The sequence below is a fragment of the Pipra filicauda genome, unplaced genomic scaffold (genome assembly GCF_003945595.2).
Source record: "Pipra filicauda isolate LSUMZ 115617 unplaced genomic scaffold, ASM394559v2 scaffold52_size3558583_pilon, whole genome shotgun sequence".
Lineage (NCBI taxonomy): Eukaryota > Metazoa > Chordata > Aves > Passeriformes > Pipridae > Pipra > Pipra filicauda.
Window position 1 is genome coordinate 2,309,777 of NW_024104676.1, and position 144,179 is coordinate 2,453,955.

Sequence of the window (144,179 nt, forward strand, 5' to 3'; positions counted from 1 at the left end):
TGGTATATAATATATAATGCTTGACAGACGGAACAGGCCTGAGACTCTGTTAGTCCCAGACAATGAGGTGAGCATCCCAAGCTCAGAAAATTCAGCTATTAGGCCCAAAACAAAACAATTTCTCTGTGCCTATTTGTGATGCCAGTCATATGATAATTCAAATATTCCAGTGTCTCTGAGACTGGGCTAGAAAATAAGGGATCGCTAAATGTACATTAAACATTCTTCTTTGGTTTAAGTCACACAGCATATACCAGAATTCCCTTGTATAACTTTCTATATACAGCATACATTAAAAATATGTAGCTACTTCAAATTCTATTTGGAGAGCCTATATCAGTCTAAATTACCTGAGATTACTCCGATTTTATAACATAAAATCCTATATGATCCAGAATTTACAAAGCACCAAATTCTCCTGAATGGCATTCAAATTCATCTTAGTCAGAGAACAACTCAGAGAACATCTATGCAAATTAATATCCTTTTTTAGAGAATCTTGGATAGGATTTTGATGGTAGATGAAAGGTTGAAGCACAAGTTAGAACAAGTTTAATCAATTATGTGAAAAAGAATTATTCATATTGACCTTGAATGAAGTAATTTTCCATTCTAAAGTACACTAAAAGCCCAAATTGCCAGGCAATTAAAAGGGGACGTTTGATATAATTTTGGCCAAATGCTTTGCAAATATTTTTATTTCTATTTTCATTATTTTTTACTCTTTAGACATTTTAAATTGAGTATTGTCAACAGAAATGAAATGAATTTTGACTTAGGTCAGGCATACTCTATCATTCTACAATTGAACTGAGTATAACTCTACCTCTGTATTTAGCTCTTGGTTTGCAAAAGTCAAAACCTTGAGAAAATGCGTCTACTATTAGAATCTAAGGAAGAAAATTAAGGTAATGTCCACTGGATTTCCCCAAGAAAGATTTCATTTTTGCTGTTCTATTGCGAACTATGGGATATTTTCATTTTTTAAAAAAACCTGAGGGTCTCACAATTTTCCTGTTTTCCTACTTTATATATTCCAGCTCAGCTAACTGGCAGAGCTGTTTATATAGACACTCTTTGCTTTTAGATTGTTTTACCTAACTGGCATAAAATGTCACAACTCCAGTGAACAAGCCACATAATTCATCAGTTCATATAAATGGACTGTATATTTATAGTATGCTGAACTATGTCTGACAAATAGTAAAATCTGTTATACTTTGTTGAAATATATCTAGAATTAATCCCCGCTACCCATTCAATATCTTAAGAATTTATATATTGTAATGTATCCTTTGATTAAAAGTATTTTAAAACCCATCTACTCATTAATTGCATTGAGTTTTAGATTGACGGAAAGGAAACATCAGGCTTGGTATGATATTATTAAATAATAAAATGTAAGCTAAAAATAAGAGAGGATACAGTATGAATAAATTGAAAATATTAATGAGCCAATGTAATGAAGATGCATACATATTTAATGTTATTTTAAGTAAAAATATGAATACTTTATGTGTTCCTTTTAAAGTTTTCTTGAGGCAGTGACTACATACTTATGCAAATTACAATGAACACATATTTTTCCTAGTCATGTCACAACGCATATGACTACAAATGTCTCTACTTGATATGGTAAATAATACTTAAATTAAGTATTTATCTTCACAATTTTTCTTTAAAATGGAACCTGCCAAAAGTACGTAAAGTGTTTTATCTCTCGTTAATACATAATACAGTGCACATGTAATTAGGTATGCAGCAGCAGCTTTCTGAGACTGTGGAAATGTTAGTTGTGACCATATATATGTTTTCAAGCTGTGCATTGACTTATAGTTCTTCTGGAAGCTCTGGTGGAAAAGGTAGGGCATTGTCTCACTGGAGGAGATACATGTGGAGTGTAACCTGCAGGAACGACATTGTGCTCCTTGGTTTCCCTTTCTCCTCTAAGGTGAAATACAATGTATTTTGAATGTATGAGACTAACACTCTCCCAGCTCACACTTTTCTCTCTCAATCTTATATGGAAAAAGACATGTAGAATCGAAATCCAGGCAGGAAGCATTTATTGCCTTGATCTTTCTGGTGAAATTGAAATCCTAGAATTTTAAATGCACTTAGAAAAGGGACTTTGGTGTCAAAAAGCAAGTGTCTCAGGCCATTTTTAGAAGCATTTTAAAATTACCTAGTTTATACCTAGCACTCCAACTTAAGGTTTTCTGTAGTTTCTGAGGAAACTCATGAGTATCTCTGCAAGGGTGCTAAATCTATTGGTTAACTTCATCTTTAAGTTACCATTCACCTTGAGGTCCCATCTAATACATACATTTATCACAACTTTCTTTTCTCAGAGTGAAAATAGCTCTGCTCGTAGTAGTTTCGAGGTTGATGTGGCTGATCTAGCGCCATGTGTTTGACTTTCCCAGAGCTTTGTTATTACACCTCATCTGTGAGTTTGTCTTTTCTTTAGATAGCAGTGAGTAAAATGGTGGCTTAGGTGACCATACTCTTTTAGACTGAAAACAAGTTATTTTGACATCTAAAAAAAAAAAAAAAAGGTCTTGACATTGCCTTGTCTGTAAAAGTCTAAAGAGATATGATGAAGACTGTGCTGGCGTTACTGCATAGACTTTAGTTTTGGAACCTTCCCAGAAGAAGTTTAATTGTTTTTTATCCAGTGGGGGGGTTGAACCCAGGCAGGGGGAAAGCTCCCACACAGACACTCATATACTCTCATGTAGCAGGATGGAGGAGAGAGTCAGAAGGATAAAAGTGACAAAAACTCAAGAGCAGAGACAAAGTCAAGCTAATAAGTAAGAAAATCAAACCAAACCAAAATGAAACCCCAAAGTGATCATTCCTGTCTGGAAAAAATATACCTTAGTTTTATTGCTAAACATGACACCACAGAGCATTGAATGTCCCTTTGGACAACTTGGTTCAGCTGCTCTGGTTGTGTCCCCTCTCAGCTTCTTGCCCAGTTCTGAGTGGAGCAGTGTGAGATATTGTGCAAGTGCTGCTCAGCAATAGTTAAAACAATGGTTTGGTCACAAGTTTGAAACACAGCACCACAATGCCTATTATGAAGAAAATTAAATCCATGCTAGTCAAGAGCAGGACACGTACAGCTGCCTACTGGGGGTAAACAGAATAGAGAATGAATCACAGATTAGAGTGCCATAGCTATTTTATACCCACTATTTTCCTTACCCCAGTGCTCACAGTTAAGCTGTCAAAGTTAGAAGCCTTTTTGCACCCTCGGTCTCATACTTGCCCATGATGAAACACAAAAGGAAAGACTTTACTCTTTCTCATTTCTTGATTCTTAAAAATTAGGAAGAAGTAACAATCTTTTAATGTTTTAAATGTACCTTCCTGAGCCCATTAAAAAAAAAAACCCAAACCAAATCAAACCTGTATTTCTTGGCAAAATTAAAATCAGAAATAGTTGTTAAAACTGTGGGAAAAATATAACTTCTCCTGCACTGTGAAAGTTTTAAATTAGAATTCTAGTCTGTGTTTTTAATCAATTGTTTATTTGTTTTTTTCATATGACCAGTACCACTAATACTGGGAACAAATTCCTTCTGGATTTTAGCTTTTTAAGGTAAGTCTGAAAAAAATAGAAAATATAGAGAAAATATAGAAAAAGTCACTGCTGACAAGTTGGAAAATGGGAGAATAAAAAGCGTTCTATCCCTCTAATGCCTAAAATTAAAACAAATGCTGATTGATCTGTTTGCACGTGATGTCTTTATGAAGATTTTGATTTCTCTTTAGTCTGGTGGTTAACTATTTAGCTATGATTTTATAAGTCATAAGACTATTCAAGGACCATTTTTTTGTCATACTATTATTTAAAATTTGAATTATGAGTATTTTTTTCTCCCATAGCTAATCCGTTCAAATAAATTTACCTACATCCTCAAAGTGCACAATGAACTGAGATATTACTGACAATTTTTTGACAACAAAAGCTCTGAGTGGTGGTGAAAATAAACTACCTGCCAATACATGAAGGTCAAAAACATTGTCAGTACCATTATAAAAGCATGACTGTGACCTGATTCATCTTATGTTTGCCAGTTTCCCAGTTCCCTTGTGATAGCTGCTCTAAAGCTCTACTTGAAGAGGTGAGAGTAAAAGGGGGATTATATTAATGGGGATCATGTAATATTTGCCTAGCTGGAAATCCTTCTGGACCAAAGAAGGCATTTTATTTTTTTTTCTACTGTTTTTTCTCTGTAGTCCCACAGAAATAGACTCAATTGTTATACCAAAACCCTCTTTTTTTCCAGGATTGTGGTGGCAGGGGGTATATACCCATTTGCTGGATGTGAAAACTGGATTTGTACTTTATTGCACTGTATTAGAAGTGTATTAGAAGTGACTAAAATTAATTTAACTGCACTAACCCTTTGATCATGTAGCTGGTCTTTCCTTTGTTTAAGCTCCTTGCCTTTCTGACTAGAATTTGCTTTTGTCAGCACAGCAGCAAGTGACATATGGTATTTTTGTTGTTACTTGAAATAATCTTCTGTAGATCAGCTGGATTTCCCAAAAGAGCTTTGCATTCAACATTAGAGTGAGAGAGAGGAGATGAAAGAGAACCCCAAATCACCATACATTCCGTGATTAAAAATCTTGGTAAAGTAAGCTCCTTCGTTCAAACAAATATATTTATTTCACATTTTCAGCAAGCAAAAAAGGATAGAATGTGCTCTGTGTTGTATCAAGTTCTTTTGAACCCTGATTTAGGAGGAGAAAGAAGAAAAGCAAGCTGTGTTTGTTGTCAGTGTTGTGGTTTTTGGTTTATTTTTTTTTTTAAATTGAGCTATTCATAAACTATTAACTTGTTAGCTGTTGGCTTTGGCTTTCCTTCTGATACATAAACAAAAGACTGTTGTACATCACTCTGGGTTACACCCTTGCTCCTATATCATAGCAGCTAAATCCTGATCTGCCAATATAATGGAATTTTAAATTGACATCATCTTAACATGTGTAGTATCTGTGATTAAAAATCCCCAGATATAGCAACATTAAAAAAAAAACCCAGAGAAAAACCAATATAAACCAAAGTCATACACTGAGAATGCTGAAAATGGCATTTTTATTTGGCATTAAAAAATGTTCTCATTGAAGTAAATGGACAACATAACATAGAAACTGCTCGATAATTTGTATTCAGAGAGAGCAATCTGTATTGTTTCTGCCCACCAGCACAATACATCATTTCTTCAAATTATTGCATATTGATGGGACACTTTTCTACTGACAGGCAACAAAAAATTAAGGCAGCACTTATCCAGTCAAAGTGGCTGAATATATGGGAAGGTTAATGCCTCAAACTAGGTTTAAGTTAGTTCACATTTCTTTAATAATTGCATTTCTGCATTAAACTTGTTTTAAACAGGAATATGATTCACAGTTCCTAAAGGCTAAGTTACAAGTGTATGATAGAAGACAGTTATGCTTCAAAGCCTACGAATTCAGATAAAAAAAATTACCGTAACTTTCATAAGTTTTTCAAAGGTCAGTGAAGGACTGGAAAGTTGCATGAAAACAAAAAAGAGCTATGGGCAAAATAACTAGAATTGATAATGACCTTTAAATCAATGAAGAATGAAAATCATAAACTACTTATCCATATGGAAGAGCAAAGATTCTCATAAAAACTCCAACAACAGAATACAAAGTAAAATAGCTCATTATGACTGGAAATGAAGGACTGGTAGTGCACTAAGGCAAAAGATTTCTCTTACACAGAAAAGCCTCCAGGGAAATTTCATTTAAACAAGTAGAATACTTTGTGTGTATTTGTATGTGTGTGTGCCCGGGCGCGAGCGCACATCTCTAGGCTGGACTTAATGAAGCCAAGAGCAAGCTTCCGTGTCCTACTGTTGCATAAACCTGGAAGGCTTTTTAGCTTGTACTCCCTTTTGAAATAAGAATTAAAAATACATTGGAACAAGAGAAAAGTCTTGCCTCATTAATTTTAATTTCCTGTTTCATTTCTGTATCTATTGTGATACCTGGCTAAAATTCCACTGTGACATTCTTCTTTTTATATAAAATGAAACTGGTATTTTATGTTTTATATTTTAGTAGGTTTTGACCAGAATATATTCAACAGAATATTAAAGAATATTCAATATGTCAAGAGAATATTTTTTAATAATTTCTCTTAGGACAGTAGGCATGATAGAACTGTGTTTACTTCCCTGTGCAGTCATACAGAATCCATTGAAGCCAACACAGAGATTTCATTAAATTACACATGATTTGCTGTTGCAGACAGGATTTCAGGATCAAGCGGAAATTTCAGGACTTCACTGGAAGCCAAGAAGGCTTATCATCTATGAGTTCTTAGCAATTGCAAAGAATCATTCAATTAGAAAACCAAACAGTAAATTTAAGTAATAATGAATAGACAGAAGAATTCCTTCATCCTGAACAGCTAAATTTTCTTCTTATAAACTCTCTACTGCATCACATCATTAAACACAAATGAAATATTCCTAGATGAAGGAATTCTGCTAATAAAAGCTAGAATCCATCTATGTTTGAGAACAGTATTTATATGGAATGTTACAACTGTTTCTGAGTAGCAAACTAACCCCAAGGTTGAACTGAACAGTGGGAGGATATTTCAAAGAGCACAAAATAAGAATTCTAGCTGAAGAAAAAAATACATATCCCAAAGAAAAAAATTGAAATAAACTTTTTTAATTTTTTTTATGTTTTGATGGAAGGATACACAGGAAGTGTGGCTTGAAAAGGTAGTATGACTTCAGAGTTTCTCTGGGAGTTTGTGGGATGCAATGCTAAAGAAACAGAAGAAATGAAGTACTAATTTACTATGGATCTCATTGATAATAATGTGTTTTGTTCCTCAGATGGGAGAATCAGTGTAATAAAAACATCTGCTGACCTTTCATCTTCTTCTACTGCATGGCCTGAAAAGAGCAGGAAGAACTCAGAAAACTTGGTGCAAGTACATTCTTCTCTCTGGTAAACGGCAATAGGACCTAAAGGAATGGCATGAAGCTGTGTCAGGGGAGGTTTAGGCTGAATATTAGGAAAAGGTTCTTTACCCACAGGGTGGTTGGGCACTGGAACTGGTCACAGCATCAAGCCTGACAGATTTCAAGAAATATTTGGACAATGCTCTCTGGCTCATGGTGGGAGTCCTGGGGCTGTCCTGTTCAGGGCCAGGAGCTGGACTCAGTCATCTTTGTGGGTCCCTTCCAGCTCAGGATATTCTATGATTCTGTGATTCTGAGATATACATCAATTCCTTTGTCAGTTCCAGTTTTCAGAACTGGAAGATTGCTGGTTGAAAAACAGCCATTAAAATAACATTTAGATTTTACAATCCTTCTCTCACTTAAGAACCACTCCCTGTCCCATATATTTTCCTGGCTTTAAACAAAGCATCACTCAAATTCTTGCACTGTGGATTATTATTAAATCTTTTACCAGCTATTCAAATGTGGCCAAAGAGCTAGTCCAACACGGCATGTTTCCTTGATGTGCAATTGTGCTTTCTGAGTACAATCAATTTCTCACATTATTGTACTAGAAAATACTAAATGTGTTTTGAGAAAAGTGAACAGATGTTCTGGCACAGACTTTTTTGTCCCAAATATAGAAATTCTGCTATTTAATTAATAGCTGGGAATAGCAACTAATTTTGCTGAAGGTTTGCATGTAGCAGTGCAGATGCATATTTATTAGAGTTTCTTATTTAATGACTATGGTGCATCTCCATGTTTGTCCAAAGGCAGAATTATTGCGAGAAAGGCATAAGACAGAACATTAGTAACTTCCATTCACCAGTTCAGAAATGTTGTATTGTTATCTGTCCAAACTCCAATCCAGTGCAGACAAAACAGTGGATATTTACCACGGAGGAATAAGTAAATATATGAATATGATGACGGCTCAACTAGGTACCTATATTATTGTTATGCTGTATCACAGCAGTATACTCTTAATGAAAAAGATATTTTAACTAAAAGAATATTAGATTTTTCTCTCTCAGTTTTCCTCCCCTATCAAAATTAGAAGAGGCTGTGTGAAAGCAAGTAATTTTTATTAGATACTTGTTAGAATGACAGACTGATAGATCTCTGAGACTCTCTGAGTGTTAAAAAAAAGTGATAAAATAGGTGTGAGGAGGAGCTTATGATCGTCAAACCTGTCAGGAGGAGGGCACACCTCCTATGAGTTAAGTATATTGTGTAAATGATTCTCTCAGTTAAATCAGTGGGAGTATTTTTTTATTACAGGAACTTCATTTAGCAACTTAGCCTGCCTGCATTCAAAAGGTAAATCAACGCTTGTGTTGAAATTACTGTGAACTGTTATAATTTCTTGACTTTAAAGATTCCCTCCTACTACAAGTCTTGCAAGCTTCTGTGCATCAAATAACTATCAGGTGAGCAGAGCACTGGCTGACTTAAAGGTCATGCTGCACACTCTAACTGAATAGGAGATAACTAGGAGATCCTTCAAATCAGATATTTCAAGGGTGAAGTAATACATTTCAGCTAGAACCAATTGTACAAATGGCCACCAAAAACTGGCAGTCCAATTACTTTATTCTCCCCACCTGATTGAATTCTCTTGTGTCTGCCAGTTTAGTTACAAGTGGCTTTGATATCCTGTACTGAAATGATGTCACAAGGTGACACCTTATGAAGGCAGTACTCAGATAAGTGAGACTTTGTCTACATCTTCCTACCACTAAATCATTAGATGGCTTTGGTACAGCCTGAGAAAGCACAAAGCAAGCATAGAAAATTCTTATGGGGAGGTATATCTAAGAGAGCTGTGTTTCATCTGGATATGCAACAGGAAGGAAATAAGAGAAGGACTTAGTTTTACATCTTAGTAACATACTTGGGGGTGGTGAGAGTAGAGAGCAGAGTCAGAAGCCACTAGCACCAGGAAATACCAGTTATTTGATTTTAGCCATGGAGAAAGTGAAGGGGATTGGCCTAGGGTGTTGCAATCAGTAAGGCCATTGACTTCTGCCAATCATGACCACTTAAGTGAGAAGGCAGGAAGAGTCACTCAGTAATGGATCAAGTCCATAGAAATCCAGCACTATGGAGAAGCTGAGCCTGAGGTGTGTTTGTTATGGAAACCAGTTTGCCAGCCCGGATTCTGCACACTGACTGATTAGAGAGAGCATCCTTTTCTTCTCTACCCTCAGTGCTGGACTGGTGCAGCAGAAACCATCTTCAATGTTAATGTGTATTCTGTACACACTGCAGGAGTAGATTTTAAAACACCAACTGTTATTTACCCTGATATATGTATCCCACTTAGAATAAAATTTCAAATTTATGTCGCTGCATGCTGTAGTTCTGTCCTTGAGGTTTTATTGCTCTTAAATTCTTCCATGACTGTTGATATAATTCACTAATCTAACAGAAAAAAAAACAAACAAACCCCTTTTTTCACTTATTCTGACAGCATTGAGCTGTTAAGTCCTTCCAGCTACAAATTTAAATTCATCAGTAAAATATAGAATCTTAGAATTATTCAGGTTGGAAAAGACACTTAAGATTATAGAGTCCAACTGTAATTCTGCCAAATATACCAGAATTATTTCTCATCATCTGTTACATTTTCATCGGAAATCATGGTATTGTTAATTTTCAAATATTCTACTAACAAAATTTTAAAAATACTAATACTAATATAACTAATAAACTAAAAAATTCTCCAGATCTCCATCTCCGTTTTGGACATTTTTGATGGTTTATGTGGTAGACTTGAGTTCTGGTGTATCTAGGTTCTCTGTATAATACAGGAGATAAATAAGAAACACTTACTTTTGAGTAGATATGTAGTTATAAGATACTTCATGCAGTCCAGACCCATCATTTTCCTGAACTCTTGACCCTGTTACTTTCTTCCAATACTATTAATAACAATAAGTAAAATTGACTAGAATTAGTTCTTTGAAACTGAGGGCAAGAGAACAGGCTTGACTTTAAATCTAAACTTTTTATCCTTCAAAACAGGATGGCATAGTGTATATGGACAGGAGATAACCTGGACATTTTTTCAGCCAGCATATGTTACATTTTGATCAGCCAAAAGAGTCAATAAAGCTGCTGTGTCTAGTATCTCTCACTATCGTGACAATTTTTCTGTTGATTTTAATGGTCATCAGATCACCTCTGATTTTCTTTGTTTCTGGAGGAATCACAGTAACGTATTTAAACACTACCACTTTAGGATAACATTAAAAAGTAGAATAAGGTAGATTATTTTTGATGTCAGTATTTATTTATTGCTCATATACAGCTTTAAATGTAGAAGAAGGTAAACGTATGTATGTTACTTTATTATAATTATGATGAACTTTGTAATCGATGATGCTACCTGAATGCCAAATATTTGTGTCCAGACATATCAACAAAATTGTCATTAACTAGTTGATACTATCCTGCTGCTCAATTACAACAGCAATTTTTTTTTTACCATGAGTTTCATAGAATCACGAAGGTTGGAAGAGACCTTTAAGATCATCCAATTTCACTGTTTAGAGGAACACATATGTTTTTGTTTTCTGACAGCCTTTGGCTGGGCCAAATTGCACTTATTACAGGGTTGTGAATCAAGATGGCCCGCTTCACAGAGTGGTATTTTTATCTATGTTGAACTAGTTTAAATCAAGTCCATACTTTCTTTTTGAGATTAGTGCAGTGACCACCAAATTCAGTAAAGGTATATCAAATACCTGGCTTCATTTTCTATATGTGAAAGTTCCCTCACCCAACACCTTTTCCACAGAATCCAACTCTTACTTTCCATATTTTGAAGAGACAACAAAATAAAAATTAGTTTCCTAAAAACAGATGGGAGGACATAGTTTCAAGGACTGTTTATGGATAATATGTGAACTCATTTTAAAGAGCTGATGTGATAATTAAAGTTGATATATATATAGGTACATGATTTCATTACTATTCAGTTTTAGTAGACTCTGATCAATTCATAAACGATTTTCACAAAGTTAATCAAGATCTCATTTGAAAACTTCAGAAGAAATTTTAAAGCTTGGTAAATAGTACTTAGCCTTTTAGATTAATATGCTCTTCAATGACTGGTAAAGAGTTCATTCTTATGCTGTAGGCGTTGAAGATAAACTCAGGATACAAAGGGACAGTCCTTACCCTTATTACAAATGCTTTATGAGGCCTTCAAGCAATCATTTGACTCAAGATTTGTGTAGAGTGAATGCCAAAGCTAAACTTTTAGGCTGATGAACTATATTAGGTTTTTATGAACTTGCATGTACAACTCAGTTTTGAGCTTTGTTTGCTGCATGTTTCTTGCTGCCAATCTGTTAATAAAAGTGAATGGATAACTGATCAGGGATAAACAGTACTCATTAGCACTGTAACATGTTGAGGTAATTTTGCAATTGACTCTTCTTTAATCAAGAAGTTGTACTGGGTATACTTCAGAGACAATTGCAACTTACTTTTTTTTTCTCCTGTGATTTCTACATTCTTCCTCTAGCAGTTTAGACTAAAATTTAAGAGGTACTGATTTTCACCAGTTTTGGGGTTTGTTTTTATTTGTTTATACATTTTGTAGGAAATTCCATGTTTTCATTATTCCTGATGCAGAAACAGCAAAGTTTGAATACCTCCTACCTCAATTAAAAAAAGGCAACAGAAGGAAATTCTCATTTTCCTAATAAATTTGAGTTTAAATAAAAGAGTCAAGTAACATGAAAAGAATCCATTATATGTTTTGAATTTTTAAATATTTGAACTGAAAAAATACTAAAACATTTACCTTAGAAATACAGGCAATAATTATGTCAAAATATTTTTTTATTTGGAACAAAAATTGGTAGTTTTCCTTGAAATGAAATAGTTATATTTCTATATTTGTATATTTCTTTTCAAACTTTTTCTTTCAACATAAAAGTTATTTTAAAATATAAAGTTCCTTATGTTTCAGCATGTCTTAACCCAGCCAGGAAGAAATCAATTTTCTTAAATGAAAAATATTGGCTACAGGAATGAAGCAATCTATATACACTTATAGCTATACAATTATGTAACAGGCTGTATATTTACATAACTACAGAAAGTATAACTCTTTTATCAATTGGGTATAAAGTAAGTAAAGTTACAGGTGACTTCCTAGAGTTAGAGAAAACACTGATTACAAAAATCAACAGAAAAAGAAAACCTATGTTTTCCACAGATGGAATATAGTTATGTTACAATACTAATTACTCAGTTGTGAGGCAGGAAAATCAAAATGACAAATGTCACAGTATGTGTATGAATCTATGTTATGTGTATGAAAATACATGTTGCATATGTAAACACAAGTATTTTATATATATTTGCATATATTTGCATATATGTGTTTCAACTTACTTTACAATATTTCATAAATAAATAGCTACTCATAAAAGCGTGTCTTGCACTGACCCATTATATTTTACTTTTTTCTTTTTGTATTGCAAACTACTTTGACTGAAATACAAATTTCTTCCATGTGAAATCCCCAGGATTTGTTCAGCATATAAGTGTTGTTTGAATTCTGGCTGCGTCAGCATGTCAATAAACGGCTGAAAGGAGCATCATCAGAAGTAAAAAGGTGAAATCTAACTAGAGATGATTAAGGATTTGCACTTCAAGACAAACAAACAAACAGACAAAAGAAAACAGAAAATAGAAGAACATTCTCTGAAAAGTCAGTTGAAAAAGTTAATGTTGCTGTTTGGAAATTTATTCATTCAGTGTTTATGAAGCAGAAGGGTCATGAGAAGTTGACCTTAGAAGCATTTTGGGACTGACCTTTTGAAAAAGAACTTTTCATGAACAATTTTTCCGTCCCATGATTCAGAAGTAGGAATGTCTTTAGGAGAAGATTTGTTACTTTCAAATCTAAGCTACAGTTATTTTGAACAAGTATTTGTTTTTTATTATTAATTCAATGAGAGATTTCACTTTCTGCATATTGCCAGTATCTTTCTGTCTGACCTCCTTTCTTTTTCCGCAGAACCTGATTTATATCATCCTTGTATATACATAATATATATTTTCCATTCTTATATTTTTAAATAGTGCCATTCAAGTTTCAAAAACTGTTAGTTTCCTCCTTTCAACAATTGTTTATTTTTTTCCAGTGGTTTTTTTTCACTTATCTTGCCTCAAACAATTCATTCTGCAATGTACTATAAATTTGAAGACTCTAATTTGTTTATCTTATCAAGTGAGTCCACAAGCTGATACAATTTATTCAGTGATATACTTGTTTGATGTGAGGAAGTAAATTAGATTGTTACCTGTATCTCTGACTGAAGATAAGGACAGTGGTTTCTTGCCAGAAACTTTCAGTTTTGAACACAAAACTGAACACAAAAATACAAATAGACCTTTCAGAAACCATCGTGGATTTACTTTAGGAAACTGAAAGAAAGTGATCAAGCAACTGAGACCTCTCAAAATTTTGATTACATCCTGCAAATATGCACCTGTACATTGGTCTTTATTAAAAAAAAGGTGCAATGCAAAGTCCAGTTAGATATGCTGTTGACTGAAATGGACTACTCATTGAAAAAAATACACTTAGCATAATTATTTGATTGAAAATTTTAATGCTCTTCTGATGATTTGTTATTTATATGTATATCTACTTTATATATATATATACAGGCACCTTCACACACACATATATATATAGATTAAAATTGAATAAAATATACAGACTAGACTCAACTGTCACACCCTCTACTATTTTATTTCAGGAATTTGTCCTATACTGCAAGAAAGATATGTATACTTTTCTGCATTCTGATTTTACTGCACTTTTTTCACTCTTTCAGATATGAATGATGTAAAAAGATGCTGAAAAGTCTAGCAGTCAATAAATTGCTAAATGCAAATTTTTATCTTTTTCTTTGGAGGTTGTACAATGGTTACATATACTTTTGATTCAGGCTTTAACAAACATTCAATTATGTATTTGTTTTCAGGATCTGAATTTCTGAATGTATATTCATGCAGATCAATATATTTAAGGGCATATTTTTTGACTTACGTAGAAATCTAAACATATTTTAGCAGCTACAATTAACTCTAGATACTACTTTTTACAGTTATGTTAGATTTTGGAATTGAAACTACCTGGCTAATAAATGCACCTTATTTTGAAAACATGGTCTTCTGTGTATTCTTGTTATCTAGATGTCAATTATTTCTAATTTCACCAAAAGAAGAAAGTAACAGTATCAGGAAACATAGACAATTATACTTTCATTGAGTTCTAAAGCTCGCATATATATAATACTGCTCACATATATAAATAATAAATAATGAAAGTGCACTTCTCCTGACAACCAGATACAGTCTTCACTTATATTCAGTAAATATTTGACATAATGACTGAATAAGTGGTACTCAAACAATATGCTGTATACTGTCTTGTGAATCACCCAATCACCCATCTCAGTTTAAATGGTCCCAGTTAGTCACTTCCATCCAACTACGCCAATTTTCTGACCTTTGAGGTCAACACATAACCTACACTTGCTGAGTTTGCTCACTGCATATACTGTTATGTAGTACCATTTTATACACTGAAGTGAGCTTGGATTTATCCCAGAGTGATTCAGAAAAATACACAGCATCTCCAGATGAAGTCCTTTTTTTTTTTTTTAATAAATGGGAAATTTTTTGTGGAAATTTCATGCCTGCACATATAGTTCTACAGTAATAAAATACAATTATAACAGCAGTTGACAGAGGAAAAAATTAAGAAAATCTCCAAAACCCAAAACATACACACACACACAAATCCTGGCAGTCTCAAGTCCTTTTCAAATACAAAAAGCACTTGAAAAGAAGAAAGAAAAAAAATATAGCCATCTAGGGGTAATGACTTGTATTTCTCCAGAGATGTAGATATCTAGTTCTCTATGGAGTAGGTGGGCTAAATTCATTGAGTTACTCCAAAGCGATCGACAGTAATTAATGGAGTAATAGCCATGTATATACAGAAAGAAAAAATATTGGGCCTTTGGGAAAAGATCTATAACTTGCAGTTTTCCTATGAAATATATCTGAAAAATTATATCAGATTAAAGACATATTATATTTTAAAGTGCATGCTAAATGCAGAATTATGCATGCAGAAGGGATTGTGAGATGCTTTTAGATTTATTAGGAGATAGCATCAAGATCCAGATTGAAGAATTTTGCCCACTTCGTTTTTGTTGCCACTGTCCTCAGGTTATGTATAGTTGTGGCCCTTTCACATCATACACAAAATCAGTATTTAAAAATATTACTGATTGAAAAAGAGTACTGATGACTTCACACTGCAGGAGTCTGAGGAGTGTTATTTCACATTTTCAATCTAAAGAAGTGGTATCTTCCTCTGTAGTTTAGGAGTCCTAAACTAGTAGCTTCCACTGGAGTTAACAGACCTGCTATATAGATTTATGCCCCTCTGACAGTCTGATCTTAATCTCATTTTTAGTAAAACCCTTAGAAATAAGGTAGATTCACATCTAGTGACTTCAGGGTGATAAAATTTAAGTGTTGATAACAGTGTGGTAAATTCGAGTTGTAGTTGTTTAAACAGCAAGAAAAAGCTTTCCTCCATACTAGAGGTTAATCTACAGAGTTTATTCTAGTCTCCTGTCTTTCTAAAGTTGTCAAATAGAAGTAGGAGGTGGACAGGCTGGAGATAGCACTTCTTTTTCAATTCAGCAAGGTTTTTTCATTCTATACTTGATTTCACATTGTAAAATTCACCTGTATCTGAGCATAACAAAAGCAATTTACAAATAGTAGAAGTCTGAATCTTTCAAAATGAGATCTGCTTGCTTTGCTATATGCAGTCATTCATCCATACTGACTTCGCTAAAACAGCACAAACCGCATAGGTGAGGAGTAAGAAATAGGTAAATATTGCTGTTTAAAAGAATGTTACACTTGAAAGAATATATTGTGAGACTGTTGTCTTTAGTAAATGGCTCAGTAGCATGTAAAGCAGTATTTTATCCTGTTTAGTACTGTCAGTTGATGATTTCTAGGAAAAATATTAATCATTCCAGTTACACAAAATCTAAGAAATTCGGAGATGGTAGTCCTTCACGTCCTGAAATTTAGTTTTCTCTTCATCTTGACTGTGAAAAACATCTTGTTAAATCAATGCAAGTGTGAGTAAACTTTTCATTCTATGAGATACATGAGTCAAATGCCATGTTACATGCATGTGACTCTCCTTTAGAAGGGAGAACAGTCTTAAGTAATGTGGAGTAAGCTGTGCTTTATAAACCAAGGAGACAGGCCAAGACTGAATACATTTAACTGTTCAGACATAACCAAAATCAACAGGAAAAGTGAGGGAATTCCCATTCAATATTTGTCCCTAGTCTTGTCCATTTTATAGCAACTAAAAGAGTGGTAAAACACAAATAAAGGAAAAATAGCATTTATTGGTGTCTGCCTCTGCAATCAGTGAATGTATGTATTATATGTATATGTAATGAATTGAAGAAAACATGACCAAATATGTATTTAAATGATCTTCTTGGACACTGATACTCTGAAATCATGAACTTATATAGGACAGCTTCAATCTCATCATGAGAATGTTGTTATCCATGTATGTCACTCACAGAACAAAGTTCAGTCTTTTTTATCTTGCTTCCATCCCCTTTTTGTCTTTTCAGAGGTTTATTTTTTAATAACCTAGAATTGTCTTCCACATTTTTTTTCGTGGACAGTTTGGCATTCTATAATTTCTATCCTTTAAATTATTTTTCTTGCTTCTTGACCAAACTGAAGTCTCACAAAGAAGATGTGAAGATGTGAATCTACCTTATTTTTAAGGGCTTTTACTAAAAATAAGATTAAGACCAGATTGTCAGAGCGACATAAAGAATAGAAAGTATCTCAAAAAAGAACATTAACTCCTGTTTTGTTAGACTAAGGAAGCATACCTTTATTGTGCTTTGGCTAGCAATTGCAGGGTCATTTCTCAATATTTATTCTAATTTATATGATTTATTTGGTTTTTTATTAGTCAGTGAGTTTGGTGGATTTTTTTTTTTGTTGTTGAGCAGAGCAACAGTGACCAGTTTTGCAACATAAACAGTTACAGAGTTGACAAATGAAGTTTATTATCATTTGATACACAAAGTTAATGTAGATGACAGTGCAAGAGAATGGGAAGTCAAGTCTTAGATTTTGTCTATGGGGTTTGCCTGATGTCAGCTTCACAATACATATATTGCTTAATGCTTCCACGCTTACAGTGTATTCAAGGTAAGAATGGTTTGATTGAAGACTGCTATTATGATAATCTATTCAAAAAGTACAGGGCAATTTCCTTCTGATCTTTTGAAAACTTCAAGTAGTTGCTTTGAAATCAGCTGTGTCAACAGAGAGAAATTTATTGTGGGAAACAGAATATTAAAAGACTGAAGCAGAAGAGAAAGCTTTTAGGTGTACCTATAAGAGTGTCTTTCAGCTCATGAAGAAGGAAGCATGTTGTTAAATTCTCTTCTCTCTACTAGGTATCCATTTTTCTTTGATATTGGTCTTTACAATGCAGTGATCAAGGCTTGCAGTAATGTATATTCCAAAAAGCTTACACAATATTGTTACAATTTTTGTATGCAGTCTGTGATTTATGAAAAGTGAAAACATTGCTAGCTGAACACTTCTCTTTAGGAAGTCGCTGGATGGAAAGAGACATCATTTTAAATGTGTTTTATATAGTTTGGTAATATAGTCTGGTAATATAGTTTAGAATTTTTCAGAAAATTACATTTAAATGTCTTTATAAATGAGCAATATTACTTAAACATGCACATATTGCTGCAATGAATTTCAGTAATGAGGGCTGTGGATTTTGTCTCAAAACATCACAGTTATAAGACTGTTAAAAATACATTTAAATGTTGTAATAAAAATACCACACATCTTTTTTTGTGGTGTAATTTGTTAAAATTTTCCATTAACATTCGACAGCCCTTTATTCACTCTCATTTTAGTTAATAGATATAGTGTACTCAATTTCTTGCCCTCTGAGAAAGTACTGGCAATGTGTTTTGACCTATAATCTATACTTAAGGGTTCAGTAGCTTTTTAGGAATGTTCATGGAGACTTTATTAATCTCTAATAAACTCAGCTCTTCCACTTCATTTCGTGGCTGAATGTAACAGTATTTGCTTTCAAAACTAATTATAGAAGGCAGAGCAGAACAGTCAAAATTATGCCCCTGGCATAATTACAATAGAATTTGTTTATCTCCATGCCTTTAAACACCATTCAACTATGCAATAGTTTGCTTTTGTCCTGGTTATTTGTTTCTGAGAAATGACATTTAAATTACTGAATGAAAATTATTAAAGTGAGATGGCAAGCACAATTTAAATTTGATTGTATGAGCAGCTAAAGCTCCAATGTAGACAACTGTCTAAAAAAAAAGAAAAAAAAGAACCTAAACAAACAAACCCAAGAATGGTAACAACGTCCTTTACACAAAGGTTACTTGAAAGCCATTTTTTATGCTAAGGGTCTTGTCTGTGTCCTGTGCTTATTTTACTGCTATTTTAACCTGACTATATCTGAAAATCTCATGCCTTCCTTTTTTACAAGTTTCTGTTATATGCAATATTTACAAGACACCAAGTATAAATGTACTCTACAGAGGATACTATAGAGAACAACTGGAGTAGTAAAATGATTAACCTCTCCCATTTATTTTACAGAGAAGGAAACTAAAGTATGAGTCTAAGGGGCACTATAACAATAACATAATGGAAATAACAGTCCTATTGTATTTCTGCAGTATAGATTAAACACCTTGGACATCATCTGAGCACATGTGATAAGTCTTAATGCTCTGGTAAGAGGGAGTATTGTATAAAGTCTTTACTATCTTAACACTGAAGACATGAATAGTTTTATTATATTATTCATTAATTATGAATAACTTGGAGGATCAAGAACTACATGCTATATAATACATAATGCATTAGGGAGTAAACAAGACTCAAATGCACAGAAAAGTTTCTGTTTCTCTTTTGTTTCTTTAATCCACTAATTCAAAGATAAAGAATTTACCTGTGATCAGAGATTCTAATGCAAACTCCAGTTTGTGTATTTTGCAGCTGTCCTAGAGGGACTTGGAATATACAAACTAATAACACCATCACTTTTCATTTGTAGTACCTTTCATCTGAAGATCTCGAAGTGTTTTTCAACTTCAATGAAACTCACCTTAAAATAGCAAGTGATATACATAAGAGAATACAGAAATTTATTCAACTCACCATTACCTGATGAAGTTAATCTCTCTTTTAAGACTGTAGCTAAGTTCAACTTGCTGAAGACATCCCCCTCCTCTCCCCTGTATTCCAGTTTTACAGTATATTCAGTTAAATATGCTGTAATTCAGGTAAGCATCATGCCACTGAGTTGCAATTTGTGTAAAACACTAGGATTAGTGCCCTCAGCTGATGAAAATGTCAAGAAATTTGAATTAACATATTTGGCTAGAAACCAATTTTTATGTTTTTGCTAAAAGAAATAAAACCAGATTAATCCAGTAAAGCAAATTAATTGAAAATTGTACTGCACTATGCTAACCAGAGGTTGGATTCCTGTGGGACTGGAAACAAGGTCGAAGGCCAACAAAATTTCCAATACCTCAGGCAAACAAAAAATTTGTATATTAAAATTAAGTCTTTTCACAAAGTCAAATCATCTTCAGATGTAGATGACTATTTGAGCTTTGTAAGTATGATGATCACAAGTTAGACATTTTGCTACATATTTTTTAAAGAAAATATTGAATTAAATAACTGACTAAATATTTTGGAGGCATTTCTCTACCATAATGTTAAAAGTCATATAAGGGTATAGAAATAGCTTATAGTGATTCTGAATAGTAATACATGGCTCTGAAGCCCACATATTTTGATTCTGATAACAAGATAAAAACATTGGTTTAAGCATCTTGAAAGTAAACACCTGACAAAAACCTTTAATTGCCTTCTGTGTCAGTATTCTAATGCTTCAGAAAGAATTTTTTCTCCTCCACTTGTCGCTTTTCTGCCAGATTTATTGAGATCACATTCAAACAACTGCAAAGAACGTTATGTACACATCATGGAATTAGCTCTGAGGGACCTGGCAAGCCAATGTGACACAATGTGTTAACATGAAGAGATATTAACTTAGATTCTGGAAACAGGTTAGCCAGGTGAATACCTTAGAAGTGTTAATCAGATGACAAGTTAATTAATTTAGTTCTAAACTGGGAAACTTTGCAGTTTCCTTCTTTCTGCAATTTGACCAATTTATTTTTCTTAATACGAAGAGTGCAATATCTATTTTTCTTGTCGCTATCCTTCTACAAATCCACTATTGACGCTTACTGACCTCAGCACTGAAGTGTCATTATAAGCAAAGTTTAATGCAGTGTTATCAACGAGACACCACTGCCTTGTCAATTATTTTACTAACTTGTTATCACTAGTTCCCAAATTCTTATACTATGAGGACATGGAGCTGGTGCAAATGACAAGGGAAAAATAATAATTGTATTATTTTGGTTTAATGTTTGAGATGTTTTTATAAAGTCATAGCACTATCCAGTTTTATTATTAGGAGTAGCTATAGGTTTATTTTATTACGTAAACCAAATGTACTTGTTATTATGGATGCAAAACATGCTGTCTTATAACAATCACAGCTCCTGGGTAGAACTACTGTCTTCTAAAGACTGTAATTTCTAATTCATTGAAATATTTATACTTTTTACAATCACTAAAAAAAAGAAATTAATGTTATATTCAGCCTTTTAGTTAGGTAGTGTTAGCCTTTGCACATATGCTGTAAGCTGCTTAAAACTGTAGTTTTTAATATTCTCTTTTGCCAGATAATATAAACTGTCAACCAATCATGTTACTGACTGGATATGTTTGGTGGATAACTCCAGCAGCCATCTAAATTTCCAGATCTTCTTTGAGCTGTGAATATTATTCTTTCCAGGGCAAAACCAACCTGGTCTAATTTCATAGCTGATCCTGCTTTGAGCTAGGGGCATTCTGAGGTCCCTTTCAACTCAGACTAAGCCCAATCAATACGATTCCATAATCCAAAAATATCCATTTGTCCAGATTTACTAAATTCTGGGTTTCATATTTATTAGTCTTTTGAGTAAAAAAGACCCATCAGAGTTAATTTTTCTCATCTTGTGCCTTTAAGGAAGTGACTGTAGTATGAACTCTCATAGTTAAAAGAAAAACAAACAACCAAAATCCAAAAAACCCTAAACAAAAAAAAGCACCGAAAACCCCAAAACAAACTCCCTAAACCAACTAAACAAAAAAGCCACACCAGACTCGAAATGTGCAATCATATTTTAAATTTTAAGATCATCTAGGGAAGCTATTTCAAGAATTTGAAAAATAATATAGAACAGACTGCATATACCTAGTGAAAACGACCAACTCCATATTTAGCTTACTTCATGGCATTAGCTTTTCTCTGCTGTTTATGTGGGGTTCTTTGTCTTGATGTATGTTGCTGGAAGACAGGTTTTATAGGTTCTTTCTTATCACTGTTCATTCAACACTAGTTTGAAGGAGATCTTATTTTTCATTTTGGTTTTGCAATTTGTAGTGGCCTTCATGCAATCTCTTTGAAATGCTTTTTCTAACACATTTGGGATAACTAATCTGGTTCTTGAAAGGAAAATCCCTTCGGCAGCAAAATCTCTGCTCTGAATTGGTAACATTTGCTGGACTGGCCACACTGTGCTAACAGCTTTAATCACTTTCCTTGGGGTCTTATCTTGGATCATAACTTTAGCAATCATTGCCAAGCTTGGATTTACTGGATAGAACTAAAACTGTCCCCATTATGTGGCTTATATTCTCTGCCCTGCCTGTCATCTCTGCTCTTCATGAAGAAGCATTATTCTGTGAGTTTTTGTTTCATCTGAGACAGCATAGCATTATTAAACTCCTCTGGAATGTACAGCATTTAGCTCTACATTTTGCTGTGCTTCATCACGTTATCAACTATGTCTGCTTCCATAAATATTGTCTTAGGTGTTAATTCAGATGTCAGATGAAATATGTGTATAAAAAAGTACAAGTTCACAAGTGGAAGAAACACCAGATACATTTTTGGCAATAGCAATGAGTTTGAGACAAATCAGTACTGAGAGGCCCTAAATAAAAATACGGGCCAATCTTTAGCACTCCTAAATTAGACAAATGCCTCTACATTCAGTGTTCATTATTTCTGCATTTATTTTATTTGTTCTAAGTTTAGAAAGAATATTCTCTGATCTGGTATTATTTTGAGGCAAATCTTCTCGTTGCTCTGAAAAGCATCTTTGAAGAAAATTGTTTTTAGCCTGCTTTCTTGAGGACATGAAGTTGTTCCAGTGTTGCATATGTAAGCAAATACGATTATCCTTTACCCACCAAAAAGGTTTTTATTGAAACACAAGAAAAAAGTAGAAGTTTTACAAATATTTGGCTTCATAAAAACAGACAAGCTGTTAAAAGACACATGTTCTGCTATTGCAATCCAGTGATGGGAAGACTAGATGTTTCCTCATTACCTATAATATGTTAGAGAATTCCTATGGTGGAAAGACATCATGAATTTTCCAACAAATATATTAAGCCAGATGTCTTATTGTCTTATTCCCCCCAACCTATAGGAAATTAAGTTTCATTAATCTTCTCTTGAAAGATCTGCTGCGTATATATTTGCTATCATAATACTTTATGACTAGTACTTCTTAAATAATTTCTCCAATTCCTCAAATCCGTTAAACCGTGTGTTCTAAACATACCAGATATATCTGAACAGTAGTACCCTCAGACTGCTGATCGGGCAACTGTATTCTTTCCCTAACAGTCTGCTACTCAAGAAATCTGTTCTTTCAGAAATTGGAGGAATGGTACCTGGAATCTCTGTGTGTTGTGGTTTAGGAATGGTATTCTCCAGTTTAGTGCTCCCACTAAAGCCATGTGCTGCTTGCTCCCCCTTCTGCCTTCCCCCTGCCCTGCGTAGGGTTGGAGGGGAGAACTGGAGGCACAAAAGGCAAAGGTCATCTGTTGAGACAAGAATTTATTTGAAACAGCAATGAAATAAGAAAAAGAACAGTAACAGCAATAATAATAATAACCAAAGGGTACAAAAGAGAGTGATTCACATACAAAATGCTCACTGTGGAGCTTGTGACCTGACTGCAGCCATGCTATCCCGACCCAAAGAGACCCCTTCTCCCTGGAAGAGACAGCTTTCCCCCCTCCCTGGTAATGATGTGAGATGGTATAGAATAACCTCGGCATCCTTAGCCATGCTCCTCCTGGCTACTGCAAAAATTTACCCCTGTCTTGGCCAGATCCACAACACCATGATAAATTAAGAGAGAGATATCTGCTGCCCACAGGACCTAGGATGGCTGGAGAGTGATTCTGTGTCTATCAAAATTTTGTTTCTTGGACTTACTTTTGTCCCAACCTCCAGTCCTGATCTGCCCTTTTCTGGAGAATGAATCACAGCTTTTTTAATGAATCTACTTCAGTGAGTAAGAGTTCTGTGGTGCACTGTGGTTATATATTGACTTCATACATGTGCAGAGCCCTGGCAAGAACTGACTTTTGAATGTTGACTACTATGTAGGACTGAGTTACAGGCCAACTACACTTCATGACACTCTGTACATGTTTTATTGCAGAGTTAGGAACTGAGGGGAATTTTGCCCCCCACCAGCAAATTCAGATATGACCTCATAGCTGATTTCTTGTCTACTGAGCTTCCATCAGGCACAGACTTTCCCATAAACATTTCTTTTTTTATGTCTCTACTCCAAAAATGCATTGATATGTCTCAGTTTTATTTATGTTCTGGAAGGACATCCACCATATCTCCTACTATCACCCTTTGTGCACAGGAACACCTGAGGAGTCTTGTGCTTTCAAAAAGTTTAAACTCTGGTGAAGATTTTACAGCTCTGGTAGCTCCCTTAGGAAACAGGCATGGCTATAAGATATTTTCTCCCATAAAAGCATGTGAACTGCAGTAGTCTTTTTAATGTAAACTTTCTCATCAACGTTGATCTGTTAGCCACATTTTTCTCTCTGATATCTTCCTCGAGCCTCAAATTTTGTGGCTTTACTCTGCATGAGATTAAATTATGCTATTTTTAAATCAGCCTTAAAGAAGGCTTTAAGATACAGTGGTCTGTGTCAGCTTTGATTCATCTGACCCTGATAAGTGAGTAATCACAACACTTGTCATCAGGAGTCTCTGACAGTACCGAAGATGGCTTTCTTTACTCCTGTTACTTAGCTGAAGTTACTGTTGGGAACGTAATTTTTAGTTTTTTTGCAAATGTCTAGTAAGGCGTGTTCTTTTTAGTAAAGTCTCTAAGGGTTCAGTAAAGTCTCAACTGTGGTTGAAAGGAGCAGTCTCCCTCCCTTCTCACCTGCTAACGATTCACTTACAAACTCAGGCAGTCACTGGAACCTCAAGTGAGACAGTTCAGCTGAGACCAAACTGCATAACAGCAGAGGTTGTTTTCTGCTCATTTAGTTCTCTGAATGAGTGTACTGTGGAGACAGATGAGTATCAATACTAGGACAAGGGAGGCAATTGGTGCCGAGGATCTGGGAGCAAGAGCAGGAGCGGTGAAGTGGCCCCTTTGTCATCAGATCACCGCTGCAGTGGCTCAGCTTGCCTTGGTGCTGCTCTCTCACGTATCTCTTCTCTCAAGGGTCTTTTACTCACACCCAACTTTCTCCTGTCTGCTTGACCTCATTACACTGGGACATGTTTTTTTTATTCGGTCTTTCCTCTTCTATTTTACAGTTTTGAAGCGAGGTTGCCCGGCTGAAACTAATTTGTGGGTTCATCTAAAACCAGAGTTAGTGTCATGGCTTATAACAACATCCCAAGTGTTTGCTACAGTGAATTTCAACTTGCTTTCTCTGCTTTCTTGCCTTTAGCAGTGTTGCTTCAGCCCATTAAAATTGTGAATTAAAGATTCCAATAACCATGTTTATATAAAATATTTATCAATTATTACAGAGCAGTCTCAATTCTAGGCCAACATTCAACTCTATTAACATGTGTGTATGTAACAGCAAACACTCTTCCAATGTAGGATGAATTCTTGCAGAAATACAATAGTAAATCTATAATAACTGCTACCCTAATGTTTGGATACATTCTTAAGGAGTCTAAAATTATACAGGAAAATAATAACTTAATCACCCACGGTCAAGTGTCCCTTGGTCTTTTTCAGAGGAAACTGAGTATCCTGTTATGTATAGCGATGCAAATAGAACTATTGAAGAGATGAGAATATTTTCAAATACAGAAAGCCAAAGAAGCTTTATAGCATTGTCCATTGTTCCAAACACTTCTGCCAAATTTATATTATAACAAATTGTTTTCCCTGGGTGTACTCTTCTGTGCTCAGATTGTTCATGTATAGCAAACCAATGTGCTTTTTGTGCATTATCTAAACGAGCTCCAATTTTTGTTCTTGGTTAGCAAATGTCTCCACTGTGTTGGCATCATATAACAATTTGGCTTGCACTGGATCAGCACCAACATTACATGATTATAGGGCATTTTGTCAAACAAAGAACAAGTACTTTTTTTAACCTTTTGCTCCATATGTCATCTCCCATATAAACGATATATTAAAGCAAAATGTAGCTATGTATTCCTAATTTTGAGACATAATTTTATTTTAACTTTTTTATAACTTTTATTTTCAGCTCTCCCCCTCCTACCCTAATGTTTCCCAGCATGTATGAGGATATTGGAAAGTTGACAAGAACAAATTTTAAAAGTATGTCTTATGAGTAATTAGCAGTGTTTTAAGATTATCTGGACTCACACAAAATCTAAAAGGTCATTTTAATAGATTATCAAGACTTTAGGACCAGCTTCCATACTAAATTCTCTTGGAATTACAAAATAATCTTAAATTAGTCCTCTCTGGGCTGATGAAAATTTCAGGTGTGCATCAAGCTCGAGTCTTTTCAACTCCACTGACTGCTGAAAGTGTAGTTTTTAAACGTTTCTTGTGCTGTTTTCCTTTGCATATTTAGCTTAGTGAAGTCATGCCTGTAAGTGCACAAGATGTGTTTGGAAATACCACGTGTATAATTAACATTGGTTGAGAAACTAAGAAGTGGTATTTTCTGAGATTTAAAGGACTTAAAGTACTTCATATTACTCGTGACTAAACATTACTGCCTACATCTGCTCTCCAGGGTTCAGCATAGAATAAAGGTGTGTGACTTTGTTTTAAAATAGCTTGAGCACGTGCATGTGGCGATCTAACCCCCATGGCATGGAGCTCAGTGAGGGCAAATTTATCAACTTTTCAGCAAGCTGAGTTCTACAGTATCGACACAGTAATAAATAGAGATTGTATTTGTTATTTATTAGAAAAATAAAGTAACTCAACTAAAGCTGTTGGGGAAGAATTGAAGTAAATCAATTACTGACAACACTGGCAATTAGAACAGAGTTTGCATAGCTTACAAACAGACATCCTCACAAGCAAATCCATGTTTATAATTCCTTAAAGGGTAACAGATGACTAGAAGATATTCAAGAAGAGGCTGGGGGGGTTTGTTTGTCACTGAATATGTAAAAGTCTGTTCCTTGTGCTGTTTACAGGAACGGTAAAACTATTATGGATCTGATTTGTCACCAGTGTACAACCTGTCACAAATGTCAGGAAAGAAACTTGTTTATGAAAAAGTTCCTTAGTTCTTTTCATCTTCCATGCTTTCTACATTTAAACATGAAGGCATTGTAAGTACATAAAAAGAACTATGCCAGTTCTCAATGAAAAACTTTGTTATCTTCAACACTGACCTTTTCAAGACAAATCTGTATATTTGCTATAATACAGCATTGAAAAATTAGAATTCCTATTACATCTGCTTTTAAGCAATTTGCTCTGGGGTGAGTCTCTCTGAAAAATCTCAGCAAAATGAAATGAAGGAAGAAAACATAAATTTGTTCACATGAAAAATTTCTTTGAACTGTTTTTCTAGGAAGCCTGGGAAGCCAAGAATTGGAATGCAGAACTGGTGTGAGGGATACAATCTTCTCCAAGGTAGAAAATAAATGTTTTATTATTGCAGTGAGTTCTGACTAAATGCAGATGCTTTGCTAACTTCGATAAATCCAGATGCACAAAAATATATAAGGCTATTAAAACTGTGAGGGCTGTTTGGATTTTTAATGTGTACTGGAACAGTCTTGTCCTTTCCGTACCTTTGTTCTTTAACCACAAAAATGAGGAGAAACCTCTCAGTTTTGCTGGAATACAGAGAAGTTATGTCAAAGACTGGAAATTTTAGAAAGTTGACTGGGTAGGAACCTAAATGGGAAAATGAAACCAATCTGTGTGGAAATGCAAAACAAAAAATAATAAATAATAAAGTAAAATAAAATAAAAATAAAATAAAAAGTGTGTAGAAAAGGAGATACCAAGGCAGAAAGAAGATAAGGTTAATACCAAAAGATAAGCAGAAGCGCAAGGCAATACCAAGTTCAGGATCCATAAATCTCATAAATCCCTCTTTATGGAGTTCACTTCCAAAAACAACACCTTCTTTTCCATCAAAAAGTGGCCTGCACAATGGAGAGTGCATTATGGCTTACATTTGTTCCACTAAGAGAATACTCAGTACTTGTTTTAGAAGAGACTGTGCTTTCAAGGAGTTTTGAGGAAACTCTGCATAGTCATTTTCTTCTACTGTTTTTCCTTTTGAGAATCTAGGAAATTACACACAGGTTATATTCAACTAAGTATCTTAACCCAACACCTATGATTACAAATGTCATCCTTTAAAATGAGGAAATGACAGAATTACAGTCACGTGAATAAAATATTGCACTTTAAGTTAGTTAAACTTAAGATAAAGATCATATAACTTTATTTCCAAGAATTACAAATTGTTGGACAAATTTTAATCTAAGATGCGGTAAATTTCGATGCTCTTGAGAAACACTTCTGTGTCTTTCTACCTTACATATTAATCTTTTCCTTTGTAAGAATAATACACCAACCTTTAAAACTAAAAAGGAACTGTATAACCCCCTTTCTACAAGTTTCTTATCCTAAATAATTGTGAACTCAGAAATAGTTTTTGTACCACTTTTGTACTACTAAGCTGTGGACGGTTAGTAGGGACTTGACTGCTTTTATGCCTCATTCTCAGATTCTAAAATGCTGAGTAATGATATTAAATCATACAGATTTTTTTCCCAAACACATCTAATCTCAATTATTTTTTTAATGTTGATATACAAAAAAAAATTCTGTGGCATAAGCTAATTTTTAATTAGTGAACAAAAAAAAAAAAAGGAAGCCCTGTGTTGCCAGATAACAGGTGCCTTCATTGTGTTTATTGCACTTTTCTCTTATACAGATTGTTCATCAAAAAGTCCTCAATTATTCTGTTCCAGGGGTTAAATAGCAAGGTTTCTATGTAAAAGTAAGCACTATTCTCTGAATTGAAAGCACTATTCTCTGAAAACAATTGTTGCCTCTCTTCTGATGTGACAATGGACATAAATTTGTAGGCAAGAAAAGAGAAACCAAAATACATCATACTTTGATTTTTTCTTTGTCTATTTCAAGGATGCTTTAAACATTAATTGGAGAGAAACACAGGCAGATTAATGTTTTATTGTTGGAAATAGTACTTGAATAAACACAACAAAACAAAACAACAGTTTAGCTTTCTGAAGTTCACAAAGAACTTAAATTAAGGAGTGATACCAGACAAAGAAAGCAGTTTCTAGAAAGCAGGCTGTTGCTGGCCAGGGAAGCTATGTCCCACAGGCTTTACCTTAGGCCCTTCATGCACTCAGTGATTAAGTGCTAGGAAAGAGCTAACCTAGGGGTCGTTATTATTCGTAATAAAATCATTTGTAAATAAATTTGAGAGTGTGAAGGCAAAAATGCTGAGATGTACATTGTCACGGGGGCAGGAAATTCGAGTGTGATTTCCCTTGCGCTTATGCTAGGACACTATAGATCCATGGATACCAGAGAAGTCAGATTTGATTCACACTGCACTGAAAGAGAAACCAAACCCTTTGTAGGCTGGCATTTTTTGTTTTGTTTTGTTTTATTTTGTTTTGTTTCAGGTTTAGGACCTGAGGTACTTATTCTGAAAAACTCAATTTCACTGAGTTTCATTTGATTGAACTCTTCACTTGGCTTCTTTTTAAAATAATCCGTAAAGAAATCTTAATTTCATAGAATCATAGAATCATAGAATGACTTGGGTTGGAAGGGCTCTTAAAGATTATGTTGTTCCAATCAGGGCCCTGTCCAACCTGGGATTTCATAGCAGGTAGCAGTAGATTCATGTATATATAAGACAGTTGCTCATTCTTAAATTTACAAGGGCTCAAAATCAAAGTGAAAGTCTTAGACTGATTATTCACTGCTGAAGCTCAATATGATGGATCCCATGGAAGAAACAAAACACTGGAAAAACGTAAAAGAAATTCCAAGCTGATGGTAGTAGTTTACACTGAATGTTCAATCCTTGTGCATGAAATTAGTAATTCTTGACTGGCTTTTTAAAGACTCAGAATAGAGAATCAGTATTCATTGCCATGAAATGAAGGAGAGGACTTGATACTCCTGTGTCCTTTTACTGAAGATATTTCTCCTATTCTCTAATTTTCACATAAAATTGTTAAATTTCTTCCCTAGAGATCATGAAAAAAGAAATTTATTGTGATGGTGAAAAAGAAAAGTAAGAATCTGGCAACAATTGTGTTTGTTCTCAGAATAAATTTAGGAAATTGTTCTACTGCTATTCAGGAAGTCCTTAGTAAATTAATTCTTGATATTCTTTAAGAAGATATTGCCAGCCAGACAAATATCAGGTAAAAACAAGGCCGCTATTGAATGAGTTGTGTTCATTCATCTAATTCTGTTTAGAAGGCTTTGAGGAGAAAAGGTAGAACTGATAAAAAATTGTTTCTTCCTTTATCAGGCATATGTTTTCCATTAAAGAACTTGATATAACTCAAACACAAAGATTCAAATGAAACATAAATTAATTCAACCTCAAGGGCAAGTGTTATTCTTGGCATTATTATCAGTTAAACCCCATTACCACTTTACTTAAATGATGCTTTATCATTGGATTAAAAAACAAAATTCAAAAAGTACTTTGTCATTTGAGTGCACTCAGAGAAAGGTGTAACAATGCTTTTGTATTATCTGGAATAGTGTATTGCTTCTGTTGCATAAGGATCTATTATTTCCAAAATGTATTAAATATCATACAAAATCCCCAACAAAATCATATAAAAAATTAAAAGCACAAAAAGTCTGGAAAAAGACTTTCAAAACCACTATCTCCCTTGTAATAACACCTTCAAAAGGATCCTGTTTTCATAGATATCAGTGACTTCCAACACGAGAGCCATGAGACACTCTAAACGGAAGATATCTGCTTTTTTTGATTTTTTTTCCTATTTTTATATTCAATACAGCAGTTCAGTAATCATACTTTAATTTTTTATGTGGTCACATGCAAACTGCACATAAAAAATATTATTGCTGTGGAAAAATATTCATATTAAATAAATAATAATGAAAAAGAGGTAAAAATAATGGAAAACAGGAGGCCATAAGAGATATTACTCTATAGGAAACTAGCAGAAAGGACTGAAGTTGGCGTTACATAAATTAAATGACCATAGTATATAATGTCCTCAGGGAAGAACTGAGATCCATTAAGCTGTGCATGTCTGATTTACTATGGTAAAGTACTCATCTTAGGGATCTTGTTTTTCTTTTCTATGACACATAATCACATAATGATAAAGAATTTTGAACTTTTAGGATCTCTCTAATCATGCAAGAGCAAAAAATGTGAGGGGGAGGGGAAATACAGACAGAAGCAAAGAAACCAAGCCTTGCAGCAGATCAGAGAGAAGCATGACCCTCTGCTGACACCTTAGTACCCTGCTCTCAAGATCGTGTGAATGTACTGGAATGAAGGGGGAAAAAATCAGCATTAATTCTAGTTAACAAGTGCTGAATTTACTAAATTAAATGAAAGATAATAGGAGGAAAAGAGCCAAGTATTATGGTGACAGAGAAATAAAATATAATATTACAACTAAAGAAAATTATTTTTATTATTTTTGTAACAAATGCAGTTTAATTTCCTGTTTGGTTGCACACCCTTTTTTATTCATCTCTTTCTGAAAACACATCATATTTTCTTATTTTCTGGCACCATTAATGATGACTGAAGTCAGATTTATTACAAGCTTTCACATTAATCTGTCTTGTAGAATAGGCTAAGAAATAAGTGCCAAAAGATGAGGTACAATTGAATTTCATTTAGTAGTCCCTGTTATCTTCTTTTATAAATATTTTTGACTAACTTATTTCTCTGCTGAATTAATGGTCTAGTGTTCCATTTGAATGCTACTAAAGTCATGTGAGTGAAGCAGATGCCAGCCTTTGCAAGATGAATATATATGAGTTCCTTCAGTTTATCTGGAAACATTTGTTTGGAACATGTTCTTTCACTCAGAAAAAAAATAAAATTATAATATCCAGCTGATTCTTCCAAAACACTATTTCAGATTCGAGTACTAAATGGTAAAGGAAGCTGATGATGGTAACACACTGAAAGCTGAAAATGTGTCAATGGAAACACAAAGAATAATATAAACTGTGGTCAATTTGGTAATAAAAGATAATAATTCCATTCCTTCTCTTCTTCCTCAACTAACTAAACAAAAGGATTCAGAACCTGTCAAGTAAAAGTATATGTTTAAGGTAAGGAATTCATCTAATTATTAGGTAAAAATCAAATCTGCATTATGCTTGTGACTCCAAGGATGCATTGACTGACATATCTATTATGTGAACTACCACTGATAAACTATCTTTTTAATTCAGTTTTTTGCACAAATCTACTTTGATAGAACTGAACATGCTTACAAGTCTTATAATTCCTTCTTTACACAGAGTATAATTACTAAAGGAATTACTGATCTAAATCTACATAGTCATTAATTGAAAAAGCTCATCTTCCAACAAAGAACATTCTAATAACCTTCAAACCCAGATGGCAAACTTCACTTTAACATTGTTTAATTTTTTTTTCTATTTACAACACTTTGTAAGTTCCATTTCCATGGATATATTTGCTGAAGTTGCCAGACCTTTATTTTATGATAAACTTTTATGTCTTTGTTGTAATGCACAAAGGGATTTCAAATGCAATGTTTTATTTATTTTTCAAAGCCTAAAGCTCCTTAAAAGCCTCTGAAGATTTTTTGTGGCATTTTTTGTTTTGTTTTGTTGTTTCTTTTCCTTCCCTCCCTCCTTCCCCTCTCTTCCTTTCTAGCAATCAGCAACAATAGGCCTCTTGTGATGCTCAGAATACAAATTCTTTTTTTCCTTGGTGTCAAAGAGTCTGCCTTCTGAGTGACACTCCTGATGACTCTAAAATGAGATCTATAGTTGAGGTTATTTGGCGCTGAAAAGCTTAACTCATATTCTACTCTCTGGTCTTCATGAGACCAAGGAGCAAAGGTGAAAGGTTGCTACTAGGAATTTGAAAGACTTATTTCTCTTAAATAGTCTGAACTCATGTTGCTGGGGAAGACAGAGTGCTGCTCAGATAATATGATTCATTACACTGTGAAACACAAGCTATTTTTTAAAGGGAACAAGGAGAATGAGCTAAAAACGAGAAATAAAATTTCTACATTAATAGAACCGTCTGTCTTCCCCTCCCCAAAAAAAAAAGTCACAGAAAATTACATAATTCCTGTATACTTTTTAGTTAAGTTTGCCAGGAGTTATGAAAATCAGATTATGAAGACTGGTTTTATATTTTAAAATATTTTCTTATTAAAAGAAAAACAAACATTTTAAACAGATTGCCTCCAATATTTTTCTTTCTGTACTTTTTAATAATAAAACATTTTTCTGAAGTTGGCTTTCACATTATATATATTTTTACAAAAATTGGAAGTTAGCAGGACAAAATGGAACAGTATAGTACCCATTATGACCTCCTATAGAATTTAGGCCCATAATGTAGCTGTTGCTACATTAAACTTGACCAGATATGCATGATTGAAACTGTTTTTCAAACTGTTTTCATGATTTAAACTCAGAATATTACATGTTCTACAGAAGAGATGCTGTTCACATCACGTTAGAATAAATATCAGAACAGTAATATTCTAATGAATTTCTAATTTCAGGAATTAGAAATATCAGAATACTGAAAAATTATGATATTTACATAGAGGGACAGATGAGAGAGTCAACACACACGTCTAAGACTTAAGTTTCTCAATTTATTAGAAAAGTGAGGTTTGCTGTTGATTGTCTCACTCTGAATAGCACTGTACTCTTCTTTTAGACTTTATTGAGTCTTCATTTTTCATTTAGACTTATAGTCTTAATGTAGCAAGTTCAAAAGACACATTTGCACCACCTAGGAAGGAAATTCAGTTCTCTGCTGAATTTTTAAAAACTACTTTCAATTTTTAGGTTTGTTTTTTTTTTTTTAATCTTAGAAAATGTATAAAATTTTATTATTCATTAATTGGGACCTGTAAAAGTTTCTTTTCCTTTTTTTTGTTAATTTGGTATAAAAATAAAAACAAAATAAAAATGAACAATTAAACACCTACACCATTAAATAAAAAAGAAAATAATAAATTTCCTAGTGAATAATATCAGTGGCCTAGCTACACCAGTATTGTACTTCTGACTAAGTCAGCAGAAGAAAAATGGCTGTGTTGCCATAAACAGTGTGACTAACACTCCCCTCTAAAATTTTGTGTATGACTTTTTTTGCATGTCAAGATAAGTTTTACAATATAGGTGATGAAATTATGAGAATACAACTATGCATGTATATACATTTCTACTAATATACATAAAAATAATATATAATAAAAAGAATCTCTAAATCTCTTACTTTGATCATTAGTAATAATTAATTTAATGAAGTGACTTCTATTCTAACTTTCACCATTAACTTTAGGAAGATTTTTCTTTTTTTTTTGTTTTAAACCCAACAAGTTAATTTTTCTATCCTTTAAATACTTTTTCACTAACTGCAGATATGACATGATAAATTACTATCTTAATTCACTTCTCTCCCATGGAAATATAGCTCTTCTTCTCCATTTTTCCTTTCTTCCTGTTAATTGCCTCTCTTTAGTAAAAGAGTAATAAATAACTTTCATGTGTATATTAGCAAATGTCAAGGAAGTCAAATATATTTTCTAAATATTTTCTATCAATGCATCATGTTCTGTTTCCCTTTACCTGTGGACATTTTAGGTTTGGGTTAGACCAGTGTTCAGACAGCACTTGAAAGAGAAAACTAGAACTTCAGCATGAGGTTGCACGGAATATCTGTGCACGTACAGGGAACAGAGAAACAGTTGGCATACACCTAGGTCTAGCCTGAGGCAAGTTTTTGGGAGGTGAAGACTCTCAAATGCAATATTATAGCTTTACCCTCCATTTACTATAAATGTGTCTACATTTCTAAGGTTTATATATATGTTAGCAGGCAAAAGCTTCCTTAGAAGAATAATATATTTTTTTAAAAATAGCTACTTATGCAGCTGTTTTTGCAGGAAGACAGGGTCAAGCAAGTTAGAAAAAAAGTGACAGTATTTTCTGGGGGGAAAGAAGGCTCTCATAATTATTTAGAAAAACTGATATAATAAAAAGATACAATCTGCTGTGTTTGATTCTGCATTTTTGATTCATTCGAACATTAATCTGAAAGCCTCTGCTTTCCTTATGGTGTCAGATCTGCTGGTATTGAACAAGTCACCTAATATCTTTTCTTTTGACTCTTCACCTGAAAAATTGGGATGACACTCTCATGTGAAGTAAATATAGTAAAAACAAGTTGCTGATGCTTTATACTGCAATTTGATTATTTCTGCTGAAACAGAAATAATCAAATTATTCCAAACTGAAATTTAAATTGATTTTTTTTTTCTTTTGTCACTGAAAAGATTGAAAGTTCATTATCTTCTGGGGTAATGAAATCCAGTGATGAATCATACCTTATGTAATGACTTGCTTCCTCATAAGCTAGAGATATTACTCTTCTGTTTTATGGAGTTTTCCTGTTACATGGTGAAAAAGAAAATGGAGAGATTGGACAATTTTCATGTGTTCTTATAATTTCCACAAACCCCCCTCAAATTCCCCCTAGTCCTTGTCCTTTCAAATATCTCACGAATTCATGAATTCATGACAGGATGAACTGGTGAAGAAAATATACTTTATTTAAATATCTTCAATTATATTATGACCTATTTGCATTTTAATAGAGCTTTTGAGTAGAACACCTGAGACTTCCAACAAAATAGGGATTTAAATACGCAGGTAATTAAGGATCAAGCAGATTGTGAAATTTCTGTTTGATCTATTTAATAAACCTGTTTACTGTCATAGACAATAATGTTGCTGACCCCAAATTGTCCCAAATTATCAAAGGAAGAAAGTTTTCCTTTGACTATACTAATTACTGAGAAAATGGACATTATCCATGTGAGGAATATTCTCTTTAAATTGAGATGCTACTTTAGTAATTGCATCTCTACCTTGCGATGGATAAAGCAAAATAAAATAACGGAAGACAAAAAAATACTGAATATATAATTGTAATCCTCAAATTGCATATATCCCAGCTTTGGCCAGCAGTTGTTGGCTCTGGTCAGTTAACAGTGCCTAGGGACTAACCCTACATAAATTCCGTTGGCATTAATAAGACTTAGTCCCATAAATCCCATGAGTATTGATTGCAGAATGAAACTTCACAATGATTACAAATGGGTCGTAAGTGAAGAAATTGTACAGACAGAATCTCCCACTGGGAATGACTACTTGGGGATTAAATATTGTTCTCACTTTACCATCCTTGACCTAGAAGTGCAAATGATGCCTTCTTTAGACACTTGATTGAGGCAAGGGCAAGTAGTTTTATATTACTGAACTCAGTCAAGTCAAATCACTGTAACATGTAGTTAGATCTCTGTGGAATTTTCTATGTTTTGCACTTAATTGGCTTATTCGTAATCATGACTTTTCTGCTGACAAAATCCAGTCTGTAAATTCCAGGGCGGGCAACATTTCCAGCCATGTTTTAATATTTCAATTGCGAGTGGTAGAAGTGGCACTGAACTTGAAGAAGAATTCACAACTGCAATGAGAACAGTGAGAAATCAAAATCAAATTCATACTCAGATAAAACAGTATTACGTTAACATCACTTCCCCACTATGATTTTGATTATTTGCAGAATGGAAATTTACCTTTGTGAGGCAAGGAATTAGATCTTTTCCTGTTCAAGTTTTGGTTTTGTTTTGGCTATTTTTTTGGTTTTGCTTTTTTTGTTTGTTTGGTTTTTTGTTTTTGTTTGTTTGTTTTTGTTTTCTTTTTGGGAGTTTGTTAGTTTGGTTGGGTTTTGTTTTTGTTTGTTTGTTTGGGCTTTTCTTTGGTTGCTTTTGATACATTAGATGTACTTTTTCTTCTCTTAGCTAGTAATGTTTTTTCTCATAAAGTTTTATTTTTATAATCTGCAAAAGCTTGAAAGAAAAGGGTCCTTGCAGAATACCTCAGCTGCTTTAAGCATTCTAAAATCTTTCTTGGCAAGAATTCTTTTTGGTTCTGTAGTCTAGCTACTCTAAAATGTTTAGATCTCAATTACATTAAGGGCTTGGAAAAAATTAGGTTGCATGTGTGATGTTATCTATGCCATGCTAACGATTTTGGCTGGGACTTGTTTGTGTCTGTGACCTCAAAGTTCTCTTAGCCAGATAAAATCCTTACCTTCTTCTCTAAGTGGGGACATCTGGCAATGCCATGTCATGGCCATACGTCCCTCTGATGCCATGGTGAGGACACAGCACCAACCTTAACTTCGGTATTCTTAACTCAACCCAAAGAAATGAGGACATCTCCCAGAGTCCATCAGTGCAGCCTGCCCTCTGCAATGGGAAGTGTACAGCTCTGCCCCTAGACTGCAGAGTGACTTGCTCTGAACTTTACTGCCAGTGAGGAAGTTCTAGGACTCCAGTCCAGCATATTAAGATAGAGTCTGAATGGTAGCAAAGATGCTTCTGACCTTGGAGCCGGAGTGAGTCTACTTTCTTAGTGGACTCTTGAACCAGTAACTTTTAGCACATGAGCATAGGTGTACAAATGCTGCATCAAGACATAATTTTAGCAGCGAAGAGCAGCAAGTGGTGAGTGTCTGTTCTGACTGCCTTTGACCCTCTGCAAACTTTAACTGGTTACTTAGGGCTCACAAAGACATCTTTTCTGGGAAAGGCTGAGAGATACTTCTGGTTTGACATGGTGAACCTCACTGTTTGCATTCAATACTGTTGTACTATCCTACTAAAGTCAGATGAAGTTTTCTGTGTTTATATGAAGCTGACCTTTGTACTGTTGACACAAAATTTGGTTAATTCTGTTATTTTTGTCTTAGATGGTTAATAGATTTATGAGGTTTAACATAGCTTCAAAGTTGCATGTTTTCAGTATAACATTGTCCTAGACAATATTCAGATCAGCTCTTCTTCGGGGTAGTTACAGAATGTGGAAGCTAGATTCCAAAACATTTGTTTCCAATCAATAATCTTTTATCTGTAGTAATGCTTCAACAGAAATAAATTTCAACACTCAGCATCACAAATCCTACTTTGATTTTTTGTACATGGTAGAACTATTCAAAACTAGCCTCAATTGTGTCTATTTGAAGAACGAAAAAGATATTTTAGTTAATCCGCTAATTTTGGACTTTGGCTTTAGAAAATGATTCAGTGGCTAAATTTGCTGCCTGACTTATGTGAAAGACTTAGACTGTCAGAGCTCAAATGCTTTCATAAAATCAAAGTCAAATCTAGATTATCCAGTGTACAGAGTTAATCAAGCCATATCTTCTATTAAAAACTAGCACTTCTAAAAAGCATCTGCTAAGTTTTCTTTTTTTTTTTTAAATTGGATGTTCATGGGTTTTTTGTATAGTTTTATGTACATGTTTCATTGCTATCTTTTATTTTTGTCTTTTTGATGTTAGCTATCCTGTTCACTCTGAATAACTCGAGTCTACAGAAACAGTATCCTTTTCCTTACTAGCAGTATAGCAGATATTTGACGTTATCGATTATTTATAGTCAGTTGGCACTCGTTGATGCCTGCTGAGTATATATTTATATAACATCTACAAATACTTAATCATCGTTAGTATCTGCAGATTTTCTGCCCTGAAATGGCTATCTCAGGAAACACACATGACTAGCAGAAGTCTCACCACTACCTTCAGGTCAAAATAGTGGTATAGAAGCATTTCTGATGAACTAAATATACTTTTTGAAGACACAAACTTTAGAATCCCTGTTTTCCTTTGTTGCATTAATTATATTAAACGTATTTCTGGTTTTACCTTACCCTTAACAGTGACTTTGAATGATTTATGCTAATCTCTTGTAATGTGGTATTGTGGAAAAAAACTGAGTACTGTTGTCAAGTGGTCACAGACAGTAATGAATAACAGGAATAAGTACATATTTCTAGAATTTATCTCTTCTGCAAAAATGTATAAAGTGCCTTGAGAGACAATCAGATGTTAGTTGTGTTGCTGTGTACCATCAAAAAAAAAATCCTTGTACATATTTTCTTCCCCTGAAATTGTTTTCATGTTGGTGGAAGTCTGTATTTTATTTAAATAGAAGCAACCACTTTGATCTTATCTATGAATCTAATAAAATAGTCTGAATACTATTTCAGTAAGATATATGATTTGTTACCTCATTTCAGACTCTAGGGATTCAGAATTCATTGTTTCATATGGAACAGAAATTATAAGCTTTTGACCACTGCAATTCTAAAAATGTATACACATACTAGAACAAACATTCAATGAATAAATACTCTTCTGTATTTTTCACTATGTTTTGGCTTCAGAATAAATTGTTCATTCAGAATTTCATAGTTTCATGTAAGAGAATAACTTTTGAAAACAGAGAAAGAAATGTCCAAATCCACTACTTCTGAGGAAATCTACTAGTGTAGATAACATTAGTGGTACTTGAATTATTAATATAAAGTGACTAAACTACTGTCTTTATGGTACTCATAACTTATTTGTATGTCACTGTCTTTTTAAATTGGTGCAAATGATACAAATTCATTGAAGCAACAGAAAAATGTTTACATTTTTAAACGTAATAATTATGCACATTACAACTTTCATATTTAAATGAAGGTGATCACTTCTCACTGTATTATTCTAATTTCAACATCAGTTGAAATTATTCGAATTTCAAAACTCAGTTTTTTGTTCCCTGTTCCATACTTTATAATTCTAAACTTTATATGTACTTAAAAATGATTTAATAGTTCAAGATGGAGACCTTTTTAGAGTAAACATCTTTAACTGTGACTTTCCTTCCACCATTGATTAGACTAACCAAATGTGTGGACTGCTTTCCAGCTGATTTGAGGTGACAGAATAACTAATACAAAATGTATTCAATCTACATCAGGTAGAAGCAAATATGTTTTAGGGTATAGGAAAGAAACACTGAACAAATTTCAAATAACCTTAAGAAAATTAACCTAAATAAGAAACCTTCCTTGCTTAATGGATAAGAATTTTGGTGAAAGGCAATCATATATATTTTCTATATATCGGCTTTCACTAAAAGAATGAAGAAAAAAACAGTCTTTGGTAAAGCAAATTTTAAAATAAAGCCTATCTCTTTACAAAGTTTCAATGAAAATAGGATGATTCAGAGGATTGCATAACAATGTTATGCTTTCCATAACAATTCTTCTTCGTGTGCTTTGAGGAAATCCACTTATTTATCAAATCATAAGGTTATGGACTAAGTAATCTTTAAAAATCTTGATAGTTATTAAAGAATGCAACAGAACTTTATCAGAGAGTTCCATAACACTAATTATCTATAACCTAATTATCTAAATAATAATAATAATAATAATAATAATAATAATAATAATAACAGATAGCAATAAAACTGACAATTAAAAGGTGTGAATAAATTACAGATTAAATCTGTCAGCAGACAAAAAGATGCATAAATAAATTTATTAATTATGACATGCATTAAAACATATAATAACCTAATTTAATAGACCATTCTTATTTATACCAGCTATGCCTCTGAGGAAAATGGCAACAAATATTCTAGAATTAATGCAAGTAAGGTAGGGAAAAAAAAAAATTGAAGCTGTTTGGAAATCATACTTCCTTTTCCATAGAAAAAAAATGAAATCTTATCCCTCTCTTCCTACATTTTTTAGTAATTTCTAAAATATAAATTTTGGCACTTTTCAAACTGAAATTGTGGGGTTTTTTCACTTTCACACCTTTTGAACTATTTATATATAATTAATTTCAAAGTGAGAAATTGACTCCATTTCCATAATAGGCCTGTAATTATTGTTTTTCACAGTTATAAAAATGTTTTGAATATTTAACAAATTTTTAACAATACTAGAACATGGAAATCTAGCTTACTTAAGAAAAGCAGCTTGGAAGTTTTTATTGACTTCTCTAAATAGTTTTTTCACATCTAGATAAAATACTCCATTAAAGATACACTCAAAACCAACTTCAAAGCAATGTGCCAGGGTTTGTATAAAAATAAAAGCTAACCTGGAATGCACATGGTATAATGGAATTTGTGTCAAAATATGCTCAGAAACATTTCAATCTTTAATACTGTATAGTGATTAAGTATCAAGAATGAAAAAAGGAGTACATCTTTGGAGATCTCATAAGTTTGTATTTAAAACTGCTTAAGTAATCTCATATTAGCCTTTCTGTGGTACCCTTTTCTGATTATTAAGTGTAATGACATTTGCCTGGTTTTTACCTTTCAAAAAACATATATTTACATATGTGTTTATATCTGTCTCATGTCTGTGCATAGCATTGTTTTATATATACTTTCATCAGTTGTAAAACTTTTCACTTGTTTTGCTTGTTTTACTATAAAACAATACAGTAACTTTTTATCAAAGATGAATTTTTTTTCATCCTCTTCCCCATACAGATTCTTAGTAAAGCTTTGAACGCCCACTATGCAGAAGTCCTAGAAGCATATTGTCTATCATTGTGAAGTTCTGATTCAAAGATTATTTTCTACACGGCATAGAAGAAATCTTTCATCAGGAAGAAAAAAAAAGAAAAAAAAAGAAAGAAAAAGAGATTGTGACAAACACATTTTGGCATCCTTTTTTGCAACAAAAATAGAACTAAAAGGAAAGGTAATTGGAAGGCTACTTAAAAAAAATGAAATCTCTATTGGCTGTCTCTACTTTAATATTTCAGAAGTTTGGAGAAGAAAAGTATTCTTTCTTTGACAGCAATCATTGTTCAGGCTGTCATCACTCAAGTCAGCAATTTCATCACTTCACAGCAAATGTATCATTAGAAAAAAGGGGAAAAAAGTCCAGATGAACCTCTAAAAAAACCCGAAACCCTAACCAAAACCCAGTAAAGTAACAAAAAAGCCTGCTTTTTCCCCCCAGTATAAAAGGTCTATATTTTATAATTTTTCACAGCTGAGAGCGTTTCCAGTAGGATTACAGCTAGAGCAGATCTTTGTTCCTATAGAGGCAGCTTATTGCTTAAAACAGAATGTGGTAGCAATTTAAGTTTACACCTGGAAATGTAAACCAGGAAAAAAAGGGTGGGGGCTTTTTACGTTTGGCTGGGGGTTTTTTCTTGTTGTTTTGTTTACGTTTTAGCGTTGATTTTTGTTGTTTTGTTTTTTTTTCCTCTATTGTACTAATAGCACATAATAAAACTGCTTTCCTGTAGAAAAGAGAGACAAAGTTATTTGAAGCTCAATTTATTTTTGTTTATTCTTAGAAGTTAAGAAGCTTAAATGTCTGGATGATGTCACTAATTGACAAGGAAGAAAACAGAGAGATTAGAGTCTTTAAAACAATTAATTGATTAATCATTTCTTGAATGCATTTGTACATATCACCATTTTCATGATCTTTTAGAAGAAAGTAAAAGAAAAACAAGGCTAGAAAAGTAACGGAAAATCAATTAATTTAAAAAGATGATTATTAAGTTAATTAAGAAAACTAACAGAATACCACTGGGGGAAATGGTGATTACATACTAACCTCAATTCATACTGAAAAAATCGTTAATAACAATGGTAACTGTTGACAGAAATCACTGAGACTGCACATCTGACTGAAACCTTGTTGAAGCTGATGGACTGATTCAGGTCAATTTCAATTATATATAAGTGTTAAAATAGTCTTGTGAAAGATAAAGACCTATGGAGAAAGGTATAATTACTATAGTTTGCAGATACGTATGCAGGAACAGAGTCATAAGCACCAGAGATGGACAAATATTTGTTTATTCTGGAATTTTGTTATGCTTTTTCAACACAGAGAAAAATTCTGGCAAAACCTTGTAAATCATAGTATTAGAAATACCTAAATTGTAATCTTCTTGTTAATAATCGTTAATAACAATCCTTTGACAGAAATCGCATGAGACTGCTCACATCTGACTGAAACCTTGTTGAAGCTGATGGACTGATTCAGGTCAATTTCAATTATATATAAGTGTTAAAATAGTCTTGTGAAAGATAAAGACCTATGGAGAAAGGTATAATTACTATAGTTTGCAGATACGTATGCAGGAACAGAGTCATAAGCACCAGAGATGGACAAATATTTGTTTATTCTGGAATTTTGTTATGCTTTTTCAACACAGAGAAAAATTCTGGCAAAACCTTGTAAATCATAGTATTAGAAATACCTAAATTGTAATCTTCTTGTTAATAATAATTACTCCTTCTCAATGAGCATGATATGCTCTCTTGAATGCATCATTTCTGGGTTCTTTAGTGTGCCAAAAGGGCTCACTACTGTATAACCATACTGTATCACAAAATTCTTATGCATACATGGTATTGATATATGTACTCAGTTACCTCCATACCTAAAATAACGAGAAACATCATCTAGCTGATAAATGTCTAGTAGCCAGAAGTCACTTTCTGTTAGGATTTCCTTCAATAATAACAATACTATTCCAGTAATATTCTGTGCAAATTACAACTTAGGCTGTTTACTGTTTGAATCTCTTGTTGAACTATATTTCATCTTTTTCTCACGGGCTACTGAGTTCTGGCTTCTTGAAAGAGGATGCTAACTCCAACTTACTGCCATGGCCTCCCACATAGGCGGCTCCCTACGCACAGCTGTACTGCCAAGCTTTGGGTGGTCTGCTCTGCCTGACACTCATTTTGCTCTGTCCAGGGCTTTACTGGGGAGTCTTGTACAGAGCGTGATTGTAACTGCACAAGAGTTGATCTTCTATTTGATTCTTACCTAGAAGTGTTTATTGATGAAGTGGTGTCATGAAATTTTTACTACCATGAAAGGAGTAGACTTTTTGAATGAACATTGCCATAGGATGTGTTTTTTCAGATATCTGGGTTAGAGGGCTCAGAAATTCTGTAGTCATTTATAGTTTTGCCACAACCTTTCACAAATTGCCTGCTTTTCTTCTTTAAATTTTTAAGAGCTTATGAAGGTCTGCATAATGAAAAATATTATCTAAATGTTATAATGGGGTTATACTTATTATAATGTTTAACAATCTTATGGCATGTTGTGAAATGTGAACAGCAACTAGATGCCTTTCAAGTTTCTCCATTTTCCCATGCTTTAGTTAGATTAAAGGTTAATTAATTCACATCTGACTCTTAATTGATTTTTTAAAAATACTTGATTAAAACACAGTCTTAAATTTGTTTATCTACCATATTTAATACATGATTACATAAAATCTTCAAACTGGATATATTTTTGAAAGTAGAAAAATATTTAATAAGTACTGAAAATAAGACAACATCAGATAAACAAATGAAGTATTCTCTCTTTTCTCTTTTTTTTTCTTCTGGTAATAGGCTGGATGAGCTATGTGTTGAGTCAAGAAATTGCATTAGAAGATTAGCAATTATTAAAAGATATTTTTCAAGTTAATGTATTCCAGGTAAAGTGGAATAAAGTAAAACATGTTTTATAATTAATCTCTTTTTCTTGCTACTTTAGTTCTGGTATTATGATTATTAATGATTTATTGCATATTAAGAAGCATTTTGAGAAAGGAATAGTAACTTGAGGTTCTACCAGGTTCCATTCAGGACAGTCTTGCCTAGTCTCTCAGGTTTGTAAGTCCTTGCATACATTTAGAGACATTCGGTTGATAAGAAAAGGATTATTAAAAAATATTAACATTTTGAAATTAAAAGTACTGTTATTTGGGGTGAAATTTGTAATGATCTTAATAATTCAAATATACCATGCTCAATTCTCACATGATTGCGTAGTTATGGTAGAATACTTTATGAATGCTAGTGCCTCTATTAATTGAGCGAATTCCTTGCAAGAATGCCTTCTAATTCTTTGGTTAATTAAGTAAAAAGTAAAAGGCTTCCTTTCTAGATTGTTTTCCATTAAAAGCTGAAAAATAACTACCTAAAAATCCATGATAAAAATATTTTCTAGTTTGCTAAAGATTCAGTGGCTTGTGCTCTTTTGTTTCTGGAAATAGAATAAATTATTGGCACACCCTTGCCAGAACTGCCACTACAACACATTCTACACAGACACACTAAAAGAGAAAGCTATGTTTTATTATAAATACTTATCTACATGATAAGGAAATTTTTTGGGGAAAAAAGAATATTCTGAAAAATATATTGCATTATTTAATCTCTTGGTGCACCAAAACAAAGGTGTAAGGGTTCCAAACAAATCACATAGACATAAATGAAAAGAGTTCCAGGCTTTGCTGAGAATGTCAGACTACATCGTTCCTGGCTCCACCTTCACTGTCATTTTCAAACATTCTTCCCAAAACAACAGAAGGCTTGTCTTTAAATAACACCAGCATTGTCTGCAGCCAACTCGTGTGACTGTGTGGGCAGAGAAATGCCAAACCAAGTGGGCTTCAGGCTCGTTCCAGGCAATTTTCTTGTCTGTTTTGTTTCTGCTCACTGGCAGCTTTCTCTCTTATGCCTGCTTTTTCCATCGCTGTTTTGTGACACGTGGCTACCAGAAAGGTGCAGGATGCCATACAGCGACTTCATTCAGGACTCATCTAGGGCACTGTACCCCTGAGCAGTCCCTTCACACATACCAGGTGCCGATTTATATCCTCCAGGTCTGTGCTTCGGAGAGGAAAAATATGGAATACTCATTAGGGGACTCCTAGGAGTGGCTAGCCTTCCCCTGAACCTCCTTCACTGGGACATGGTTGTCTTATGCTTGTCACATGCCTCTAAATTTGTCTGGCTATATAAGACCAAGTGAGGACACTCTTCAGCTTGTCTTGACCATTGCCACTGCTCTGGAAATGCAGTAGTATTTGTCACTTTTCACCTGTCCTGGAAAGCCTTCTTACCCACTCCTTCGAATGAGACAAATGATCAGTCCTGCAGGGCTGTTTCATGGAGGTGGGACATGGGTTTGATGAAAAGACTAAACTTGACCATGCCTGCCTGCCTCGGCCTCTTACAGGGAAGAGACAAAATTTTCCCAGAAAAATAAACAACCCTTTCTTTCTATGTACTTTCACCTTCATTTTGTTTCACAGTTTACACTGTTTGTGAGGCTCTCAGATCTTTATCTAGATACTTTCTATAAAGGAAAAATTCTCAGATCTTTTTACAGCTTCCTTTACTTCTCAGTGGCATTTTAACAGGAGCAAATAAACTTGTTTCCCATCTCCTTCCACCAGTTACTCGTAGCAAAACAAACAGTAGTGGGCATGCAGCTAAGAACAGGACTTTTATTGAACTATGAGGGTGAAAGTTTCACACACAGAATTCATTATTCCTTTCAAAGTGGAAGTGTCTGAATGTTGCTGCCCACTGGACAGAAAAGCCAGGCATATGCATGCATTTAGGGAAATGGTGGATGAGAATGGCTGTAGAGAAGAATTCCAGATAAATTGTGACATGACAAAACCAAGCTCTAGCTCTCTGCTGTTAATGAGACAAATGCCGCTAAACTTGTGCAATGAGTTGTGGATGAGGCAAGTACAAGGGGCCATACTAAAAGCTCTGTGAAGATTTGCTCAATAACTATTATATTGCTATTATATAGTATATAGTAATACTATTATATAGTATTCTGCAGTATCTGAAAACTCCACCAATCTACTTTTTTGGAATAGTTCTGTCATCATGGCTAGGCTTCGTGAACAAAGATTTGGGAAGGGCTCTATCCACATTTGTTACAAGCACACTGGTGGCTAAAAAGGCCAATACGAGATAGACATGTCCGGTTGCAAAAGGCACAGCAGAAAGACTCCTTAGATGGTAAATTCTGCAGGGCAAGATTCTTTCTGCGTTGTCTTTTCTCCTCAAGAGTGATCCTGCGTGCTTTCTCAAAAGCATCAGCAGCGTTATAGATAACGTGTCTTCAGACCTCCCAATTGGAGGCCAGAGTAGACCAGTTATGTTGATCAATATGGCCAAGGCTGAGATGTTGTTTCAGGGAGTCCTAGTATCTACTTTTCGGGGCTCCTCTCTTGCAGCAGCCAGTGGCAAGTTCACCATAGAGCAGGATCTTAGGGAGGCGGTGGTCCTTCATCCTTGAGACGTGTCCTGCCCAGCGCAGCTGTGTTCTCAGTAACATGGCCTCAATACTTGTGACTGCTGCTTGTTCTAGATCAGATGTATTGGTCACATAATCTGACCAGTGGGTGTTTAGGATTGTACAGAGACAGCGTTGATGGAAGCATTCTAAGAGTCACAGGTGGTGACGGTAGATGACCCGTGATTCGGATCCATATAAGAGAGTAGACAGCACTATGGCTCTGTAAACACTGATCTTTGTACTTTTCTTCAGGTGTTTATTTCACCAAACTTTTTTATGTAGTTTTCCAAAAACGCTATATGCCTTTGCTAACCTGTTGTCTATCTCTCCATCAATCTTACCATCCAAGGAGATGAGGCTACCTAGGTAATTAAACTGCTGGACTGATTTGAGTTCTGTAACACAACAAGAAAATATTTCCAGATTTACTTCATTTATCCAATACAATTTCTAGGTTTTGGGTATTTAAAAATTTGTAAGGTGCTTGTGAAAAATGCCTAACCATACTGTTGATTTAGAAAAACCAAAAAAGTGTAACTAATAAACCTTTATTTATTCATTCATTTGTTAGTTCCCCATAAGGAATACGGTTATAGGTTTTCACAAGGGGTGGAGTGTCAGGCAATATAGATAAGCTGGCAGGATCTTGCTCTTCCTGACAAGTTTTCTACTTGTAAAACTACTTTAGAATTGATAACACTTGCTGCTTGCAAACCTTCACTAAGGAAATGATCATTTATCATTTCAGCTATATCTAAGGTCAATGTTCATCCAAAGCGGGACATGTATAAGATAAGGCATAGATTTTTTAACAAGATAGTCTCCACCAAATAGAAGATAACACTAGAGAAATTGTCTGCAAGTAGGATGTATGCACTTTATTTTGTAAAAGTGAAAGTATTTTGAACTTTGTTTTCCTTTGTCTCAATCATTTTTGCAGGAACTCTGAATTCTATCAGATTTGCAGATCTGCAAAGCAGCACAGAAAGCATTAGGGAAAGAGACTTTTACAGACAGAAAAATTAAGATAGCTTTTAAGGAGTTGTTTCATCCATATGAATACAGTTAGACTGATGTATTCATTCACACTTCTTTACTTTAATCTCATAACTAAAGGGGGACTAGAAAGTCCTTTTCCACTTTGGTGCCTGACATCAGAATAAAATATCTGTTTCTCTTGAAATCTTTGATGGGGAACCTGAGATCTAGGCTGTAGTGTTGAAAATACTGATAATGTGGAATCAGTCAAGTGAGGAAAAGGACATCAGTTTGGGAAATCTCTACTGTCTCAGTTTCTGATTGCTGTTCTTTCTAGAAATGATGCATCTACTTCCATTTTGAATTTGTGTCTCTCTGGACTGTTTAACTGCAGAACAACTTTCTCTGCAAAATGAATAACCTGAAGACTTTCTAAAGATAGACTGCAGGACTTTAGTTTTTATAATAGCAGGAACAAGGTCAAAATGTCCAGAAGGGATATGCTAATGAATGGATGTGGGCTGAAGTTTTTGGAATTGATTTGCTGGTGCATTGCAGCAAATATATTTATGGTACTAGCTTCTGGTCAGTGAATAAATACATTTCATCTTCTTCTGGAGCTGTATAAGAACAGTCAATGTGATAATTAAATGGAACGGTACTACAAGTTGATTAGGTGAAACAAGAAACTCTTAGTAAATGCTGCATTTTATGGAGTATCCCATTTATCCTGTGATTTCCTTTTGATAAATTCAATGACCTTTACCTTTTATGCAACACTGATACATATAACTCCCCAATGCAAGGTTGCATTTCTGTATGACAGAAGCTTACTAAGTATTGTTTCTCAGAATGTTGCACAACTCATATGCATGTATCTTGTTACTTTCATAAAAAGTGTGAACTTAAGATTATAAGTTACAGATTTGCAGGTTTCTTAAAATGGTTGGAGGAAAATGAGAAAATATTTTATCTGCATGTATGTTAAGGAAGATACACTGTTAAATTTAGATTCCAAATATGTCTCGTGAAATGGTGAAAAATCATCAATTCTCAGACTTCGAGGATAAAGAGCATGATGGCTCACAGGGCCTTTCTCAATTTTTCTTATGCAAAATATTTCTCCAGGGATGGACAAGAAACTGTTTGAGAGACTGTATTCAATAGCATTATAGTTTTAACACAAGAACGTTATCTTCATTTTTTTGTCAAATCCTTCAGATGCTGCATTTTTGCATTAGGGTACACATGTTTCTTATATTCTGAATTTCACAATATTCTGACCTTTTCCTTATTTAAAAAATCCTTTCCCAACATTCTAGCTGCTATTCAATACTTCTTTTTTTCTCAAATAATCAAAATATATAGTGTGTCAATATAAAAGTGAATAAATTTTAAACAGAGCCTATTTAGACATGAAGAATTATCTGAAGGTCATAGAGAACCTGGAGCCGGATATTTTCCAGAGAAGCACAATGTAGACATATTATACAATGGACAGAAAGTTTAAAAAATACTAATTTAAATTAGATATTACAGCACAACAAAAACTTGCTACAAAAGTGATCAAATGCTGTGGAAGCTTCAGCCACAGTTGTACTCAGAACTTGACTGGGCATTACACTGAGCAACCAGGTCTCACTTTGATGTTGAATCTGTGCTGGTAATTGGCCCTGCATTGACCAGAGCATTGGACCAGATGACCTCCTCAAGAAGTACAGGTTATCTCACCAAAAGAACACTAGATTATCAGCACACTGCCTTTTATGCTAAGCAGTCACATTCTTGCCAAGAATTGGCCTATAGCTCAATATGCAACCCAGACAAAATGGATTTTGTACTGTTCTTGACAGATGATTGCCATATTGTAATTCATCAGGAGTTTGCACTAGCTGATAGTTATGTTAATATGCACAAAAGGAGAAGGAAGTAACTGAATAAGTACAAGAAATAAAGTACTCTCTTGTTCTACAGATGGCATAAATAGATAAAGGGTGAGAAATTATTTAAAGAACTGTGTTGAGAGGCTGTTACTATTGGTTCCATCCTTAGAATTTCTTGTAGCACAAACCACAAGGAATTAGACCAGAATTCTATTATTTTGACATTTACCCTGAACCTTAATTACATTCAGAAAATACTGAAGCTTTATTTAACACAAAATAATTTTTTTCTTAAAAGGTCTAAGGTTATGGAGCTGTGAAAGGATTATGACTTTTCAAACAAAACAACAGCTTATACCGTGATGGAACAGAGAAAGGAGCAAAGTACTCTGCATTTTAGGTCTACAGATACACTAAACACAACTATGTCAGACTCATTGATGTTATTGTTAGATTTTGTCAGAAAGAACCAGTAAGTAGCAGTTTACTCTTAGCAAACATGTTAGTCTCTTATACCCTGAAAGGCAGTACATGAATATATTTTAGGATTTTCTTAAAAAAAAAAGCTTTGCAATGGAAGCTGTGAGAAAGGATGCTCAGCAGGAAAAAGAAGGCTTGAAAAGCAAAGCCATTTGCCATTTCACAAGCTGCACAGATATAATAATTTTGAAGTCAGTAGGATATCTGTTTTTCAGTTACAGCCTACACATTAATATGCTTTGCTTAAAACAAAGAAAAAAATTGGACAAGCAATTTAGAAACTCTGTCTCAGAGAAGTGAATGTCAACATCAAGCAAGTCTGCCCAATTGCAACTTGCATAGATCAAAGCTGCAAAATGTGTAATCATCTAATATGAGTAGATAAGGAGTATCATATAAAAGATCACAGAACACCAGAAACAAGACAGATACAGAGCAGAGAAATTGCTGTAAGTCCTATATAATGAAAATGATGAGGTGAGGCAAGATTTTGTGAAGTGCATTATTGTGGGTAGAGGCAGGAATGTTATCTTTTCACAAATATAAATTCAAAAAAAGTACCATGACCAAACTTAGCAGATAAATAAGCACATCATAGCTTATTTGAAACATGGCACCTTTCAGTGAAATAAATAACTACAAAATAATATCTCAGATCCACAGAACTACAATAATATGTAAATACTAACAATTGAACTTTTAAACTGGGATCAGTTGTTCCTACTATTCTGAGTAGCTATTTTCAAAGTATTTATTTTCTGGGAGAGTTTCTAAGTATTTTATTTTCTAGAAATCTGACTTGGAACTACTGATAGTAGTTTTTTTCCTAGTAATGACATGGGATTTATTACCTGACTTGATGCTATTCAAGAGGTTAAAATGTCTCAGTATCAGTCAAGTCTCAGTCATTGCAAACAAAAATCATAATTTCTATGTACTCATTTACAGCTTCTTTACAAAAACATGAATTTTATTTTTTAATTGGTTTTCTGTGTGTTGTGCTGTTCTATAATGTGAAACACTTACCCTAGAAAATACCTGTTGATAAATAATGAATAAAGACAGCATAAGTATGCAAAGAAAAGAAGCCATGAATATGAGTACCTCCTTCAGTTCAATCAATTTTCAACACTTTTCTAAACCCCAGTCCCTGATGTCATATATTTTTCTTCACACTCTCAAATCATCACTCTAGTATTCAGTTTAGAGAGTTCTTCAATTAGACATTATTAGCCATACAGATCAATTTTAAATTACTTTCTTTTCAGAGATACTGAACACACTTTATTCCCAGCGGAGTAAGAATATCAGTATATTCTCAACAGTTCTGAGATATATGTAATTTTGATAGATCTTACTGTAACAGCAGATAACCAGCTTCTTGTATGTATTGACTTCTAATCATAGATTTCACTTTTCTCAGTTTCTCTCACAAAAGGAATTAGCATGTAGTGCCATTGTGGGCTATATAGATGTAATGCCTTATCAAGTCTATGTCGCTTGTTAGTAAAACGCAAACTGAATCAATACAACGAATCAAGGCATTTCTATAGATTAAATTTTATTTCTCTTCTGATGTAATAGTATAAGAATATAAATGACAGCTTTCTTCCTACACAGACAGTGGGAAGTGCTGGTGAAGTGATAGAAGGACATGTGGTTTTACGATTTTTCTGATCTATAGAAGAACAGGGAATCACGGTTCTGAAAATGCATAAAGGAAGACTCTTTTATTTCTTTGTTATTTTCCCTCAACATGGATTTTTTGGGTGCAATGAGGTTTTATGGTAAGAAAGCTAGGAATTCAGAGAACCAACTGAAGCCAATGGTATTTATTGGTAATCTTTTGAAAACTGTGTTATGACAAGTAGTCAGAAACATGATCCAAGAAAAAGGTACCTCAAATCGAGAAATAAACTAAAATGAATGCAGATAATTTGATATTATTCTGTGCATTAGCTCACCATCTGTAAAATGGCTATGGTGTCAGATGAGGTACTTTTAGGATATCTTATGAACAGGTCTTAGGTAGATTGCCTCAATGAACATCTGAGATGCCTGACATCAGAGAAACTGAAATAAATAACACCTAGTGGTCCACATTTGAAAGTGAAACTCATAAACATTATGAATGCACATAGTGAAATTCTTCCACTTTGTGTAACGAGTAGGAGTTGGATAGAGATGGTGAAAATGTATAGGTCATGGTATTAAAAGTAACCCAGTGTATACTTAGAATCATAAAATCATTTAGGTTGAAAAAAACCTTTAAGACCAATTCCAACCATAAACTTAACACTGCCAAGTCCACCACTAAAGCATGTCCCTAAGCACCAGGTCTACATGTCTTTTAAATACCTTCAAGGATGGTGACTCCACCACTTCCCTGTGCAGTCAGTTCCAAGGCTTGACAACCCTTTCAGCAAAGAAGTGTTTCCTAGTATCCAATCTAAACCTCACCTAGCACAACTTGAGGCTGTTTTCTTTTGCTCTTGTTACCTGGGAGAAGAGAACAACACCCATCTCACTACAACTTCCTTTCAGGTTGTTGTATAGAGTGATAAGGTCTCCTCTGAATCTCCTTTCCTCCAGCTTGCAAAGGTTTATAGAAACTGTTGAGAATTTAAAACCAAATGTCTTTTCTGTCTGTTGTTTATACCTGTATTATATTGTTCATTCAGCAGATGGCTGAAGAATACATGTTCCTTCATTTACTAGACATTGCTTGTTTTCCTATAAAAGTGCATTACTTGACTGGTATCCTGATTTGATTACACATTTAGGGATATTACTGAACAACAGTTAACTGGCTCATTAACCAGCAACACTTAATTTTTAATGTGAACAGGAACTTACATCATAAACTTCAGAGTTTAATTTTCAAACCTGCGTGTAAAAAAATTTCTTACAATTCCATATAATGCATTAATTCAAAGATCTCTAACTTGGAACAGCTGATTAGTTGCATATCTCATCTGTGCAAATACTGTCATGTAAGCATTAGGGTTTTACAGCAGAATAAATGGATATGGGTTTGTGTAGATGCTTGAGAGTGTATTTGAAAACACAGTAATAAAAATGTGTTACAGTTTAAATTGAAAAAAAGGGGATTTGTTTGGGTTTTTTTTGTAATTGCATACACAGTACTGAAACAGATTTCAGTGCTGCAATATTTGAATAATAGGTTTGGACAATCCTTAATATTAAAAACTGCCAGGAAAACAATTATTACTTATTTAGCTTTTTATTAGCTAACCAATAGTAAAATGGAGTCTGAAATGGATCATCCTTTCTTTCCCCAGCTCGATTAATGCTGACTGCCACTTTTGATTTGTGCAAGGCTAAATCATTGAAAGCTGTTTCCCTCAATTCCCAATTGATTTTTCCTTATGTAGAGCTTTTGGCTATCCATTTTGTGAACTTTCCAGAAATGCAAACTTCAGTTACTTTTGCCAGCTACCATCATTTGGTTATATTCCAAGTATACTTAACACTGTGTTTGCCCTTAGGTCACTTCAAAATTGAAACATTGTACTCAGGATCCCTCACTCAGGGAAGCTGGATCAGAAAGTACAATTCCTTTGACAAATAGTAGAAGGAACTCTAAAAATACGCTATAATGGTGTGTAAGTCCTTACCTATGTGTTTAACTGCAGACATGAGTAAGCCGAAATGTAATTTTGCAAAACTGTGGGAAATCTTAAGCAGTGTCTGAGTTGTTTTGGGGCATGATTCAGTGAGGCAGCTGGGTTTCCTCTTGTCCCCAGGTATGATTAAACAGATATGAAGTATGCATTCTCTTCCTTTTTGATAAAAGGTATGGCTATCCACTCACATACCTTTACTCTTTTGCAGGGTGATGTTAGAATCATAGAATCATAGAATCATAGAATCGATTGGGTTGGAAAAGACCTCCGAGATCATCGAGTCCAACCCTTGGTCCAAATCCAGTCCATTTACTAGATCATGGCACTCAGTGCCACGTCCAATCTGCGTTTAAAAATCTCCAGGGATGGTGAATCCACCACCTCTCTGGGCAGCCCATTCCAATTACTCTCTCTGTAAGTTTTCTCCTGATATCCACTAATTTCCCCTGGCGGAGCTGAAGCCCGTGCCCCCTTGTCCTAGTGCTGAGTGCCCGAGAGAAGAGACCAACCCCCACCTGGCTAGAACTTCCCTTCAGGTAGTTATAGACGGCGATGAGGTCACCTCTGAGCCTCCTCTTCTCCAGGCTAAACAACCCCAGCTCCCTCAGCCGCTCCCATAGGACTATGCTCCAGTCCCTTCAGCCTTGTTGCTCTTCTCTGGACCCGCTCCAGCACCTCAATAGCCTTCCTGAACTGAGGGGCCCAGAACTGAACACAATACTCAAGGTGTGGCCTCACCAACGCAGAGTACAGGGGAAGGATCACTTCCCTGCTCCTGCTGGCCACGCTATTTTTGATACAGGACAAGATCCCATTGGCCTTCTTGGCCACCTGGGCACACTGTTGGCTCATGTTGAGCTTCCTGTCAATTAGTACCCCCAGGTCCCTTTCTGCCTGGCTGCTTTCCAGCCACTCTGTGCCCAGCCTGTAGCGCTGCAGGGGGTTGTTGTGGCCAAAGTGCAGGACCCGGCACTTGGCTTTATTGAACTTCATCCCATTGGAATCAGCCCATCTCTCAAGTCTATCCAGATCCCTCTGCAGAGCCCTCCTGCCTTCCAGCAGGTCGACACTCCCTCCCAGTTTGGTGTCATCAGCAAATTTGCTGATGTTTTCCGGCTTGATTCAAAGATGGTAGGATCTAACTATGTTTTTTAAGTGTTTGTTGAATAAGAGGCTCAGAAAAAGTGTTCAGCAGTTTTAGATCAGATTTTTCATGTAATATTTTTTATAAAAACAAACCTGTGGTGAATGAGAAATTGAAAAAAGGAAGGAAAAAGGATAATAAAATAGATGAGTGTTGATCTGTCTTTTCTCTCTTAGATATAAACCTATATTAGCAGATACAGGCAGAGCTGTACGCTTTGCACTCCTGTTGAATCTTTTCCCTGTACATATCTCATTATAAATAAAAATTAAGTAACGAGTTAGAAAACATAAAAATAATGAGAAGAACTCAGTACTGAACAGAGTTGGAAACTGTTTGAAATGTTGCATTCAAAAAGCTTATCTAGCACGGAAATTAGAATGTACTTGCATCCAATGTCCTTGTAGAAGCAAAAAAAGCTAAGAAATCCAAGACTTTATTTGTAATTTCAAAGTGAGGAACTGCATAAAAATAGCCTAGAGACTTCAAAAAAAATGCAAAAGAAAGTTGGCATGATTAAGTTGCTGAGTCATAGAAAATATTTAATTCAAGAAGACATCATGCAGAAAAGTGAAATTGTGTGCAATTGAAGAAAATGAAAGGAGCAACAAATCCTAGCAGGTTAAATATAAAAAGCAGTCTGAAAATAGAGTTGGAGAGCAACTTTCAAAAGGCATAAAAGCCATTAATAAATTCTTTCCCAAAGGCAACAGTGGTAGGAAACCTGCACAGATATGTGAAAAAAGAGGGTCCCTGAGAATATAATGTAATAGCAGAAGTAATAAATGAATATTTTGCATCTATACTCACTGTTGAAGAAATTGAAAAAAATCATGATTCTTGATTTCTTACAGAGAGTGCCTCAGAAGTCTGATTATAAATTAGATGGTTGGTAGGAAGATTTACAAAAGGGGCAAAGCGAACAGCAACACATTGCCATTACGTTTTTCACTCTCAAAACAAGGGAAGAATGCTCTTAATTTGCTGATAACTCAGTGATTAGGACTCTTATCTGAGACTCTTATGTCTGAGGCAACTTCAGTTCATAAGGCTACATGTTATGTACTTGGCTACAAGGCGTTCTGTCTTCTATGTATTTCAGGTGTATGAAGTGTCCAGATGAGATCAATATTCGCTCGTGACCACTGACTAAACACTTTTGTCAAGCAGAGAAGCTCTGAGATGAAGAAATGAAGGAGCACTTAATAAAAAAACCCTAATAGTCTAGTGATTTTATTAATCAGCATTAGATTAATACTGTTAACAGAGACATAATGTTAAAATTAACAGAAACATACTGTTAATTTTGAGCACAGTTAAGTACTGATAAACATGCTTGTACCTTTTTCTCCCGTGAAGGCTCTTTGGCACTATCTTTCTGCATGATTTTTCCATGGATTTGAAGCTGGTATTAAAATCAAAGTCCTCATAAATACAGTGAAGAACTGCATGCTAATATCCTATGAAATTAAAAAATTCTTCTTAGAGAGAATGTTACAAAAAGCCCGAGCATTTGAACAATATTACTTTATGTACAAAAAGTTTTGAATCATTTTGTACAACTGACTATAATCAGAGATCATTTTTGATAATGACGTTGTCTATAATGGAGTTAATGTTACAAAGAACATGATCCATTTCCTTTCATTTTAATGGCAAAAAAATGAGAAAAAAAAAGAAGTATTTGTAATCTTTCACACTAAAGGGCTATGGAACATAAAGGTGTCAATAACCTTCCAATTGATTGTATACACATTGGCCTTTAGGATTGCCAACAGGTTTTTAAATGAAACTTGTTAGATCCCCACTACCAGTGGAACACCGTCATGTCTAGGGCTGAAATGAAATAAACACAAATGATAACTTTAGCAGTTAGGGTAATATATCAGAAAAAAAGATATAATTTTGAAATATTCCAGTAAATAACAGACACAAGCACTACTACTTAATGACTCTTGGAAGTATGTTGGTGTGAGGAAATAGCAAAATCTCTACATCAGACAATGTTACTGATATCCAAGATTAACATGAAATTTGTGTCCATGTAACTCTTAGAGATCTTTATTTAAGTTAAATACTCCACTATTTCTAAATATTTCAGAGTAGCATTGCATATACCTTCATAGGAATCTTTTGTATTACACATGATTGTAACAATAACTTTCATTTTGTTTTTTTTTCTAATAAATAAAATCAGTAAAAAAGAGTAAATAGATTTTAAAATACAATAGAGAAAAAACGTATGTTTTTTTTAACTACTAATACTGTCAGAACATGTATTTTCTTCCAGAACAGCTTTGATTCACTCTTTAGATCTCAATTTTCTAGATGTTTCTGCAAAGAAAATAGTATAGTTTTGAAGGACTAAATTTTTTAATAGGCAGATGTGATTTTAAAGACTCAGCTATGTTCACATTGGAAGTGAAATGACAGGTGACAGAGATAGGGCAAGTACCATACTAAAAATAATGTCTACAGTAGTTATTCTCTTGATACTACCTGTGTTCTCTCAGCACGGCTTTCTGCTATAAGAACTCATTTTTATTGTGAGAATAAATTTTTTTTCCCAAAAATAAGTGATCAGCTACCTGCTTTGTCCTCCAACCAAATCACCCAAAGTTTATAGACGAGTTAAATAACTCTTAAACAGATATAAAAATAATTAAAATGAAAAACGTTTTGATATCATTCCATGTACCGTATCCTATAAGATAATCCATTGACCAAAAAGGTGACTCAAGTAGGATATTGAGTTGAAGAGCAGTTACTACTTATAATAAATCCAACATAAGAAATCAAAAGGTTGGAACTAAACCCAATTGAATTATTTAAAACACTCCTACTGAAAGAAGTAGAGTACAAAATTAATATGGAGAGAAAAAATTTCATTCTAGCTTTTTTTTCACAAGTCAAGTTCAATGGCCTTTGGTTCATAACAAAAGCCTGTGTAAAAGGAACAGATATGGTGAACCATCTACTGTCGAGCAGCATTTGGAAGATGAAAAATAAATTAGTGTTCTTCTAAAGATTATTCAAGTAGATAGAGTGAATCACTTGCATCCTAGATTAAGATGAATAATGCAAAGTTGCGATATAGTTCACAAATTATATCGTATATGTGAATGCAGGTAACTCCAGCTGACTAGGCCTCTTAAAACCCCAAACTGTCTAGTAGGAAACCTGATAAGAAAATGTGAAATCATGCTGCAAACACTAAACATAAGGATTAGTGTCTAAAAGGTCCTTTTATTTGTGAGTCCTTCCACAGTATGAGGGTTCCATTAGTCTCCTTGAATTTCCTGAAGAGGTGCCTAGCTCACTACTGTGACAACAGAAATGTAACTGTAGGGGACTGAATATATTCCTAACATCCTTAACCTCTCACCTTGCATAGGTGAAAATCTTTTAAGAGCTTTTGCACAGCCAGTGTTACTCCTCATAAGTACCTTATGATGTGCCCGTAATTATGAGTCTATCAACTCATGAGAGTAAAAGGAAATAAAGTTTGAAATGTGTGAACTGAATCAGGCCATATGGACTCCCAAAAAATATTTTCCATAACAGGCATACAGTTTTCATCTTCCTTGACAACTGAGAAACAAATATGTTGGTTCTATTACCATCTAGGAGCTCTATACAAAATGTACAATGAAAATGTAAAAGCAGTTCCAGCAACATTCAGCATCAAAATCATTGCAATTCCAAGTCTTCACTGCTCAGAAAGATCACTTGATTTTGTATCTATTACAAAATTTGTGTAGAATTTCCCAGGAATTTTTGAAGCATGGATATAGGTTGATTCTATCTGGAATCTGTTGTGTGAACTGTCTATAATGATACAGTACACAGACACTTCTAACTAGGCAGGAATTCTCAGACTTCCAAGGGTCTTTTTGTTAAATCTTCTTCATAGGAAGAAAAATAGTTTGAGAAACTATTACTATTTCTATTACACACAAAGCAAACCAGAATCAATTCTCAAGGTAATTATTCTCTCTTTACCGAAGTCGCTATATGCTGGAATACTTTTTCTAATAAACTAAATGCCTATGCAGGCTGATGATTCTAACAGCTTATGAAAATTTCCCCCTATATATACACAAAAATACACAATAAACTCCCATGTTATTATACTTTAAAAATATCCCCAAACCCCCAAACAACAATGACAAGAAATTTTAGAATTTTATTCAAAAGAGAAGAATTTACACTATATAATAACATTACAGATAAGAGGAATACTTAAACAGTAAAACACTGTAACTCTGCACTTCTTATCTACTTTATCTACTTTGTGTAGATAAAAAAAAAATATATATATATAAGTTAGATATTCCAGCATACTTTATGTCAAAACCTTATTTACTCAACATTATTTTCAGCAATGTTTTATTGACTTTATGTGACAAAAGGGAAGCTACATTCTGCCTGCAGTAGTTCCAGTAGTAAGAACTAATTTTGGTGAAGGACATATGGAAAACAGGGAGATGATGAGAGACTTCACCAAGGGCAAATCATGCCTGACCAGTCTAGCAGCCTTCTATGAGGGAGTAACTGCAGTAGTGGGCAAGGGAAGGGCTAGAGCTGACACCTGTCTGGTCTTCTGAAAGGTCTTTGATACAGACGTTCACAGCATTCTTGCAACTAAACTGGAGAGGTATGGTTTGGATAGTTGGACTGTTAGATGGACGAGGAATCGGCTGGATGGCCACATCCAAAGAGTTACAGTAAACAGCTCAACACCCAAGTGGAAACCAGTAACAAGGGGTGTCTCTCAGGGGTCTGTAGTGGGACCAACATTATATGGTTTCTTCATTGATGGCATAGTGGGATTGAGTATGCCCTCATCATCAAGGTGAAACCAAGATGAGTGATGCAGTTGGCATGCTGGAAGGAAAGTCATGCCATCCGGAGGGACATTAACATGCTTGAAGATTGGGCCCACATGAATATTATGAAGTGCAACAAGACCAAGTGCAAAATCCTGCACCTGGATTGTGGCAATTCACAATACAGATTAGAGGATGAACTTATTGAGAACAACCCTGCAGAGAAGGACTTTGGGGTATTGGTGGATAAAAAATTAGAATTGATCTGACAATGTGTGCTCACAGGCCAGGAAGCCACTCCTGTCCAGGGCTGCATGAAAAGAAGTGTGACAACAAGTAGGACATGACTCTGTTAGAGTGGATCCAGAGGAAGCTACAATAATGATCATGCTGCTGGAACACCTCTGCTATGGAGATAGGCTGAGAGAGATGGGGTTCAGTCTGGAGAAGAGAAGGCTCTGGTGACATTGTGACTTTTCACTATATAAAAGGAGGTTATAAGAAAGACAGAGAAAGACCTTTCACCAAGGCCTGTAGTGACAGACAAGGGCAATGATTTCAAACTGAAAGAAGGCAGATTTAGATTAGATTTATATTGGCTTTAAGGAAAAAAAAAATTAACATGAGTATACTGAGGCACCGGAACAGGTTGCCCAGAGAAGTTGTAGATGTCTCATGATTTGAAATGTTGAAGACCAGGGTGAATGGGGCTTTGAGAAACCTGATCTAGTCAAAGATGTTCCTGTCCATCATCACAAGGGCATTGAAATAGGTGATTTTAAAGGTCCCTGGCAATCCAAACCATTCTGTGATTTTGTGATTCAATTATATTTTATATTAATTTTTTAAAGATTTAGAGTATTCTGTAACTTGCAATACAAATGAGCATAGAGTAAATTTTCTCATTTCTCCTTCTAGACTTAAATAGTTACATCAATCTTATCACTTCTGAGAAGCACAGAGCATCCTAGGGCAGCCCTGAACTGACATCGTGCAACTTTGACATAGTTGTAAACTAGTTTTCTCCCACCTTCATCTCCTTGGTTTCCATGACTAATCTAGGTACAAAACATAGGTGGGAACTGTAACAGCTTTTGAAAGCTCCAACCTTAATCATCCTTCTGTCATACAATGAGCTCTGAAGTGCATCAGTGGATGTATCTAGACAAATATCATCTTCCTGAAAGTCAGCTGTTGAAGGTGTAATCAAGTAATTCTTTCTGATTTTGTATTTCTTAAAGAAAACTCTTACTAAGATCCGGTTTCCTAATGAAAAGTAACTCAGTCACATGAGCAATCTTTGCAGGGTTTAACTAGACCTGTTAGTGCAAAATGCCTTCAATTTTTACAATTTTCTTGCAGATATTTTTCTCATAAAGGGGAGTCATGTCTTCCATTACAAATTAGTAAAATGAGATAACTAGATAACTGTTCCTGAAGTAATCTTTGCATGCTTTGCACGTGCTCTTCAAGTCCTGGTCAGATTAGCATTCAGAAGACTTCCAGAGGAGCCTTCCATAAATCCCCTGGGAATTCCCCCGAGCTGGAAAATGTCACCTTCAGAAAAGTGGAGATGTTTTTAATCAGTCCCTCTCTTGTATAACCCTTATTTTATCTTGTGCATTATTTTACTGTTAATTTTAAAGTTTTTCATACAAATATTTATGTGGACTTAAAAAATGGAAGTATGAAGAAAACTCAAAAATCAGCTGGACTTAATTTTTTAACTATTTCCAATTGTTTTCAAGCCTATAACCTAATCTTTTTATAATAATAATGTATCTGTAATATACCTAATAATAATAACAACCTATAACTTGTTACAATTCTGAATTATGTTGTTTGAAAATAAGTGCTAGTCAGAGGAAGAGACACCGTGGGAGAAAGAAAAGGCAAAAGTGCCTCTGTGAGATCTTCATACAGATAGTCCAGCCACCTTTGAGGCTAATGAGAGGATAATATCACACAGAACATTCTGAAGTTCATATTTTTGTCCTCCCCTGGATGTAGAAATGGATAATTCTTCAAAGCTTAATAGAATATTTCCAAAAATACATATCACATTTTTAAACTATAAAACTTTGATCTTTTTGATTTCCTTATCATATTGACTTATTTCATTGTTGATGACTGTGTTATACCGAACAATTTAGAAAAAGGTATTTTGCTAGTATGTTTTATATACAGTCAAGGAGTTTATTCACTTCACTGATGAGCTGCTTTATCTTTTAACTTCACCTTCTGCCTGAAATTTAGCTCTTAAATCATGAGACAATTGATAGAAATCCTACATAGATGATCTAACTAATTGGTTTTCATTATTTAATTTTACTTTTCTGATATTTATCTGAGTATGGTAATTTTAGATGGACAAGTTAAACACAATATAAAAAAAATGAAGCTAATTATTGTGTTCATATTCCAATTAATGCAATTGGTTGTATTTTTTCTCCAATACAATGCCTTCCTTCTTACAAAGAAAAACACTCTTCCATTCTTTCATTAAATTTCTAAAGACCATTTGACTCTAACTCTCTCTATTCTGTGTCATGTAATTTGTCTGGAATTGAAATATGCTACTTTATCTGGTTGATAGGCCACATTTTCTGCCATTAGCTTCTGTTATGATCAGACCCAGCAAAGATGATAACTAAAAACAGAGGGAAAAATCAAAAGCAGTAGCAGATGGTTCAATTCAAATGAGGTCATTCTGCATCTCAGAAGTGACTTTTTTTAGTGTTTAAAGTTTCAGTTCCTTTCCCATGTTTAAGCACGCAGTTGACTCTTGCAATGTTAACCACTCTTTCATCTTTAGCCATCTTAATTTTCTTACTCCAGTTTGAGCTCACTCTGCCTTTTGTTTTCAGAGTGAAATCAGTGGTGATGGATTCTGTAATTTGCAATTCCTTTCTCTTTTTACATCTTCAGTTCACCTTTCCTGTAAAGCTTCATTAGCCTTAACATTTTTTCTGATGTTTCCAATTAATTACTAGATACTTGGAGACCCAGTGAAATAGTTCCATTTTACTACTCCCTGATCACTCTAAGTGGGAATATCGACAATATTAAGAAATCTATTTTGGGTAAAAGAAATAAATTATTTCTCAGAAGGAGACCTGGCCTTTGGAGAGAGAAAGTGAACTACTGAGGTGGAATGGGCTGGGATGAAAGAATTCAGAAATACTATCATAGAATTTCTCAATGAGAGTAATAAAAACGAATAACATAAAAGAGTACTGTTGAGGCTACAAATGAAACCCTGGAGTGCCAAAGCAATGAAGCCTGAAGTTATTGTTTAAAGTCTCTATCTGTCATGTAGTATCCTAATATATTCATAGAAGCTGGTATTAAGCTTGATTGCACAAAGTCTGAAGTATAGCAGGTTTAGCTATGTAGGTGCACAATATTATGCATAAAATGCTAAAAAGGCAGATTTGGAACTCTCTGCATGTCCATGTGTATACTATATCCATGTACCCATGCACATATACACACATTCTCAGACACACAGACAAATATATTTTATATATGTGTGTCTTTTTCAGTTCTCAGGTTTAACTTGAGGTTTGGGGGCAGAGGATGGATTACAGGTGAGGAAAAAAATGACATAAATCTTTCTTGTAAAAATAAATTATTTACGATATTTCTGAAAACTACTGATCACTACATATCCTCACTTTTCACATACTTACAGTTGCTTATTTGTTCTGCTATGCAAGGTTGTCATAAGATGACAGTTAAAGTAATGTTTGTTAGATTATTTTCTTCCTAAAATCTTTCTTAGACTATACTACACTAACATGATAATTGACGCTTAATTATGGGCACTAGGAGTATACTAAAACTATAGTAAACATGATGCCTACTAATTGTAAATCCTCAAGAGTTCCTTCTAGTAATCAAGAACTTGACTTTACTTGCAAAAAGGATGAAATTTGCACTAATAGTAGTTAAGCAAATGTTCAGTGTATGCTAGTACACTTTAAAATGTATAACCTGTTAAAATGAGAAAAATATAATTTAACTTCATTTAATACAGTTTTGTCTTCATTTCAGTAGGCATTTAAATAATGTTAGCTAATGTATTTCTATTACATCACCCAAAAGCTGTCAGGATGGAACTCTTGCAGTGTAGCACACTCAGGTATTGAAAAGTCAGGTTGCATATGCCTCCGTAATTGGCATTTGTTTGTTCATTTGTACAATAGGCTGCAAATTCACTTGAGACCAGTTTTACTGTAATTGCTATCATTTTTTAAAAGATATCACAATGCCTATGAATTTGACAAAAATCACAAAAAAGGGATTCTGTGTTCACTTTTTAAGTATTTAAAAACTGAACCAAAATATATATTTCTTTATCAATGAAGAAAGAAGCATACAATATTACAAGTTGAAATGTGAAGTTACTTTGACTTCTGTAAATTAGAAATATTTAATCTCCTATAGTTAGTTTCTCAGCTTTCAAATACCTTTCCTCAAACACATCTTTCTTAATGTACTTGTTTAATTCTGAAACTAATCTGAAGACATAAATTATCAGGTGGTCCTTATAAAGCACTGAATACCCAAATGGTCCCTTTACTGGAGGGGAATTTTTGCTTTGTCTGTATTTAATTTTTGTTTGTTTATTTGTGTAAAAATCACAACTACTAAAAATTCCCCTCCAAAAAACCCTCCAAACTACCTTTGTGCTTCAGACTGAAGTGCTTCCTAGGTCAAAAAAAATGCCATCTGATTTAGATTGACAGAGAGCAACAGATTTGCAAATATCTTTCCATAATCCATACGAAATATATTCTAGGTAACGGACAGATGTTAATTTAATGTGCCATGCATAGCTGATAACAAATGAGAAATTAAAGTACCTTCTAGGTACATTTTCAAGAGTGTTGCAAATGAACTACATCTTAAAAAAACCCAACAAAAAACCAGGGAGCACAAGAGTGAAGCTTGTCCTCATTTGGTGGAAAATAAAAGAACTTAAACTGTGAATCTCACGGTATGCAATGTTTTCTGAGCAGTAAATTAATCCTTGGCTATGGGAAAAAAAAAAAAAAAAAGACTGGTACTTGTCACCCACTCTACAATATTTAGACTTATTTGGAGTAGATATTACATTTGATATTCAGCTTTGCTGCTAGTTTCTTTTGCATTGCATGAAAACAAACAGACTAAATCATCTAGCTATATAGTTCCTAGAGAATGTGGAATTGCAATTAAATGGAAAGATGATGTTCATGGTAGTCTTTAATCCTTATTTCTTGATCTTTCATATGTTTTTTTACAGGAGGTAGAAAGCTGAGAGTGAGAGACTGTAATTAAAAGCAGCAAATAAATTATTTTTGGAACTGTATTTGACTGGATTGTGCCATTTTGGAGCAGCTGTAACAACACCACTGATGTTTTTTAAGCAGTGTTCTAATTTAATCCCAGCTGTGACAGTATTCATTCTTTTCAGAACATATACTGAGAACTGTTTTATTTTTCTGGATGCAGCTGCGTATCAAGAAACATCTTTTTAAATTTAGTCAATTTTTTAACTAAAAATAAGAACTGCATTTTACATTCAATCATTACTGCAATTACATATTGTCCAGTAGGAGTGGTATTTTGCACTTGAAAGAGATATGAATAATACTTAGAATAAAAGTCAAAAGAAAGTGGTTTTAAAAACAGTCACTCTTCATCATTCTTTAAATAATAATAAGAAAAACCCAACACAATAAACTTGCTTCGGAATATTCAATATTTTTATAAATCTTAACTTTGTATTCATAAAAAACTTGAGTCATGATCTAGTCATCATTTTATTCACCTATTTATAACCAAAATCTGCAATGAAAGCTGATAATTATAGAACTAGTTACAAAGCAATATTTAAGTAACAGCAGGAGAAACTCTGTGCCATCAAGTGTGTAACAGTTTATGCAATTTTGGGTTAATTCTGACTGTATTATAGGTTATAAACAATTAAGTGGAACTGATTCTTGGCATTTTTTGATTGAATGATTTTATTCACGGTTGTGCATAATGATTTATGGATATTCTCAGTTAAATATTTTAATATGATAACACTATATGAGTTGCCAAGATCAAGAATAAATAATAGATTATCCATAAATTCATTTCTACTGATCTTGTTTTCAGAGTTGTTGCCTACTAAAGTAGGATTGTTTTAATGGAACGAACATACATCTAATGGATTCATTCCTTGTACATAAAACTGCTTAATGACAAATCCTCTACTAGTTTAAGGTTTAATTATGCTATATTTTTTGACTGTCTATATTATGATGAGTCAACACAGGCAAATTCTCATGCAAGGCAATCAATGTCGGCTGTTTGTCAAAGATTTTGACAAACAGCATTGTTTTTGTGCATGAGCCTTTTTTGGTATTAGGATTAGAACGGGAGAAAAAAAGTCTGTAGAATAACTTTTCAACTTAATGGCTCATATTTACAGATAGTGCTTCCCATGGATTTAAACGCTGTAGTACATAAGCTGTGGTTCTTGTATTGTAAATAGAACCGTGAATATAAATTCATTAAACATAATGCTGCAAGTATTGGCTCTTTTCCCTGAGTCAACAAAAATGCAGCAGTAATAACACTGTAAATATAAATAAAAGTTTATGTTAATATTTTATCAAATTTCTATTGTTTGGTCAGAAATATTTCTTTGCTATTTTATATCCACAGCATACTTCCTATTACAAAGAAGTGTTAAAATCCTAAGACAAGCTTAGAAAGTTAGCTTACTGGACTGTTTTTGAAATGATGTTTCTTAACAGACCTTCCACAATACAGGGACTCATAATTACTGATGATAATACACTGAAACAGGGAATTCTCTATGTCAGAATAAAATAGGCTTGTAATTCCCTATTTATTTGTTCAAGTAAGTGGAGATTAGGAGAGTATTTTTTGCTAAATACTCCATTTTTTTCCCCTTTCTGATTATTCACCTAAGGAAAAATTGTTCTGTCATGAGTTTTGGTAATTCCTTCCTCTTTAAGTCATGGTACATGTCTGCATTATATAATTCAACAAGTTAAATGAACATTCCTTGGTGTCACATAAGACTACAGTATCATGTCTGAATTAGTTGACTTTACAGAAGGAGATAGAGCTAGCCTGGATGTGACAATGTATGTGCATCGTTAAACAATGGAGGAGTAATGAATTTTTCATTATTAAACAAACAAGCAAACAAGAATAATGAAAGTACAGAACTTCCACAAAGGGTCTGAGGATCTGAAAGGTCTGAGGTCCACAGAGAATTGTATTAAATTTGGAGCCCCCAAAGTACGAGATACCAATATAGAAAACTGATAATGGAGGATATGAGTTTCCATCAGCTTGGACGGAGTATCCTGTACACCTAACATCAGTGTGAAAAGGTTTCAACTTTTATTTCTTACACAGAAAAAAAGAAAAAAAAAGGAGAAAAATCTAAATGCCTGAAAATCTTCATGTTTGCATTTCACATCCTCTATTTCTTCAGCCAGGAGATGATATGTGTCCCAATATAATGTCAATGGCTTCAGAATTGCAACTCACATGCCATTGACCTCCATTGTGGCACAAGTAATGCATGCAAAACCCTATTAAAGAACAGGAAGCAAAATAAGAGATTTTAGATATTGTTGATTGCCATTGTTATTTTAATACCCTTGTTTTTCTTTCAAGTGCTGTTTGTAATAGAAGATGACATGTAGAGTGGGGAGGATTTTTCACTACAGAAGTTTATACAGAGAAATGATCTAGCTAGTGATTTGGAAGTAAAACAAAATTGGAGTGTTGTTTTGTCAAGCAGTTTTTACTTAAAAAAAAATAAAAAAAGAGATTCCCTATATATATCTCTTCAAAGCTGAGTCAAGGGAGGTTTAGGGTAGATATTGGAAAAGGTTTATACTCAGAGGGTGGTTGGTCACTGGAACAGGTTCCTGAGGACCAAGCCTCTATTTCCCCAACAAGTGGTGCATTTTAAAAGTTTATACTGTGGCAGCATCCTATTTATAATATAAATTAACATTGTTAAAAATTGGAACATTTATGTAGTCAATTTTTTTTTCCAGCTAGTGTTTTCTTAGATAAATTTTCACTGGTACCCGAAGACAAGATTATAACTACAATTCCTGTGAGAAAAAAAACAAAACAAAACACAAACCTGAAAAAAACCCAACTAGCCAACCAACCAAAACCCAACAGCTAACTCCAAACATTAACTTCTGCTTTTTTTTAATCTTTACTGTGATAATTGCAAAATATGCAGCTAGTGCAGTTTTGTGCTCTGAGCTGTTCTGCTTTCCAAAAAGTAAGGGAAGAATTATATTATTTACAGGAACCTATTTGTAATGATTAATGGATAGGTCTGGATGAATAAGACTTCAGGCTTTCCTTGGGAATTGTGGTCATATTGTGCCAGCTTTTTCCTGGAGCAGCCTGCTGGGAGTTATACTAGAAGAGCTATTGGTTAACTCTTTTACGCCAAGGGATTTTTTGCATGGGTGTTTTATATCCTTTCCTCTCTGTCCTTGTTTGACAAATTATTGTACATGTTCTCAATTACCCTTAGCTATACTTCAATCCCTGCAAAAATTTTAGTGTATATTTTTCACGACTATGTTAAATTCATACAGCAAGTCTTTCACCACCTTAATTACCATTTGGTAATTGCAATCCACACAGCTCTTCAATCACAATTTCTGCACTGTCTCTTCTTTTTTTCCTATTATCTTCCTCTTTCATCCTTCTAAAGTTGAAAACTAACTTGTCTCTTTATATTATCCTTTTACAATCATTTTTGTGTATTGTTTCATCCTGTCTGCTTCCTGTTTGCTACTGTTTTTATCATACATATAACCCCAAAATAACTTACCTGCTTCTGTTATAAATATTCTCCAGAGGATGTTTAGACACTTTTCCCTATTTATGACAACTTCTATATTACCAAAACTAGTAATTCTTTGGAATTCCAAGTCAAAGTGCATAACTTGGGCAATGATGAACTTAATAATGAAATTATATGTAAGTAAAAGTACACAGACCCTTTAGTGAGACTAAATTTGGGTATCAGGAGAAGAGAAAAGGAGGGTAGGGTCATAAAAGTTGTATTTTTCTTCTTTTCTTTTTTTTTTAATTTTCCCAAATTTTGGAACTACAGTCGCTTAGCCTAGTTTATTAGCATCTGTCCATAGAAAGAAAGCTTATAATAAATGTCTCTTTGGTGAAACAAAAATGCTTCCAACTCACATGCTTATATATTATATGCATTCCATCTTCCATTCTCTTCTCTTTTCTGTTTTAACTTTTTCTTACTTTGTTCCCACTTATCTCTTTTCTATCTCCCATTACCTTTTCTCTCTTCTGTCTTCATTTTCACAGAAGTGAAAATGGCTTAAGGAAATTATCATTCTTGTCATGCCATGTCAAGAACAGTCTGAGAGGTTTATGAACTGTAGAATTTTTGACATTCCTCTACCAGATGTGGAAAGAGAACACAGTTGGTTTAAGAAAAAGAAGATGTTCCCCATGGTGAAGGAAAACCACACTTGCTTCACTGGGTCACCAGTCCTTGAACCACTGCCCATAATCAACTATCAGTTCCTGAATGCTGGAATATAGATGGGTTTATTCCAAGGGGAAGAAAGTAGTCACAATGCCCATTAGTGACATTTGCGTCCTAATGAGGAGATAGACACTGCGAGGCAAGGTTTTCCTCCTAGCCTAAGCAGAACCCTGGGCCCTATCAATGTCTTATTCTACTCTAGTACAAAAGGTCCATCCTGAGTGTTCAGCTTTCCAATACCTGTATGTAACTTCAGGATGGATCAGGAGGGCACTGCCATAACTCGTCTCAAATTGTGTCAGAATCACAGTTCACAGGTCTTAGCCAATTAGAACCAACTTCTTCAACACTGGTGTTGGATGCTGTACATATTGGAGGAATTAAAATTCCCAAAAGCATCTGTACCAGGCTAGGTTTCATAGATCTGGTGTACACAGGTTCTTCCTTTCTCCAGCATAACACATTACAGTACTCAAAGGCCTTTCCCGCTACTCTGGCAGTAACTCTTGACTCCCTCTTTACTCAGTGAAGGCCAGTGAGACAGCGACATTTCCACAGGGCACCTCAGTCATCTTCCTTTGGCAGTCCCCTCCTTCACGTTATGTAACCCAGTCTCACTAAATCCTCTCTTTGCTGGAATATCTTTGGCAGCTCAAGGTTTTCATGTAGGCCCTGCAGCTGTGGCCACTGACAAGGAAAGCATGGGGGATATTCATCAGATAATGAATCGACCTATTCACAGTTTCTTATTCAATCAGTCATCCCTGGAGATGGTCAACAAAGGAATGAGTCTATGTCTGCACTCCTTACAGAAGTCTTTGCTCTTGAGAGTCAGGGGGCTGTGGAGAGGCTGTTATACAAGCAACAGAGCAGTTCATTGTGTCTTCACAGATCTTTAAGGCTTTTCATCTCTCCACATATTTTTCTGTTGATAAAAGAAAAGCTGCACTGCTCTTCCCATCCCATCTCCTCCCTGGTGTAGGAGAAATTGGAAAGATAATATAGTCAGGCCATCTGTCCTCTGTCTGCCCTGGAACACATATGTAAGAAGGTAAAGCCAGAAAAAAAGGACAGTAAGGTAAGGCAAAACTAACAAACAATATTGAGCAGAGCAGGTAACAATATTTCCAGTTTCTCTGGGACTATTGCATTGCCTAGATAAAAAAATGTCAGATGTGTGTGTGCACACATGAAAAAGTTATAGAGCCAACTGGTTACTCAGCTCTGCTGGAGAACTCTTGTGCTGACCTGCTGTGAAAAATTATTGCGTGTGTCAACCCTCCCACAGAAGTATGGCATATGAGGTTTCTGCAGATGTACTCACCACAATTTGGTTGGTTATGAATCATTACTGCTTACACTTCGTTGATATAAGTTTAGAAGTACTAATGCCCATACCAGTTCTGGTGTGTATGTCATGAACGGTTTTCTGGCCTTTGCTAACAGGTTTCCATGCAGAGAGGTGGAGCTGAAGAATCTCCCTTCATGGTTTATGACCCGTAACCATAGAATGGCAATCTTTGAGGTAGGCTCAAGTTGTCAGTGTGAATCAGCAATGTCCACATACAAATGATAGAGGGAACTTGAGTGTTAGATGGGGCTGACAAGGGAGGTTTTAATAAAGGGAGGGGTTCAAACAGTCTTGGTAGCTGAAAGCTCCTAACATATTCACATAATCTGTAGAAAAGAAAAGGCTGCAAGAAAAATTTCCTGTATGCAAAATTTCCCAGGTGTGAGTGCAATATATGTTTACCAAGGTCAATTTAGAAACCAGAAACTCATATTTTTCATGCTCAAATATATTACTCTTTACAAGACTAGATTTTTGTTAACTGGAAGAATAAAAAACATTTTCATCATAAGAAGCATCATGCTTCCAATAATGAATGACGGTATCTGAGTTCCTAAGTATTCAGTTAAAACCCCTAGATATTCTGAAGTTGCTATAAAATTAAAATACAGTAATTTGTCCCCAATATGTTATAATATATTTTTGCATATACTTGGTTTGTTAAGAGCTGCAAGACATGCTGTATTTATACATACAATTATAGATGCAGTGAAGAAAGGGTGAAAAGACCAAAACAGATAATTGTAACATAGAAGATTTTGTTTCATAAGCAGTAGTATTCTATAGAAACTTATTTGTGGTAACTGACTTTATTGTTTTAGATCACCTTAGTTTACTTTTCAAAAATATATCCTACACTAACCCAGCCTAGATTCCTGTTGCTTTTTCTTATTTGCAGAATGTGTATTTATGTGGATATACATGAATGTATATATCTGCACACACACAAAATTACTACTCACTGCCCTGTTAACTTGTAGAATGCTATTTATAAACACATCATGATTTTTTTTTTTAAAGTGAGATCTGCCAAGATGGATTTTCAGATGCAGATATATAGCAATCATAACAGATTCATAAAGCTGAAACTTGGACATACATTACTGTAGCTCATTTGTCAGGTAGAAAATGGAACTTTTAACTTGGAAACATAGGCATCTTCCCTTGAGCAAAAGTGTAAGTGCAAGGACTGTAATCTTGTGTCCCAAGTCATTTACCCTAATTCATATTCATTGCTATGGAGTCATGACATCATAATGTAAGAACTAGGTGCCAAGAGGAGCATGTGTCCCTAAATGTAAATCTCTTCATGCAAAATCTTTTAACAGCATTCTGCAAGACAGGTTTTTTTGTAAATTATACTTATACTTATTTTTAGTGCAGGAAAATAATCAAATTAAAACCAATTTTGATGTATGTGCCATTTGCTGTATCATTTGAAATGGCATTAAGTCATTTCACAATACAGAAAATGGTTTCAATGCATGAATAACAACCATAAAATTATTTTTGCTATAAAATTTCAAGCTCTAGAATCTATGTTCAATTTAAAAACATAGAAAAGGGATTTTGAAATTTGTGCCTATTATTCAAAGGTAAATCGCACAGAACATGTATACTAAATTAATTCTGACTCAGAAAATAACATTTTTGGTTTTGACTCTGACTTTTTAAAAACCACATTTTAGTGTAGTCTCCATCGACTAAAGTTGAGGAAAAAAAGATAAGTGTCAGGTGGTCCTAGTACAAGGATAATTCCTCTGTATGCTGCTGTTGTATCTCTGGAGGCTGCAGACTATTAAACTGCACTGATTATACCTGTTACCCTAATGCATTATTCATGAAATTGGCACCATAGCATCTTCAAACAGTCTGTCATTTTCCATTACTTTCCATCACATAAACCATATGCTGTTCTCACAGTATATTGATACCAGGGCGTATACAAAGCAGGCAGTCACATGGAAGCTCTATCTGCTTTCAGATGAGCTTTTCAAATAGTTATTATTAAACACCACTTTTAATGGCCTGTTTGACTATTCAGTGCTTAAACTACGAAACTTCAACAAGGAGAGAGATTGATTACTGCTCTTTATATATTGAAAATGATTCAGTTCTCATAAACAGCTTGTCATTCAGTGGAACTGCACGACAAGATATTTCATCAAGGATGCTGTACATTGGATTTTGTTTTGAAGCTTTGTTCCTCAGACATTTTGCAATTACAGTTTGAATATCTAAGAAGCAGTACTTCCTTATAAGAAATCAGCCTTGTTCCCTGCCCCATCCTATGTGCAGTAAATCATGTTTTTGAACAACAAACTACTTTTTTACAATATCACTTTTAACTTAATCAACAACAACCTGATTCTGTGCACTAGCTGATAAGCTTTCCTGAAGTTTGTGACAGTCTTTGTACATAGTGTCTTATCAAGAAAAAAAACAACCCCAAACCCTTTAGTTATCTTATGAGAAGGTTTAAGAATTTGACCCATTCTTATATATATGTAAATAATACCACTATCCTCTCAACATCTAATTTTTTTTTTTAGGCAATTAACTATTTTATAATGTGATTTTTTATAAATGATCAAAAACTTATATAAAGGCTGCTTGCTATTCATTGGTAAATAGTGATTTTTGACTGACTGGTTTTTTACATTATTTTAATCAGCAGTGAAATCCATTGTCATCTGAACCAGTTGGTAGTGTTATGTTAATAGTTGGACTTGATGATCTTAAGGGTCTTTTTCAACCTAAACAGGTCTATGATTCTGGGTTCAGTTACATCAAGATGTTCTGCTGTGTTCATAACTTAGCTCTACAGGAGTATACAAAATTTTTGTAGGGTTAAGACAAAGAGGCATCAAATTTGTTTGTACAGAAGAAATTTAAAATGAATGGTGTTGGCTCAATTTTTCAACATTGTTTTTATTCCTTTGATATCCCTAAATTAAAAGTGAACTGAAAATTAAAAGTGTGGGTCACAATTTGTCTACACATAGGATTATTTGGGATATTTGAGGTGCATTCAGTAGAAATACATCTACTTATGCTCTGTGAGTCTGAGTTTGGTCCTGTATTTCTAAAGTAACCAATGCTATTAAGAGGACCTTCAAGGTAGAGGGAAACAAGTTCCTGGGGAGTCCCTCTTGCTGCTATCACAGGGGGCTTCTGTGTGGTTTATTCTCAATATAGGAGATGTTTTTTCACACAGTAAAGTTGGTAGTTGAGAAATGTGCTTCAGCTGCATCTAGATAAAGTTAAAAAGCACCCGAGGAAGCAATCTGTTTTTTTAGATTAAGTATATTGGCCATATTTTCATGTTTAATACAATCTATATTCAAGGTATCCAATTTTCTCATATTGTTTTACCCTCAGTGGATCTTCTCAGGGATATAAATTTATTTCTGGTAGAGGGTGGCAGTGCTAATTCTCAGTAGTTTAAGTCTCTGTGGGCTTATGATATAGGGGGAGAGGTTTTACGTGAACTAATAATAATTGGGACTGATTTACACCCACAAGTGCCATAGCGTCATACAGTCACACCTTCTACTTTTTGCTTTCAGTAATGAAGAATATTGAACTCACAAAAGCAAGCACATTTCAACTGAGATTATGGTGAGATAAGAGTTCAAGTCTTGTCTGGGTCAGCAAAGCAGCCATCACCAATGGACTTTGCAACCTCTTTCCTCCTCCCAGGGCTGGGATGAAGGTTATGAGAGCCAGCTCTATTGTGATAGGGATAAGGTCTGGGAATAGCCTTTGTGGGTCAATTCTCATCCTGCAGGGGCTGCACTGGAGTTCAGGCCTTTGCCTTGGCTCTTGCCTGGGTTGTGCTGTAGGGATGTCCATGCTGTGACATCTCTTCAGCGACCCAGACAGCCACCTGCTGCACATCCCCATGGACCTCTGTAGCCTACTCAGGACCTTTTCCTAACCCTGGTTACTGATCTTTCTCTGCTCAACTTGTTCCAGTACTGGGGATTGGACCTCTGTTTGGTAAGATTCTGTCATGGTTTGAGAGCCTCAAAAATCCAATTCCGTAGTCCAAGCCCCCTCCCACATCTCAACCTAGTGTGAGATGGATTTTCCAGACACTACATGAGACTCAAAATGGGGGAAAGGGAATATATATTACAATGACTGTACAAATAAATGCTACAATACATTATGTACAATTTTAACTATCTCTACCATGACATAAATATTTACAATGAATCAAATCTCTTCTCCCCTCCATATAAAAGTCCAGGAGGGAAGAAGGAAAGATCCCTTTTCCTCTTTCAGAGCAGCAATGTCTCTAGGGTAGCAGGTCTATCTGTTTCGCATTTCTTCTCATGCAGCAGCTGGATCTCTGCTAGTACACACGAGGGGCATCCAAGCCCCTCGGCCACTCGTCTTCAAGTGAGGGTCTTCTTCCGTGGGCTGCATTTCCCAGGACAAGGGTGCTATCACCACGTCATATCACAAAGTGCAGGGGTCTTCGTGACAGTCCTTATCTTCAGGGGATTCAAATTCCCTACAGAGCTCTGTGCTCTGTCTCAAGCAGCGGGGGAGCCAAGGTCACCCTCTCCACATTCCTTCCTGGAGCTTTTCAGCTCTTTTCTGCAGTGCAGGCTGCACTTCACCCCTCCCTTCTAGGATGTGAGGGGTCTCCAAGGAGTTTGAGGGGTTTTTGGTTTCAGTTCTTACCCAAACTCTGTCTCTCTGCTGCTGGCTCTCTCTCGGCTCTCTCAGACAACTCTGTGTCTTCTTTGGTTTCATGCTGTTTGCTGCTACTTCTCTGGTTCAGTTCTTATCTGTTGGCTTTTAGCCATAGCCTCTGTTCACTGCTGTCTCTGCCTCTGCTTTTCAGTACCTCTTGCTGTGGCTCACAGTGGAGAAACATCCCCCAGCTCATAGCTAGATACATAGTCCAGTTTAACACTGTTCTGAGTCTCTGTAGCCTCCCTGCTGGGGCCTGGGAGGGCCCAGCCCCCAGTGGGGGCTCCTGCTGTTTCTCCTCGTGGCTTCACGACATGGCTACTTCTTCTACAACAAAACTACAACTACCTTCTCTTCTGTTCTGCTTGTGATATGTTTATATTTTGCAGAAGTGCTCATTGGGTAAAACCTCAAAACTTCAAGGGTCACCACCCCCTGGGGTTTTACCATTTTATAACTGCAGGGGGAAAACTGTTTCCCCGCCCCCACAACTCTCTACCCTGCCCATAGTGCTGTCACCTACACTCCTAGGACACCTTCCTCATGTATCTACCCATCCTCATAGCTTCCTGACTCCATGCAGTACCACACCCATATAACAGAGAGCAAGAATTTGAAGTGCAGTTCAGTCCCTTGGGCCACAGAATACATGAATACCCATCAAACAACTGGGACAACTAAGATTTGCAAACATCTGTGAGACTGATGACAAAAAGTTGCTATATATGCAGCTGCTTTACTTTCTGAGTGTTAGAAACAATCTCTTAATTTCAGTGTGAAGCTATACTCAAGTGGTAATTTCCCCTAAGGAAAATTCCTGTGCAAAAATATTTTGAGATTTGTGGCAAGTCTTTTCAGGGATTCCTGTATTTCAGTAGATATAATTTGCAACAGATTACTTTGTTTGTTTGTTTGTTTTGGTAGTGTAATGTTACCAGTAGAATGTTCACAATGGTACTGGCATTTCTGAGGTTTTGATGAGATATGTATACTGATGGCATGTTCTACACTGTCAAAAATCTTCCCCTGCCTACTTAAAAAATGGACAGGTTTACTTGTGGGTTTGTTTTAAATTTCTGCAGCATACTCACTTCTAGGGATGTGACAGATGCAACATTCTGTACACACTAGCCTTATTTTATTTTGTTGCTTTTTGCTCAGCATTATTTTCCTTTTTTCCTCCATATGTTTAATAACATCTGCATATGTTCTCTGCCATAGCAGATGACCTTTAATTGCATCTCATGTTGTGAGACTGATGCTATATGACTGAAGATTTACCTTGCAAATGTCTCAGTAATGTTTAATGGGTCAGTCTTAAACATTCATTGTATTTAAACTGTCCACACAAAATGCTTATGGATGATTGGTTATTTGATATATGCACCAGATGTTTGGTGCAGCTCAACTCACAGGAGCATTGCTTTGATACCAGCTATAGGCAATGCTTTGCGACTCATTATTGTCATGGTTTGAGAGCCCCAAAAATCTAATTCCCTAGTCCAAGCCCCCTCTCACACCTCAACCCAATGTGAGTAGGGTTTTCCAGACAACTACACGAGACTCAAAATGGGGGAAAGGGAATATATTACAATGACTGTACGCATAAATATTATAATATACTACACACACGATCTCAACTATCTCTACTATGATAAATCAGTATTTACAATGGATCAGATCTCTTCTCCCCTCCAAATAAAAGTCCGGGAGGGAAGAAGGAAAGATCCTTTCCAGTCTCAGAGCAGCAGTTTCTCTAGGGCAGCAGTCATCTATCCTATTCTCATGCAGCAGCTGATTGCTAGATTTCTGCCAGCACACACGAGGGGGGAATCCAAGCCCCCTCGGCCACTCGTCTTTCAAGCGAGGGTCTTCTTCCGTGGGCTACGTTCACCCAGACAAGGTCGTTTCACCACGGTCATACCACGAAGCTCAGGGCTCCTGTGCTCTGCCTCAAGCAGCGGGGGGGGGCAAGGTCATCCCCCTCCGCATTCTTTCTCTGAGCTTTTTAGCTCCTCTCTCTCTGGTGCTGCAGCACTCTACGACTCCTCTCAATCCGGAGTCCATCTCCCTCCTTTCTCGGAGGTCTCAGAGGAGTATGGGGTTTTATTTCAGTTCTTACCCCAACTTCCTCTCTCTCTGCTGCTCTCTCTCTCGGCTCTCTCTTCAGACAACTCTGTGTCTTCCTTGGCTGTGTGCTGTTGCTTTCTTATCTTTTGGCTCTTAGCCACAGTCTCTGGACGGTGCTTCTGCCGCTGCTCTGTCTCTACTCACTCACGGTGGAGAAAACTTCTTTAGCTTTTAGTTGCAGGCGCTTAGCCCAGCCTCACACTGTTCCAAGTCCCCGCAGCCCCCCCCAGCCAGGGGCTGGGGGGCCCCAGAGGCCCCAAGGGGCTCCGAGCCCCTTTCCTCGTGGCCTCAGAACATGGCTACCACTTTGCCACCAAACTACAACCAAGCTTCTCTTCTGTTTGCTTGCGGTATGTTTATATTTTGCAGAAGCGCTCATTGGATAAAACCTCAAAACTTCAAGGGTCATCACCCCCTGGGGTTTTACCATTTTATAACTTCAGGGGGGAAAACTGTTTCCCCCCACCACAACTATTTAAGACATTTAACCATTTTGTACCAAGAACACGAAGACAGCCAATGAGTGACTGGCTATTCATTTGACGTGACAGCTCTGAAAAAGGTTGAGACATAGAGAATAGGTAAAGACAATTGCAGGGTACTTACTATTGTTTGAAACCAGAATTTTTCATTCCAACCATGCTACTTTTGCCATTAACTGTAATGGCTCTTGTTGTCTTCTGTGAGACTCCATTTTCAGATATATTTTGTTTGGTATTTATGTGATATTATTATTATACTTATTAATATTATATTATATTAAATTATATTTATGTAATAGATACTATTATATTTATTAATAATAAGACTCTTCTGAGAGTTACCATTTGTAATGAGTAACATACTTTCACTTATATGCATATGAACCCCATGCTTTAACCCATATAATGGCAAACTAAACCTGTCCAAACCTGGCAAACTACCTTGTATGGTTACATTTTAGATAAAAAAAAATGTTTCTAATGTTTCACCTTTGATGACAACACTTACCAATTTATAATGAGCAGTCACTGGCTTGCCTGGACAGGAATCTCTATAGATGTTTTTGCAGAATCCCAATACTAATGAATTTTGTTAGAGGCAAGGAGCATGCAGACCTTGACTTTACTTTCTGAATGTTTCTTGATTTTGCCTGTGAGCAGAAAATCATGTCAGTCTGGTCTTTGCCAGTAAGATTACCTTTAGGGAGGACTCTTTTCAACAGATTCTTCTGATTGTTATTCTGTTAAGGACATTTTAAAAACCTGAGAGAAACAACAGTGGTTTTCACTGTCACTATCATGCTTGTAGGGATGGATGACATTTCCATTTTAAACTCCCAATCTATTGTCACTTTATTCCATACGGTGATTACTAGTTGCTCTGGTGTGAAAAGAAAAAAGATGTCCATATTTAGTCAGAATTAGTCAGAATTATCACTGACTATACTGGCAGCCACTGCCTTACCCTGAAGCATCTGGATAATGATTTCAAGACTTAGTGATACAGCACTCCCAGATGATCCTGAGCTGGTTGCTGTGGAACTCGAACTAATGCTATTCTGGTTACAGCAGATTGACAGTTTAATAAATAATGTGCACTATAGCTGAAACCTCTGATGAGGTACTGAGTGCTGCTGCTCAGTACTTTTTATTCCATCTTACTCTCCTCAGCTTTGTTCAGTCATTGAATTATAGCTGTGCCTAGGGATGAAGCTAGACATCTGTTGTTTTAAATATTTCAGTGTTTAATCCTTTTAGGAGTTTGATTTTACTTGTTTTGAAACCATGAGACTGTTATTGACATATGATTCCTCTTTAATTAAAGTTCAGACCAGAAATCTTCACCACGCGTAACTTATAGAGCAAATGCCAAAGTGACAATATCACTGTGTGACCAACCTCTTCCAGTCAACAAGTAACTGAAAATCAATACTGTACTGGTGAGGCCAAGCTGAAAAACTGAGGAACACCAAGTGAAAAATGTTATGTGATGTTTTGATGGCACTAACGTAACAACTGATCTATTTGTACATTAAAATTTGTCAGGTCATATAATTCATTTATCAATTAATTGTTCTGCAGAGATAAGCGGGTTGCTCTTGACTCCACTGCGCAATATGTAGTCAATACAAGTCGCACTCATGGTCCTGTTTCAATTTTCATATGACTAGTATATACCTAACATTGGCTGTTTATTCACAACTTGACATGGTGATTACCACCAATATGACAGTGACGGTTACTTTAGTATTGTCTAGTCAGGAGCATTGAGACCTGTTTTCTAACATATGAACATAGTATGAAGCAGAGATTTTAAAAATCACCTGCAGAGATGATGTTAAAAAGAGTTGTGAGCTGCAAGCTGCAGATATCAAGTACGTAATTAGGTTTTGTTCGCTTTTCAGGTCTTGTGTCCATAGCATTGTATTTGAAAATTTTATTGACGTATTTAAGATCCTCTACAGATATTTGTTTTTGCTTTTGTGAAATTGTATGTTTAGTCAGAAGCAAATGTTAGCAATAACTTGTTTCTTTTAGGGATATTTTCCTTTCGTATCTCCGGAGTAAGAACAAGGTCAGTCCCACTTCATATGACTTTGTTGTTTCTTAAGATCACTGATGAACAATAAGCTTTTTATGTCCAGTCTGTGACTGATTGACTTCCAGCAACAGTCTCTGCTATTTATCTTTTTTTTTTACCTCAGGATTTCATTTATTAAAGATAACAGAAGAGCCCGCACAATTAGTTGATTAGAAAGAGAAAGTGACAATCATGTCTTGTCTGTGAATATAATTTCTTCTGTTATTACAGCAGAACAAAAGTTGTTTTTTAAGAGAGAAACTCAATTAAGAGCAGAGGACAAAGATCTCTAATAAGTCTACATTTCAGTACAGTTGATTATTCTCTGAAACTACATGGAAGTAAGGGTTATACTCTGTGCTATAAATTTAGGTAACACTGTACTGCTCTTGCATATATAAAAACACTTGTATATATGAAATTAGAAAGGAAGGCCAGGTTGAGACTTTTTTGTAATGTAATAAAAATTTGGAGGCAGTGTGTGTACCTGAAGAGATCTGTTGGTATGGTAAAAGTAACTAAAACTCTTATTCACCAACAGCATGATTTTTATGATCATCCTTAACCAGGTGCTTGCTTGAATGGTACATTTTAGTCTCTTTCATGAATGCTATGAAGTTATTTACTTTGAAATCTATTTTCCATGGTTTCACCTCTTCCTTCAATTTGCATATCTTGTGGTCATATAGTGAAAAAATCATTTCAAATGGAACAGGAGAGTCAATAAATAACAGAAGTGCTCATCTTACAGTTAGGCAAAACAGAATCTCCATGTCTTACTGATAAACAGGAAAGATAGAGCAATTAAGCTTTCCAGAAAATTTTACCCGTTATTGAGATTTTCATATGCTATTTTTTTCATAATTTTTTACCTTACCAGTGGATCTATATTGGAAAACAATCATGAATGGAATTTCCTATCACCACAGTTTCTATTCAGAGCAAGTGCATTCATTTAATCTACTTCTCCCCTTGCTTGGAACTCCACTTCAAATCGCATTTTCACGAAACATGGTCTTCAATAGAGTGTATCACAATAAACTGGGAAGACCTTTTTAAAGTTGCTCCAGGAAATTACTGTGTCGGAAAGAAATCCAGAATCATTTTAAGTACTTATAGTGAAACTCCCTTGTTCTTATTGTACCTCTAAAATATCTTTCTTTCCATTTTCTTTTCTTCTTGTTATAAATGCTAGTAGAAATTCTCCAGCTGTGATCTTCACACTAACAGATGTGACCAGAAAATTTTCTATTGGTCTATGGGAAAATGGCTATTAACATGATGATGCAGATTGTTGATCTGTGTCATAAAAAGCAGGCTAAGGCAATAAATGTAACCTCTCCACATTCCCTTATTTCTATTGTTTGCAAAGAAATACAGTAGCTTTTCCAACCTCTGAGCTATTATTCTCATGTCAATATCATTTAGCTTCCACAGTGGGAGGTGTTTCTCACAGAGCAGTTACCATAAGAATGTTTGAAGTAATATCCTGCTCTGATCTTTTTCCATTTCTTTATTTTTTCTATTCACTATATCACTAGGTTAATGTTACACTATCAAAAGAAACATGGAAGGCTAAAATAAAAATAGGATTGCAGGTCTTTCTTGGTTAAACATAAATGAATATATTCTGGTGTCTTTACTGATGTACTGATGCCATCTATGATTTGTGCAATAATTCACAAATATATAGTAGTATAAAACCTTTTATTTGCAAAACAAATTATTAATATTCTATTTTTAAAGTGTCACTTATTTACATTATTAAAGTCTTCATCAAATTAAAAAAAAATAAAAATATTATTGATCTCATGGAAATGTGATTTTTTCATCTCCTGTCAAATATGACTATAATTTGATCAAAAACATCCAGGCAAAGAAAGAGAAATACATAGCTTTCTATTACAACATCTCAGCACAGGCTGCCTACATTATTTAATTTTTGTAACTCTGGGATGTCTAGACTGTATGAAATATTTGTGACTAAGAGATTTACTCAGCTATATTTTAATATAACAAAAAAACAAAAGCATAACTCTTACATTTTTACTTGCCATTCCAAATTGATTGGTGACTATTTAGAGAAACATTAAAAATAACATATCTTCACAGAGAGTTTATAACTACAGCAAACTACATTAATGCAACTCCTAAAACAAAAATTGTTTCAAGTTAAATAGACAAACAAAAGAAAGCAAGGCAAAAGAATAATAAGACCCTCTCTCATTAATATTTAGATGGATAAGAGTGGGAAATAAGAAATGGAATTAACTTTGATTTACATATCTCAAAAAAACATATCTTTCTTGGAGCTGTTCTGTACTTCACATATATTTAAAATATTTTCTCTTATATCATTTCTCAGTAATCACTTACTCTTCTACTCTACGCTACCAAAGATGGAAACAATTTGTGGTTTTATTTTCCATCCATGTCAGCTCTCCATGCTCTGTGTTTGATGCACAGTAAAAGTATCTACTTCAATAAGTGGAAGGATGACAAATGAAAAGTGTTTTAGGAGTAATGCTAAAGGAGGATAGATATTTAAAATGGTTTTTTAACCTTTACCTGGATATTTCTGCTAGCAAAAGTATATTTAGAATATTTGAATATTTAATTATTTAATTAAGTTAAAAAAGAGAAGCTAAGATTCTATGAAGTTTTTTTTGGATGGTTGGTTGGTTTTGAAGCTTGTTTCCTGGTTAGCTACTGTCAAAGGAAGATCTGCAATGAAAATTATTGGAGGACCTGAAAGCAATTCTAGAAAATATTAACTATAAGTTGTACGGTAAACAATCAACCAAGACCCATTTTCTCAAAATATATCAACTTATACTTTTCATATGCAATACCAGTAATGTGATGCAATGAAAGTTACTCTGATCATGATCATAGTTCTATAAAAATATAAAGAATTCATTAGTAGTATCCTTATTATGATCCTCACTATCATAGGTCTATGCACATTTCTTTAACAGATAATTTTTACATGATTAAAAGTCTTTTTTATCATCTATATCTTCTGGTAGGATGATACACATCAATGTATCAACAATGCACGTAAATTTAGGGGGATTGTCCTCTTGAAATAGAAATTGTTCAAAAAAAAATAGCTTAAAATAGTCAGGTTTTCTTCCTGCCCCAAGCAGTTTCATCTTAATTTCATGGTCTTGCGTTTGTAGTGTATGAAAAAGTAAGGAATGAAAATTTCAGGACAAGAAACAGTCTTTTAGTAGTCAGAAAAACACCACAAGCTGATACAGAGAGTCTAGGAATACTATGTGCAGGAACAGTAGTTTTCATTATCTTTGCATATAACAATGGACTCTCTAAACGTTGCGCTGTGGCAGATGCAGTAAGTAAGTTCCACATTCACCTACTCTTTCATTTGAAAATGATAGGATTTTCTCTTGGGATAAGTAACTATACTTCAAGCAGACTGGCTTTTATAGCAATTTCGAGACCTCATTTCCAGGGAAGACAAGGACTCTCAAATGACCTTTAAATTTGCTAGAGAATGTGAGAATAAAAGGGGTTCAAATATCAGGCAGCACATCACTCTTTCATGATATGCTTTGGAGATAAATATACTCCTATGTCTTATTGCCTTGTCCCTTCCTTTTTTTTTGTTTTGTTTTGTTTTGTTCTGTTTTTCCTTTCCCCCCCTTTATGGTACCTTAATGTTTTTTGAGAATTTTATACTCATCCAGAAGGACAAATACCACAGGTCAAGAGGGATTCAGGAAGATTTCTGTTTCCTTCTGTTTTCTTGGTACAGTTTGGCATTGTGTTCAAAGAGGGAAATTAATATTTTAGAAATCAATCAGAGTTCAGGAGTTCATTAAATTTATAGATGCGTAGCTCTTTTAGCAGTACTAGTATTTATTCTGAATTGTTTTCAGAACACAGGTCTAAATACTCCAGTTACTATGGCATCAAGAGCTTAAATTTCAATTGCTTTGGAAGGAAGGTGTAATCAATGATCAAACTGGTAGTTCAATGTACTTTTTCAACGTAATTAAAGCAAAAAATAAAATAAAATAAAATAAATAAATAAAATAAAATAAACCAAAATAAAATAAAATATGTAGAAGTCTGTCATTTGGCCAAGAGCTTTTTAACACCAAAGGCCACACTTCTACGCTTGAAAAAGAGTATAGAGAATCTATGTGTGGCATCATGACATAAGAAATATTTCTGATGCTGTACAGCAACAGTCCACTGTATCTCATCATTACTGCTTCTCCTGTTCTTGTGTTTCTTTTTGAGACCTAAGCTCTACCTCATTTATTTAAAATATTTATCAAAATCAACTAATTTAAAACACTTAATTAGACTTCAATAAGTCCACATTTCTTTCTCGAATAAAGAATAAAAATATATTCAGAAGAGTGTTTAAGTAGAAACCATAGTGTTTAGTATCAAGCTCCATTTTGATTAAAAACCAAAACTAAAGTCAAACATCTATGGGTTTCACCCTCTGAGACACTGATTTCCTCCTGTATGCCATCATTTGAAAAAAAACAAACCATGTTTAATAATTCTGTTTACTTATCATCACTCAGATGGGTTTTCAAAGTCACACTACAGGGAATTCCCTCTGTAGTCTTTGATTGTTATATCTCTACCCTGATCCGTGAAGTTTTCTAGGGGATAAATATTATCTTTTGAATTTCAGCAGAGGAGAAGAGATGCAAAACCTTACTATAATCACGTACAATCTAAGGTCGTAAAAAGCATGGAAAAAGTTGTAAATCCCTCTTTTTTTTCGCAGAGGCATATATTTTATTTATGTATTGCTTTTGCAGGATATTGAACATTGTATGTTAGAAACACATGTTCTTATTCAGAATCCTACTGAACATAATGAGTTTTAAAATGTCACATTAATGGCGAAGAAGGATAGAAGTCTGAAAAGATGTTATATTCTCTGAGAAGGAGACCTTCTGATATCTTCGATATTTTTATAATATCCAAGGTAGAACTAATCTGTTTGTCAATAGAACAATAAGTGGTTTTAATTCCAATATATGTACAGATACTTTACTTATGTTTATCTATTTACTATTAGCAATATAAGATACAAACACAAAAAATGTTTGTCAAAATTGATAAGGATGAGGGGAAGACTGTGAATGTGGTCTACCTGGACTTCAGCAAAGGTTTTGATACTGTCTCCCACAGAATACTCCTGAAAAAGCTGACAGCCCATGGCTTGGACAAGGGCACTGTGCTGGGTTAGGAACTGGCTGGAGGGCTGGGCCCAAAGAGTGATGGTGAACGGTACGGCATCCAGTTGGCGGCCGGTCACTAGTGGTGTCCCCCAGGGATCAGTGCTGGGCCCAGTTCAGTTTAATATCTTTATTGATGATTTAGATGAGGGGATTGAGTCCATCATCAGCAAATTTGCTGATGACACTAAGCTGGAGGGGAGTGTCAATCAGCTGGAAGGCAGGAGGGCTCTTCAGGGGGACCTGGATAGGTTGGAGAATTGGGCTGATTCCGACAGGATGAGGTTCAACAAATGCCAAGTGCCGGGTCCTGCACTTTGGCCACAACAACCCCCTGCAGCACTACAGGCTGGGCACAGAGTGGCTGGAGAGCAGCCAGGCAGAAAGGGACCTGGGAGTTTGGATTGACAGAAAGGTGAACATGAGCCAGCAGTGTGTCCAGGTGGCCAAGAAGGCCAATGGTATCCTGGCCTGGATCAGGAACAGTGTGGCCAACAGGTCCAAGGAAGTGATTCTTCCCCTGGACTCAGTGCTGGTGAGGCCACACCTCAAGTGCTGTGTCCAGTTCTGGACCCCTCAGTTCAGGAAGGATATTGAGGTGCTGGAGCAGGTCCAGAGGAGAGCAACAAGGCTGGTGAAGGGACTGAAGCATAAGTCCTATGAGGAGAGGCTGAGGGAGCTGGGGCTGTTCAACCTGGAGAAGAGGAGGCTCAGGGGAGACCTCATCACTCTCTACAACTCCCTGAAAGGAGGTTGTAGCCAGGTGGGGGTCAGTCTCTTCTCCCAGGCAACTATCAGTAAGATAAGAGGACATGGTCTTAAGCTGTGCCAGGGGAGGTTTAGGTTAGATATTAGAAAGAATTTCTTTCCAGAGAGGGTAATCAGACACTGGAATGGGCTGCCCAGGGAAATGGTGGATTCTCCGTCCCTGGAGGTTTTTAAGATGAGACTGGATGTGGTACTTAGTGCCATGGTCTAGCAACTGTGGTGGTAGTGGATCAAGGTTTGGACTTGATGATCTCGGAGGTCCCTTCCAACCCAGCTGATTCTATGATTCTATGATTCTGTGATTTTCCTTTAAAGAATAGCATAGGTTGCTGCAACATGTAAGGTAGTATGACTACCTCTCTAATTTTCTATTTAATTTCAACTATTAAGGGATTAATTAATTACTCAGATGATTCAACATAAATGGCATGATGTGACAAACTAGTGGAATATGGTAGGAATTACAAAGAGAAGAGTACTTAAAACTGCAGAATTTGTCACTTTCCTTCTTTTAACTAAACATTTAATACATATCTTCTGGCACGTTGTTATCTATGGAAACCAATGTTTTATACTTTTCTCAAAAATATCATTGTCATAGAAAAGTACGAAAATAATATCAAGGATGATACAGAATTATTATTTTTCTTTTTTCTTATGCAAATGATAACTTCACAGAGGATGAATAAAGTTAAATTCCATCTGGTCTACATTCAGTTCTGCCCATTAGGAAGGAAAAGAAAAGGAAAAGCATATCCCCAAAGCCAAAAAATCTTCTTTGAAATAAAGTTGAATGTTCTCTTTCTCTTTGAAGAAGATGATAAGAGTAACACTCTAGCAATATCTACTTTTTGATAAGACTTTGGACTGTAAGAAGGGCTAGTCATCAGTCTCTTCACCAGCTAGGAAAGAATAGGCAGGAAAAACTGTTCTCTAAGATTCTGGGTGAATGAGGACAGAAGAGGGAAACAAAGGGGCAGAACCTTCCTTTCTCTTCAATCCTACAGTACGGTTCTATTTAGAACTCAGTCCTTCACAGTATTTATTGTAAATATCATTATCAGATAAGTATGTGTTTAGCTCTTAGGTAGAAATGTAGCTGGGGAGTTATGGCTTTTGATTGACATGCTACAGTACAGAAAAATTACTGTGCTGAAGTGACATTTAATACCTTAAATGATGCAATTTTTTGTAGTTTAAGGACTAAATACACATGCATTTGAACAAAATAATTTATCGTATAAGCTGAAAATATCTCTTTAAGGAATGCGCATGAATTATAACTGGTTTCATTTTGTCCCAAACTATTTACTTCTGAAGTAATGAGAAAAGAGATTTGTTTGGATATTAGTTTCAGAAATAGTTAACAAAGTAAACAAGAAGCAAACTAGTGATTTCAACTTTCTGCAACATATATTTATAAGAAACTTAGAAAACCTCTTTTCTGGAAGTGTTCTAACATAACTTTAGTGAACAACAATATAATAAATTGTAAGAAATAAAGGAATTCATTGCTTACTACTGCTAGTAGGGTAAAGGTTTAGGTATTCTGTATTAAAATATATGAAATTTGTAAAATTAATTTCTGTACAGAGAGCTCATACAACGCAGGTAATTCAGACACCTTCATAGTGTTGAATGCTTCAGCTTGTATTCACTCAAAAGGTTGCCATAATGTATCTGTCTAGACAGACTGAATGGGTGAATCCATAGTTACATTCAAAGGGATTTTGCCCTTTCTTACTTGTATGGGATCAAATAGTTGAGATAACTTTTGTGTTAAATAAGAACCCTAATACAGAATACTTTTTGTTTTGAAATAAGCAACACCAGAACAGCTTTGTATAGAAAGGTTCATAAAGGTCAACCTTTTAGGTACTTCAGGTCATAGTATGGAAATAGGAAGTGTCAGGTAATGAAAATCTGTATTCTTTTTCCCCTGGATATTCTTCAGTCTGTGTTTGTATAAAGAATATGGGGAATTTTAGTTAAACTTGCTGTTGACAAATTGCTACTCTTTCATTAATCCTCAGGACCTTTTCTAACACTACCATTACAAGCTATGGCATGATATCTCTTCAAGACCCATAATTAGATCTTGAATCCCAGGCTGGTAGCCATGGAATTTTGTGAATCTTTCTAGCTCAGTATCATCTGATAGTCCAAAAGTATTCAGAAGCAGAAGCAGAGAAGTTCTGCTGATTAATTTGGACAGAAGTCTCCTGTCAGGGGTTGAGGAAGGGGGTAGTAATTCTCTGACCATATAAACAAATGGGATTAGATATATGATTTTTGATACCACTGGAAAAAAATTCCCATAGTTTCATGTTTAGAAGGTACCATTGAAAAGTATTTAGATTAGATGCAGAAGCTTTTATGGAGCAAAGTAGTCTGTTCTGCTTCATTGGGAAATAGGAATATGGTTGTCTTGTAAGATTCAGAATCCATTTCTATCCAGATGTCATTCATTTTCCCTAATGGATATTATGTCTTAGTAAACTAACTAACTCCTAAATAATTATGCTTAAAGCTAGTAGTGAAATAGACCTATGAGGAATGCTACAGTACTCATATTGATTTGGTAAATTCAAAGTTTTATGAGCTGTACTCCAGTCCTGTCAAAATCTTATTTCTATGAGACCTTAAGCCTGTAAAATAAATAAAAAACCTCATTTAGATGGATACATGCTGAGAAACCCATGCAGGAATAACACCATTCATGGGCTCAGACCTGCATACTGTATTTTCTACTTTACATTCGTGGTGGATGCATGTCCTGTATTTTCATGTTTCTGTGAAGCTGCTAATATTATGACTCTGTAGGAAAAATTCTTGTGTTTGCCCAACCACCTGTGGAATGGATAGTGACCAAAAAGTAAGTGTTATGAGGATATGACATTGTTTACAATACCTGTCTCTTAAATGAACTTACCTGGTAGTGAAGGACCATACTAATGAAGCACACAGCAACTATGCCATTTGCTATATCTTACTGCTGATGTGGGTGTACGTTGCTGGAAATGGGCAGGAAAATGACATCTTGGCTCTTAAAAATCTTTATTTTATCTGGCTTTTGTTGTTGTATCTAGTATATTCCTTAGGTTACAGTGCCAGAAGGTTAGCATGAATAGACCAATAAAATGCTTTTGGTAAATGTGAATTCTTATGCTTTTCACTTTCTGAGCAGAATTTCCTACCTTCCATTTTCCAGAAGAAAAGCGTGTGCAGGATCATTTACCCAACAATTAATCACAAGTCATTTGTAAACTAATTTTTTATCAGGGTGTATAATTCATGAGTCTCAGTCTTCAAACACTTACAGTATGGCAGATAAAACTATACAGTTCCTATTCCAGGAATGAGAATTGTGATGCATGCAAAGGTCTGGAAAATGGACCAGCAGCAATGAAAACTTGCATTTGTCACTCTCATACCTCAAAAATGTTAGAGAAATATGGACAATGATATTTGAAATATACTTAACATTTTAACAAAAATATAGAAAAGATGACTTAGAAATAGATGAACGTTTTTAAGAGCTTATGAAGTTCATTTTCCCAGAAGTTCTGAAGTAAATTCTTCTGCAATTACAGTATAACAGTAAGCCATTTATTCTAAATACAACAGGGAAAAGAGTATCTATCACTTGGATATTTTTAAACTGTCTCCCATAATGCATTCCTGATAAATGAAGCATTGTGAGGCCAAGCTATAATGGGGGAAGAGCACTACAAGTGAAAGCACTATTGTCCTTGTACTACCTTTAATCTCAAACTGCAGATGCACAGATAGCCTTTGTTCCTTGGGAAGAAAATTTCCTTTTTCACTATGTTCAATTCATTTTCTTTGAATAGCACAAATACATCCACACATATTTTTTTTCTGAGTTTTTCATCAAAGCACTTATCAAAGTGAAGAGGCATTGACCTTCTGTTCCTTTAACATTTCACTCATATTGAGTCACCACCTAAGTAGTGCTGAGTTTTGTCTTAATTCTCAGTTATAACCATATTTGGCAAAAGGACTATGTTATCAAAATACAGATTTTTGGACCTCTTTTCTATTACTAGAGAAAAGCTAATCATTGGCTAAGTCAATAAATGGCATATTAAAATAAAAACTTTAAAAGTATTTATGAGCAATCATGATCAGTGGAAAATGTAACATTTAATATTGATTTGATATCTGTAATAAATTTTAACAACTGGGTTTGAAGCTTGAGTGGTCAAAGTGCAAACAGAAAATATGCCCCATGAACCCCTGTTTAACAGCCAAAGGTACTTCAGCCAGTGAAACAAAAAACACTTCAGTACGAAGAACTATCAAATTTTATTTTTAATGTGTGTGAGATCAGAGCAGAAATCATTACTTCATCAAAGAAACCTTCCAACTCATTAGATGAACAAATTTGAAAGAGGCCAAAAATGTCTTGAGATTACACCCAAGCCTGCACCTACTCTTCCAGAACAACATATTTCAAAATTGCAATAATTCATGGAGAAACGTATAAGAAATCCATAGAATTTTAGAAAAAAAAGATATACTTTGGTTAGGTTCAGAAACTCATGAATGTTGCCCAAGTTGTATATCAGTGCATTTCTCTATTAACATAACAGCTAGTCATGATGTGGAAGACAGTTATGCATATGTTGAAGTTAAAACAAGCTCAGGCCTTGAGCATGAGAGTAGAGTATTTTTTGAAACAGAAACAGCATGCATCACTCAAAGCACTGAAGTTTTTCCTCATCATCTCGCATACATGCACAAAAAAAAGATCTGCTACAGAAGAAAATATTTTGAAATTTTTAATTTCCCTGACTCTAGGGTAAATCATACTAGATCATACTATATGTGTATGAACTAATAATATAGACAAAATAGTGTCTCCAATAAAGTTTTAAAACAAAATAATCAGTGTAAATGTTTGAGGCAACTAATTTCAACAGTTTAAATGTCCAAAAATTTACAGTGCTGCAAATATGATTGCTGTATGTATTCATGCATACAGTTTTCTAATTACATATGCAAACATTTGCTTAAGAAGTACTGCAGTCAATAGGGAAGAGAGTGAAAATTATTCCAAACATTTTTAAATGACACATTTATTTCCTGAAAACTATGGTGAACTGTTTAAATACAAACAATGACAATTTCCTCCATTAAAAGTTAATTTTAAATTATAACACATTTGAACACAATGCTAATTGTTTTCAATTATATTAAGTTTAAGATGAACTAGATTTTCTTCATAGTCTCAAAATCTGTTAATGTTTCCTTGCCACAAATACAATTTTGGGGTTTTGTCATGCTCCAGTTACTCATGTTTGTGTCCACATCCACTTCAGATCAAATGGAGGCTGCCTTCCTCCTCAGGGTTTGGGCCTACTCACTACAAGTTCTCTACCACCTGCTGAACTCTGGACATCATTAGCTCGGATTGTTTCTCTGAACCAGTCAACATCATAATCACAAAAGTAGACAACCATGATCCTCATCCAAGCTGCAGTATCCCTCCTCTCATTCTCTAGTACAGAAGACAGGTTCCACACTTGGAAAACTAGTTCCTAATCTGATGGTAGCAGTGTAGTCTTATGTGGGATGGCCAGCAGTGGATTCAGGCCTCTAGATGTAGAATGCCATTCTTGAGATCCTCTTCAAAACATGATACTGCTAATCAAATGTCAGAACATCACCTTCACAAAGCACACCACAGAGAGGGTTCTTACTACCGTGAATTGCAATTTCCTGATATAATTAATTTAAGTCAACACATCCAGACAAACTGCCTGGTGAATACTGGCACAACTATCTCCTTTGCTAGAATGAAAATCCCTACAAAGGCATTTCAAATACACCTAAGCTGTAAGCACAGCCATGCAAATACTTAAAGATTATGATCAAACAACTCATTCAAGTTCCCTTGGTTACTTTAAAAAAACTAACTAAGGATTTTTTTGAAAGTTTATACATGTTTTATTCAACAACAGGAATCATTATTGCAGGGCCAGGTCAAAGCCAGCATGGCTTCATGACGGGAAAGTACTGCTTGTAAAACCTGATTTCTTTCCATGACAGGGTAACCCATCTATTTGATCTAGGAAAGCCAGTAGATGCAATCCTTTTGGATTTCAGCCAAGCTTTTGATACTGTTTTTCATAGTATCCTTCTGGACAGAATGTCCAACACACATCTAGATAACCATGTTACCTGATGGGTGAGCAACTGGATTATAGGTTGGGTACAAAGAATTATAGTGAATGGGTATACAGATGGAATACAGGCTGGCAACTGGTCACTAGTAGGATTCCACAGGGTTTCATCTTAGGTCCAGTCCTCTTTAATATCTTCATTAATAACCAGGATGTAGGACTCAAAGGAATAATAAGTAAGTTTGCTGATAACACTAAACTGGGAGGAGCTGTCAACTTCCTTGAGGGCAAAGAGGCCCTGTAGAAAGACCTCAACAAATTGGAGGGATGAGCAAGTGCTGGATTCTACATCCAGGCCAGGGTAACTCGGGTTGTACAGACCAGGGAATGAGAAACTGAAGAGCAGTGCTGTGGAAAGGGACCTAGGGGCCCTGATTGATGGCAGTGCCCTGGCAGCCAGGAGGGACAACCACGTCCTGGCGTGCATCAGGCACAGCATCATCAGCCGGTCGAGGGTGGTGATTGTCCTGCTCTGCTCTGCACTGGTACAGCCTCACGTTTATTATTGTGTGCAGTTTTGGGCACCACAATATGAAAAAGTCATTAAGCTGTTAGACAGTGTCCAAAGGAAGACCATGAGAATGGTGAAGGGTCTGGAAGGGAAGTTTTATGAGGAGTGGCTTGCCACGACCCGCTGGGATAAAGGGAAAGGGGTCGGGCACTGCAAGGAAGGGTCTTTCACACGGTGGAGGTTGGTGAAGCAATGCCGAAGTTTATTAGGGGGACAACAACTTATATAGGGTTGGATGAGGGGTGGAACTTGGGTTAGGGAGGAGCATGAGACTGACAACTTGGGGAACATGGTGATTGGGCAACTGGGCAAAGAGGGGAGGAGTCCAGGCATCACCGGGGGAAAGGACCAATGAGAGCTACCTCTGCACTGCACCAAACTCTGACCAATGGCAGGCAGAGGAGCAGGAAAACAGGGAAAAGGCGGGAAAACTAAGGGAAGAAGAAGGGGACAATATGGTGGACAAAATTTTGAACAACAACTAGGGGTACATATAACATTAGAACAATACAATAGTGAACTGGGGGTAACTGGGGTACAACTGTCACATCCAGAAAGTGTCATAATAAGTATCAGAGGTCAAGTCCGGTACATTAGAGTCCATTCAGGGATTATATATTTTTCTCCAAGCTTCGTATCGTTCCCATTCCTCTTTGTCTCCTCCAACAGTGGCTGAGGTCTCTTTGTTCAGCTTGGAGAAGGGGAGACTGAGGGGAGACCTCACTGTGATCTTCAACATCCTCATGAGGAGAAGCTGAGGGGCAAGCAGCAATCTCTTACTGTCATGACCAGCAACAGGACTCCAGAAAACAGCATAAAGCTGAATCAGGGAAGGTTTAGGTTAGATATTAGGAAAAGGTTCTTCATCCAGAGCATAGTTTGCTATGGGAACAGGTTCCCCAGGGAAGTGGACAGAGTACCAAGCCTGTCTGAGTACAAGAAACATTTGGACAATGTTCTCAGGCACATAGTATGATTCTCGGGGTGTCCCGCACAGGGCCAGAAGCTGGACTTGATGATCCTGATGGGTCCCTTCCAATTCAGTATATTCTGTGGTTCTATGGCTTTATTTTTGTTTTAGTCTCTCTCCAGTGTTTTAACATTCTTCTCAAGATGTGGATCTCTGTAACAGGCACCTTTTTACTCCTCTTTCATATTCTCACTAATTACTTATTAGAATTATGACATTGGAAACTACTGAAAATTTCTATTTAATTGATTATCTACTTACTCTTTTGGAGTCTTTGCATTCTACCATTGCCTCCCTAGAATAATCTTTCTTTAAGCAGAGCTTACATTGTTTAATTCTGAAAGGAATATTTTTCTTGTCTTAGCTTACCAAGTGATCCATATCTTCTTGTGGCAATGATCTGTAGTCTTTATTATTTAACCAGTTACACAATCTTTGTCATCTTTAAATTATTGACTGTAACTTTTTTTTCTAGGTCATTGATAAAGGTCAAAATAATGTGAGGTCAGGATTCTATTCTTTTGCAGCTTTCCTCATAATGCCATATTACCCTCAGGTTTTAAGCATATTTATTCAGCAATTATTTGTGGTAATTTTCTATATTTTTTTATGTTACATCTAAAATCACATAAATTTAACTTTTTATGTAACATTGATTTTCATGGGTTTTAAGGTATGGCTATAATACTAATAGTACATATTAGATAAGTAGGCTTTTATACTTCCTATGTTCAGTCATGACTGAAATGAGTTTGTAACAAAACCATTTCAACCTGTAAAAAGTGTCCCTCAGCAATATCACTTAGCCCATAAAAAATGTTTTTGTAACTTACATTTGGTTATTAGTGTGTGGGAGCAAGGGTTTGGGACATGGAGAGCAAGGTCTTTATTGATGACTCTAGACTCCAGATTCCTACAGTAAGGAAAGACATTGCATGCTGTTGTTTGTTATACTCTTTGAATGAAGAATTAAACAAATATTGGACTGCAGCTTACGTGAACATATTTCTGTCACAAACTTCCTCAGCCTGATTTTTCTTATTATTTCTACATAGAAAGACTTCAAAGACTATAGAAGTGATAGTCATGATTAAATATGTGCTTATCTTTAGTCTGCCTGCATTTCCTGAAGTAACCATCAATGTTCAAAAGGTGCTTCATCTCAAGTGTTGAATAACTTATTTACTTATATATTCACTGGAGGTTCTAGAGATACATACCTTCATAAAAATAGCATTTCAAATCAGTGATGTTTTCAATAAAGTTGTGTCACAAGTCACAGTCAATGAAAGCTACACTTATACCCTTCAGTGCACCCTCAATTCCTCCTTACATTACGTCTGTACTCACCCTGAGAAGAAAATCCTTCCTCTAAACTTGAGGGTACGTTAGATTCCTGTAATAGTTCTAGCCTGTATAGGTAGTAATGTTGTATATATAAGGCACAGGTGAACGGCTTTTCATGTCATGGAAAAACCTGTCAAAGCCGTCCTGTCTGCTATGTTAAATAGAAGTCTCTGGTTTACCAAAGACATGCAAGATTTTTCTGTAACACTGGACTCCAAGTCCCAAAAATATGCACTACATGATGAGACATTCATCCCTTCTGTCTCTAAACTAGATAATGTGTGGGGTTGAAGGAAGGGCTTTCTGCACCTGCCTTCTGCAATCCAGAATGGACCAGAACAGAAAGAAGTTAAAACTGATTCATGTCAAATTCAGACTGACAGTATTAAGGACACATCACCTCCCACTGCCTTAGACACAGCCAGTGGTATTTACTCAAACAGCTCTAGGCATACACTTCAGCATATCAGTTCAAACTTCTTAGACACATGTCAGCAGAATACCTGGACTACGGCATCAAAGTGAAAAGAGGTGTTGTGTGTCTGGCACAAAATCATACACTATGACAGTGCTTTTATTATAGAAGATGATTGGATTCTATCATGGAATCATAGAATCATTTAGTATGCAAAGGACATCTAAGACCATTGAGTCCAACCATTAATCTCACACTCAGTTTAGTCCACCACTAAACTGTGTCTCTAAGCACCACTTGAACATATCTTAATTTCCTATGGGGCTGGTGACTCCATCACTTCTCTGAACAGACTGTTCCAATGCTTGGCAACACTTTCAGTGGAAAAATTGTTCTTAATATCCAATCTAAACCTGTGCTGTGCACCTTGAGACCATTTTCTCTCATCCTATCCTTGTACCTGGGAGACCACTGTCCTCTTTGGTATAGCCTCCTTACAGGTAATTATAGGGAGTGATAAGTTCTCCGCTGAGCATCATTTCTCCAGGCTAAACAACACCAGCTCCCTCAGCCACTCTAGATTCTACTCTAGATTTGTGCTCTACACCCTTCACCAGCTTTGTTACACTTTCAACATGCAAGAAACAAGAAATGCAAGAAACAGAGGGGTACATCTTTGGGCTCTGCTCACAGATGTATACATGGTGATACTCCTTCTACAAATACTTGGTGTGCATCTCCCAGCATAGCCTTGTTGGTAACTTGTGTAAAGTAGGAAAGGTTAGCCCAGCTTGCTAAATAGATAGAGTCAAAAGAATATGTTAGAATATCCATCTCTTGTGTACCTTAATACTTCCAAGATTATAGTTTAGTTCCATCTCATGGCACCTTTCAGATTATAATGAGGTATGGCCCCCAAAGTGAGAAGTTGTCAGCCAATCTATGTACTGTTTTCACAGTTCAAAAGACTTTTCAGAGGAATACACTTCTAGTTTTTTTCAGGTGAACGTATCTGTCTGAGAGGTCTTTGAGCAGAGTTCTTAATAGGGGAGCACTGGGAACTAACCACCTATTTCAGTATCTTGGACAGTTTGTGTCCATTTTAAAAGAAATGTTTAAATATTCTCTTTAGGAAGGGAATGCAAAGTGGTCTTAGAAGCTCTGGCTGAGGGCATAGCTGTATGGATGGAGATGGGTGTCAAAGGTTTTACAAATAAGATTAATTGACCTCAAGCACCAGCACAAACTGCACTAGAACCTCAACAACAAAGCAGTCATTCTCATAAATATCTACTTTTAGCCAAATTAATTTCATTCCTAGAAAGAGATATACTTGCATAGCATTGGTGTCTAGTTCTGTATTAGCCTCATGATGAACACTAAACTGGTATCCCTGGGTCTTTTAAGGCGTAGTAGTGGCATAGGTATGCCCTGGTGTAGTCACTGTCCCTTTCTCCCAGAGTAGTCTCCAGTGAAACAGACTCAAAGTTGAACTTAAGCCCTAATGTTTTTCCTCTATTCGACTTCCAGCAACCCAAATTACTGTGGTCCCTTTTTTACAGTCTATTAAAGCTTCACTCTCTTCTGGCTTGAGTGGATAGGGCACAGGAAGCTCAGCAAGGTCACTTTCCCCAGCCAGAACACTGTGAAGCACACTGAGCATCCATACCAATGGGAAAGAAAAGAGCTGATTGTGCTCAGCAGTGTTTGATAATGTGCGTCAGGAGACATGGTAAACACATAAAAATTGTAATGTTAAATTTTATTACATGTTCACAGCATCCACCCAGATATGTTCTGGGTTGGCTGGATTGCTGCTCAGCTGCTCCAGGTCCCCACATCTGTGATATGGAGATGCCTAGAGAGAGAAGGCTAGCCTGGGTGCAGGGTCCAGCTGGTGCTGTTTTCAGTGCTGTCAGCTGGAATAGGCACTTTCTGTGTCTTCATTTTTTGCAGTAGCTCTACCTTGTAATTTGTAATGCTTTTCAGTTAACTCATTTTACAACATCCTTTCAGATGTCCATGGGGTCCCAGCCAGGAGAGTACTGGTGCAGCCCCAGCCCTGGGCATCTGATACATTCCTGGGGACAGCGAGTAGCTGAGACAAAGCTGGGACAGGAAGGGCTGACAGAGCCGTGACACACTCTGTTGCTGCTTTGGAGAGGCAGATGCAGCTGTCTCATGTGGCCTTTTGACAATTGTATTGTACATCTGGAGGACACCGAAGACAATATTTGTCCTTACCAGGCTATGAAGCCTCACCTACCAATTCTGCCTCAACCCTTAAGTGCTCTGGCAGTTGCACACATCATGGGCAACCCGAGGACCTGCTTGATAGGTACTGAACCTATAAGCGTCCCTTTGGCTTCTTTGTCTCACAAATTCACCTACCTTCAGGCTTCTTCACTTTTCTTTTTAGAAAATGAGAGCACTTCCTTCATAGGCCTCTACTGCTATAACAGGAACAGTAGCCATTTAGGGTTAATACACATTATTTCTCTGTGATGTAGGGGTGTGGAGCTACCTCAAAAAAAGACTTTTCCCAGTCTTCCACAACTCTAGGAAAAGAAATTTTGGAGCTGATAGTAGTGATAACAGCGTGAACCTGTGCCTGCTCCTCTTTCATGACCACCATCACTACCAAGAGTGCAGCCACTCCAGAACAGTGCCATAATGTGTGAGAACGTGAGGTTGCTGCATTTCCGCAGTGACTGTTGACTTTGCAGCATGGTTATGTAGAAATCCACAACTGATGGTGCTGAAAAATTTCCAGCGTGGTGACCTTTAGTACAGTCATGTCTGTCATCTGGCAAGACTGACAGCTCTTATTGCTTCCCATCTTGTGTAAGTTCTAAGCTGATAAGCAATGCAGGAAGTGCAAATACATAGCAAATGCATGGCTGAGCAATGCTGATATTGACATACTGCCCAATACACTGGCCACTGTATGCATGGCCTGCACTGAATGGGCCAATGCAGCAGAAGCCATGGCTGTGGTAGCTGCCATGATTACTGCAGAGATGATAAAAGTAATTAGCCATCCAATGATGATTTCTTGATTTAACAGTTTCATTAATTTACTATGTCTTGCTGATGCAAGCTCCTAGCTTCTGGTTAAGTTCACTGGAAGCCACAGTTCGACCCTTCTTTGCGTGGGAATTAATAATGATAAATTGAGAGTAGATATGTTTTGATTTGTGATACATCTAAAATAATAAGGATTACTTACAGTGATGTTAAAGGTATTTGTAGTGGGTTTCTGTGGCTGGGTTTTGGTAGCAGGGGGGGCTACAGGGGTGGCTTCTGCTACAAGCTGCTAGAAGCTTCCCCTGTCCTGTGGAGCCAATGCCAGCCGGCTCCAGGACAGACTTCCTGCTGCTGACCAAGGCCAAGCCAATTAGGAGTAATAGCAAAGCCTCTGCGATAACATATTTAACAGAAGGTTGTTGTACAAAAAGAATTCCAGCCAGGGAAGAGCGGAGTGAGAACATGGGAATAACAACATAGACACCAAGGTCAGTGCAGAAGGAGGGGCAGGAGGTGCTCCAGGCATCGGAGCTGCAGCCTCTGGTGCAGACTATGCTGGAGCAGCTGTGCCCCTGCAGCCCATGGAGGACCATCAGGGTGCAGAGACCCACCTGAAGCCCATGGAGAAGCCCATGCTGGAGCAGATGGATACATGAAGGGGGCTGTGACCCTGTGGGAAGACCAAGATGGAGCAGGGTCCTGCCAGAGACCTGCAGTCCGTGGAGAGGGAAGCCCACGCTGGAGCAGGGGTTTCCTGGGAAGGCCTTGTGGAGCCTGTGGGGGACCCACGTTGGTACAGCTCATTCGTGGTACACTCCATGGAGAAGTGACCCATGGGACAGCAGTTTGGGAAGAACTGGTGCCTGACGGATGGACTCACACTGGAGAGGTCCATCAAGGACTGTGTCCCATGGGAGGGACCCCACAGGAGCAGGGGAAGGACTCCTCTCCCCAAGCAGCAGCAGAAACAACAACTCACTGCAACCCCCATTCCCTGTCCCCCTGCACCGCTGAGGGGAAGGAGGGAGAACATGGAAGGAGAGGTGGGGAGAAGGTATTTTTAAGATTGTTTTAGTTCTCACTCTTCAGCTCTTATCTTATTAGTAGTAAATTTAAGTACTATCCCCACTTTGAGTCTGTTTTGCCCCTGAAGGTAATCAGTCTCTGACCTCTTCAGCTCTTATCTCAACTCATGAGTCCTTAACTGTTTTTTTTTTTCTTTCTCCTCTGTCCAGTTGCAGAGGGAGAGTGAGAGAGTGGTTTTAGTCAGTACCTGGAATCCAGCCAGGGTCAACCCACTACAGTATTGTTAGTCACATGAATCATAACATCAGGTGTGGTCAAGAAGGCATATGAGTGACAAGTACACACCATGACTGAGTCATTATGCCAGTTAGTAAGAGTTAGTAGACACAATGAATTATCCCTAGAATATTTTCTTCCATATGACATCTGGACAGGCTTTGTGCTGCTCAGTATTCATCAGTATCCTTCCAGGATACCTGAGGGACATTCTCTGCATCTGTAGAATCGGACTGCATCTTGGATCCACTCATGATAAGGTTTTATCAAACATGCTGGATGCCAGCAGGGTCCTGTGGGAGACAAAACGCAAGCATACCTCTTTCCCATAGGACTCTATGGGACCTTGTCATTAGATATCTTTTTGTGGGTTTTTGTACAATACTTATTGATCTAAATTAAAAAAATTAAGGGTAAGTACAGCTTTATCTACTTGAGGTGTCATATTCCCACTTTTTGTTTTAAGAGTAGGGTTTTTAATACAGATTACACATTTCTCGCACTGGGATTGGGATTAAGTGAAGGATTTTTTTTTCTTTTTTTTGTCTCTTTTTTAATCTTTTTTTATTTTTCTCTTTTTTCTCTTTTTTCTTTTTTCTCTTTTTTTCTCTTTTCTCTTTTGTTTTCCTTTTTTTTTCCTTTCTTACATTATTTTCTATCAGTTGTATTTTCAAGGAAGATTTAAACACATATTAAAACAATCTCCATGTACATTCTTAAAACAACAAACAATCTGTCATTGTTCTAGGTTTATGAGGATTCCCAAAATCAGAAACACTGAGACACGAAGGCTGTAAGCAAAGCAACTTTATCCTATTACTTGCAATAGCAATTAATACATACTGACCCCTGAATTTCTGAAAAGACACTGAGCAGGGTAAGGAGATGGAGCATGGTGCTTGGTGAGAGGGGCAGGCAGGCAATGCACCTTTCAGGGCATCCCCTGGATCAAAGCAGCATGCATCTTGTCCTCCTCACCCACCCAACCCAGAACCACCTCCTATATCCCCCTCACAGGAGTGGAATTTTCCAATTGTGACATCGGCTCACGCGTGGCCCGCGTGTGAACCGAGATCACAATGCGTATGATATCAACTCTGTGCCAACAACGGCTCTGTTGTTTCTTTTCCAAAAGTCAAGTTCCCAAAAGTAAAACTATACAATATTTTCCCTTGCCACATCTACGAGCTCAACCATGGACCAACTATAGCAGGGTCTCAGACACGACTCTGGTCCCTGACACAGGCATAAATCAATCAATCAGTTGGAATTTTTAACTTTTTTTTTCATCAACTTTAATACTATTCTTAACCTTTTTCTTTAAATCTGTACTATGGCATGTGTGTGAGGGCACCTATTTGTACACATGTACCTAGGACTAGGTGTTTGTTGGTTTAAAGCACAAAACACACTGTATAAATAACTTCCCTTTCTAAAGTTACCAAGAACAAAGTAATAGGCAGTTAAATTATCAAATAAATTCAGTGGTTCCAATGCTGTGTGTCCCTTTTTCAGATGATTCATGCATCCAACATCCTCTCTCAAAGCACTTAGCCGAGGTCGATCCTCCCTTTTGATTCTGATTAACTTAATGCAGGTGCAGAGTAACTCAGCTTGTTCCCGCATCCTTCCTCTGTGCTGTGAAAGGTGAGTGTAGGAATCATCATGTGGGATGTGGGTGTGTGCTTATCTCCAGGAAATGTGCTTGACACTGTGTGTCTTGCCTGATGCAGTGCCTACTGTACATTTGGCCTGCTTGTCAGGGAAGAGATATTGTATAAAGCATTGTGCCCTTAACAACATTTTGTTGGAGAGGTTGAGATGCCTTTTCCCATGGATACCACTGCGTGGAAAACAGAATTTACCTTTTTGGGACTATACACAGAGCTGACTGATGCAAATTAGAGAGGTGATAGGGTTTACTTCAACTCAAGTCCCTGCAGGTTTAACATTTGCTTACATGGCTAGAAGAAAAGTTCAGAATTTCTATTTTGATGAGAAATAGTTAGGTCAGGTCAGACTTCTAATTGTTTGTTAGTTTTTCTCGATCAGTAAGTCTGCTTAAGAGGTTTACTATCTTCTTTATTTATTTTACTTTCCAAATTTTCTTGTCAATGATATAGTTTACCATGTAACCCAACAAAGAGTGATTTTTAATGCCACAGAGAGTACTGTAAATTGTAGTCGAGAAATAGCTATATGGAAGCAGGGGAGGGTAGTTAACTCCTTAGAACAGATAGTAATCAGAGGTTATGGATATGGAATTAATCTAAAAATAAATTAAAAAAATCACAAATTCTGAACCTATTCATACGAAGATAATATCAAACATGATTTGTCCATAATATTTCCACTACAGAATAAGCTAACCTTTAATAGTCATATGGGGTTAAAGTAATTAAATCATTCTGTAAATGTGAAAATGAAAATTGAGACAACCAATTGTGGTGGGTTGACCTTGGTTGGCTGCCAGTGAGCTGTTCTCTCACCCCCCCTCCTCAATAGGACAGGGGAAAAAATAAGATAGAAAAATTATATGTCAAGATAAATTCAGGAATATTACTTACTTTACCACCACAGGCAAAACAGACTTGAGAAAGATTAACTTCTTTTTTTTTCCAATTAAAATAAAGTATGATAATGAGAACAAAAAGAAAACTAAAAGCACCTCTCTCTCATCCAGCCTTCTTCCCAGGCTCAATGTCACTACACTCTCAACCCCTGTACTTCCTCCACTCCCTGAATGGTGCAGAAGGATAGGAGTGGGCATTGTGATGAGTCCATGACAGCTCTTTGCCACTTCTTCCTCCTCACACTGTTCCACTGGTCCCACCTGCAATATCCTTCACAAACTACTCAAAAATGGGTCCTCTCCACTGGATATAGTCCTTCAGGAACAGATTGCTCCAGTATGGGTATCCCATAGGGGACAGTACCTGCCTGAAAATCTGCTCCTTCATGGGCTCTTCTCCATGGACCCCTGCTTCCTTCAAGACATATCTGCTCCAGTGTGATTCTCCCCAGGCTGCAAAGGGAAGCCTGCCTCACCATGGTCTTCTCCAAGGGCTGCAGGGGAAGCTCTGCTTGGGGATCTAGAGCACCTCTGCCCCACTCTTTGCCTGTGGTGTCTGTCACAGAGGCCATCCCTGCAGCCCCCTGCCTACAACCCTCTTTATATAAACTCAATAGAGCAATGAACTGCCTATTATTTCCAAAGACATGTTGTGGAGATAAAAAAAAGTGAAAACTCAACATTTTTAGCGTCATAGTAACACAAATCAAAAACTTTATATATAAATATAAAATTAATTACTAAAATACTTCCATATGTAACATTTCACACTCTTAGTATTTGTACAGATGCAAATGGTCATTCTGTAATTAACCAAAATTATTTTAAGATAATATGAAGCAGGGGTACCATATTACACCATGGTATGGTGTACCATATAGCTGGTCTAATGATAAGCCTAATCTTTAATCCCGGGTTTAAAAGTAAAATTTTGGTTGCATGTCTTCATAATATCTCCAGCTTTTAATGACTTGTGAAAATGTTAATTAAAATAATTACAAAAGTGAAAAATTGTCAATTTTTTGTGTTATCAGCATATAGATACATAAGAATTTCTGTGTATAACTATTACATGTATTTTGCAACTCAGTTAATGTTCATTTTCCAAGACACAAAATGTAATTTTTATTCTAGCATTCTGCAGAGAACACATAATAAAAATTATAAATTAACAACAACAAAAAAACTCCAAACAAACAAACCCCCAAAAAATCCTCAAAAAGCCCCCACAGAAGTTATTCTTGATGGTAAGAGCCTTTGGACTAGTATTGAAGGAGGAAATCAATACAAACACTGTCACTCAAACTACTTCATCCTTTTGATGAAAATGTCAGTAAACTGTGGTAGAAATGTTGCATCTTATTTAGCAGAGAAAAAAAAAAATTGCATGTACATAATTATAGATTGTGTTTATTGTAGGATGCCAGAAGTGGCACAAATGATAAACACTTCTGTTAAAACTACTGAGGCATATTGTGATTTCGCTTTGTCCCATATGGCTTGCCCAGAGAGATCATTTTAGATAAAGAGTTTTCATATTTTCCTGCAGAATTTCCAGTTTTCCTGAAGAAAAAAGTGAGAAAATGCACTAGATCAGATATTTGTTACCCAATGCAAAATGGATTAGAAGAATGTTTTGCACAAACACTAAAAAGTCAGTTTTAAAAATGAGGGTAGACTCTTGCAGCAACATATTGCAAACTTTATTTTGTTGTGAAGCTGAGCATCAAGCAACCACATGAACTCCTACAGAGCTATTTCTTATAATGAAATAAAATAAGCTTTACTTGCCCGGGCAAGGTATGACTAATGAAAAATAAACGATCCCCACACTGATTTATGAAGGAAACTTCAAAAAATAATACATCCATTTTTTTAATTAATAAACAAGATAAAACCTCTCAAGAAGAATTTTGTCAAAGAATAAAGAGCTCTTGGCCTATAGCTTCAACTGCATTCTTTCTAGACTTTTGAACAATTGAATCACCTGACAAATTAAATTTATTCCATTTAGTGGGTGCAGTTATCTTCTGGGTTAGAAAAGCCATGTGAAATTCTGGTGAAAGGAAAAGGAAAAGAAAGTAAAATAAACACAGAACAATAAGTGATACAAAACTTCTTCCCGTGCTGCCTGTTTAGAAAGCATATGAAATGGGTTTTTTCCTTTCTGGTGGCTTTTTTTTTGTTGCCTGTTTTTTTTTTTTTTTGTTTGGTTGGTTTCTTTTGTTTTGGTTTTGGTTTTTGTTTTCTTTTTTGTTTGTTTTGGTTTGGGTTTTTTTGTTGGTTTTTTGGGGGGTTTTTGTTTGTTTTTTTTCTTTTTTTGTTTGTCTGAAGCATTTTCAAAAGAAATTTATTTTTCCACTGTACCAAGGTACACAGAGTGCTCTTAAAAGCTATGAAATAAGTACCAAAACCAGAAGTTTCATCTTAACTGCACAACTATACAGATGACACGAGTTGTCTACCAAATACATCTGTAGTAAATTTAATTTATCTAGGATATATAGGTTCAAACATATCTACTCCAAAGTAATTTTCAAGGTTTTGGGTTCTAAGCATCTCCGTTGGACTTAGCTCCATTTCCACTCACCTCCTACAAGCCTATCAAGTCTATGAGCCTCAGCTGCATCAGCAAATTATATATACCTGGAAAATGTAATGGGAGGTGACCCAGATCATCTTTCTTTGTATCAGTCATTCAAAATACTGAGACACAGTCACTACTTGTTTTATTCCAGAAATCAGAGAACTGTGGACTGTTAGTTGTCAATCTGGTAGATAAAATGCTTAAGTGGGCTTTGTCTCTGCTTTGCTGGATCTCCTGGGCTAGAGGATTTCAGGTACGTGCTGAAGAAGCTGTCATCCTTTTCTGGCCTTCAAAGTTTTCTCGTATGGACAGAGTCCTTTCTGGAAAGCAATCCTTACCTCAGCTCTCATTTCCAAGTTTTCTTTTATTATTTTTTTTTCTGTGAAGAAATCTTATCAGACTTCCTAACTTCAGTTCTTATCAGTGGTTGGAGGCACAAAATATAATACGGGTTTGTCATTTATCCTGTCGACATCTCCAAACAGTTGTGTAGCAGCAGCATTTATCATTGTGGAGGTGGGATTGGTAGTGTAGCTGACACTCCATGCCTTTTACAGACAATATCTAAAGAGAACTGTCCTGAAAGGAGTTATACACAAGATGGCTTTCCAAATTTTTCTAACTGGACTATGAACACTGTGGACTCAGTGGACATACCTACAACCTGCTATCTGCTTTGATTACAAAAGGCAGCTGAACAACAAGCATAGGAAAGAGTAAATATGGGAAGAAGGGCTAGACTGTTTTTGCTGTGAGGGGTGAGTGTTTTCAGGATATTTTACATTTGTGTGTTTCAGGTCTGATCTGTATGGAGAGAAATATTGTAATGCAGTTTTGATGACATAGTAGTGATATTTCTGTAAGTAATAGATTACAATAATGAAAAGTTAACAAAATACTTTATCTATGTAACAGGAATATATATCTGTCCTCTAACCAACCTGTTAGGGCTTTTTTCTAAATTGACCTATTCAGCGACTCTAGTACAAGGATGTAGGCATGAGAAATTTTTGCTAATAAAGCATTAGGTGTCAGTAACCCATATCTTGAAGGCTGTTGGGAAAAAGGAGACTGTTGCAGGGAACCTCAAAAGTGCAGACACAAGATGATAAAAGTGTTGTAAGAGAATGAAAAAAAATCACAAGTCATTAATTAATTATGTGCCACTGAAAATGCAACCTTAATAGCTGGATAGGAAAGGTAGTAAAGCATACATAATTATGCTGCCAACTAAAGAGTTCCTTGGTACTGATTTCCTCCCCTGGGATAAAGGGACATATAAAAACGTTGTGGGAAAACATATTTCTGAGGTAGCCCTTCCCTGGACATCTCATCACATGTCTCTAATGTGTTGAGTCTCATTATGTGTTCTGATATAATATTGCATCATTAGTTCTAACACGTTGAATCCAAAAGACCCTAAAGTCTAAGCTGGAGGCTTAGAACATCAAACCCAGGCCATGAAGCTGACTGGGAGCAATGGAAGTTTTCCATCTAAATATTACTTAGTTAAAAAAAAAAAAAAAAGAAACTATCATGCAGCCAGGACATCTCTTGTCGTTCTCTTTTGCAGATGACTAGTTACTGCAAGACTGTGAGATTTCTCTGCCCGGAAATTATTTGTCTGGCTCAAGCTAGATGATGAGTCAGGCTTGGAAATTGTCCTAGAGTATGTTAAGGTCTTTTAAGCATGATCACTATTAAAAGTAGAAGCAGCTTCAGTTTTATGTGTGGCTTGCTCTTGAAACTGCCAGTATGATAATGTGGTATGCGCACAGCAGTTAAATGTTAGACATTAGATACTGGACAGTCACATGGCAAAGTAAGAAAGATTCAATGTAGGGTAATGCAGACTTATTTATTAAGCAGAATGACAAGACCCACTCTAAATCACCTGTCCCAGAAAACCTGAATGACTCTTTGGACCAAATATCAAGGATTGCAAATACAGACACTATGATTAACAGGCTAGAGTGCTGCAAGTTTTTATCAGAAAGTTCTTTATAGTGATGCAAGCCTATATAAGCATTTGCATATTATCATAGTCCCAGAGACTACAGAAAAATCTGAGGTAGAGCATGACAATTATTCAGCTAAATTTATCAATGATTGAGGACATGCATTAATAATGGACCATTAGTGATGACAGAGATATGACTTGCTCAGTCTGAGGTAGCACATGATGAGAGCAATAACCATAATGGCAAAAAGCTTTTACAATCAGACATCAAATGACTAAGAAGCATTTCACCTGCTACCAATATTAATAACGTCAATAACAATACCCTTGGATATGAGGAGGTTCAGAAGGTTTTGAAGGATTACTTCATAGGGCTATTACTAGCCACTAACAGTATGTAACTAATTCTTTCTTTTCTTTCTATCTTTCTTTCTCTTTTTTTCTTTTTCTTTCTTTCTTTTTTTGTTCCTTCCTTCCCACCTTCCTTCCTTCCCACCTTCCTTCCTTCCTTTCTTCCTTTGTTATCCACTGAGCTAATAAAAGTGAAATTTGTTCTGAGAAAAACTACTTTCAAAATTCAAAAAAATTTATTCAGATTTTCCTCCATAAAAACAATAAACCAATAAATTATGTATTGAAAAGACAGAACATGAAGTCCAGCTAGCATTCTTTACATCACAAAAAACATTAAAAAATATATATCTCTAATTATTAAAAAAAAGAAAAATAATAAAATTACCCAATAAAATATCTATTTTGACTTTAGATCTATTCATGTATTGGACCAAGGTAATGTTAGTAGTTACATTCAATGTAAGGTGACAAATGATGCATTTATAGTATTGACCACATAATACACTGTGATAAACAGGATTAAAAAGACAGAAATTAGTATTCTTTTACATGTCAGAATATTAGTTATTAGAATTTAAAGTTATAGGACTCCTATATTCAGTGAAAAACTTTGAATTTATCACAAATGCAGTTATTCCTTCTTATTTTTAATTTAATTTCCAATGTAATTTAATTAAATCATCTTCTTCCCCTCTCCTTTTTTAAGGCCAGAAGGTGCTTAAACTGTAATTATTTAAATGATAAGGCTGCAATTTAAGATAGCTAATTACAATGCAGAACTGAATAGATAAATAAGTAGAAAGTGATTTCTTTGGTGTGTTTTTTAAGTTTTAGCTACATTAGGAATGTTTTACAGGAAAGAACTAGTACTTTGTCTTTCTGACAGAAAAGGTTAGACTGACCATTAAAACAGCAGCCAGGATGCATGCCAGGAACAACTTTGTTTAGCATGCATTTAAAAATTCAAGAAGATAAAAGCCACCACCTTCTCAGTGACAGCAGTCCAGCAAGGAAGGCCTAATTCTGAGGATTAATCCTTCAGGAAATGAGAAGTTTCTAGTCTTCTTAAAACAGTGAGGGCATATATTCATATTGCACCTCTATACTGGAGCCATTCTGAATTCTGGTTTTTTCAGGGTTGTGTAGATACAGAATTACCCACTGTCCATTAAATGTATTTTCCCTTTTCAATAGATACAACTTTGGACTAGATTTTAAAAAAGAAAATAGGCTTAGCAACATTCTACTACTGGTTTAGTTTTTGTTTGGTTTTTCTTCAAACTGAAGACAGTCTTCCATTTTAATTTGAATGAAATATAGTGTTGAATGGTGGTTATTTAAATATTTTAGAAGGTGGTCACAGTATCTTTTTTCAAATATTTTATTTTACATGAAACACAACACAAAATACACAACTAAAAGCAACAGAAGTTACTAAAAATTCCTTTGTCATGGAATAGTGAGAAAGCAGATCCATATTATGGCTTCTCTTTCTATGTGAATTGAAAAGAAACTCTGGAGATTAAAAACTGACAAAAATGAAAGGGGTTTTTATTTAGTTAAAATACATAGTAATAAAAAAAACCAACAAAAAACTATGTAAAATGAGACAATGAGGACAACTTGATCCTTGGAAATGGATGATGACAACTGTTTAAAAATAATAATAATTAAAAAAATTAGCATATTATGCACCTCCTTCCCCAAATATTTAATGAAAGTGTAAAGAAATACCTTACTGACTCAACAAGTGAGGTTTATTTTTCCTGTCAGAAAGAGAAAGTACTCATTGCAATATTACTAAGAAAAAAATATCTTCAGTAGGCTTTTCTTTGAACAGTTCAGTGTGTTTCACAAAAATTTAGTTCACTGGTACTGAAGTAATATGTCAGCAATATGAAATTCATGTTCTTAGGATAATCACAGTGGAAAAGAAGAAACTCCTCTAAGGAAAAAGTTCCATGGATTCTGTTTTTTAAAATAAGGGATTAAGAATACTTCAAAGAACCTAAATGTTGCTTTGTTTCTGATTGTTCACAGCATAAGTATTACATGAATGATTGCAACGATAGATGCTTTCTTTATGTTCAAATGTATTTTTCCCAATAAATAGAAATCACTGAAAAATTCTGCCAAGGTGACCATTGGAGTTTCCAATTTATGTTTTGAGAGGAGAATTTTCTAACTGTTTGGAGTTGTCTAATGCTTCTCACTGCCTTTTTTGCATGTGGCTTTACATGTCACAACTGGTCATTTTAAGCCAAATTAAACCCTTCATTTAAATGAGCACAAAACCTTTCACTGACAATTAGTGTACATTATGAAGCAAAATTAAATATTTTTTAATATTTTAGCTAACACTAAAATCTAAGTCATAGAGGAGAAAAATATTGGATTTCTCTTTCATTTTCACATCAGCAATACATGTGGAATACCAACTTCAACAACACAAACTTAATATTTATTAAAAACTCCTTAGGATATGCCAGAAGTTGTGTTTGAATAGTTTAAGGTACTATGAAGACTTTTAGTATTATTATTTCAGATGAATTAAAACTGTTATCAAAAAAAGTATCTAATTGTGGCCCTTCACCAACAGCCTGAACTCTAAGGTACAAGTCCACTGACCACAAAAGCTTGTTGAGTTTCTTTACAACCAATCAGCATAATTTTCAACATAACAATGAGCTCTCTTTCCTTTTAAGGGTTTTGTTTTGGTTTGAGTTTGTTGGGTGTCGGTTTGTTTGTGGGTTTTGATTGGGGTTTTTTTGGTTTTGTTTTGTTGGTTTTGTTTGGGTTTGTTTGTTTGTTTGTTTTTCTGTTCTTGTTGGAGGGATAGGATTTTTTGTTGGGTGTTTTGTTGGTTTTGTAAGTCTGGGGTTTTTTTCTCCTGTAAGACTGGGTATCTTTATTGTCTGATTTTAGTACAGTAAGAATGATAAAAAAGACAAATACATAACAGTGATAGTGACTGGTTTTATAAAGAAAGTTTACAATAGAAAATGAACAGCAAAATTTACAAGTTAAGAATGAATTGTAACTTTTTTTCTACATAAAATTTTTTCTTGTTTAATTAACTCTTCAGAATGTTAAAACTGAATAGTTTGTTTCTCAGTAAAACTGAGAACTCACACACTTTAAATCTAAATATTTAGCCACTTATCTATGATCTCACCAGTTAGTCTACCTCAATTCTCAAGCTGAACTGCAGTCCATTAACTTTAATATCATAACAGACATGAGGTGATCATGACTGATGACCTTGTTAAACTTCTTTGTATGGAAAAGTTGCAAACAGCTTAGTTTTGTCATGATAGAAATTGGCATTGGTTGCCTTATCCTAGTCTATCTCCCATTAAGTCACATCACAATTTGGCTATTTTACCTACCGGTAGTGGCAATGGTTTCCTAAAATATCTGCCTGTGAAAGATGGAAAAACTACATCCCATGATATAGTTACCTTCTCCAAAATTCACATGAGATCGGCATCCTGGCAGTTATGCAGTTTTTTAGACAAAAAGTTTTTGTAAGTTTATAATTTATCTCTCACACAAATAAGTAAAATTTAACCACTACAAGCTAAGTGTCTAATTCTCACCTTCTTCCATCTTCTACCTTTTCATTTTAGGCTATGAAGAAATCCATATATTTGAGTTGAGTGTAGCCTACAGGTGGTGCACATAGGAGGCTTTCCAAGCTGTGTCAAAGGATGAGTACCTTTTGTACCTTTTGTACCTCTTGTATTTGTATCAAGAGATAGGAAACAAAGATCATGTTTCTTTCATCAGACCAAATGAAAAATTACATTTTAAAAGTGTACAGGATATAGGATCGAACTCTGGATGCTTGAAAAGAGGAATCCTGATTTTATTTGACCTAAGAAAGCTGCCTCGGGGTATCTTGTAATGGATTTATGAAAAAGACAGCTTCTCCCCAACTCCTGTGGTGACTCATCAAAACCTGTTCTGGCTTTGAATGCAAGAGAGGAAGTGAGGAAGAACTGAGATTTCAGTAAGAAATGAATTTTTTACTGAGAACCTGTTCTCTGTTTATCAACAAGATTTTGAAAAGCCTCGTGGACATACCCACAATGTAATGATCTTTCCCTCTTGTATGGTTGTTGTTTTCTGCATCATAAAATCACAGAATTCATTTAGGTTGGAAAACACCTTGATCCTAGGAGTCCAGAGGTCTGTGGATCTGACTTCTCATTTCGTGCACAACTCCTATGACAACTGTTGCTCAGCATGGTTTTCCATCAGTTTTTGAAGTCTTTTAACAGTCAGTAGTTTTCAACCATTTCATTTACTTCCAAAGACAGCTGGGCCCAAAACTGTGTTTTTGCAGCCTTGCATTAAGACCTGACAAGGAGTTGGTTGCAGTTCACATGAAGTGCTTGGTCTTGCTGTTCCTGCAGATGTCCTAGAAAACTTCCCTACCTCTCCCTGCGATTCTGTCCATTTCTTTCCCTTTATATGGAAATATTATTCACTATACACATAATGATTGTGTCAGAAACATTCTGCTTCAGCCCAGTTTACCTAAGATGCTTAGTTAACTCAAGTCTTCTAGCTCTTTACATGAGCTGAAAATCTGCTACAAGCCTATTATTATTACTATCCAATCTCCACCTCTCACAGATGGGTGGTAGGTACGGATCTCTGGATATGGTTACCTTTGCTTTCCATTCTTGATGGGGTTTTGGTTTGGTTTTGGGGTTTTTTTTTATCTTTCTCTGGCTTGCTCCTGTTCTGATCACTTCTTCACATTCCCATCATGGAAATGTGATCAATCAGCCTTCTGTCCAATTCTCAATACTCTGCCTGGGAAGTGAAGGTCAGGAGGTAATGAATTGGCCTGTAATATATTCCACACTTTGGGATTCATCAGAAAAAGAGACCGACCTGATTAGAGGCCAAGGATGATTGAAAGCTATGGGTTAAGTAGCATAGAATCTGCCTCAGAACTTGGTGTCAAGAGTTTGAAAAAGGATTCTAAATTGGAAAGACCGTCTTTTTACTTCCCTGTCTTACTACTAAATATGCATGATCTCTTGGTCGGGATGAAAAATTAAGACTTGTATTCCTGTACTGCTTTTAGTACAATGAGGTACAATATACACACTTGCTAATTGGGTATCCTTGTCCATGTTTTCCTGTTAAGCAGACTGAGACTTGTGGCATGCCAACTGCTCATAGCAGAGGCAAAAGTGAGAAAAATAGGAAAAAATTTCTCCAAAGTAGGAACAAGTATGAACTTGAAAATTTCTGCCTCAGCATAGGAATCTGTTAGTATTGATGAAAAACTTTCTTTCAGGACATAGAATAATTGTGAATGCTACAGTTCAAGCTAATAAATGCCTAGATAGTGGCCAATGCTATGGCTGTCTTTCCTCTACAAGATAATACAAGTAACCTTTCCTCCGGTAGAAGAAAACTGGAAGAGGAGACTGAGAGGAGACCTCGTCACAGTTCCTTGTGAGGGGAAGAGGAAGGGCAGATACTGATCTCTTCTCTGTGGGGACCAAGGACAGGACTGAGAGAATGGCCTGCAGTTGTGTCAGGGCAGGTTTAGGTTGGAGATTACAAAAAGGGTTCTTCCCCCAGGGAGTGGTCGGGCACTGAACAGACTGCCCAGGGCAGTGGTCACAGCACCAAGGCTGACAGAGCTCAAGGAACATTTGGATGATACTCTCAGGCACATGATGTGACTCTTGGGGATGGTCCTGTGCAGGGCCAGGAGTTGGACTAGATGATCCTTGTGGGTCCCTTCTAACTCAGCACATTGATTCTGTGATTCTGTGATTCTGTGATTCTGTGATTGATTCTGTGGTGAGGGACAGGAACATCTTTTCTTCTTGCTTTCCTTAAAATAATCATTACTTTAAATAATGAAGTACTGAAATAAAACCAGGACAAGCATTCAGTGCTATCTGGTAAAGAATGATCTAGGTAGTGAATTTGTTGAGGAGGGCTTTTAGGTGGGGTACTTTCTGTGTATCTATTTCTCAGAGCACTTTTAAAGGGGGAAGAGTAAGAAGGGGGATCTATCTGTGGTTTCTCATCCTTTAACCAATTCCCCCATATTATATTTTGTTTATAACACTCAATACAGCTTCATAACTGTTTCTTACACTACCAAGACATTCAAAGCTTAATGAATGTAATTTGTGAGAAACCGCCCTGCTGATAGTGATGGATAACACCAAGAAAAAATTCCCCTCTGATCAGCACTGCTGTTCCAGACTTAGAACAGATAGGGACTATATTCTGTGGTATATATCTAGCACAAAGGGGATGGTGAGCTTTTTTAACCATGAGAATGGTACTACCTTTTAGAAATTTTACTACTTTGTTAGACTTGTTTTTTATCAGTGATGTCAAAAGTAGGGAGAGTACCTGTATGCCCAGCAAAAACGTACCAAAAGTTCTTGAATGTAGCACTGAGCAGGAGGGAAAATGTAGAGGATACTGTGAGAAGAACACCATGAAAATGTTCTGCATATCTGATGTGTTTAAGTATCATGGTAAGTCTACAAGGAAGTCCATCCTTTGAGACAAAGACCTAGAGGTCTGAAGGGCAACAAGAAGCCGTACAGCCTGAGAGAGACAATGAAGCAAAAGATCCAAAATACCTGTTCCTTAGCTACTTAGGTGAGATGAGTCTAAGTTGACATAATGCAACTTGCAGTCACAGCTGGATTGTTTGAGTGTTTCACATTGAAGTCCTCTGTTCCACGCAGTGATAGAAAAGACACAGAGTACCCAAGTTTCAGGACTCACTGAAGTGCCACAGGTATTTACCCTCCGATGTTAACACATGCTGGGGTACTGAAGTGTAAGTCCACTACCTATTTAAGTTCATGCCATTCAACTTATATTATCAAAACAAAATAACACAAACCAAAAATTAATAAAAAAATGAATTTATATGAGACATATATATTTTGCATCCGTGCATCCGTTTGCATCCGTATCGTAACTTTGTGCAAGACTATCAGTAACTATCCAATGATAGGGAATGGAACTGCCTTTGTGTGTTTTATGGCAATTGATATTATAAAGCATGGAAACTAGCACAGAAATGCTTGCACGGTAAAGTAATGAAGAACAAATGCCCAACAAAAAAGTCAGTACTTACTGTGCAATATTTCTCCGAAGACCTTTTTTTTTAAGATTGTGTTATATTTAAATACTTCCATTTTGGATGATAGTGGATGTTTCTTAGACAAGTGCAAAGATGTTAATCAAAAAGTTTTTTTATGATTCAGGTTACAGTAACTCCAAATAAGTGGGTAAACAATGAAAACAAAACTGATTTTATTGTAGAATTTAAAGTATGGGAAAATGCTTGTATTAAAATACATAAGAAAACTCATAATAATATTTTTGACTGTCAGCCTGTATAACTAAGCATCTTTTTTTCCTTACATGACAAACATTTATCTTTTGACTTCCATATAGATTTTTTCTTGTCTGTGTGAGATAGATATTTTATTCAAGAGCATAAACTGTTTGCTTTAAAAGATCCTATAAACCTAGACAGATAAAGATTTCTCCTTCAGTTGTTCAATTATACTTGATTTGATCGCACTAGCACAATTAACCCCTTAACATTGCAAAATACATGAGTCTGAAGAACCACTGTTTTCAAAGGAATATATAAATAGATGTTGAGTTGTACATAGTTGTTTTATTCCTCGGAAGGAAGCAGTATTACAGTGTAATAGCTTCTGCACTGAAATAAATTATTACTAAAATAAATAGTAGTTCTTTACTTTAGGTATAGCCCCTAATTATATGTCTTGTGGTTCAAATACACAACAGAAAATAAAAAAATAAAAAAATCCCACAAGTTCAAGGTCCTGCCCATGGGTTGGCATATTTCAATGCAATACTGAAAAATGAAAAGTAGTCATCTCTGAGAAATCTCTGCTCATTGCATAAGTGAGGCTTTTTGTAAAATAGCCAAATATTTGAAACTATTAATATTATCTTTTATGTAAAGCATCATGACCAAGTTTTGGTGTTGTGAACATGAGACGGAAATGTGTTGTTATGGAATTCCAATTGCACTTAAGATGTACAAAAAGCTAAGGCTTTCTTTGCTAAGTACCTCATAATCTAATAACAAAAGACAGTCTAGAGTTAAACCTGAGCTAAACAGATATCACAGAGCAGGAGAAAAAAAGAGAAATTAATGTACAAACAGATAAAATGTAATTTCTTCATAGCATCTGTAGGCGGCAGAGCTAGATGTAAAATTTCCTTAGGACGATTAGGGGAGACAAGGAGGGAGTGTTGCCCTCCATGTCAATGACCAAATGGAATGCACAAATCTCCATATGGGGATGGATGAAGTATGAACTGAGAGTTTATGGGTCAGGATTAAAGGGAGAGCAGGGGCAGGTAGCATTATAGCAGTGGTCTGCCGCAGGCCATCAGACCAGGAAGACTGAATTGATGAAGCTCTCTATATAGAGATAGGAAAAGCCTCAGTTTAACAAGCCTTGGTCCCCCTTCAGTCATCCTGATATTTGTTGTAGGGACAACACAGGAGGGCATAAATAATACGAGAAACTTCTGGAATGTATTGTTGATAACTTCTTTCTCCAGGTGATGGAGGAGCCAACAAGGAGAGGTACTGTACCTAGTTCTCACCAGCAAGGAGGGGTTGGTGAGGAACGTGAAGCTGAATGTCAGGCTTGGTTGCAGATACCATGACTTTGTGATCCTTAGGGCAGTGAGGAGGGTGCACAGCAAGCTCCCTGCCCTGGATTTCAGCAAAGCAGACTTCGGCCTCTTCAGGGATCTGCTTGGCAGACTACCATGGGATAAAGCTCTGGACGGAAGAGAGGCCCAAGAAAGGCAGTTTATACTCAAGGAAAACATCTTTCAAGCTCAGGAAGAATGCATCTCAACAAAGAGGAAGTCAGGAAAAAAACACCAGAGGGCTGGCATGGGTGAATAAGGAGCTCCTGGATAAAATCAAACAAAAAAAGGTCATGTCACATATGCTGAAGAAATTCTCCAATCCTGACAGAAACGGATTTACCTTAAACTAGTGTCAAATTAGAATGATGAAACTGTATTTCATGGTATAAATACTGGAGTTTAGGCATTTCAGAAAGGAATGCAAATTTTTCTTCCCTTGGGGAGTTTCATGCTGGGAATCTCAGAGCTGGGTTCCTTAGTGCTTGTATCCCAGAGACCATATTTCAGTGACAGTAGTGACGGTCAGCTATTTAACAGCTTCAGCATTGCCCCAAACCAGTTTGCAGAAGAATAATGCAACTTAATCAGTTATAGTAGGTAAAATAAGAAGTGAAAAAGAGAGTTAATATAAAGCTATTTGATGTCTCATATTTCAGGTTACAAAAGAAAGCAAAACATAATTGAGAACTTTTACTTGTTTCTACAAACTAGTGTCTTGATTTTCGTTATGGGTGGAGGGTAATAACAAAAGAGAGCTACTGACCTTCTGCATACATTAGCACACTGCAAGACTTTGTGTACATAATAGGATAAAAAGGAACCTCCAGTATTATTCTAAATGTCACAGGCCTTATAATCTGAATTAAATACCTTAAGGCTGAATTGTTCATCACTGAACTACAAAATAAGCCCTTGAGAGTTTCAAGCATGTGATTCTGTTACTAAAAACGTAAAATAGAAGGCATATTAGAAGGGCTCATACATAATAATGCATAAAGGACAACATAGTCAATTTAAACTAGTATTCCTATTATGACAGACAAAAGTGATTGCATATAAATAGTGCTATATGCTTAATATTTTTTATTCATGTTTGATATATGCATACTGAAAGACTAATTGTACATTATTCTCCTCTTTGGCAACATTTAAAAGGGTTATAAATTAATAACTCACAAATTGTTGTACAAATTAAAAGCAACCATACATGTTAGTCTCTTGACTTATAGCTGGACTTCGCAGGCTTTAGACATTGTCAGTTACGATAATCCTCAGCAAGTCTTCCTGTTTAATTATGAACCCTCTTGTATGCATATGATTTAATAATTCATGCAAACTACCATGCTGTTTGTTGTGATAAAATTTTTATCTGTGCACACTGGGACACATGAGGACTAGTATTAGAGCTCAGTTTATTCTTTCCCGATAGTTCATGACATTTACACAGGTCTCCTGTGATCATTAATATGCCAATCCAACAGTTTTTTTCAACCACCCTTTTGGATGATTGGCACACTGTCTCTGAAAATCCTTTTTCGTAAATTGAAGCCAACAATATCCCAATGCTTTACTGGATGGTATTGAATTTATGATGAAGTCCAATTTATTGGTCAACTGCTCACAGATACTTTTTGTTTATTACTTACTAGATGACAGTCTTAGGATCCAAAATCAAAACTGGTATAATTTGGGTACTGATGCTCAATAAATGTTCTTTATCATACAAATACAGGAGGAATACATTAAGGGCTAAGCAAAAAGATGAAGACTAGTTGATTTATTCAGTCTGGCTTCTATTTCCATTGAAAATAATTTCCATTTCAAAACTTTGAACAAAATCAGGCTCTCCTCCATCACAGAAAAAAAAATCCTTTTATATTGTTTTATGATGGATTCTATGTTTTGAAAGACTAATCATATACAAATGTATTTGTTTCTTAATATCCTCAGTCTAGGAAAGCTAATAGGTACTTGGGATGTGAATAGCTGGAGGCTAGCAAAAGTAATCAAATAAATCAAAATTGCATATGCAGGGGGGTGTGTTATATCTGCACGACTGACATTCGCATAAGAAAAAACCCCACAAAGGAATAAATATGTACAAAAAAATATGTTTGTGAACTATACCTACACATTTAATAGTGGTATAATACAAGCAATATGCTAAATAATAGACCACTAAATGGTTGGAGAGAGACGGAAATTAAAGCCAATAAAATAACCTTCAATTTCATAGAAGGCTAGGATAAATTTTTCTGAATTTTACCCAGCACAGACTGGGGGTTTTTTTAATCTTCTAAATTTCCTAACGTATCGGTGGAGAGAAGAAAAATTATGAATTTGTGAGAAAAAGTATTCTTATATGGTACAGCAATAATAAGTCTGAAGATATGACCTGGAACTTGCTAATATTTCTGTCACATTAGCAGCTGATTTTTTGATTCAAAACATACAACATTAAGAAAATTACAAGTATTCCATTTAAGTCTGCTAGATCTTAACGAACCTCATTCAAGAAAGACTACCAGGTCATTACTATAAATTATCTTTGCAACAGAAGAGTGTCATTGCACAGTAGATGTCTCTGCAAGTGAACTGGTTTTTTGTTGTTTTTATTGTTTTGGTTTGGGTTTTTGGTTGGTTGGTTGTGTTTTTTTTTTTTGTTTTTTTTTTTTTGTTATATTCTTAAGTTGTTTGGGCTTTTTTTATGTGCAAAATATAATGTAGTGCTGTGGCAGAAAATAAGCTGTTCTCTAGCCAAAATGCAAATAAAAGCCAAACTTGAGCTCAAATGAACCATTACAAGAATGGCTCATTTGTGCAAACTAAAGCAAACACCTTACTTCCAAAAATGCAATCTGAGTTTGATTGAAAATGTTATCACTAACAAGTTTCTCCTGACTGTCGTCACTCAAGTAGAAAGGGAAGATAATAATTTAAATATGTAGGGAAGTATTTATCTTTCCTAACCTCTGGAAAACTTGTCTCTATCACACAAACATACATAGCTGAGCTCAGTGACAGAACGATTAATTTTTATTTACCTGAAAGTCAGAGAAAAAGTAATTTCCTTCCTTCATTTCTTCCTTCCTTCCTTTCTTGCTTCCTTCCTTCCTCTCTCCCTTCCCTCCCTTCCCTCCCTTCCCTCCCTTCCTTCTTGAAAAGTGAGGAAAAAAGCCTAGAAATGTCTGATATTATGCCAATATTATTCTGTCAGAATTACATTACTTTCATATTAAAGTTGATTCTCTTATATAAACTATGGGAATTAGTCTAACGCCAGGAAAACTCAAGTTCCAATGGCATTTAAGCATGTGATTTATTTCATCTGAGAGAGAAATTAAAAGGTCTGCTGAAGCTGATCAGGAGTACTAGATGGATCAAGCAGCTATTTTCCCATGCCCTAAGTTTAGATTCAACCACAGATGAGTTTTGTTTACACAAGTCACAGAAGCAGGGAGAATATCACAGAAAACAAAAGCTAAAAAACATAAAAGATTGTAACACATTTTCCACGTCAATGAATTATTTTAACTATTAATGTTTATTTGTTTGGTAAGTCTGTGATCTGTTTTCACCATCAGATGGTACTATTGAACATAGTTCACAGATTTTTGAGGAGCAGAGGAACCTTGTCATTAGAGAACCAGTAGAAATTAGAAGGTGATATTCTAATGTGAGTTAGACCTTTAACTCTAAGGTTACTACTGAGAATTAAAACCAACATCATAATAACATCTAATTTATTCCTTCTACCCATAACACATACATTTCTGTATCTGTTACTGATTTTTAGTTTGCTGTAGATAGCTAATTTTGGCTGTACCAGCATTACCACAAGTAATGTGGTCTGGTTTTGTTTTGGGCTTGGACCATGAATGGGAGATGAAACACTTCTGATTGTCATCTGATACTCTAGCATATCCTGAGACTCTTGGTAGTGAAAGAGGCTATTGATGTTCTGCTTATTAGGAAACATTTAAAGCCTCTGTTATGTTACTGTTTAATGCCAAACCAGATATAGAAATGTACTCCTGCGTTATGTTCTGGTTTCCTAGCCATTGCCAACATTTTTTTTCAGTCTCTTGGTTGTAACTCTCTTTACATTCTGAAACCACCTGGCAAGCATGCTTGTGTTTTAAGACAAAAATGAAGCTTACTCTACCTGGCCCAGGGTAAATTCTACTGGATTGTCTCCACTGGAGGCTACAAAAGAGAAAAGAAATTATTAGGGCAGCTGCAAACAATAGGAAATGCAAACAAATCAAAGACCGAAAGCCTTAAACCTTGATGTTTCTTAATGCAGATACGAGTAGTAAGGGGAATGCAACTAACAAGGATTAGAAAACTAATAAGAATAAGAAAAAATTCATGGTTAAAACTGTTGTTGATGTCAGCTAGCACCCTGACTAGCAGACTCAGCAAACAAGCCAATGATTCTAGGTCTGAGCTAAATAAAGTATGCTGGTCTCAATGACTGCTTTAAATTTCCATAGTTACAGAAACTAGTCTTTCTTCACGTGTCTCCAGTTTGGAGCCAAATCTCTGCCTCAGCACCTAGAAGCATCTGCTGCCAGACTTGGCTGATTCTAGTAACTAAACAGTGTGTTAATCTTAACTATTTCAGCATTGTATTAATTTAACTTTTACTTCTATAATGACAAGATAATCTTTAATAAAAATCTTTGATGTTGCCTGTTCTGTGAGACTACTCTAAACATGGATTTTCACATATTTCAAACCAGAAAAGCTTTGCCATATCCTTTGCTCGTTGTTTTACACTAACTTAAGGACATATATTTTAACCATATTTCAATCACCCTCAGTTGCTGTCAGGACTGAGTATGATGTAGATGGTGAGTGACACACCAGTGTGGTTCATTACTGGTAATTCTGGCTTCAGAATCTGAATTTTGAGACCCTAGTGGAATATGAGTGATGTATTTTCTTTCCCTCTCTTTCTGGCCACATGTTTGGATTACTGAAGCTCTTGTGCAGATTTTACTAGCAATTCTTTTGTTGTTATTGAATTCCATAATGCACTGACATGCAGTTATTATGTGTTATTATGTATGGTTTTATGACCCTGTTTGTGGATTTTCTGGCCTGCTTTTTGAGATTTACTTGTACAGAAAGAAAGTACCTTTTTTTTTTACTTGGGAACTAAATTTCACTATCTCAGTGAGCAATTCTGGATTAGTAGCATAGTTACTGATACAATTTTTGGTCTTGTGGTTTCTTCTCTGTCTACACTTACTGATGAAACCTGATTTCTCCTTAATGGGAGTACGATTCATCGGAGCCCCTTGGTTACAAAGAGGACGGTGAGGATCCAATATTTATATTTTTAGAAAGAAAACAACAGTAGATATTGTACCCTAATAGACATTTCAGACTCTAATAGCTTTCAGATATGTTTTTTAAAAAATCAGTTTTGTTTGCCTTTTTCTTCTAAAAAATTTTGACCAAGGTAGTAAAATTCCAAATCCAGCAGGAGTAGATACACCATAAGCCGGTAATTACTGGGGAACTTTCACAGAGTGGGACTGGTCATTCCTATTGGAGCTACTCACAGTATTCTTCTGTGGTTTCTTTTTTCCTGCCCTCAGAACAAGTTACCAAACCTTTCTTTCTCCAAGTAGAGATACCTGGCCCGACAGTAAATTAGTTTAGTTCCTGTGGCTGAGGCTGGGACTGTGTTCAGGTCCACTAGGGACACTTCATGGAATGTTTGCTTTTAGCATGTGTGTCTACTTAGAAAGTCTCATTTGAATGGATTAGGATCCAAAGGTATTACAAGAGCTTCAGCTTGGCTTTTCTATTTTATTCTGTTACCTTTTGTCCCAAGTTAAATCATAACTACCACCTCTCTCAGATGTAAATTTAAAGAGAAAATGAGCACACAAATGGTAGAGTAATAATACTCTGCTTATTATGTTACTGAATTTCTAAATCAAGGTTCTTAACTTCTATATGATGACATAAAATTTATCTCAAGTGAATAGCTTTTGACCTTGTAGTCTGCTGTCTTGATCTGAAATTACACCTAACTCATCATTCTCAGTGTCAAAAAATGTATCAGTATTCACAGCAGCAGCAGATTCCTCCAGAGGAAAAGAATGTATCTGTTTAAACATTGTCAATTATTCTTTATCCTCTATATTTAGGCTTTACCATCCATTGGTAATAGTATTTTCAAATTTCATTTTTCAAACTGTATGAAAAATGAAATCCATAAATATAAATGTTAAGTGAAAAGTATTTGAAGGCTTTTGTTTCAAATAAAAACCAAAGAGTCACACTACAGAATCTGTATGTGGCAGGGGGTTGCTGGGTTTTTTTCCTGTTAATTTTTTTGTTTGTTTTATTTTGTGGGATTTATTATTTCTGTTCAAAATAGAGCTCCATCAGCAAGTCTTTAATTCCTTTTGGTTTTAGTGATGCTGTCAAAATTGCCTTCTTAACACAGATAGTGGAACTTTACTATTATTTCAGTGTTCTGTCTCAAAAAACGGTTAGTGTTAAAATATTCTTTCATCAGGATGATTTCAAAATCATAAGTTTATTAAATAATGTAAGAAATTTTTTCTTGTGGTTCTATAGCAAAGGGTAAGAAGATTAAGAACAAGGCCATCCTACTGCTGTATAATGAACTGTGTACATCCATACTTTTTCCAGCAACTACCAACACCTGTCACAACTAATTTATCAGTGATTATTGTAATGACACTGCAAAAATTGGATTGAAGCCAGAAAGAGATATTTTTCTCAGGTCATATGTCTCCAAACTACTAAATTATAAAATCACCAGCATTGACATCATAATATTTTTCTCACCCTTGAAGAGTACATCTGGAGGCATAAAGGTTCAGTTCATTAGTTTGATAAAAAAAAACCGTATAAATTTCTCTGAAATTGTTTCTTACTGCCTACAAATTCTGACAAAAACTAAAAAGTATCATACTATCTTCTTAAGTTTTGAATTGAGAAACCTTAATGTTTTCAATATGTGTTTAATATTTAGAACTTTTTTCTAGATAGTCCTAATTGAACAAGACTGTGCAGATTTATTTTCTCTTTACTCTTCTAGGACTTCTTAAAATAGGTGAAGATTATTTTTTAAGACAGTTTGGTAACAGGTATAATGCTAAAATGTCATGCATTTCTGATTGTTAGATTCTTTACTTTTCTATAATATATTCTTTGATTTGTCAAAATCAAAATAAAATATAGCACAGAAAGCTGCGCCAAATATCCTGAAATTTTGATCCTAGGTTTTAAAAGCTGTAAGAAAATATATCAGGAAACTTGCTCTACAAAGTTTACTTGTTTTTAGGAGAAACAGCTTTAGAGAAGGGCAAGTAGATGGAGAAATGATCGCATCCAGGATTTTTTATGCCTCCATCATGGACTGCATAAGCGTTTATGTTCATGCTCTACCTTCTCAGAATGTTCCTACTGAATGGAGATAGTGCTAGATAGTTTATGCTTGCATGATTCTTAAATTTTTTAACCCTTCCTATTAACAGTAAAATAACATTCTTCTCTAAACTGCTCATTGCAGTTTTGTCAGTCACAAATCAGTTACATGTGATATCTGTGACTCAAAAACATTTAGTTTCCCTGAAAATTAAAGTTGCATAAAGAAAAGCAAAATGGTCTTGTCAGTTATCTTCCAAAATACTTTAATTTTTTAAGTTATTTAGTGTAGTGACTAACATAATCTTATATAAAAAAATTGTCTAAATCATAATCATCAGTTTAGTGGAAGAAAAGATTCAGTTTTGCTGTTAACTTTCTGCACAATTCTTTGCAGTTATTCTAGGCTGAAGGATGATACCAGCGCATGGAGATGACATCCGTAACTGTTTCATGCAACAAAAATGATCACAATTATAAACCAAGTTTATAGTAAATAGAGGGAATTTTATTTTGCATTAAAATTTACTATAAATCACAATAATTTTTGAAACTTTAGAAGTTTTTCAGGAATGCATGTCAATGTCCTAACACAGTTACCTTGGAAGAACTTGTTTGTAAGAAAACTCAGTGAGGTGAAGAGAAGAAAATTTCAGTTAAGGCTAGATGTTTTTTCATATTCACCTGATTTATTTTGAATATTCTGCAAAATGTTACTGTAAGTCATTCATTAAAATTATATGGGATCTCCAATTACATAAGCTTTTGTGAAGATTCTGTCCTAGTTCTGGTTTAAATAGGTTATTTGTAAACATTGTGAAGAATAAATGTTCAAACTCCTATAAAAATTAATTCTATTATCTTAATTCTCTTTCAAATATTCTGCAGGTTAGAGTAATAAGTAGGTCTAAGATGAAGTTTAAACCATGCTACCATCTTCATCAAATTTTAAGCGCAATCTGTTCAATCAGCTCTGATTGTAAATGCCATCTGATATCAAATTGCATGTTACATACAAATAGATAACCCTGTTCACAAGATTAAAAAAAAAAAGGTGACATGAAAACAGCTTTGTGTTTAATCAGAGGTAGATCTATAAATAGTAGGAAGGAATAAAGCATAAATTATTTTTCTGTACAGCCTACTTGGAAAGTGGCTACGAACAATAATAGATAACTGGATTGGACTTTGAACTGTAATTCTGACCCTGACATTAGGGTATTTTGATGCTTATTATGTTCTTGCTACTTGCTATCTGTCATTTTTATTTAGATTGCAACTCTGTAAGGCAGGCTTTGTCCCAGTCTCTGTACAACATGGATCAAATCAAGCTCTTGATTTCTTCTGACTGTTCTAAATGTGGATCCTACAAGCAGTTACCAGTTCACCCACATCTGGCCTCCTAGATTAGTCTCAACGCTTTCCAAAAAGCTAAATTATATAAGAAAAACAAAGTGTACAGTGTGACAGCAGCAGTTCTCCATATCCAGCTAACTTTATGTTATATTAAAAAATGACTAAATTTAAATTATATTATAAAAGTTTGACATAATTTTGAAAAGCTACATCAGATATATTTTTACAAACTCTTTAGATAAGTATATCTCTACAGGCTATGTTATCTATATCCATTTCCCTGATATCTTCACATAATAGATAATTTTTGTCCTTTTATAACATTCTTATATACCTTCAGACGTCAAAGAAATGGGAAGAATTGTCAGTGGAATGATATTCAAAATACAACAGTAAATCAACAGTAATTTAATAACTAATATTTAGAACTAAAACCTCCTTTAGGACACTATTTCCCAAATATCTATGTTGGTAAATTTGTATATTTTTTATATACTTCAGATTGGACTATCCTGTCTATGTATGTCTATATCTTGGCATGCTCCCAGACAAGGTCAGATGCATCTTTACATGAGTTTCTTTACATCAAAGAAGGTCATTGGTATCCTGGGCTTCATCAGCAAAGTATTGCCAGCCTCTTGAGGGGGCGGATCCTACCCCTCTACTTATCACTGGTGAAGCTACACTCTAATGCTAGGTCCAGTTCTAACCTCCACAGTACAATAGAGACATGAACATACTAGAGAGAGTCCAAAGAAGGACCACAAAGATGACAAGGGACGGAACCACCTATGAGAAAAGGCTGAGACTGCTGAGAGCTGGGACTGCTCAGCCTGGAAAAGAGAAGACTCAGGGGAATCTTATCAATGTATCTACATATCTGAAGGGAGGGTACAAAGAGGATGGAGACAGGCTCTTTTCAGTAGTGCTCAGTGACAGGACCAGAGGCAACAGGCACAAACTGAAACAGAGGAGTTTCCTGCTGAATTAGAGAAAACACTTTCTCTGCACACAGATTGCCAGAGACTTTGTGCAGTCTGTATCCTTGCACATATTCCAAAGTCTTCCACATATAGTCCAGAGCAGCTGGTCTGGATGCCCCTGATTGAACAGGGAAGCTGTACAAGATGATCTTCTGATCTCAACCAGTCTGTGATTTTTTGATTGTCTGAAATCTGATGTGTTCTTTTTGGTTTAATGCTAGAATAAATAGACAAACTACTCAAGAGATTTAAAAGAGTGTTTTGCCAGCATCATCTTAGATAATATTTGGGGGATTAAAAGCCTAGATTTAAAGAAAAATAAAAAGTTTTCTTCAACAAATCAGATAGAATTTGTTCTGAAAACTTAACTCACAACAAGAATTCAATGCTTTCAGAAACATTTGTGAGACATAGCTAAATCTTACTAACCTATATAAATGTATACATTTTCCTATAATCAAAATTATAGAGCTGGTCATAATCAACAAAACATTCATGTTAAAGAAAAAAACATATAGAGACAATGTTTTCTTTCAATAGAACTTACATTTTATACTATCTGAAGATTTGACCTGAAATGGATCATTAATCATAGAATCACAGAATGATTTGAGTTGAAAGGGACCTTAGAGATCATTTAGATTCTAATCCCCACCATAGGCAGAGATGTCACCCACCAGATCAGATTTCTCCAGGCCCTATCCAGTCTGGTCTTGAACACTTCCAGGGATGGGGCATTAACAACTTCACTGGGCAACCTGTTCCTATGCCTCACTACCGTCACTGTAAATATTATCTTCCTGATATCTAATCTAAATCTCTCTCAGCTTAAAACTGTTCCTCCTTGTCCTACCACTGTCTACCCATATAAAAATCCCTGTCTTTTTTTCACAAGCCCTCTTAAAGTGCTGGATGTCTACTATAAATTCTTCCCAAAGCCTTCTCTTCTGCAGGCTAAACAACCCCAGTTCTCTCAGTTGGTTTTCATAGGAGAGATGCTCCAGCCCCCTGATTATCTTCATGGCCTTCCTCTGGATCCTCTCTAAGAGGTCCATGTCTGTCTTGTTCTGAGGACCCCAGACCTGGATGTAGCACTCCAGGTGGGGGTCTCGTGGGGGCAGAAGGAAAAATCATATCCCTCAACCTGTTGGCCACTCCTTTTTTGATTCAGCTCAGGGTATGGTTGGCTTTCTGGACTATAAGCCACACTCTTGGTTCATGTCCAACTTTTTCATCCATAAAAACCCCCAAGTCTTTCTCTGCAGAATTTCTCACAATGAGTTCGTCTCCCAGTCTCTACTCATGTCTAGGATTGTCCCAACCAGGTGCACTTGCACTTGGACTTGTTAAATCTCATTAGGTTCTCATGGGCTCACTTCTCAAGCCTGTACATATTCTGTACAAGCCTGAATAGCATCCCATCCTGTTGTGTCAACTGCTAAGCTCAGATTGGTGCCATCTGCAAACTTGCTGAGGATGCACTTGCTCTCACTGTCCATGTCATTGATGAAGATATAGAAGAGCACTGAACCCAAGATAGGGTCCTGAGGGATACAACTTGTCACCAGCCTTCACCTGGACATAGAGGCATTGGCCACAGCTCTCTGGTTGCATCGAACTAATTCCTTATCCATTGAATAGTCCACCCTTCAAATCTATGTCTCTCCAATCTGGAGATAAGGATGACTTTTGGGATTGTATTAAAGGCCTTACAGAAATCTAGATAGATGATATCAGTCAATCTTCTCTTGTTGATCATTGCAATCATTCCATCATAGAAGAGCACCAGATTGGTCAGGTATGATTTGCCCTTAGTAAAGCCATGCTGGTTGTCATGGACCACCTCCTTATCTTGCATGTGCCTTAATGTTGTTTCCATGATGATCTGCTCCATGATTTTCCCAGGTGCAGTGGTGAGGCTAACTGGCTTGTTGTTTGCTGGGGCTTCCTTTCTTTCCTTTTTAAAAATCAGTGTTGTTTCCCTTCTTCCAGTCAACAGGGACTTCCCCTGACTAACATGACTTTTCAAATATAGTAGAGAGTGTCTGGGCAACAACATCAGCCAGCTCCCTCAGCACCATGGGATGCATGTCATCAGGCTCCATAGATTTGGGCAATTCAGTTTCATCAAGGGATTCTGAATCTGCCCTCCACTTACAGTGGAAGCTTCTTTGCTGTCACAAGTCCCCCCTGGAGGTTCCAAAAGGCGAATGTGGGCATTTCCCATATAAATATGATAAGCTAAAATGTGTCACACATTTTTTCTAAACTTTTTTTTCACAATATAACTCAGTAGGGTAATTTAATTTTGACACCTAACTTATCTAGAGGTTGAAGAAACACTGAAGCATTCATGAAACATAAAAAAAATCTCCACAGTCCCTAATGTTCATGTTATGTTACCTGTACATTTTGTTTAATTTAGATTCTTTCGTAGGTGACAAACAATATTGAGAACACTTAGATTTGCCAGGATGAATATGTGTGCACTGCTAAGGGCCATGAATTACCGACAACATTTTCAATAATGAAACACAGCTTTTTAAACACATTCATATATCTTAAAAGCCAGCTGTACATATGAGAGTTTTCAGAAGATTTTTTAAAAGCAAAACTGTAAAGTATGTTGATTTATTCCTTGCCTTGATATTGAAATGCATTATAATTATCCTAGTTGAAGTTTTATGTGGCAACATATCTATTCCAAAAACCATATCTCCAAAGAGGCATTTTAGCCAACACAGCCATTTCTCACAGCATAAAATGTGTATGTGTAAATATTTACGTTATATGTACATCATTATCACATTTGTTTGTTCATATTGATGCATGTGTATATGTGTATTGATGTGTGTATCTGAAAAAAATGTAGGATGTAGATGATATATAGCTCTATCCATGTGTACTGGTTCTAAAAAACCTGTAGTCTCATATGAAGGCCCCTGCATTTTCATAATAGAATGTTAGATATCCATTTTGATAAGGACTCATATTCAACTCAAGTTATGCAATGCAGCCTGAAACCTCATAAGAAGCACAAATTTTGTATTCCCTTCAGTCCTATATTCTCTGATGTGACATGAACTTATGCAGTTCCCAGACTCTGGCACTGTGATGCTCCATTGTACATTTTAACAATCCTCTGGTAGCTGGAACCCAACAGTAACAAATCAGGTTGGTAAGTGGGGTGGCTCCACCCAAAACCTCTTCATGGAACAGGTAGAGGAAAGTCCGTTCCTTTAGTGGAAGTTTAGATTGTGCTTGCCCTTCACACAGAATCAAGGGCTGGTGTATTATCCTCATTTTCTGCACTGATACTAACTAAACTGTGAACACAGATAGATTTTTAAGCATCTATTTCTATGATTACTGCAACTGTGATTTAATGCTTTTCAGAGAGGTGCTAAATCTGCACTACACCAGACCTCTCATATTTGCTCCCAAAAATCACATTTTCCCCTTTGTAAGCAGTAAGCTTTAAGCACAGACAGCTCCTATTTGTAGATCCCAAATGCTAAAGTGGGATCTTCAGCAATCTGTGTGCATGCTGGACTCTACCCATTCCCCTTTCGAGGTTAATTTCTGCCCTGGGAACACTAACTTTAAGTGAAGAGCTTTCTTTTTCTTCCTCCAATTGTTCCTGGCCTTCTGACTTCATCAGCTGCCAAGGATTCAGCTGCTTAGAAAAGACAGTATCCAGAACTGTTAAGGCATGCTTACCCCAGTCTGGTCCCTACTGCAAGGACTGATATAACACATTTTTCTCTGCTGTGCTTCTGACTGAGTATGTGTACTCATTATATTTAATAGAGAGTGTGTAACAAATAGCAACTACAGGTTTATTACATGTAACACAAGTCTTTTTGTAATCTTTGAATCAGAGATGCACTGGAATAATTACTATCATCATAACTGCTGTTTAGAACCAAAAGGTGCCCCTGGAAAAGCATATCAGTGGTGCAGATGAACTTTGATGGTGTTTCTGACATTGACTTTTTCATCAAAATGCTCCATTTTTATCCCTGTGCAAAGAAACAGAAATGTAACTGAGCTTAACGACTAGTAACTTAACAATTTAGTTACTTCTCCTGACCTAGGAGAAGTATTTTGTGATTGGTTTTGATTACATTTTGCGGTGTCGTTATAATAATCACTTATGACTACTATTAAACAATTGACAAGCTTTTCATGAAAAGTCTATGTTATTAGGAGTTCTCAGCTTATCTCTTGACAATCTCTTAGCCTTAATGTAAGAGGAGGAAAACATATAATTTGTAAAATTTTCCTTTTTCTTCTAATGTTAAATGCATAAAGCAGCAGAGAAAAGGTAGAAACCACTGCTTGAACTGGTTTTAAGATGTGTTTTAGTCTTTTTCACAAGTATAATGGTTGCAAACCAAAAAAGACATACATGAGTAATAAGAGCTGATTCTTAACCTGAGCTTAACCAAAAGATGAGGGTAGCGGCAAACCCGATTGCTGGAACGCGCTGCTTCATGAAGGATACTTAATCAAATCAGTATTTACATAAAAGTAAACATATACGTAATTTCCAGCAACATGTTGTTTTGACCTATGAAAGAGGATGAAATTAAAATTTCTTAACAAATCTACTCAAGAAACAGCGTAGTGGTAGCATTTGTATTTTAGAATCTCATAGCTTTGTATTTAACAACCATTCCTCTAAAATAGAGAAATTTATTAATTTGTTACCCCATTTAATGCAAGATCTAATTCAGAATTTGTAATAGTACAGGAAACAAATTTGACAGCGTTAGTCTGTGTCCTGGTTTCAGCTGGGATAGAGTTGATTTTTTCCTAGTAGCTGGTAGTCTTGTGTTCTGAATTTAGCATGAGAATAATGTTGATAACACACAGATATTTTAGTTGTTGAGTTGCTATACTAAGCAAGAAGGATGGAGGGACACAAAAAGTTGAGAGGAGGCACAGCCAGGACCACCTGACCCAAACTGGCCAAAGGGAGATTCCAGACTATACAGCACCATGCTCAGTACGTAAATTGGGAGGAAAGCTGGCCAGGCAGGCACTGCTTGGCAACTGGTTGGGAGTGGTGAGTAACTGTTTTCATTTGCATTACTTGTTGTCATATTCTAATTATTTTATCATTATTATTGTTGTCATTATTATTGTCTTCTTTTTCCGTTCTGTTAAGCTGCCTTTATTCCACCTACAAGCTTTCTCACTTTTAGTCTTCTGATTCTCTCTCCCATTCAACCGGAGGCAGGGGTAGTGGTCGAGTGGCTTCCTGGGTCTTAATTGCTGGTTGGGGTTAAACCATGACAGTTTGTGACCTTCAGAGGAATGTAGTGCCTGCAAATTGCATTTCAAAGGTTTGTCCACATTATAAGGGAAAGATATAAATTAAGATAGCAGGGGTGTCCTTGAGATATTTACCTCAATGCTATTAATTTCTCAATACCTATTCTCAAAACTTCTAAGATGGTTCTTTTCATAGAATGTCTGATGTATTTAAATTAAGAAAACTAGTTATTTTTGAACATTTGAACAGACAAGACAGGAAAAATGGATCTAAGGCTGACAAGAGTCCTAAGCTGAATCCAGAGCATGAATTTCATAGCTTTGATCATATGAAAAGCCATTGGGATTTGTTTAAGTAAAAAAAAACCTTGAATATCAAAACCAGAAAATTCATGTTCATTCTAGAAGTGAAAAAGGAAATGGCGAAATAGACTCACTAAGAGGTAGATTATTTTGTTTTGGTGTGTGGAAGTAGAGGAAGAGTAAGAAAAAGACCCATTACATTTTGAATTTCGACAATTCCCATAAAATGGCCTGCCAGGAAATGAAAACACATCTTGATTCTGGAAATAGCAAACATGATGTAATAACTATAAACCCATCCAACTTCTACAAGCTACATGAGGGCAGAATGTGGGAAGGAAAACACATCCCTACATGGAAAGCATGACATTAGCCCTTGAGTACAGAAGGAAGGAAATTAATCAAAATGACACATCAGTATTGAAGATATTAATTATTACCAGTTTTTCACACACAAATCCCACAGGTTGTCTGACAAAAGAAATAAATTCAAAATCAAAGCAGGTTATTATTTATGCATAGGTAATATAAGAGGAAGTTTATCAAGGGCAGCCCATTCTCCTGGCAATGAACAAAGATCTCTCTTCTTTCCTGGCAAGAAGAAGAGTTATTTTGTCTGGAGAATACTTCTTTTCCGAGAACAGGATTTTCAAGGGATGTGGGTTTTCTCTAATGTCCTTCTGGGACCTCCCTTGGTCTAGCCATATTCCAGTTTTACATGTTGTATAAAATCAGAACAAGAGTGAAATATTAAAGATTCACTAACATTAGTTCTGTTACTGCATACTGACTATGTTAAAAAAAATAAAAGAAAGGAAAAAGAACTGCATTGGCTCAGCCAGTACAGTATTCTAAGTCTTCAAGATGGGGCCAAATTGAAATACAAGAGCTTGAATAGAAAAAAATAAAGAATGATGTCTTGCATGAATAGAATCAATGAGATGCAGATATATCATTTAAAACATTGCACTGAAGATGGAATTCACATCGTTATCAGAGGAGGCATAGTGGATGACAAGATGCCTAAAGTAGTTATTTTGTACACATTGTTTTTTAACACAAATGAAATGAAAAATATATACTGGAAGACAATGAGACTTCTGATCCAGAATAAGAATCACAGTTTTATTCACATTTAGTAGATATACTCTTATGGCACTTGTGATCAACAAACTCCAGATGAGAATAAGAAGGTAAAAGGAATCCAGTGGTTGAAAGACTGCACCAAAAGGGACATAATTTGTAATTTGTAAGCTGACCGTGAAAGAAAAATACATATCATTCATGTTGCAAAAGAAAACTTACTATGTATCCAGGTAATGTATTGGCACATAAGTTTGCAATGTATCTTTTAAAACTAAAAAGGAAATTGAAAACAAAGTAACGTATATCTAAGCAAGAAACCTTCTCAAACTATATGTACGACAAAGTGCCCCTTGCGGAAAAAGTATGACCATGTTAACTCTCTTTTCATCAAGTTTCAATACATACTAGTTTCAGACATGTTTTCTTTAAATAAATTTAGCAGCGCAAAACAACTGATGAACTCAGATGCTGTCATAACCAGGGAAAAGACTGCCCACTAAAGCACACTCTGTGAAGTTTTTAACAAGCAATGTCAAATGTTATGTGGATTCCAAACAGACTGGAGGCTTATTAGTTTAGCACAGGAACTGTGTGTGTACTGCTTTAAATATCCAGTCCAGGGAGTTTTCCCTGCTCGTTAAGCCAAATTATACTGGGCATTTCACGTATGCATTGATGTTGTCTATTCTTCCATCATGGAAGAGTGTTTACATTTGCAAACCATAATTCTTGGTTAGGGTGGTTAGATGCATACCCCATACGTCTCTCTGCATATTCAACCAGACCCTTCAAGACCACAAACCCCGTGTTTAACTGCACTAGCAGCTTTCATTAAAAGAAATTGACGTGAACTCAACATTGAGGTAACTTCTGCTACATGTAATAACATTCTACCTACTAGCCCGCTTTTTTTTTTTCCCATTATCAAGACTATATATTTTGTCTGGGCTTTATCTGACAGTCTTTGCTGTCTCAGCCTGATTTCTTAGGAAAACTCCTGCAAAGAAACAGCACATCCCTTGCCAACTTTTCTTATCTGCTGCTTCTTTGGAGTTCTGCTGCGCTCAGCCTCTGAGAGTCAGTGCAGGATCGGCAAGACTTTAGGAATGATTTGCATCAGTTGTCCAGGCAGGCACTATCCAGGTTGTCTGTGGGTGATTTACAGTGACAACATATCTAGGTTATAGAAGTTCTGGAGTAACACAGGCTGACCAACTGACAGAGGGCAGCAGGCAAGGCCAGGTAATATGTGCCCCGTGAGGCTTTTATAGGTAGGTCACCTGCAATTGCTGGCATTCATTTTCTCCCAAAGCACTACCAAGGATAAGCAATAGATTAAACCATTAGACAGCCCTCTGTTACATGCTAGAGCATTTAGGGATTCATCTTCATATGAAAGGGGATAAGATGACAAATTCTCTTTATCCATGACTATCAGTGCATACAGGGCATCAGCAAGACTCTCCAGGAAACAAGATACTGCTTTAATCATCTTTACTGTGAATCCACTTTGGGACAGTCATGGGCCAGACAGCCTCTCTTTGGTAGGTACATTCAACCAGCGGGTAAAATGTGTGACCGAGGAATAAGATGTATGTGCAAACAATGTGCAGATTATCATCAACTGCTGTACTTAGTTCAATCTATGTGAAGATATTTGGAGTGCATTCAAGGCAAATGAGTATATTTCATGCTGTTTGCAACCTTGTATTTTTTATCAGCAAATGTTTCTAAATGCAGATTTCCAAATAATCATACTGTAGCAGGACTAAGTACAGCAATATAGCACTCACTTTGAGTCACACACAAATTTAAGATGAGGAAGTATGGACAAGGTTATTTGTTTATTAACTTATAAGCCAGCCTCACCAGGTGTTAAGTGATTTTTTGTATCACGCTAAATACTCATATTTAAAAAAAAAATCTAAGGTGTTCTTTTTAGTTCACAGTGTTCAGCACTTTCCATGTTTTCTATGGTGGGGACCTCAAAATGCAGATTACTGCACTTTTTTCTGACCTCTGTTTGTTGTTCCTCGAACTTTAAGAAGGGTACAAATCTCTCAACATTTATTCCACATCCCTTTCAACAAATTCTTTATCATCTCTTGCAATTAGTTTACATCAAAGATACGTTATTGGCATAAGATCAAATTATTTCAAACAAACCAGTCTTAGGGGATCATGAGGCTAGGTGGATCAGATAACAGAATGTATGGAGGGTCAGCACTAGTCAACTCATACTGCCAAAAGTATAAAAAGTAAAAGTAATTGGAGTAATATAAAGATAAGAGAAATTGTTCTGCACTTGGTATATTTTTTCTGCATGGATATGAAATGCATGAACAGCTGTATTTGGTATTCATGTCAAGAAGTTTACTCAATCCTACAGAAATCACATTGTCAATGCAATCATATGAAAAAGATTATCTCTGAGAATTAAACTAATTGCTAATTTAATTTGTGATGATCTAAACAAAAATGTGAGAGATTTTTGGCATGCATGGGGAAAACATATTTTTATATATGCAAAAGCTATCATTGACTGCAAGAGAATTTATAACATCTAATATATCTTGTCACAACGGATGGCAGTTTTTACCTAAACACTTACTAATGAGACCATTGGTTTTAGATTCCTTACCCAACAGTATAATTGCAGCTGACAAAAAGGATCTTAAAATTCTTTCAGCAAGGGTGTCAAAATAATTTTCTTTCAGTCTGCTTTCAGCAGACTCCACTCCCAGTAGCATAGGACAAAAAAACCTGCACTGCAAAGAACTCACTAAGAATGTAAAAAGTCTTTGAAAAACTTAACTTTATTCTTTTCAAGTTAATTAACTTGAAACATTCAAAGCATGAGGTTCACTTAACAAAGACATTTTTTATGTACTAACAAATGCAGCATAGGAAAAAATGATTCTCAGACCACTTTGAAACCTGTCTAGAGGCAGATGGTACAAATGAAAAAGGCTCAAACCAGAACATGAAATGGAATTCAGGTAAAAAACAAAGTCATAATTGCATGTTGAAGTCAAAAGAATATTGACATTCACCACTGAAGACAAGTACTCTATACTAAGTTTGTCTTATATATTGTGGGTGAGTGCTTGGACTGGTTGCCCAACAGAGTAGGAGTGACATAAAAATGTCTATAGAGAAGTAGCTGCCAAGCAGCATTTCTGGATCTATTAAAAATTTTAATTTTTCAAAATATATCAAGTTTGAGAAGTTTTTTTGAATCCACAGCTACCCAGTGAAAATGACATTTGTTTTACAGAATGGCTACATTAATAGAATCAGAGAATATGCTGAGTTGGAAGGGAGTGATAAGGATCTTCAACTCCTGATCCTGCACAGGACACCCTGAGAATCCCATCATGTGCTTGAGTGTGTTGTCCAAACTCTTCTTGAACTCAGACAGGCTTGGTAGTGTGACCACTGTCCTGGGGAGCCTGTTCCAGTGCCCAGCCACTCTCTGAGTGAAAAACCTTTTTGCTGATATCTAACCTAAACCTCCCCTGGCTCAGCTTCGTGCCATTTCCTTGAGTTCTGTCACTGGTCATGAGAGTGAAGAGGTTGGTGCCTGCCACTGAGCTTCCCCTCACAAGGATGTTGTAGGCTGCAATGACATTTCCCCTCACTCTCCTCTTCTCCAGGCTGAACAAAACAAGTGGCCTCAGCTGCTCCTCCTAAGGTTTCCCCTCTAGTCCTTTTAACATCCTTGTGGCCCTCCTTTGGACACTCTCCAATAGCTTAATGTCTTTTTTGTGTTGTAGTGCCCAAAACTACACGCAGTACTCCAGGTGAGGCCACACCAGTGCAGAGCAGAGTGGGACAATCACCGCCCTCAATTGGCTGGTGATATTTTGCCTGATGCCCCCCAGGACACAGGTTGACCAGAGCAGTTGTGGATGCCCCATCCCAGGAGGTGTTCAAGGTCCCATCCCCCAAGATGTTCAAGGTTGGAAGGGGTTTTGAGGAACATGGTCTAGGAGAAGGTGTCCCTGCCCATGGTAGGGTGTTTAGAACTGGATGATCTTTAAGGTCCCTTTCAAAACAAAAAAAAAAATAAGAATTTAAGTTATTTTTCTAGTCAAAATAAAGATTTCAGTGGACTTTGGATGTATCTCAAATAGGACATTGGGCAGGGTATCAGTATGCCAAGTTCAATGCCAAGCAAGCAAGTACCTACAGAACAGTGCGCAAAATCCACGTTAAGGGTCACAGAAGTTTGCATCAAAGACAGAAGGTCTTCGGCTACTGTTTGGCTTAATGTAAACCTCTGAGCTTTTGTGAGGTATTCTGTTTGATCTGTGGAAATAGGAGGTGCAATCACCTATCAGTAACTACGTAAAAGAGCTGTGATGAGCTTCAGGAGGGATGTTTGGTCTGAGGAATTTGTAGGGTTTACTTCTACCTCTGTTCTGTCTTTTCCAGTTTCTCTACAGGAAGTCAGTACTAATCTTAATTTGAAACTCAAGTAAAGGTCTATTCCAGTTTTAAATACCTTTTTGGGAGAATAGAGGAAGATTAGGCTCTTTCAAGTATTTCTATTGGTGCCAGTGATCTCAGTCACTCAATTCACACTTTAAAATGTGATGTGCTTTTCCAGTGATGGTGCTCAGAACAGAAGTATGTTTGGCACATGAAAATGAGTAGGAGAAGGGAGATGAATCAGTCTCAACTGGACCATATAATAAGGGTCTACATTTTTTTGCAACAGTGACAACACAAAAAAATTTATTCTGAATTATTTGTGTCCATTGTTAATCCACTAGCCTTTAGAGATCATTTCCAAAATTCTCTCATATCAGCAGTTTAAAATTCAGTGGGTTACCTTTTGTCATAATGTGTCATTTCAGATATAAATCTTTCCACACACAGGAACTTAAAATAAAGAATTAATACTTTTAGTAGAGCCAAAACTCCCTACAACCAATTAACTAAGAAAAGTCACACAAACAAACAAAAATAAACAAAAATATAAACAAACAAACCAACAAAATCCAAATAACCAAAATGGATATAGTTTGGAAGTATATGAGCTTGACAAAAATTTAAGTCATAAAGATATAGAATTAGTAGTCTAAGGTATTGAACAATTCCTTAATATTAAATTATAATTGTTTTTTGAAGGAGTCTTAAGGTATTTGAAAATAAATAATATATTATTGTGATTAGCTAGATTTACTCTATTTTATTTACTAGTTATGCTTTGAAATACATGTTAGAAAGATGGTGGAACTAAGAGGCATTTGTTTTCATAATGTTCTGTTTTTCATGCACCATCACTGACAGCTCTCAAATATGTTGTCATTCTGCCTACTAACGCGGACAAAGTTCTATTGCCTCAGGTTACCTTGTTAATTATTTTCCAAGTTTTAATACCAATACCCTTCATGGAAACAATGAACAGTTTTCACAGAGACAGACACTAGTGTATTAGATGTAAGATACGTGATTTCAAACAAAGTTGCCTTTTAGACCAGCACATCTCAGTATATATCAGAATCCTTATTTTCACCTTGAAGTTCAGCCACCATCACTGCAGTGTGTAAAATCAGACTTAATGAATTCTGAAAACTGTGTGTCAGGATAGGCAAAGGTCTGCCTATATTGCAGGATTATATGGACATATTACAATAGAGTTTGAAGCTAATTTCAGTAGTCGTAGCCTAACTGTAAAAGGAAATAAAGGGTTGGATTTTAGAAATCTCTCAGAAAATTAAAAGATACCTGAACATGTAGTTCCACCTGCTCTGACTAGTCTACAATCTGGTGCACAAATTAAAATTAACATGTGATTGCCTTTCCTACTTCAGTACTGTAGAGCTACTTTTAAGCTTGCCCCATCCTTGATATTAGAGTTCCTGGGCTAGTAGTTAGATCATAAATGGAAATGTTGTTTATGTAATGCACTAGGGATTGGTTTAGTGCAGGCTTGGCCTTCTTTCACCTATCAAAGTAAATAACAAACTTGCTCTCTAAGTGCCAAAATGGATTCAACTTCTCCAGTCCGTGTTTTAACCTTGTCTGAACATTTTCTTTAAGACCATCATAAATGAACCACCAGGGATAAATGCTGTAGGAGTGAGCTTGAAGCAAAATCCTTCCCTGATCAACATTTCTTACAGATAATTTATGTCAGACTGATTTCCAAAGATTACTTCTGAGATTGCACATATTTATCTAGTTATTTCTTAAGATGCATGTAATAAGATTGTATAGCTCCTCAGTTCTTGTCCTGTTTCTATATCAAATTAATTGAAGCTTCCTCTACCAATGTACTCTCGTGTCTGCTGGTATCCCAAAGGCAGGCTTGTCAATCACAGAATCACTCTGCTGATGTTCTGCAGTTGACCTGATTCAGCACTGAAAAAGAACAAGTGCTTCTATGCAATCAAACTGGAGTTGATGGATACCAAAGAGACCTTGATAAGACTCACTTAGTACCAAGCAGTGGTAGTAAGGCAGGCAAGAGAGAATGTACTGGGGGAAATAGTTGCTTTGAAAGTTATTTTTTTTTTAGAAACCCTTACAGAAAGAAACAAGTGCAAATATAAGAATAGAGTAATATCTGCGCATATATGCTCTGAACATCACACATTCCTACCAACAGCTGTAACTGTAAGAATGTTAGCTGATTTTGGAATAAAGTCATAACATAGATTTGTTGGAGAAACTTTGAATGGCACATTTGATGAACCTGGTAGCACCAAGATCCACAAGACCGTGGTTCTATGACACTTCCATTTGAATTTAATTCTAAACAATTCAAAACTTGAAAAATGAAACACATCAGTCCCCAGTGGCTATAGGCATAATTTGAAATTGTGATGTTTCAAATAATTTAAAATTTTGCCTTTTATTTTTCTATTGTTGTAGACATAGTTCATAGCACTACGAAATTGTCACCCTGATGACTTATATCTGCAAATTTTAACATTAAGGTCACAAATGTTCTTCCTATTCCAGAAAGCCGATTAACTGATAACCAGATCTCTCAAGCATTTAAAACTTATTCTTGAGTAATATAATTTCTAAAATAACAGCATTCCATATACTGAGTAATGGTACATTAAGGACTGCTATGAGGTCCAGTATGAGAAAATAATCTGATTGTTTTCTCAGAAGAAAATTTCTAAGGACTTCCATACTGGACCAGTAAGATTATATAACAGTTTGCCAATGCTTAAGCATCTTTATTAGTCCTCATACTTGGTCTGGATTTGGTTATGGCAGTCTCACTTATTTGGATGTTTGTGATAGACCAAAATTAAATTCTTTCACAGACATAAATGAAGTTCACACAGAGCTTTCAGTGTTTACCTTTAGTTTCTAATGACCCAAGGCTTCTTATATAATTAGCGTGAGGGGAAAAATTTCCTTTTGTGAACAACATAAAAGTGTCCTGTTTTGGGTACTGTAAAGTAATACTTTCATTGGGATGATGACTAAGCACTGGAACAGACTGCCCAGAGGGGTTCTGGAGCCTCCTCAGAGATATTCTTAGTCTGTCTGGGCAATCAGCATTTTATGTCCTTGCCTGAGCAGGGAGTTTGGAGCAGATGACCTCCAGTGGTCCCTCCCAAACTCAGCCATTCTGTGATTCTTTGATTTTGATTCTATGAACTTAAAATCTACTTTGCTCCTTGAAATTCAGAAGAAGACCAGGGCAACTTGATTGCCTCTATAAGCATCAGACACTCAATAAAAGTATACCCCTGTCCTTGGATCCTCTTTCCCCAGCTCCCAAATGGTAATTAATCCTTCTTCTGAAATTAACAAAAATGTAGGCAAAGGTGAAGTATTTCTCTTAGGAAACAATAAATAAGATTTATAAAGTTTCGGAATTTTCTTTTAAAATAAAAAAAAAAGTTGTGTTTTGTCCTCTTAAAATGTAATAGGTGACAGAAATAGGAATTCTGAAAAAAATCAACAGTTGCTACAAATAATTTATGCACAATGACAAAGCCAAATTTGGATTTTACACAAGGTTATATGGCTGGCTTTCTAGTGTTACCTTTTCTAGAATCAAATTAAAGGCTGATTGTGTATAACATCTTGACTTTTACAGAACAGAAGTTTTATGTGATTTATCACTTAAAAGCCCATTGAAAAACAATTGGAAACAGAAATTTTAGATTATTGATGTTCTCTGATAATATCAATCTTGTGTTCTAAGTAATTATATATTTTAAAAAAGTCTTTTTTTTTTTTTTGTGATTTGGTAACTTTTCTCTGGCTCTGCTAAACCTCCTCAACTTTTCCTCCCATTTATTACTGCCATCTTCTATATCTGTGTTGTTTTTTCCCCTATATTTTACTGTACTGTGGAACTATTTGGTCCATTATCCATTAGCAATAAATGATGATTACTAGCTTAATTTTCCAGAAAACACTGCCCTTATCATTCATCTTTAAACAGATTGTTCAAGTAGTTTTCTCTTTTTCTTCAAAAGAGGTGACTGTCTTCAAACCAGAAGTAGATGTGCATTCCTGGTCTCAAACAGGAAGGAGAGGCAGATATTTCTCCTGTCCAGTGATGACACTAACTTCAATATTTTGATCTGAAAACCATAATTTTCCCTAAGGTGAAAGAGAAATAGCAGACTTGTTAAGCATCTACCTCATGAAAAAATATTAAAGATCATATTCAAAACGTCAGGATTGTCTCCTTTGCTACAGAGAAACACACTGAGAAGTACATTTAGGCCAGATAAATGCATTGGTAGGATTTTAACACAAAAGTGTGTACCCCTTGGCTGTTAGTCCTTGGTTTTTGTTAAACAGTTTCATTTTGACAAGCTACGATATATTTTGACTCAAAATGACCCCTTGTCTGACACAAATAAAATGAAGAAGAAAGAGAGGGGAGAAAAAGGGAAAAAGTGGCTTTGCTTTACGAAGATAACCATCCTCCTCAGGCACAGTCAAATCAGAAGAGCTGTGAAATAAATATTCAATAATTTGATGAGGAAAAAAGCCCTCTTGACCTTTTATGCAGCCCATTAACACAGTCCGCTAACACCTGCTTTGTAATTAATGTGCTAATCAAGGCAGCAGGGTTCACCAATTGCCACATTTCCACACAGATTTCCAGCTTTGTTGCCATGTTGCAGTTAGTCTGCAGCACTCTTAATGTAGCCTTCTCCTGCAGGAAGAAAATTGGTTTCAGATGTGAATGCTTCATAATGAAGCAATCCCTTAATAATAAATCCCATAATAATAAAACTTATTATGCATTGTGCTGAAACTAATTTCCTTTCTTCTAGAAGTGTATCTGTGCTTAAAACTTAGAGGCAGAACAAATGATATTCAGATTTGTCCCAAAATGAGATATTTGAGAGTAGTTTACAAAAAACAGACAAACTGTCACAGTCACAGAGTTGAAAAAGCTGTTCAATCAATATGCTGTTTGCTTAGGTTCTGTCCACACATGCACACAAACAAATCATTTTATGTCATATATTTTGTGTCTACTTGCAATATTAATACTGTTAGAATTACTGAAATGTCACCTGGAAAGCAGAAAAGCATTTGAAAACTGTCATGTGGATAAGGTTCCCATGGAAACCAATTTCCTTGATATCCATGTGTTCAATAAAAATGCCTGTAATTTTGTTTGGATACTCATGAAAAAAAAAAAAAAAGGCCGTAACAAGAACTTGGAAATAACTTACACAGTTTTAAAAGATTATAAAAATACTCATTTAACGCACTGTATGTCTCATACAATAGAAAAGCACTAAGCTGATCAGCATTCATCACTTCTAGCTGTAGCTTTCATGCTACATATGATGCATACAGCTTGTTGACTTAGAAAACCTAAGGATTTTACCAAAGTAAACACAGTGCCTTAAGTTCTTTTTTCAGTATATAAAGTTACACTGGAACAGCAAGATTAAGCACATTTGCAATGTAGACCACAACATCTTTGAATGCCCTCCTTCAATTCCAGAAGACTGGTTATCTTACACGATACTTCTGTGTCACAAAAACGTGTTAATTCCAGAACAGGAGGCACTACCCCTATCCAAAACTACTTATGATAAAATTGTGTGTGGCAGAAAGAATTGGTGACATGTTAAAGTAATTGACAAGAGATACTACACTTTCATAAGGCAGACTGTGATAAGATTTAACAAAAGAAATTAGCAAAGGAAATAGTCTTTGTGAATAATCATAAAGTTTATTCCGTAAAACACAAACAAAAAAACCCCACCTACCAAACCCAAAAACAAATCCTAAAAGGTTTGTTGATGATTTATGATTTTTTTCAGCTTAAGAAATTTGGTGCCTTTAAGGCTTTGTTTTATTTTAGATTTGGTCTCCTTATATCCTGGAGTCACCTAAGGCTACATTAAAGTCACCTATACTCTTAGTTACCAAAGTTTCTTCAGCCACCTCATATCCTTAGACACACCATGTCTTCACTACCTGACATTTCTGCTTACCTTTTAAATACTACCATGAAAGATATGGTCCAGTTATTGAAGTAAGATGCTTCTAAAGCATAAATATGCATATACACGTGAACTGAAATAACTGGTATTTTTTCTATCTTTTTACCAAAGACCAAATATGAAAATCAAATATTTCAAAGACATCTATATTTAGTTTAAGAAAACAGAAAGTAAAGGTCTTTCTTTTGACTTTTTTCATGTGCAGAAGGGAAAAACCCAACACCCTAGAGGCAGAGAGAATATGCATTTGAGTAAGATAACACTGGTAATACAGGGGAAAAAGTAAGAATAGAGACTTTTTTCTTCCTTCAAAACAAGTTCGTGAAGATTTTCAATTGTAAGTCATTGTATTGCTTCACTGGGTCCCTTAAATTGTTTGCTATTTTTTAAAGCTGATAACCTAGATTTTCTGTGCTATATGACAAAGTATTGAGCCCATGTCAAATAGAAATAAGAAATGTGCTCAAAGCTTGAAATAATTCTTCTTGGTTATGTTGTTGTTTCAACTGCAGCAACAGCTGTAACAACTGCAACTTTTGCAGAAACTACAACAGCACATTCTCCCTCTTTAAATATATTCTACTTACTACAAAAACATTAACCTGAGTACACTTAGCTATATTGCCTACCTATCCAATTCAAGCAATAAGCAGAAAATAATTTAAAATTTTATTAGCTATTTCCTGGATGGAGGACAAGACTGTATTATACTGCTGATAACTGGTCATTAATGTCCCTGATTCTGAATTAATATCCTTAATTCTGGCTATGCTATACTGATGATATGCTTTGGAGCTGAATGAAGACCTGATGTTTTCTCTGTAGGCTACATCAGTTTTTACTTTATGTGAGCATACCTACTGTTACATACAGATAAAATTTGAATATAATTTTATTTTACAAGTTTTTTTCCTGGTTAGAAAAGAACTCAAATAATTCTATTGCAGTTCCAATATATTAAGACAAGGTTGTTTTGAGATTCTTTGTTCAAATACTAAACAAGGCAGTAACTGTGGAATCAATACGTTAAAGTCATGAAAAATGTTTCTGGATAGTCAAGAGACATGCACAAAACCTTCTCAGAGTGAATTGTGGAAAAGGACAGGAGAAATAAAAACAGGATTGTAGGGTTTGAGAACTTAAAGTGAGAGTCACAGAGAAAGTAGGACAACAAAAAATTTTGTCTCCAGCAAGTTATATTTTACTTTTCAAAGAAGCTTGACTAAGAA